Source organism: Manihot esculenta, chromosome 6, assembly GCF_001659605.2.
Source record: "Manihot esculenta cultivar AM560-2 chromosome 6, M.esculenta_v8, whole genome shotgun sequence".
Taxonomy (NCBI): Eukaryota; Viridiplantae; Streptophyta; class Magnoliopsida; order Malpighiales; family Euphorbiaceae; genus Manihot; species Manihot esculenta.
The window spans coordinates 21,817,168-21,958,874 of record NC_035166.2 but is presented as its reverse complement, the minus strand read 5'-3'; the positions used below and the strand labels follow the sequence as shown (position 1 = coordinate 21,958,874).

The window sequence follows — 141,707 nt, the reverse complement described above, 5'->3', positions numbered from 1 at the left end:
GGGAAACCGGATGGGACAATCGTATATATGCACTTCAATGGAAATTTAATATTCTTTCATGCACTCTTCCTCATCTTTGCTTCTGTTTTATTTTCAAGGTATATTATGGTGGTTAAAGTTTCAGACGCGAGTGGTGAAGGTTGGGTTTCTGCATTCAACTTAGAATCAGAGAAGATCATTGGTTGTTCTGCTGATGAACTTGATAAACTGAAATCCGAGGTACGACTACCTAAAGTTTATGAACTTAAAATGTTAATGTAGTTGAACTTTAGAAATCCTAGAATGAGTTTCTTATTCCATTCATTGATTTGGCATGTTCAGGAAGGAGGAAGTGAATACCAAATGAAGTTAAAAAAAGCCACTTGGAATCCTCATCTCTTCAGAGTCAGTGTTGCTCAGCATGAGTACAATAATGAAAAAAGGCAAAGAGTAACAGTTAGGGCTGTTGCTCCAGTTGATTTTGCTGCTGAATCTCGATATTTGCTAGAGGAGATCTCAAAGATGAAAGGTTCTCAATAGGATAACCTTGGTCTCATTTGTTCTTAATGTGGTTTTGGCCGATATGCCTCCAATCTTTTGGAGCTTAAGATACCCAGTTTCTATATAGATTTTTTTTTTTTGGGGGGGGGGGGGGCGTTGGGGTCGGTTCTCTAAACAATTGCTTGTAATATATGGTTTTAGGCAATAGTATCAACTGTTTGTTATGTTTCATTTATTAGCTTTAAATATAATGGTCCTAGTTTTTCAGTTGGATGCTTAATGCTGTGTTGACTAATGACTAATAACCTTGCATCAATTGGTGAGAAACAAATTGATGATCTTGTTCTGCAGATTTTGGATAACATACATATATCTGTCAACCAAGGCCAATCAATGTGATTGAATAATGCCAAAGTGACATTGAACATTTAGGGCTAGCGAATAAATCTATTGGCTTGTATTATTTTGTAAAAAATTATTTGAATATTTTTTTATGACATGAATCTTGTCAAATATAGAGAATAATTTGACATGTTTCACAATGAACATCTAAGGTTGTGAAGCTCGTTTTACCATCATCAGTCAATTTTAAGGTAAAGAAAAGGTTGTAATATCAGCAATTAAATTTGCTATCTAATAAGGACTGAGAAAAGAGTAAACAAGCAAAAAGGTACCCAAAATATAATAAAAATTTCTGCTGAATAAACCTTATCAAATAACCATGAACAAAGTAAGTTATAATCTTGTACATATATTTGGTTCTCCCATCAATTTTTATATGAAGTGATCAACAAAGCTATCTTATTCAACAACTTGGATGCCCTGTCATCACCACTGTCATTTTTAGAGAGAGGTGAAGTCCATTCCTGAAAATTATGGAGGCTGCCTGTGAAGTCTGTAAAGAGTCCATCAACTCCTACTGTGTTAATCCAATAATCATATTCTTCATATGGATCTTGATGAAAGTTGTAGTGCAAGAACATTTCCTCGTTGCGGTAAGTGTATGGGTGCACCTGGTAACATTCAAAACCAGTGAAAAAAAAAAAAGAACGTTGAATGCAAGATCTAATACTCATGATGCTTATGAAAAGAAATACATAGGCAATAAGTGAACAAAAGTGATTAATTTTCTGAAGAAACACACAAGAATACTAGAAGCTTCCTAGACAGATGAGTTTACCTGTAGATTATGGGAATGAGCTCTGGCAACAAGATCTGTAGATGTCTGCAAATAATTATTTACCACAGGAACAACTGTATCCTTCCAGGGTCCGATGCCCACCACATAGTTCTTAATGTAGTCCAGATAAGCATCAGAAGTGATTTCCCAATATGACTGCAAATTGCCAATGGCATCATTTCAATTGGGAGTTTCGAAGTCAAAATGTCAAGAATGAAAAAACAAATTTGTCTAAAATTAATTGGACATTCGTGACGGTAGTCACACTTAAATAATTGTTTGGTTGGGGGTAACTTAGCTAGGTAACTTGAAGTTTCCGGGAAGTGTTGAAATTGTGTGTGTTTTGTTGGCATTTTTTCTGGACTTCTTGGAGAGTTAGTCTTTTCTTCCCTTGGTAGAGGGAAAGTAACTTACTTCCTATAACCTAGTTAAGTAACTTCTCGAGAAGTGAACTTCCAACCAAACAAGGCCTTTTAAAGTTTTATTAACTGGCCATATGATTCATGAGCAGAAGATGAGGCAGCAAACTTGAGTTAACTAGGGAAAGAGACAATTTACAATCATGTGGTCACATTCTGCAACAGAACTTGTGCTATTCATATATTCATCAAATGTTTGGTGTCATTATCTAAGTGCCAGATCTCGATATGAAAAACAAAAATCTGTATTAATGATTTATATATAATGCACATTTAAGTTGAATAAAGCAAAAGTTACAACAGCATTAAAATCAAGTATATGTATTATACAGAGAGATGCCAGAGGGAAATACAGACCTGATTAGTATCTTGAGTTGGAATGTCAATGTCGTCAATCAAGAAAATTTTGGGTGAGTCTGTCATATTTGATATATACACGAGTGAAGTTGGAGCAAAGGATTGTATAAAAACAGGTTGCTTCAGCCAATCTTTTGACATATATGAGCCTTTATATCCATATTTCTTAAGAGTCTCAACAAACTTGTCCTCAAATCGCTTCCCACCTGGCCACTTAACCTGTTGGTACAAATAATTCAAGCATTAGAGCATTTATGAATATTTTTTTAGAAAAAGTGATAAATCATTACATTACCAAACAGTGTCATGTTTCTGCAGATTTTTTTTTCTTTTTTCTAATGGAAAATAAACAAAACATATATTGATTGCTAGAATAATTTGATCCTAAGGTTTCAGAAAAGTAATGCCTCCCAAACTGCCACATTCATCAAAGCTAAAAAAGCATCACGTGATTATTTAAGACATCCTGTGGAAAGAAAATCCTTACATGCTGGTTAATAAAAACTGGGTTTTTCATCTCAGGGTATATTCCGACAACTCTTGATGCATCCAGTGCAATTGCTATGAACTCTTCAAAGGTGATAATAGAAAATTTTCCTGAGTGACACAAAACAACAGATTATAATCAATCATCTATGGTTTCACAGCCATCCAAAACGCAACATCTTTTTGTTATTAATAATGCATTTGTCAAATTTGTTACAAGTTCAAAATAAGCATAGCAGGTTTGCTTACATTGATCTATGCAAATCCAAACAAAGATCATCAGACAATGTTTAGCAAAGTGTGAACTATAAAAGGAAAATGACCAAGTTGAAAGTCAAAGGTCTATGAAAGATAATACATTTAATTTGAAGAGAAACTAACCATTATACTGTTGATCTCGGAATGGATGTCTCTGCTTCACCCGTAATGTCTTAAGTTCTTCAAGGGTAAAATCAACTGCACATAATGGAAATAACTTTCAGATTTATTTTTCCCTGGTCAAAGGTAATTCTGGTAGAGATGCAAGAAAATAGTGTTCAAATTCTGTTGAGCCTTCTGCTCAAGGATAATTACAATATTTAGTAGAACAAAACCATCTGCAAGGAAAATCAAGAAGGATTGAGTACCAGTGAAAAAGCCAGTAGTGTTGACCCCTTGAACATCATATGTCCTTTTACGATTTGTGAACTCATTGTGCTTTGCAATATCAGTAGTGTTATCAAGGGTAACATCATGGAAACAAATAAGAACACCATCTTTGGAGGATAAGATATCTGTTTCTATAAAGTCTGCTCCTTCTTCAATGGCTCTCTGCAAGCAGTAGGGGTTATCAGGAAGACTTTTCTTCAAATGCAGGTAAAGTGAAATGAGGAAAAAGAAAAATTAAAACCAATTTCAGGTTTGGGGGAAAGAATTTGAAATTAATTTTTTCCAATTTAATTTGATCTGGGAAAAGAAACAAAGATGTTTTTTGAGATTTTCCTCAATATGAACCCATTTAATTTGGTTTGGGACAAGGAGCAATCTGTGATCCAGCTAAAAGATGTAATAACCAGAACAGATAATGATTTCTTGCATGTGTGCCCCAGCTTGTCACTGAATAAACTACTAGCTTGACCGACCAGGAACAACAAGACAATTCAATAATTGTATAGCAGAACATTTGACAATTTTGAGGCAACTGAGATTTCCCATATCCCCTCATGAAAAGTCTAATATATGAATACGTAGCAAACACGGAAAATCAAATACATGAACAGAAAGGGCAAAAGCGCAAATGGATTTTATTGCACATGCATACATACCATGTATGCAGCAGCAGTTTCTTCTGGAATCTCACCATTTGATCCTCGATGTGCAATATTATATGGACGAGAAGTCTGTAAAGGCTTTCTGATACCATTGCTTATTTTACTAGGCAGAGGATATATTGGTCTTGCAGTTGCAGTTGATACAAGTGTGAGTGACAGAAATATGATCAGAACAGAACCTGCATTTGCTATAGCACCAAGCAATTTATCAATTCTATTAAACCAAGAACGAGGTAAATCCCAGAAAAAAAACAAAGTACAGGTTTGTTTATGTTCGACGCTATATAGAGAACAAACTGCTGAACCTGATTACAGGATTTTAATCTACAAATTGTTGTAAGATATGAGGAAAAAACTAATGGAAATATGCTTAGTTTGTATGGTCACATAAAGATATTAAACAAGATCAAAGCATCATATGCAATGGATATGCATTGTAAACAAACAATCATAAAACAGTAACTAAAGTATAAATTGCACGCATCAATGCCACTATGCACGAATTCTCGCACTATTTCTCCCAAGATCATCAGCTTAATTTCAGAACACATCCCATTCCCAATAAACCAGAATAAAGAGGGAAAACAGATGAAACAGCATTAAAACCGCAAAAACAAGAAAAAGAGATGAGAATCATTATCAAAAATCATATCAAACATCAAACTACCCCAAAACTAAAAACCCAGAAAACATTGAAGATGTAACTTGGAAACTTACATGTTAAAGCCATGGAATTGGCTTAGTTTCTCTCCGAAGCCCTCTCCTTTCCTCCCCTTCTTTTCTGCTAAAGGTCCTAACTACTAGCTGCTTTCCCAACGATGGGTCCTCTCTGACCTCCCCAAGTCAAATTCAAATAAATTCATCAACATGAATGATTATTTAGCGTGGTGATGACACATGCTATTGTGGGCTTAGAGGATTCTTAGCCGTGGATCCATCTGAGGAGCCAAGAATATTCTTGTAAGATTATATTTTTCAAATGTAGCTAAGCTTCAGTAATTTCTCCCATTATTATCTGTTATGACAATAAAAGAAAAAGGTAGAATTATGATATCCAGAGGGCAGTTTCATTTAACATTGACGGTTTGATTTTGTGGAATATTGCTGACGTGTATGGTGACGATTTAGTTTAATGTTTGTTCCTTTTTTTGGTACTGACTTGGAATTATCTGGGGACAGGTCCATGTGTGTTGGTCTATGTGTGAAAGATTAATTGGTCAAGAGTCTACAAAGTCGAGGGAAGAGTCACTGTTTGCTTGCTCGATTGTTTTTTTTTTTGTAAATTTCTTAAAATCTTGTGAAAAATCATAAGCCCACCATAAAGATGTATAAATTTAAAATTAATCAAATATCCATTTATGCGCAGAAAATTACAAAAGGTATATCTATACATTATTAATTGATATTTTAATAATAAAATAATTTTATCTTATATTTTAATCAATTGAATAGTATAAAAAAGGAATATAAAGTAAAATTAAGTATAAAATATATGAATACTTTCACTGTATTGTAAATATAATATATTTATTAAGTATTTTACTCATCCTTTACATCAAATAAACAAAAATCTTTAAACATTTTCTGTTTTTTAATTTTATTAATTTTAATTTAATTTATTAGTATTGATAATAATTTTAATTTATTTAATATATATATATATATTACTTATATAACTATACAACACAAAAAATATGCAAAACATAATATCGCTTATTATTCATTGATATAAATTTAGTTAATGAATTAAAATTTTTAAAATTATAATAAATAATAATAAAAATTTTCGACGCAAGTTTCTTTCTGTGATTCCTTTGTAACTCGATATTCTCGCATTTTTTTCTTTTTTAAACCTAATTTCTTCTTTACCCTTTTCCATAAAAGATGATCTGCATCAATTGACTATCGATAAAAAAGATGCTATTGTTCCTATTAAGAGTTTCAGAGATATTCCAATCGTCACTTATGATTTCTGTATGATAGAAATATTTCTCACATACAATCTAATCAATTTTCAGAATATACAAACCTTTTTGGCAGATTTATGGCATTCTTTAGATGGGTTATGAAATTAGAGGAAAAAATATATCTGTTTCGGTTTTTTAATAATGTTGATTTTAAAAATATGGAGAATGGGGCCCTTAATTGTACAATCGATGCTTGTTTGGAAGAAAATATAAGGTAATGAAAATTCTCTCCATATTCCTCTAATTCATTCCGATTTTTAGATTCTAATTAAAGACATTCCTTCTTGTTGTTGTAACGAGACGTTGACTAAATTGGTTGGAAATTTTATTGGCCACTATAAAAAGTATGATATGAAAAATGCTTCAACTATGTCGCCGGACCCTATGAGAGTTAAAGTTTGTTTGAACATTCGGCAACCTTTGAAACGGCGGAAAAAGTTTGTGGAGATGATAATACTGTATTTATTGTGAAGTTTCAATACGAAAAGCTGACTATTTTTTACTGTGACTTGACTTGCGGCTAAGGTTGAAGAAAGCAATGATCGTCCTGTGAAGTTCTGATAAATTTGATGAGGAGATTGCAGTTCGAATAAATGATGATACTAAAAAAAGGCCAAGAAATACCAAACATAACATTGTTACAGGTTTTCTTCCTCTCAACAGGATGCCTCTAATAACACCCATGCAAATGTTAATTTGACATGCAACAGTGAAACGGCTCATCCCTTCAAAGATCGAAATAGCTGAAAGCAATTATTGTCCTGTGTTGGAACTGCCGAGGACTCGGCAGTTCTCAGACAGTTAATGTATTGAAGGATTTGGTTATTAGTTACAAGCCGGACATTTTATTTTTGATGGAAACAAAAACTCTTAGTTCTCATATGAAAAATTTTTCATAATTTTTTATAATTTGATGGTTGCTTCTCAGTCAATAGACAAGGACTGAGAGGGAGTCTTTCGTTAATGTAGAAGAGTCATGTATCTATTTCTGTGGTTGACTTTTCTTCAAATTATATTGATTTGGTTGTTTTGGAAGGTAATGTTCAATAGAGGTTTACTAGTTATTATGGATTTCCGGAATCGCAATAACGACGTCAGTCTTGGAACCTTATTTGAGTTTTATCTCGTAGAAACTCTCTTCCATGATTTTGTTCGGGAGACTTTAATAATTTATGCTCGAGAGATGAGAAAGAAGGAGGAGCATCTTTACCAAATTATTTTATGCAAGAGTTTAAACAGGCACTTGAGGAGCATCTTTGCCAAATTATCTTATGCAGGGATTTGATTTTAAATGATTGTAAATCTTTATTAGACTCTAGAACTGATATTTCTGTTAGATGGGTTCGTCGTAATACTAGCTGCTCATACTTTGGCTAGAGAATCTATTAGGCATAATTGTCTCTCTGTTTGAAATGATATCACTTTTTGTTTGATGTAATTTTATTCATACTGATGACCGCTGGATTTCTTCACCCCGGTCCAGGGCCTAGACCACAATCCACAGCCCACGAAGCGAAGGCCCACATACTTGGCACTCAAAGCAGGTCCGGCTCATCCAACTTCCAAGGCCGGGCTCGACCAAGCCTCCTCACCAAGAATGACTCAGTCCGCGCAAGACAGGCCCTTTCCTCTCTGGCCCAACTCTCGGCCCGACCCAGTATCCGGAATTATACTCGCCAGACAGCCTGGCAGATCCGTTCGAATATACACACAGGGAGAATCAGAGGCCGTTACGCATGGGGCAGGCGCCTGATACCCTCGTACGCCTGAATCTGTATGGCAGAGACGCGTGGCCCAATCTTGGAGAGACCTTTACACGTCACCAGCAAGCAAAACGAAATGGATAAAGGGGGAGTCCCCTCCTCAGAAAGTTTAAGCTTTATTTTCAATACCAAAACCCTTGTAAAACCCTATTCTATTGGATCTTAGATCATCAATTGGCGCCGTCTGTGGGAAACGACGGAGATCTTTTCATCACCGGAGTTTTCACTCTTAACAAAACCCACTGAGATCCACGATGGCCAATCACCAAGAAAGTAGCCTTAACATCCCAAATGACCTAAACTCTGCCCAAGAGGGGCAACAATTCTCCTTTTTCAGTCCTACGACATTAAACAACCAAACACCTGTTCCTCTTAATCCCTCGCCAAGTTTGGCAGGGAATACTCCCGCTGTTACCTTGTCCAACCAAGATCTTCAAAACATGGCTTTCCAGTTACAGAATACCGCCCATTGGTTGGGGCAGATAATGCAACAGAGAGGCCTCAACACCCCAGTAAATACACTTCCGGTTGTAGAGGAACCGCAGACCAATGACCCCCGACCTGCACCTGACCGTCTTCAAACCAGTAGCCGCGATACTGAAGAAAGAGGAAGAAAAGCCAGCGAAGAGGAAGGACCGGAAGCCCGAATCCATACGAGGAGGGCGAGAGAGATGATAGAAAATGAGGAGGTGGATAACTATTCCACCGAAATAACCGGGTGGACAGGAACTGGAGCAGAGGAGGAGGAGCACCACCTGGAGAAAAAACCCAGCCTAGAAGACAAGAAGGTGGACCAAAAGTTGAAGAAATGGAGAGAACAGCTCCTCGCCGAGCTAGGTAAGAAAGACCAAAGCCAAACCTCTTTGCCTACTTCTTCCCCTTTCTCAAAGTGGGTGCAGCAAGAGACTGTCCCTAAGAAGTTTCTGATGCCATCAATGGCGGCTTATGATGGAACTGGCAACCCGAGGGAGCACGTCATGAACTATAAGACCTTCATGGAGTTGCAAACTCTGTCTGATGCCTTAATGTGTAAAGTATTTCCAACGACGCTCTCGGGGCCAGCGCGGGCGTGGTTCAACAGCCTTGAGGCCGGAAGTATCAGGAGTTTTGGAGACCTAGCCATTCGCTTCATCAGTCAATTCATAGCCGGAGTGCCAGCGGAGAGGAAGATGAGCTATTTGGAGACAGTAAGGCAGAGAGAGGGTGAATCACTCAGAGAGTATGTCGCTCGTTTCAATACGGAGGCCCTGCAGATCCCCGATCTTGATGAAGGAAGGGCGGTAGAGGCAATGCAAAGGGGAACGACCTCTGCCGAGTTCTTCGGTTCCTTGAGCAGGAAGCCTCCCACATCTCTGGCCGAGCTGATGCAGAGAGCGGAAAAGTATATAAGGCAGGATGACGCCTTAGTAACAAGCCGATTTGCCAAAAGGATGGCAGCAAAAGAAAAAGCCTCAGAAGAAAGAAGGCCGGAGAAACATGAAAAGAAACACAGCAGGAGGCCCGAGCCATACAAGCAGGCCTGGGAGCAAAGGAATCAAAGGCCTCCTCCTCCACGGACCCTCGAGCCAAGGGTGCCTCCCCCTTGGGTCCCTGAAAAGCCAACTCCATTAAATGCGTCCAGAGCCGAGGTGCTCATGGTTGTCCAGGATAAGGATTTTCTCCAGTGGCCCAAACCTATGAAGTAGGAAGCAGATCATCGGAATCCTGACAAATACTGTCAGTATCATCGGACGCATGGCCACAATCACAGCTCGCAAGATGATAGATTTCGTGTGGGGGCATATCATCTGTAGATTCGGCATACCTAGAGTGCTTATCTCAGACAATGGCAGACAATTTGACTGCAGTACCTTCAGAGCCTTCACGACGAACATGGGCATATGGCACAAATTCTCCTCTGTGGCCCATCCTCAAACTAATGGCCAAACAGAAGTCACTAATAGAGCTATCCTCCAAGGATTAAAGAAACGGCTAGATGGCGCAAAGGAGAATTGGGCTGAAGAACTCAACAGTATCCTGTGGACACTCCGAACCACTCCCAGAGCACCCACTAAAGAAACACCCTTTGCACTTGCTTATGGCACGGAGGCCGTAGTCCCAGTCGAGTTGCAGATTCCCACTCACCGAGTCCAATTCGTTAGTGAAGACACTAATGGGGACAAGTTAAGAAGCAACCTAGACGCTCTTGAAGAAGTTAGGGAAGAAGCCCAAATCCGGACTGCTGCTTATCAACAACGGGCAGCACGATATTTCAACCAAAAGGTTAGGGAGAGAAGCCTGAAAGTAGGAGACCTGGCCTTAAGAAACCTAGAAGCTACAGGGAAAAGAGCGGCCGCGGGCAAGTTAGCACCGACCTGGGAAGGTCCATTCAGGGTGACAAAAGTGGTCAAGCCAGGGGTATACCGGATCGAAGATATGCAAGGAAACCCTGAGCCCCACGCTTGGAACATCCAGCACTTAAAGAGGTATTTCCCTTAATATATTTGTAAAAGAAAAACATTGTATTCTGACACACATGAGTGAATAAAATTGTTTATACCATGTGATTATCTTTGTGAATAATACTCTTCCGGGAAAAAGAACGAAGAGGGCTCAGAGAGACCCCTTGAAAAACAAGACCTCAGTTAGACACAAAACCAGCTGAGATGACGAAGCGACAGTAAGGCCAATACGCCTGAATATTGTGCAAAACCTCAAGAAGGTACAAAAATAACCAGGATCCCGTAAGATCTCCTGAAGCAAAAGAAGCCGGCGGGGCCCCGAAGTCACCCCGGAACAAAAAAGATCAGGATCCCGTAAGATCTCCTGAAGCAAAAGACAGCCGGCGGGGCCCCGAGGTCACCCCGGAACAAAAAAGATCAGGATCCCGTAAGATCTCCTGAAGCAAAAGACAGCCGGCGGGGCCCCGAGGTCACCCCGGAACAAAAAAGATCAGGATCCCGTAAGATCTCCTGAAGCAAAAAACAGCCGGCGGGGCCCCGAGGTCACCCCAGAATAAAAATAACCAGGATCCTGTAAGATCTCTTGGCACAAAAAACAGCCGGCGGGGCCCCGAGGTCACCCCGGAATAAAAATAACCAGGATCCCGTAAGATCTCTTGGCACAAAAAACAGCCGGCGGGGCCCCGAGGTCACCCCGGAATAAAAATAATCAGGATCCCGTAAGATCTCCTGGCGCAAAAAGCAACCGGCGGGGCCCCGAGGTCACCCCGGAACAAAAAGATCAGGATCCCGTAAGATCTCCTGAAGCAAAAGCAACCGGTGGGGCCCCGAGGTCACCCCGGAACAAAAATGGCTGGTGAGGACTTCAAAGGACCTCCCAGAGCATGAAAACTGGGATCCCCTAAGAACTCCCGGAAAAACAAAGCAAGAACGGTCGGTGAAGGTCCCAGAAGCCTCCCGAAGTACAAATTTCTCATATCATATGCAGGGATAACTTATAAAAATACTGTTCCAACTCCACAAAAAAGGAGGACTCAAGGCTATCAAGCAAAAATCAAACTCCGACCTCCCAAAGGGGTTCCGACCTCTTGAGGAGGGTCAGGGTATAACCGCTAAAAAACACCGACCTCGAAATAACTGCTAATATTTAAAGCCTGGGTAAGAAGAAAAGGCCGAGCTCCCAGTTCGGATAGTCCTGTACCCTAACGCTCAAAGTATAAAAGCCGAGCTCCCTCTATAAGAAGGCTCATAAACGACGAAACCAACAGGAAGATACATGAAGGAAAAAGGGCTATACCCAAAGCCCAAATCAGTTCGTCTGGAACAGACATCCGAAGTCACAATCAAGAAGAAAGGGTTGAGAACCGAAAAACAGACACTTTAGTCGCTATTAAAAGATATGAGACTTGATCTCTCAGACAAATAACTAAGAACCGAGCTCACAACTCAAGACTGATTCAGTGGAGAACGAGCTTATAAATAAGAATACGTAGTGCAAATATTACAAGTATGAAAGGCAGAGATAGATATAAAGAACAAGAATAGTTCAAGAAAAAAGGAATTAAAGTTTCATTAAAATAGCTGTTACAATCTATTTTTCGGACGAGGTAGAAGGAAAAATAGTCCTTAAAGGACTCACATTGGTGAGAACATCCTCGCCTACACTATCTTTATTCACAACTACATCTGGAGGAAGCACGGCCTCCTTTGGATCAGGCCTCTCAACATCAACAACAGGGGCAATCTCTGACCCTAGGTGAGGGTCCTCCTTCTCAGAATTAGGGTCATCTCCCTCTGACCCAAGAACCTCCTCGTCCTCCCCCTCCGGCTGGGATTCTTCTGAAGACGACTCAGATGGCCGCCGGCCTACGCGACAATCCCCTCTGGGCAGGGGGAAATCATCTTCCCCGTATAACACTGGTTCGCCATCCGAGTCCACTTCAGGTTTATGAAGCTTTTCCAAAGGAATATCAGGAGCATGTCTTGCTTCCCTTAAACCGCGATTGTAACCGGTTATGTACATACGGAAGGCTTTCTGAAAAACAGCCGACCCCATCTCAGCAGAAGATTTATATTCATCGAGATGTGTTCTACAGGCCTCAGCTACAAATGCCTTCAATTCAGAGGAATCTTTGTAGTCCTGAAGATGAGCCTCACAGGCCTGCTCGATCTTCCTCTTCAACTCATCAGACTTCTCATACTCCGCTATACATTGCTCACGCTCTAGCTGAGCCCTGTCCTCAACATGTTTTACTACCTTGAGCAGGGCTGAACACTTACGTTCCAAGGTCCTGACTTCATGGTTGAGCTGTTGGTGGCGAAGGTTAAACTCTTCAGCTGACGAAGCCAGGTCCCTGATACGATCAGAGCTCGTACTCAACTCCTGCTCAAGGACCTCCACCCGAGCTAGGGCCCCTTCCTTCTGAGCTTTCACCTCCTCCAGGTGAACCTGCAGTCCCTCAGAATCAGCCTTCAAGGCCTCATATTGACGCTGGATCTCAATTTTCTGGTTCACAGCCTCATCTCTCTCTCGAAGGGCCCCCGTCATAGAGGACAGCTGCTTTAAAACTTCCGCACAACGAGCCTCCACGGCCGCTGCTCTCTCATCAGACTCCTTGAGGACCTTGCGAGCATGAGACAGCTCCGCTTCTAAAGACTTGGTGTACTCTGCTGTCTCAGCCGCTTTCTCCTCAGCCTTTTTAATGACCTCCAGCGCAGAGTGCAACTCTACCTGGAGGGACTGGGTATGCTCCCGAGCAGCTGCAAGGTTACCCCTGGCGTCACTAGTGGCAGATAAATTTTCATCCAGACGTGCCTCTTCAATCCGACGGTCTACAGATGTAACAGCCCGGAAACCAGTACCTCTCTGTAATGGCCCAAACTGCTCGGCGCTAGGATCCAGATCGGCTTAAGGCCGCCAGAACCCGTAGCAAGCCTAACCTGAACTCCAAACATCCCATACGTGATCCGATTTGACTACTAGCTGTTTAAACATTTTCTGAAAACTTACCAGACTTAACCTTTAAAACATCAGACATCTCAATCTGAAATAGCCCTCAGGGCTAAACCAGTGATACACTACCAAGTAACCTCCATGCACTATGCTTGGAAACATAGAACCCACTCTGTAGGGTCAGCATATCATAAGTTAACCTTGGCTACCATAGAGTCACAGGAATCAAACCTGGTCTTCTCTAATGGACTCTCTATGGGTCACAGGAATCAAACCTGGTCTTCCCTCTGCACTGGTCTTGGGTCAAGGGAATTAAACCCTGTCTTCCCTCACAGTTATAATTCACTGGGTTTTCGAAACACAACATGTATTAAGCCTGGTTTGACTCATTTCTCATCAAGAAACTGAAAACAGGATACATGCATATACAAGGGATGAAATATACTATAGGCAAAGCACATACTAATCCATAAGCACCTTAACTGATCATCTATACATCGGTAACAAATATCTCTTTAATTTACATCATGTTCATTACTCTATTACATAAGCAATACTGTAGCCAATACCCTGCTGCTTCTAACCTTCCCAGCTAACCTTGTACCTGTAAAACTGGGATTAAGGGAAAGGGATGAGCTATAAAGCCCAGTGAGTAGAAACACTGAAAACAGTTCATTCATACGCATTTTAGATGAAAATGCATCACAACGCAAACATTCCACATCTTGGATTAGACATGACCTCAAAACTCCCTCGACGGGCTATTGATGTCGCCTTGGTCCAATCCTCATAAACAATGAAAATGCAATGCACCATATTCGTGATTCTAATGCAATCACCCTAAGATATATCATGGCATCCATGATGCATGAACTATGCTCAAACATTCTGTTATTTAAGATGAAACATTAAGTTTAGTTCTACTCACCTCGGCTCCTCAAGCAGAAACCTGACTGACTCTGCAACTGCTAATTCTGACGACCTCCCTGAACTGTCGGGTCCAATCCTACACAAATGGACTCGAATGAGGTGTCAAACATACTCTTATCAACTCTTAAACAATCCCCCATAATCCCTTCTGACCCTCTAAAAACAATCACACAAAGCATGCAAAAGAAGGCTGGACAGAACACATTCGGCGGCAGGTTCGGCGGCCGAATGTCCTGAACAGAGCCGAAACTCAAGTACCTTCGGCGGCCGAATATCCTCTTTCGGCGGCCGAACCCTTTCGGGGGCTACTTTCGGAGGCCGAAACCCCTAAACAGAGCCGAACCTCAAGGCACTCAGGGGCAAGCTGTGGCAGTCTAAGCCACCATGCAAGGGGTTCGGCGGCCGAATCCTTCTTCGGCTGCCGAACCTGAGTTCTTCAAGAACTCAGCTTCTCCCGCAACCTAGCTCCTCCATCTTTTCCTCTTCTCTAAACATGCATAACTCCAAACCTCAACTTACATATACTCAAGTATATGCGCCAAAGGGATCCAAAACTACCTAGGAACCCCAACAAAACAGCTACTATAACACATAATCAAGCTTACACCATTAAACACATCAAAAACTCACTTTAAAACCTAAGCATGCAACTCATGCAAAAGCTGTTAAAAAACATGAAAACAAGTGTAAAGACTTCCCTTACCTCCTGAAACCAGAAGAGGAACAACTTGAACTCAGCAAATCCCCTTCACAAACTTCAAACCACCAAAACCTCTCTTTTCTCTCTTTTTTCTCCAAAACGTTCAAACCCTTTGCAAAAAACCAAACCCTCTGCATGAGCTGATTAAAGCTTGCAGATGAGTCATGGGAGACGTGGCCTAACCCTCTGTGGTGATTTGGAGGCGAACACCTGGCCAAACCATGGACTGAGGAGCGTGCACAGCTAACCGACCATCCCAGTTTCGGCTGCCGAAACTGCATGCAAAACCATGCAACTTTCGGGGGCCGAACTTAACATTCGGGGGCCGAACCTGGCCTTTGTCTCCAAAGCCTTTTCTCTTCAAAACTCAATCCGGTTTGAGTCAAAACCTTTCAACCACTTAAAACACTAAAACTCTTAAAAACTCTTTTAGAAAACCTTCACTCTACCCTTCTAGAAATTTCTGCCATCCTTGAACTCCACCGGACGGTAGGAATTCCGATGCCTGATCTAGCCGGGTATTACAATCTTCCCCCCTTTAAAAACATTCGTCCTCGAATGTTAAAAACAAACAAATAACAGGCAAGTAAAGCCTAACACTGCTCTGTACCAAAAGAATTTCTGAAACTATCCTATTTTTTTTTTTTCTGAACTCCACAGCTTTCGCTGCGCTACTCTGATCCTTACTCTTCACTTTTCCTCTTAACTCAAATCATCTCTTTGTGAAACTCTCACTCTTTAATTCCCAACAGATACCAATCTGTAATACTAATCTGTAACAATCAAATCTTAAAGAATCATCCTTCGTTTCCCACAACAACACTGGAAACATTCCAGGGTGAAATACTAAGTCAGATAAAACCTTATCTACCCAAACTTTCCACTATTCTGATAACTCTTAGCTCTCTCTGCAGGTGCCATTCTGTAGGAAAAGGAAAGAAAGAATTGGTTCTGCGTCCAGATACCATTTTCATTCCAAACTCTGACTCCCTAACAGATGGAAAACCTGACAACTAGTCTGAGAAACATCCAGAGCTCACTAGCACTGGGTACTGAGGCTGATTCCCTGTCCTGACTATTAAACTCGCTCAACAGAGCTAGAACCCTCTGATAACCTTTCCTGAGCAACCATGAGCCTGCGGAACTGATATCAAACTTCTAGGCATCTATACTGTACTCTATCTCCTATACTCTGTCCTTTCAAGGACACTCTGATCCACCCTTGCCTCTGAAGTACCTTGTCTCTGTGGACACAGGTAGTACTATGAGTAGCTAGCCAATCCGCCCTAGAATGACATCACACAGTCAACTCTAGAACCATAAGGTCAGCTGGATCGCATCTACTCACCACAAACTCTAAACTGAACTGACTGACTCTGCTTCAGATGGATCATACACTTAGGTCCACTGACCCAAGAAACACATTCTAAGCCCAGAAGTCATCAAACCCATCCTACCAACAGCTCACAACAACAAGGAAAGCGAAACACTGGGGTCCAACACAAACAGCATACACATCCGAATACTTACAAACGAATGTACCTAACGTCGCCGTATTCGATGTGTTAGTCTCCTATTACGTCAGGGTGAAGATCCAAACTAAAACTCATGGAACTTCCCTCGGGAATCTTTCCAGAAAAGACTGACCCTTTTCTCTGCCTCAACTACCACCCAATCTCAGACTGGCTCTAACCTCTTTCTGAACTTATTCCTACTCTTATGTATTCTTTTCTGCTCGATCTTACTTACTTTTATCACATAACTGATATCCTACTATAGTTCATACAAACACATATCAGATCACTCAATCATGAGCATACCTGGCACAGAGGTGTCAGATGTGTCAGCCTCTCCTCCTTGCCTATCAGCCTGAGCTGCTCTATCTGTATCTGCTCCCTGAGACTGAACCAACTGGGGCGTAAAAGGACACTCACGCATCACATGTCCCTCCTGTCCACACCTGTAACATCCTGTCGTACCAACAAGACAAACTCCCTTATGCAACCTTCCACACCTCAAACATTTTGCTCTGCCTCTACCAGAACTTGCACCAACATCATAACCTAGACTCTTATTTTTCTTTGACCGTCTCAAGCCTCTAACCTTTTTCTTAATGGTTCTCCCCCACATCACTCCTTTCGAGGTAGCTGTACTCCAAGTGGAGGGTTCATTCTCTCCTACCTTCTCATTCAAATTCACCTGTATACCTACATCCTTTCTTTGCACATCTCCTCCTGTCTCTCTCCTGTTTCCTGACATTTTTCCTAGATCTATTCCTTCTCTAATTTCCTCAAAAGACTCTTCAGACGGATCTGATTCCACAAGGTAACCAGCATCACTCATCTTAGCTCTCCTGAAGAACAACACACAAGAAACAAGCATTAGCACACACATAGAGTTCATATGAAAACACATGAACCTAAAAACTGTATACATGCATACACAGTACAATATTTATGCACAGGCATATATTCATGGCATATCACATCATCCTCAAAACAAAACTTAACTTTCTTATCCTAGTGGACATGAGTTTACTTATTGTGCTTGCCTTCCTAGAACATCTAAACCAACCTCTTTCCGATGTGGGATATCTCTAATCCTTGAACAAAAATGCTCAACACACCGTACTTAAGAGGCCCTATGCTCTGATACCATCTGTAACAGCCCGGAAACCAGTACCTCTCTGTAATGGCCCAAACTGCTCGGCGCTAGGATCCAGATCGGCTTAAGGCCGCCAGAACCCGTAGCAAGCCTAACCTGAACTCCAAACATCCCATACGTGATCCGATTTGACTACTAGCTGTTTAAACATTTTCTGAAAACTTACCAGACTTAACCTTTAAAACATCAGACATCTCAATCTGAAATAGCCCTCAGGGCTAAACCAGTGATACACTACCAAGTAACCTCCATGCACTATGCTTGGAAACATAGAACCCACTCTGTAGGGTCAGCATATCATAAGTTAACCTTGGCTACCATAGAGTCACAGGAATCAAACCTGGTCTTCTCTAATGGACTCTCTATGGGTCACAGGAATCAAACCTGGTCTTCCCTCTGCACTGGTCTTGGGTCAAGGGAATTAAACCCTGTCTTCCCTCACAGTTATAATTCACTGGGTTTTCGAAACACAACATGTATTAAGCCTGGTTTGACTCATTTCTCATCAAGAAACTGAAAACAGGATACATGCATATACAAGGGATGAAATATACTATAGGCAAAGCACATACTAATCCATAAGCACCTTAACTGATCATCTATACATCGGTAACAAATATCTCTTTAATTTACATCATGTTCATTACTCTATTACATAAGCAATACTGTAGCCAATACCCTGCTGCTTCTAACCTTCCCAGCTAACCTTGTACCTGCAAAACTGGGATTAAGGGAAAGGGATGAGCTATAAAGCCCAGTGAGTAGAAACACTGAAAACAGTTCATTCATACGCATTTTAGATGAAAATGCATCACAACGCAAACATTCCACATCTTGGATTAGACATGACCTCAAAACTCCCTCGACGGGCTATTGATGTCGCCTTGGTCCAATCCTCATAAACAATGAAAATGCAATGCACCATATTCGTGATTCTAATGCAATCACCCTAAGATATATCATGGCATCCATGATGCATGAACTATGCTCAAACATTCTGTTATTTAAGATGAAACATTAAGTTTAGTTCTACTCACCTCGGCTCCTCAAGCAGAAACCTGACTGACTCTGCAACTGCTAATCCTGACGACCTCCCTGAACTGTCGGGTCCAATCCTACACAAATGGACTCGAATGAGGTGTCAAACATACTCTTATCAACTCTTAAACAATCCCCCATAATCCCTTCTGACCCTCTAAAAACAATCACACAAAGCATGCAAAAGAAGGCTGGACAGAACACATTCGGCGGCAGGTTCGGCGGCCGAATGTCCTGAACAGAGCCGAAACTCAAGTACCTTCGGCGGCCGAATATCCTCTTTCGGCGGCCGAACCCTTTCGGGGGCTACTTTCGGAGGCCGAAACCCCTAAACAGAGCCGAACCTCAAGGCACTCAGGGGCAAGCTGTGGCAGTCTAAGCCACCATGCAAGGGGTTCGGCGGCCGAATCCTTCTTCGGCTGCCGAACCTGAGTTCTTCAAGAACTCAGCTTCTCCCGCAACCTAGCTCCTCCATCTTTTCCTCTTCTCTAAACATGCATAACTCCAAACCTCAACTTACATATACTCAAGTATATGCGCCAAAGGGATCCAAAACTACCTAGGAACCCCAACAAAACAGCTACTATAACACATAATCAAGCTTACACCATTAAACACATCAAAAACTCACTTTAAAACCTAAGCATGCAACTCATGCAAAAGCTGTTAAAAAACATGAAAACAAGTGTAAAGACTTCCCTTACCTCCTGAAACCAGAAGAGGAACAACTTGAACTCAGCAAATCCCCTTCACAAACTTCAAACCACCAAAACCTCTCTTTTCTCTCTTTTTTCTCCAAAACGTTCAAACCCTTTGCAAAAAACCAAACCCTCTGCATGAGCTGATTAAAGCTTGCAGATGAGTCATGGGAGACGTGGCCTAACCCTCTGTGGTGATTTGGAGGCGAACACCTGGCCAAACCACGGACTGAGGAGCGTGCACAGCTAACCGACCATCCCAGTTTCGGCTGCCGAAACTGCATGCAAAACCATGCAACTTTCGGGGGCCGAACTTAACATTCGGGGGCCGAACCTGGCCTTTGTCTCCAAAGCCTTTTCTCTTCAAAACTCAATCCGGTTTGAGTCAAAACCTTTCAACCACTTAAAACACTAAAACTCTTAAAAACTCTTTTAGAAAACCTTCACTCTACCCTTCTAGAAATCTCTGCCATCCTTGAACTCCACCGGACGGTAGGAATTCCGATGCCTGATCTAGCCGGGTATTACAACAGACTCCCGAAAGGAGTAATCACGAGCATCCACCTCCATAAAGAGGCCCGTCACCTAGCACAGAATAACAATCGTCAAGAGGAAGAAATAAAGCAAGCTAAAAGAAAAGTGGAAAAGTAATTCACCATCAGAAGCATCTCCCTAATTGTTGATCCGAGCTCCTCCCGAGAGTGAGACCGAAAGGAAGCTTGTTCCTTGGTGAAACTGGCTAAGAGACCAGTCAGGGCAAGAAGGCGCGAATCAGAGGCCTCGGTAATTCCGCCGAACATTCGCTCTCTAAGAAGTTCGGCAACAGCACTGGCCGGAGACTCAGAGGTAATGTCCGGCGCGTTTAGAACGTTGTCAGAAGAAGACAACAAAGGCATAGCAGAAACACCTTTCCCCTTCCCAATGGGAGGAAGAGCGGGAGAAGATCCTTTAGCAGCCCTGGATTTCTTCCGAGCAGGAGATGGGGAAGATGTTCCGGAAGGGGCTGGGCGCTTATCCCCGGTCTTTAGTGGAATGCCTTCAGAATCCTCAGGCCTAGTCCCCACAGAGGCAGGGGCATTTTGGGTAGAAACATCTGGGACCTGGTCCTCTATGAGGATGATCTCCATCCCTGTCCCAGAGACATCCTTGTCTTCAGTAACGGGGGACTTAGATTCTCCCCCTGACACTCCTTCAGGAGAATGGACAAGACCCGACTCCACTTGTTCAACGACTTGGGTCTGCTCCATAATGGCTAGGGAGGTTTCCCTCACACCCTCTGAGGAAGCCGGAGTAGATTTAGACCCTTCAGCGGGCTTAAGAGTTGAGCTCGATCCACCACGGTTAGAAGGCCGACCTGATTTGGCGCTGTGAGAGCTTGGTTTAGAAGCTCGAGAAGAAGCTTTGGCAGGAGGTCGGCTAACCTTTTTGGAGGAAGCAGCTTGAACCACCTCCGCCCAGCCGAAAAAGCGTCGAAAACTGCATGCATAACATCTCGAGACAAGACAAAGTTCTTGGGGAACTTGATGTCATCCATTTTAACCTCAGAAGCTACAAAAAACACGAAATTATAAAGCGTCAGCATACTTTCCGATATCATGAGCAAAGAAGAAACAAAATCGCTGGACAAAGCAATATACCCGTATCCCGGACATCCCTAAGATTGGACACGAACATACACTTCTCGACGTCATACTTCCTCTCAACGGAAGTCAGTCGAAGCAACCCCACCTGCTCAATAAGGCTCAATTGGGGCAGCTCATTGCAACCTGGATGAACCTCCTCCCAACTTAGATCCACCTCCCACGATCGGGCGGACTCTAATTTCAGTTCCGCCACAAGGAAATTCTCTACCCATCCCTTTATGGAATCCTTGTAGCCCGTGAAAAAAGACAACCCACTACGGGGGGGAAAAGTAATAAAAATTTTGAACCGCCCTAACCAGACAGAAAAAAGTGACAAACAGACACGCCGTGGGAGTAAAACCCCAACTCAGGCAGATAGACTCAAAACAGGACAGAAACAAATAGAATTTGGGGATAACATCCGAGGGGTTACCCCGAAGTACTCGAAAACCTCAATAAAGAAAGGGGTGAAAGGAAACGGTAGACCGAAATCCCTCTGTTTGAGAAAAAACACTATGCAGCGACCCCTTTGGGGATCAACCAAACCAGGAGGAGGAGGGTTAGGAAGAACTATCCTTTCGTTTTGAAAAGGCGCTCGAATGAGATACAGAGGAGTATCTAAGAGCCTTTGGGAAATGTGCTTAGTTATGTTGGAAGAAGTAATATGCGACCTAGTATTAACGACATCGGGGAGCTTTGGACCCTCCATAGAAGAGCAAAGAAGCGTACCTGAAAGCACAATAAGATGGAAGAAACAGAAGAAGTTGCAGGAAAACAAAGAGCAGAAGAGAGCGAGTTTCTTCAGAAGACAGGGAGAATTCGAAAGGAAAGGCAATAATGAGATGAAACGTTGTTCTGAGCAGTTTTGTCTTGGAGCGGCGCGATCATTAATTGCTCTCGAAGTTTACCCTCTCAACGGTTAGATAGTAACCGACGAGAAGGTAAAGGGGCATGGAGATGACCGCTGGGCTTCTCCACCTCTACAAAGGGCCAGGCCCACGACAATGGCCCATCAGCTAAAGGCCTGCATGATATTCGCACAAAACAAACAAGTTGTCAAAACCTCAAAACCGAGCTCCAGTCGAATCTCTCCCCCAGGACGACCAAATGCACATCATCACCGCTCAGGCAATAAAAACCAAGGAAAAAGAATAAGTCATAGAAAAGCCCAAGGAGACAAACAAGAGGAAACATGATAAAGGTCAAACCAGCCCATCACTTAAGAAGGATCATCATTAAGCAAAGGCTAGGAGCCCAGAACGACGCGATGAAGACGCCTTGGAATCTTACAAAGTTATGGGTCAGAAGCTCAACCTTTTGATTGAAAGAAAAGCTCATAGGTCAGTTAGTTCAGCTTGGAAAAAGTAAAAATCGAAAGTTAAGGAAACTTAGAGCTCGGGTCATTGAACACAGATAGAGCTCAGAGGTCGGATCAGTCTCGCTTGGACAAAGTAAACCAAAAGTAAGCTCGCAGGTCGGTCGGTACAGCTCGGAAAGAGCAAACTAAAAACTCAGACTGGCTAAATAGATTCCAGGTCGAATCAGAGAAAACCACGAAGAAAAAAGTCATCTCATGCATAATAAAGAGCAGTTCGGATATGAACGAAAAAACGAAAGTTTCATTACAGCGCGTTACAAATGCCCACATTACAGAACAAAAAAGCTATCCTTAGAGGATTTACATAACCAGATACATCGTCTACGATTACATCATTATCACCTACCCCACTACCCTAATCTTCGGATCGGAGGAATTCTCGTAGCTCGGAAAATAAATTTAGCAGAAAGGCCAAGATCTGTCTCGTTATTATAGGGGAACTGAACAAGTTGATTCCTATAAGCATTTCTCACTGTTCCCCTATAGGTCGGCACCCTGTTGCCCAAATGTGATTCACGGTACATACGAACAGGATATAATATCCGAGCTTGTTCGTATGTATCTTGAAAACATAAGTTTTCTAGTTACGGCTTCAGGAAGATCACGGAGTATATATTCGAAGGCATCGCCGGAAGCTTGACTGAGTGTAGCAGATCTCAGTCTCTCATAATACAAATACTTCATTCCATAGGGGACCATAAGCTGAGCACTTTCGCCACTTCCATTTATATCAAAAGCAGATGACAAGGGTATCGGGGAAACTTCCTTTTTTCTATCGAAGGAAGGTAAAGTTAGAGTAAACCCCTCAACAGCCCAGAACCTCTTTAGAGCCTGGACAACAAGCATGGGAGGAGGCCGGCCAGACGACCTGGGTAAAGCAGTTTCAGCAACTTGCCGAACGGTCCCACCCATCAACCGCCCTGCCAGAAGGATCTCCAAAGCAACGTTCAAACTCCTTAGAGGTAACCTCAAACTCCCAAGAATTTTGAGCTGACTCATCTTTATCTCAGGTACTGCAGAAAAGTTCCAAAACGGAGATAAGTTAGAATCATTTTTCTAGCAAGACGACAAGTGCAAGATTAAAGCAAACGTCTGGGGCAACAAAGCAATATAACCTCAAGCACACCTCTATCCGTTTGAAGAAGGCGTCAAATGGACCCGTTGCAGATAAAACAAGAATCTCTCGCTCCAACAGAGGGTTCGAGAATGGAGAAGAATTAACACTGATATATACTTAGAGCTTGAGGCCTTAGTACAAGGCAGAGCTATGCTAGACTCTAAGACCACAATGTCAGGACCTTTAACAGATATTCCTGGAAAAGGAAAAAGAAGCGCGCCCAGGCAATGATGACAAGAAAGTAAAGAAGAGCAGAGTACTCGAGAGGTAAGGAAAAACCAGAAAGGGAAAGAGGCAGATGGAATTCAAGAGATGAGGAATGCCAAAAAGATGAAAGGGAGTTATGAAGGCATCTGCACGCGAACAGACGCGGTCATAATGGTTCTTGGTATTCACCCCCTCGGCAGTTGGAGCAATAACTCCCGAGAAGGTGAAGGGGCAATTGATGACCGCTGGATTTCTTCACCCCGGTCCAGGGCCTAGACCACAATCCACAGCCCACGAAGCGAAGGCCCACATACTTGGCACTCAAAGCAGGTCCGGCTCATCCAACTTCCAAGGCCGGGCTCGACCAAGCCTCCTCACCAAGAATGACTCAGTCCGCGCAAGACAGGCCCTTTCCTCTCTGGCCCAACTCTCGGCCCGACCCAGTATCCGGAATTATACTCGCCAGACAGCCTGGCAGATCCGTTCGAACGTACACATAGGGAGAATCAGAGGCCGTTACGCATGGGGCAGGCGCCTGATACCCTCGTACGCCTGAATCTGTATGGCAGAGACGCGTGGCCCAATCTTGGAGAGACCTTTACACGTCACCAGCAAGCAAAACGAAATGGATAAAGGAGGAGTCCCCTCCTCAGAAAGTTTAAGCTTTATTTTCAATACCAAAACCCTTGTAAAACCCTATTCTATTGGATCTCAGATCATCACATACAATCAGTAGATTTGCTTTAAAAAAAATTATAATAAATAATAAATAGATTAACGTTAACTTAATAAAATCTCAATTGATCCAGTAATAATAAGAAAAAAATGCAAATTTATTAATTGATCCAATAACAATAAAAAAAATTTCAAAAATTTGAATGGATATAAATATAATTAATGAATTTAGATTTTTAAAGTTATAATTAATAAAAAAATATTATTAGTTCTTGAAATTTAATTTAATTAACATTTATATCCCTCTATTTTAACGATATAATATTTAAGTCATTCACTTTCTATTCCATCCGAATGAGTAGTCTTTTCGTCTAAAATAACAATTTAGTCAAAGAATCTAAAGTGAGAGATGACATTTTTTTCTCTTAATGAACTTATTAAAGAAAAATGCTTTTAATGAACTTATTAAAATTCAAATTCCTAAATCATTTTTCAACGCTTTTGATTTCCCTCTCCATGATATTATTGATTCTTTTTTTTGATTTTCCTCTTTAAAATATTATTAATTTTTTTTTTATCCTCGTATCGTTTTTTAATCTCATGAAATTTCTTAAACCTTATCACATGATCGATACAGAATGAGACACTTCAAATCTATTAGTAATTCAGTATTTAGATTAAATGTTGTAGCATGAAATTTGAAAGAAAAAATCCAAGAATATGCATGAGAAAGCAAAAGGGTTCATGTCTCGCTATTAGCTATTAGAAGCGAGAGCAGATCCAATTAAATGACTGCAAGATGGAAAAGTTTTGTTCTTAAACAAAACATAATTTTTATTTTATTCTAGACAATCAAAAAGGTAATTGCAAAGTAATAGAAAATATACTCTCAACTCAAAAAACAAACACTAAAAAATGAATGTATCAAGATATCAAAATTGAAAACCTTCATACAATAACCAATCTTCTAAAACCATAATAACATTATACAAAATCTAAAATCAAATAAAAAAATCAGAGACATATAGCTAAAATAGATAATTTCCTTCAAAAATCATAGGTCATAACAGAAAATGAAAGCTTGTCAAACAAAATATAGTCCAGCCGATCAATATGCCATAAAAATAAAAAAATTCATGAAATGAAAGTATATGCTCAAAATTTTTTGTACTCGATTCTAGCGAAATCTGATAAATAACTTTGATTAATTATAATTAAATTTAAAATGAAGTTAAATTAAAATTTTAATACTTTTAGCGGTTTAAACGGGTTTAAATTTATATAAATAATTCTTAAACTCTTTTATATAAATAACTATTAATAAATCATTTTATATGTTTTTATTTGAAAATTTAAATTTATTTTTTAAAATATTAATTTTTAAATAATATTATTAATAAAAAATATTTTTTATATAAATTATTAATTAAAATATATGAGATTAAATGAATTTAAATTTTATTTGAAATTATAATTAAATTTAGAATGAATTTAATTAATTTTTAATTAAATTTAAAATGAATTCGAGTATTGATAATATAAATTGAAGTCCCATAGATTAATTTAAGCGAGTATCCTATTCATTTATATTCATAATAAATACTTAAGAATTTAACAATTATATTTTATAAAGTTTAGAGGTTAAATAATTAAATATTATAAAAATTAATAATAAAAAAATTAAATTAAAAATTAATTATTTTTTAAAAGATCATAAGCCAAATAATATATTTGGCGAATCTATTGTGAGCATTTGTATATAGGCATTGGGCAATAATTTGTTTTATTCTAAATGCAGCATACTGGGTGAAAAAAGATTTTTTTTTTTTTTAAATTACAAGCTTAAGGAATTTGGTATTATTTGTTTATTTATTTAGATTTTAGTTTGTATATTTTTTAATTTATTTATTGAGAAACGAATTCTAAGTAAAAGACAAATAGAACCAATCTAATTTCTATATTAAAGTTAAATTTTTAGTTTTACAAGAAAGGGCGCAGTCTTTATGAATACATTTAATGGTTTATTTAATAATGATGATTTAAAATATTATTTCAGAAAATAATTATTAAATTTTATTTTTTTAATTTAAATTTATACATAACCTAATTTATTCCGTACTTAAAAGATATATTAATCGTCTAGTAATTAACTTAAATTTAAGTCTTTATAATGTCAAATTCTCTAAAAAAATTAGTACACAGTCCAATTTAAAATTTAATAAAAATATTATAATACAAAATTAAACATAAAACAATTTAAAATTTTTGCTTAAAATGTGAAATTAGCATGTAATAAAAGTTTATGACTAAAACATACTTGTTATGTTTAATATAATTTATTTTTATGAGAAAATAATTTAAATAAATTTTTATAAAATTATATATAATTTTTTTTAAATGAAAGTTTAATAAATTAAAAAAAAAATTTCTTGGGATGGATTTAGTTATTTTAAATTAATTTTTAATTGGGCTTGTGTAAGTTTAGGTATTTGACAATATAAATTAGGTTCATTTTAGGGGTTTTGGTTATATTTTATATATTTTAAAAGTTAAATAATTAAATTGTATAAAAATTAAACATAAAAAATTAAAAATAAAAAGATCAGATTACAAAATATTGGGTGGATAAAGTTTTTTTTTTTTTTCAAAATACAAGTTTAAGCAATTTGGCATTATTTGTTTATTTATTTAGATTTTAGCTTATGTGTTTTTTAATTTTTTTTATTGAGAAATGAACTTTTACTGACACATCAAACCGAAACAATATCATTTCTGAGTTAAACGCCAATTTTCCATCCCCATGGAGAAAAACCATTGCTTTTATGAATACATTTAGTGTAACAGGTTTGTTACACAGTCAGTCAGTTGACGGTTTTCCTTAAAAAATTATTTAATAATGAACAATCAAAATATTATTTCAGAAATATAATGGCTAAATTCTATTTATATGATTCCAATTCATGCCTGGCCTAGTTTGTTGGGTGGATGAACTATGGTGCCATGGCACAATTTGCTATTAGGATTAGAATTTGTCATTGTCAAGTGGGATTTTCAGCCATAAACAGCTACCAATTACCACAATTTGAAGAAGCATTACATAGAATTTCTCCTTTTCAAATGGGATTTTCAGCTTTTGATAAGTTATTTTTGCAATCTGAGTGTATACACCTATTGGATCTAAAAATACCGCAACAATTGCTACATATAAAAATATATTAGTGACTTTCTACTACCTGGGTATATAACATGTTAGTCCGGAAAGAATTTTCTGCCACACAGCCACTACCTAATCAGCCAGCATACGGTACATGGATTATTTGATTGCTTCCACTGTCACTTTGGGGAAAATGCTCAACCAATTTGAGTAGGGAGATAAGCAAAAACAACCATTCTTCTATTAAAAGCAAAACACAGTCCTTACAAGAGTTCTCAAAACAAAGGGAAAAGCAGTTTCCAACATCAGGTGGAAGTTTCTTAAACAAAAGCAAAAAACAGACATGACAGGAAAAAAAAAGTAGCTTACTAGTTTCAGGTTTTCTCATTTCCTATAACTCTTAGAACCGGCGACAAAGCCAAGCTGCTACGGCTATACGATTTAGAATGAGACTGAAGAGCAGACAGTGATGTGCCTCATGGGGTTTTCAACATCCCTTCCACCAGCATGCTTGACAAATTCTGCTGGAGAAAGGAAGCTGCCATGGCACAAACACACTATGCTCACATTACCTTTTCGGTACTTGTAAAGAAACCCTTCTATTTTCTTCCCATTGGGGCCATCTCCTGTAGTTGTCACACTTGGCATCTGTTTCATCACATCCATTCCATTATCTTCAAATCCATTGTTCTCAAGTTTAATCCTTTTTAATGGATTCTCAAGACTGGTTTCGCCAAAATTCACCGGTATTCCACTTGAAATAGTCCCTCCCAACATGAAATTGGATTCTGCATCCTTCTGCATTAGCAATGAATTTGAATAGCTAGCACCCATCCCTGCAGCTGAACCTTCTTCTCCTGTATGGAAATTAATTTATTGCATCTTCCTTAATACATCTTCCACAACTAAAGTTTGAAAATGAAGAGAATACAGAGAGATCAAGATCACGGAGAAATACGAAAAACTTCAATGCTTCAAGAGCATATCAAATTTACTTGGGAAAGAAATAATCTCCAATGACTAATAGCTCATCATGCTTAATATCTTCAAACATATCTGCTTTTTTTAATAAGTTGATACACATTGTTTATGGTAGAAGTGTTTGATACAGAACAAACTAGATCATCTTTCCTGATTCTGATTAGATATGCAGCAGCATGTTTAAGAAAACATCTAGAAATAGTTTATGCTCATACATGTTCTTACCATTACTTCATTGTGATTTCTCTTGGAAGGTACTGAAAACTACTATGACAATAATCAATCCATGGGTTTGCATACAAACTAAATTGACATGAACATTTTATATGCATGAATACTCTAACCTAAGGTAGAAATTATGCAGTACACGTGTTCGAACATGCAGATATCGTGCTCGTGAAGATGTGAAGATCCATTTCCACTTCAAGTTGGTGAATAACTTTAATAAAGACAGTTAATCCAATTCACTTTAATGCCTCAAATTCTACACTAATTTAAATGATATGTCATTCAACGGATGCTTGGAACCGACAATTTGCATTCAAATATGCAACAGAACTACTTATTCTAGAATTTCAAGTTACATTATGAAGTATATATTGTCGTTACGTGCCAGGGACTAAATTCTATAAAAGGCAAAAACAGTCACTATATCCTTTATCATGTTTCTGTTTCAATATGGAGAGGGGATAGATAATTCCATATTGCTTCTTGTTTTATAAATTCATTTCCTTTTGTCGATACACGGAGGAACATCTTCTTCCTTATTTTGTCGATTCACTAATAAATTCGAGACGTGATTCATCTTCTACCTTATTTTGTCGGCTCGCGAATGAATTCAAGACGTGATCACATCATTTGTAACTTTCGTTGCCGACAAAACAAACATTCCTTAGATTATCTTTGCATGTGGATTCCCATAAATTCTCCTAGCCTATTGGCATGAATTTCGTTACGTGCTTCCTCTTAATAGTTGCATGACAACATGCTATTATAAACCACTAAACTAGCAATTGCACTAAAATGCATCTTAATGAATGCAGCATTAGTCTTCATTTCTATTCAAAGGCTGTGATTAATTCACTAATTACTAAAGAACTCTTCCTCAAATCGGTTCAGTTTTTTAGTATGCAATACTAACTGATCATACAATCTAAAACAAGTAATAGAATAAACAATTTAATATATAGAAGTAACTAATGAGAAAGTTATTGAAGCAATGAAAGGAACATCAATTATGGAAACAAATTCTGTTACTTAATAAGCAAGTGCTGCTAAATTTCTGCTATGATATTTCTAATGGGAAACTTACCACTTAGCCCTTCTATTTTTAACAAAACTAACTAGTCGATCCTCTTGTATTCTTATTTTGTCTATTCAATAGTCCATTCGTCCAATCTAAATCAAGTTTTCTGTTAGTCAGTATGTTCAAAGGATTTAGGACTAACCAGTTCAAACTAACACCTAGAATGCCTGGACAGACTAAAGAGCAAACAACATAAAAATAAAGGACTAACTAATGTATTTCTAGAAATTGGAAGATCAACTAGTTAGTTTTGTTAAACTAGAGGGACTAAATAGTAATTTTACCTAAACAAGTTGGTCGGTTACAAAAAAAGAATTAAGATAAGCTTCAGGTCAATTAAACTGAAACTGAATATAGCAGACAAGAGAGAGAAAATTATACCTTCAAGTTTTCTGTTGCCATACAACTCTACCTGCCTCTTGATCTCAAGAAGGGCACGACACAAGGCAGGGCTCTTAGCAGCAGAAGCAGCAGCCCAGGCAGCTATTTTCGACGGTGAAGATGGCATTGGCTCTCTAGTTGGAGATTTTTCCTTACCACTCGTCTGCCTCATGCATCTCTCGATGGACTCAGTTCTCCTGCTTGCAAAAGCCATCAGAGTTCCGTTTCTCTGATCTTGCTCTGCCTCAGCAGGCACTGAACTAGACCTTGACAATGAAAGGAAGGACTCCGGCAGCGGAAAATCAAGCTTCTGCTCAAGTTCCTCCTTCGGGGACATCACTCCAATGATTGACGATGATCTAGTTAGAGGTTTTTCATGGGAGCTTTCACCGTAGATGCCACCCAAAGAGAGTCCAAGATTGATGTCTAGTTTAGCTTCTCGAGCGCTCAATTGGGTAGTTGTTTTGGGATTCACTAGTGGTGAAAATCTCTTCAGAAGGTCTTCTGGTTGCCCATTGTTTTGCATGAGGGAAACTTCGATTTCATCAACCTTCTTTTTCGCAGAAAATTTCGCCATTTCAAACAGAAAGCGAAGGAACTGAACTGAAACTCTTTGCTTTTGCTGCTTCTACCACCAGACAGCAGATAAAGTTAGACAAAACAAAAGCTTGAAAATCATAGTAAAATGACACAACCAACTGAAGAATCTATATAAAGCGAGTGAGAATTTAAATCATTTCAGGTTCAAAATCAACAAATAAACAAAAAACGAGACAGAATTATCAGTAAAAACCACTTTGAAAGAGCCTGAAAGTAGAGAGAATGAGAGAGAGCAAGAAATAACAACAGAAATATAAATGAAAAATCGATAAACCCAGATGAAGTTGCAGAGTTTTTCAGGGTGATTTCAGAGAGAGAACAAACCGAGGGAATTGGTAAGCTATCAGCAGATAAAATCCATCAGACGGAAACCAAAAATAGCTAACTCATGAAACGGAGAAGAAGCAAAGACAGTTCTTTTGGTTTTATAGATGACAACACATTTCGAAATGGGGCCACGTGGCAAGCAGTGGAAATATTATATCAATGTCACGTACGGTTTCATTACAGCCTCTTAGTGCTGCCTCTGAATCCTTTTGCAAGTTGCAGCCCTCTTTGGCTGTGCTGACTCATGATTACAGAGTTCCTTGTTTTGTTGTTTCCGCCCAAACGGTTTCAGTTTTTAATGCCATGTTGAATTTTTGGGAAAAATACAAGAAAATACTCCGGAATTTGATCAATTTTTTATATTAAAATAATTCACTTTGAAATTTAATTTAATTATATGTTATAAAATTTAAAAATTATTATTGTTTATAAATTTTAAAATAAATTACAAGTTTCAAAAAAAAATATAAAAAATAGATAAAAATACATAATATTTTTTATAATTTTTTCATTCTAATTAAAAAATTCCTACACTTATTAAATAGTTATTCATAAATTAAATATGATTTTACAAAAATTTCTCTTAATTATTAAGTTGAAAACTATTAAAGCAGCAAATATTTTCAAATAAGCCTTATTCTAGCTTTTTAATGTTTTTAGCTAATTCAATACATTAGGATGGCTATTGCCAAGTGATAATCGTGGAGCCGAACCGACTAGCTCCACCCAGACCGGGCAGGTGTTCTCAGTCGCGACTCGCGAGCTTGGATTTTTCATCCTACTGAAATTGCACGTGCGTATATATAGTTTTTTCTAAAAAATTTGTTTTGACAAAATTTAAATAAAATAAAAATAACAGTTAACAAAGGGAAAGCGAAAATAATATTAGGGTTAAAGCTATTATTAACAAAAATATATTTTAGTAGTATTAATTAAAAATATTAAAACATTTTAAAATTTAATTTAATATATTTTAATTGATAAAAATATGAAATAACACACACAAAATCATTTTAAATAATATTTTACAGTAAAAATAGAAAATTCTTTTTAAGACTTGCTTTATATATCACCGGATGTGAATGTTAGTTCATATTTCCATTTCTTCCAAAATATCTATGGATAAAATGAAAATTCATGTATGCTTTTTATGTCTTACTATTATTATAAATATTTTTATTATTATCATGTTAATTTAATGGATTTAAATATTTTAATGAATACATCATAAAAACTCTCTCTCTTTCTTTAGTAGAGTGAGGAAAAACTCTCACTTTCATTTTATATGGATAATACGTAGATATGTGTCTCTCAATAGTGGGTCCTACTAATACTTATTATTTTCTAGACTTCTTCAACCTTGATTGAGGTGTACTTCATGTTGCATGTTTATCTATTATCCTTTTCACCGTGATAAGTGTCCGAGTCCTCTGCTCGCCGGCGACAATTATAGGTGCCACAATGTTGGGATTCCTATTGCATGTTTCAGCTGAGCTGTGTAGCTGCTTCTTTTTCTAATTCCCTTCCGGGTCCTGCCCGTTAGTCCTATGTTTTTTCTTATTGTAATTAGAAACGAGATTGGAAAGAAGAAAAAGTTGGCGTGGTAACAGCGATTGAAATTTTGACTGGGAAAGTTGGAGGCAAAGGAAACAAGGGCGCGGCTGAGGGGGTATGTAATAATTTCTCTGTGGTGTCAGTTTTACGGACACGTGTCTCTATCAGGGTTGTTTCGGCAGCTCTGATTCCCGTGCGTGCATTGAGTGGGGTCCGGCAATTTTGCACATGTTCTTCTGCGGCTGATTCATCATTGTACGTTAGTTCACATGTCATATGCCACCCTGATCTTGCCACGTTGTACAATTGGTCAGCTCCCGAAACAGAAATGGTTACGGGGTACCATTTGTTAATTGATTGACTTTATAGGGCATTTTTGTAATTTTAATGGCCCTAATTTAAAACCCTACAAGCTCGCCTGGAAAAAAACAGAAAACCCTATTTTCTGGTGTAAACCCTTTAGTCTCTCATCGTCTCTAGTAGTGCATCAATGGCAGATTCTGTGGTTTCTCTTGAGAAGCTGAAAGCTTTTTGGAACTCTCAAATTTACGATGAAGAGAAGTGGGCCCTCAATATGGTATGATCTCATCTCTACAATTTTCTTCTAATCTTAAAATCGTACTTTATTTTGGTAAATTAGGCTTTTTTTTTCCTCCGTTCTTATTCTCTTGATTTCAATATGCTAAATACGGGTGTGACATGAGTTCTGAAATGTGATGTTTCGCTTCTGGCAATCGAATGGCGGGTAGAGCTGAAATAGGCGGTTTTTGGCTTGTGGTGTTTGCTTAGTCTTGATTTCAATGTGTGTATTTGGATTTTGCAATTTTTCGTTGATTCTTCCGACGATTATTAGACTTCTTATTTGATTGAACTGCCAGTGTTAATGTGGTTTCATCAGAGGAATTGTGAATTAAATCCGAAGGAGAATTAATATAGAATGGGTGAAAGCGTGCTTGGAAGTTTGCCTTGATGGAGGCAAACAGTTGTTCTAGTTGAAGTACTTCCTGGGTTCTTTCTTTTTAAGTTTTACTACTTTGGCTGTAGCTATTCGGTTTATTTTCTATCCTAGCAGAATTATTAGTAAAATCACGATGATACTGGCTGTTAATGAAGAAACAATAGAAAGGCTAGATAATTTTCCTTGCTCAATGAGAATTAAAGAGAAGAAAGAACATGTACGTCCCACAAGAAGTAAACAAGAAAAACAATAGAAAGGCTAGGAGGAAATCAATGACTGAGCTAAACGGGAACCCACTTTGAAAGTGTTAGTAAGCCAGCAAGAGAATAATAGGCCAGAAGGAGGGCAAAGGAAATTTATGAAGAAATTATGTCTTAGATCACAATTTGAAGTGGTCAAGCACTGCATGCAACTAGTTATTTAGAAGAGCTAGAAAAATGATAAATCCATGTAGGTCTATTATCACTTGCATTCTCAAAGTGTTCTCGAGGAATAAAATTTTTGGCTCTGATTTGGTTTTGCAAATCTCTGCTTTATCTAATTGCTTGAAATCAAATGCTTTTTAGAGATTGTTTCTAGCAGTAAATTTGCAGGACAGGATCTCTTCCAAGACTTGAAAATACACTGAACATTGTATGTTTTTCCTTTCTAGAGGCAACACATTAGCTGTTTAAGCTTTTTCCGTAGCTAGGTCTTACAGCACACTACCAAATGTAAGATGCATTTTCAAAAAGTTCCAGGAACTACTTCATGTCTGTCATCAAGCAAAATGGTTTCTATGCTGGGGGAAGTTGTCATAAAATGTAACCACAAGTTTTGAGACGGAAGCCTATAAGGGCAGCTTAAAAGAGTCCGTTACGAATAAAAGCATGGGATAAATATGTCTATTTCCAGAAATTCACAGTTCAGAATTAGTTGAAGGCATACTTGAACATTCATTAATCTACTCCTACCATTTATTCATCAGCCTGCTTTGGAGAGTCTTATTGCTATTCTTATCTCTTTAGGAAATTAGAATTTCTTGGCATTGGTGGGTGAAATGGGTTTTTGTAAGCTAATTTTTTACTTTATATCTTTTGTTCTTTCTGTCTAAATTGAAAGTGGAGTTTTTCTTTCCTTCTGTATTTTGGAATTCACTTTTTCATATTGCAGAAATTGCTTCGTGCCGGTGGACTGTTTGCTGGATCCATTTTTCTAATGCGGAATTATGGTGATCTCATGGCAATATAGGGCTGGATGACCAGTTTCAGCATTTCTGAGCTCATGATTCCTGATGTATTAGTATTCTTTAGGATTTTTAGCTATTGTTTTAAAAGAATATATGTTAATGTCGGTGTCTTGGGATTCCATTAAAATTTGAGTCTGCTTGCTGTACTTTCAGTTGTGATCAGTTTAAGTCATCTCTCCTTAGTTTTCAAACCCTGGTATTGAATAAGAATCATATGAATTGAATGATTGATTACCTGTGGTGTGCGATGGTGAATTATGCAATATTCACTGCTGTTGGAGTACGTGATTCCTTGATTACATAAGAACCAATTGAAATTTTTTATCTGCAGTGGGCACTATTTTTCAGTGTTCTTGATCCATTTTATAATTTTTTATGAACAATGTTATCAAGCTTATTTCGGTGCACATCTTATTTGGATGTGTTGCAGTTGCATCATTGCATGTGATATTGATAAATTTGAAATTTCCTCTTATTCCACTTGATAGATCTGGTTTTCTTCTTACTCCATCATATGGATTTTTCAATAGTCGATTTGAGGAAATGATATGCAAAATAAGGAAAGATGGTCAGGGGTTTATCGGGGTGCCTCTGGTGAAGGCCCTCCGATGTTCAAGTTAGGTTCATGAACTGGTGTGGTATGGTTAGGCATGAATTGGTGTGGTATGGTTAGGCAAGAGTTGGAGAGAAAAATAAAAATCTGGAGCCGAGGAAGAAGAAAACCTCCAAAAAAAGATCCCCTCTCCTTTTTACCTGTTAGTGACGTCTCCTAGCCTTTCTGCTATTGTGCTATCTATCTGTCACGGCGGCCATTTATGTACGGACGTGTCAGACCTCCTCTCCATGCTAGGCGACCATTTAATTTCTCCGGCGCGTGTGCGGGTAGGGCTGCGAAGTGACTGGACCAGCTCCTCTCCCTCACGTTACATTACCGGGTTGGGCTTCTTTCTGCTTGATCTGTGCTCGCGAGTAATCCATCTGGCTCGGCATGTCTGGATCGAGGCTTGAGATGCTGAGTTGGTCAACCTAAGGGGTTTTGGGCCAACTAATTCACTTGGACCTGACCTTGCTCAGGGTGGATGAGGCCTAGCGGTCATCAATTGCCCATTTACCTTCTCAGCAGTTATTTCATGAGTGATGAAGGGGTAAATCTCCATTATGACTGCGCTGTCCTAGAACGGCTCTTGTCAAAACGTCATTTCCTTGCCTTTTTATTTCTTTACCTCTTTACTTTGATGTTTGAATGTATGGCGATCTAGAGATGTGTATTCGATGATGAATGATATTTCACCTCGGCCTGTGCCTTATTTATACTCAGATTATTTTGTTTAAGTTTTTTTATTCACTGCGAGCTGATCCGGGCTAGAAATATGGCATTTTGCTTTTGTTTATCCTTTTGTGCGTTCCGCATTTATGGACCTTTTCATATAGGGAGCTCAGTTCTCCGCTATTTCTTCCATACTTAGCTTTATTCTGCTTGGTTGTTCACTTGTTGTGAGTCCATTTGTACTGCGCATTTGGGATCTCGGATTTTGTTCTTTGCTTAGCCTTTTATGCCTATAGCCTGTGATGCTAATTGTGCTACGAGCTCGGGAGTTCGGGATTTTGCTTTCTTCACTTTGGTGCCTCGAGCTCTTTTGTGAAGTCGGATTTAATTTCTTACTTTCTTGTCTAACCTTATACAGGCTATGTTTCAGCTTGTCTGCTTGTTGGTTCAGCTTTAACTTTTCTTTTATAAGCTTATAGCCTCGCCGGTACAGATATAAGGCTCAGCATGGAGGTATGTCTAGCCCTTCTGGGCTTTTGGGGAGATCGACCCCTAGTCGAAGAGGTTAGACTATCTGTTTTGGGCTTGACCATACTGGGGTTCGATTCTTTTGTATCCAATGAGTCAATGCTTTCTACTGCCCCGTTCGATCATTCAGAATGGTTTACTCGGCCTTTTACATTACTCCTGTTCCCTTGATTCTTTATCTGAGTATTTGATTATCGGGTATGTCTCAGTTGTTTGAGTTTTTTTTGCCTCCGAGTGCTTTCCGGGCTATCTACCCTCAAGCGTTTTGCAGGCTCTTTGCTGCTTAGACCTTTTTCTAGGCTAGCCGAGCTGGTTTAGTGCTAGCGGTCAATTCTCAAGGCCAGTGCCTCTCATGATTGCCCTTGGTCCTTTGTTTGGTTCTCTATCTCGATATGCATTTTGTTTAGGATTCGCTTCGCCTTAATATGGTCAGCTTATTGGCTTTACCAGTACCGAGCTCATTTTCTTGAGATCGGCATGGCGCTTTGGTATTTTGGCTCCGTGAGCCTTGAATTGGCCTTTAGTAGGCCGCATTGCTACATGATACAGGCGTTGAGGTGTCTTAGTTTAATTGCCTTATACACTGGTTATTTTGCGAGATCGAGGTCTTATTAGCCTATAATTCGAGCTCTTTTGAGATGTCAAATTCAGATTTTTTGTTCCAGCACCCTCTTGAGCTCAGCATGGCACTTTGGCGCTTTTGGCTGTTGTGTGAGATCAAAGTCTCTTTACCTTATGACCTAAGCTCCTTTGGGAGGTCGGATTTTAACTTTTCATTTGTGGTTCAGTGCCCCTTTTATGTGAGGTTGGAACTGTGTTCTTATGTGTTGTTTTTGTGCGTTGTTATCGTATACCGCTGTTTGCTGTGAGCATACGATATTTTTTAATAAAAGGAGAAAGAATAGTTCCCTTCGTCCTCTCAGCTTGGTTTTGTGGTAGGTGCGGGCGGTCTTTTTTCGAGACCAGTCACCTACCTCACTGAGGGTTTGCTCAAGATTCAGACTCTTTGGCCTTACTGTCGCTTCCAGGCTCATCGGTCTTGCTCAAGATTCAGGCTCTTTGGCTTTACCGTCGCTTCATCCTCTCAGTTCGGTTTTGTGGTGCCGGAGTCATTTTTCAAGGCCAGTCACCTATCTCACTGAAGGTTTGCGCAAGATTCAGGCTTATTGGCCTTACTGCCGCTTCCAGGCTCTCTAGCCTTGCACGGGATTTAGGCTTATTGGCCTTATTGTCGCTTCATCGTCTCAGCCGGTTTTGTTATACCGAGGGTCATTTTCCGAGGCCGATCACCTACCTCACTGAGGTCTTGCGCAAGATTCATGCTCATTGGCCTTACTGTCGCTTCATCGTCTCAGCCGGTTTTGTGGTGCCGGGGGTCATTTTTCCGAGACCAGACACCTACCTCACTGAGGTCTTGCGCAAGATTCAGGCTTATTGACCTTACTGTCGCTTCCAGGCTCTCTAGCCTTGCATGGGATTTAGGCTCATTGGCCTTACTGTCGCTTCATCATCTCAGCCGGTTTTGTAGTGTCGGGGGTCATTTTCCGAGGCCGGTCATCTACCTCACTGAGGTCTTGCGCAAGATTCAGGCTTATTGGCCTTATTGTCGCTTCCAGGCTCATTGGCCTTGCATGAGATTCAGGCTCATTGGCCTTATTGTCGCTTCATCGTATCAGCCAGTTTTGTGGTGCCGGGGTCATTTTTCGAGGCCGGTCACCTACCTCACTGAGGTCTTGCGCAAGATTTAGGCTCATTGGCCTTACTCTTTCTTTTGAATTTTTTCTGCAAAATAAGAGTTTGCACAGAGTGTATATAACGAAAATGCTCATTGTTAATTTAATAATATTTATCAATAAATAATATGTCGCACATGACACTTAATTTCATATTTCAAATGAATGTAAATATTAGTTTTCACTAACAATATTAACTTGTGCAATTTAAAGGTTCAATGAATAAAATTTTGCATGTGTAAATTTCTCAAAATTTTACTTTACAAAAAGTAAATGTACACAATCCTTTTCATTAGAATGTTCATGCTACTTTTAGAATGTTCATGCTACTCTCAACTAGCAACAAAAGTTCTCCCGCTAAGCTAGTATATTATTAGGCATATATTTGTGTACTCATGAAAATTTTATTTTAAGATTTAAACTTTATAATTAGACATGATATTCTAAGATATTTGCATTTAAAATAATAATAATAATAAGGATTAGAGTTATGATATTACTAATAGCATCTGACGCTTGCCAATTTTAGGAGAATAAAAATATGTATAACTTAATTGAGTATATAAATGTTACTTAAAATATGGACTAGTAAATTTTATTTATTTATTTACTCAGTAATATATTAATTATTTTACATCCTTGTCATTTTATTTTATTTTTATTCAAATATTGCTAATTTGAAAATTGAAATAATAATTTTTTTTTCTTTAACAATAGAAAACTTCCGTATTGATGTGTGATTAATTTCTAAAGTGAAGGCATTTATGACAATATTACCGGAACACACTTTTTTTTTTCTTTTTTATTATTATTCTTCAAAGAGTATGAATACTTACCTTCCAATGGCTGAGACCCATTTAGCAGACTTTGTATACATTAAAGTAACTCGTGTCGCCAGCTGCTGGTTATGCCCTTTCTTGCAGACGTTGGGTTTGACGTGTAACCTTGCATGTCTTGTGGGCAACAACAGAACTCACCGTCCACCCTAACATTGATCCTCAACAAGCTCAAGGCTGTTTGTCGAGATAGAGTTATTCCCAAATTTGCTAACTGTCGACTTGGCCGACCTGCTCAATCAGGCCGTCGTGCTCTGCTAAACTCAAGTTCAAAAATTGCACTCGTCTCCAAGCTGGCCAACATGTACAACCTGAATCCCTCCTTGATCAGCTTGGGTATCTGATAATTTCTTGTCGTCTCCCTATTGCACAGATACTTGAGAGGCGCTATTGTCCGACCAAGTTGGGTGGCTATGATCGCGCCCTGGCTGCTCTACAACATCATTCTATCCGACCTAAAATGCGAGTCCGACCTCAAACATGGCTCTGACCTCGAGCACTGATCTAATTTCAAGCACGGGTCCGACCTCAATGTGTAATGTTGACTTTGTTAAGTAAAATTCAACTAGTGATTCCTTCTCAAGCCGACTTGCTTTCACTTGCAATACTGTGATTATTGGATTTGCCGAGCTCTTTTCAGTTCTGCTACTCCGACCAGCCGACCTCTCGATGCTCCGACCAACAAACTCTGCCGAAGTCCTCAATCAAAATTTGTGCTCGGCAGTTTGAGTTTCTTTCTCAAAGCCTTCTATACTCCATCTCTCTAACTTGCCGAGTCTTTCCTCTAATTTGCTGAGGACGACCTCTCTAACTTGCCAAGTCTTTCCTTTGATTTGTTGAGGACGACCCGCTGGCGCTTCCTTCCACCAACTTTTTAAATATTTAAACAGTTGGAGTCTTTTCACCTGAGCTCTTCTGCCGATCTATATTTATCATTTGTTGTGCAATCCGATCTTGCCTATTTGTTGTCCAGTTAGAGAGCTGTCCGATCTACCCAACCTGCTTTATTTTTCCTCGCAGATCTCTTTTTTTATTTTGTTTTTTACTTATTAATTTTCTCTCTAATTAGCTAACTTGGGACCTTATAGCTGACCTGCCCCTCTAACCTTTACAACATATATACGTTCGACCCCTCAGTTTCAATAGATATGTATATCACCCGTTCTTTTTTCTTTTTATAGAAAATATTAAAATTTTATACTCACAAATAAGTATTTCGAACTGAAGTTTCACTTCACCAGGTTTCAAAGAAAAAGTAAGTAGTAATAAAATTCAATAAATATTAAAATAAACTATCTGAAAGACTATCAAAATATTCCTGAACATAATGAATTTTTCTTTTCAGTTGGGTTATTGTAAACCTTCAGCTTCCTTTTTGTATAAAATTTCATACCTTCATGTGGATCTCAATGGGTGAATTTAGGAACTTTAGAGATAGTAAAAATCTCTTTCGTTCCTACAGACGGCTCCAATTGATATTGATAAATCTGAAATTTCCTCTTACTCCACTTGATAGATCTGATTTTCTTCTTGCTCCATCATATGAGTCCTTAAATGGTCGATTTGAGGAAAGGATCTGCAAAATAAGGAAAAATGGTTAGGGGTCTACCGAGGGTGCCCCCGGTGAAGACCCTCCGACGTTCAAGTCAGGTTCATGAACTGGTGTGGTATGAATAGGCAAGAGTTGGAGAGAAAAATAAAAATATGGAGCCGAGGAAGAAGAAGGAAGAAGAAGACCCCCCAAAAGAAGATTCCCTCTCCTTTTTACCTACTAGTGACGTCTCCCGGCCTCCCTGCTATTGTGCTACCTGTCTATGTCACTCAGGCCCGTACGTACGGACGTGTCAGACCCCTCTCCATGCCATACTTCCATTAAATTCTCCCGGCGCGTGTGCGGGCAGGACTGCGAAGTGACTGAACCAACTCCTCTCCCTCACGTCACATCACCGGATTAGGCTTCTTCCTGCTGGATCTGGGCTCGCGGGTAACCCATTCGGCCTGGCGTGTCTGGATCGAGATCTGAGATGCTGAGTTGGTCAGTCTAAGGGGTTCTGTGGATTTCCTTGCTCTCTGGGGACAGTGAAGCTGTTATGCAACTCATTAAATTATGATGAAATGCTTATTTCATTTGACTGCATCTTGTTGTAGATGCATGATATGGTCACGGTAGAAATTAGATAAAGAAATACTATTGCTAAGTATCTAGTTCTTGTCACTCGGGCGATGGAATCTCAGGGTAACGGCAACTGATTGGTGTTCTTTCATTTTGCTTTCAGGTACTTGCGAAAAGGGAAAAAAATCCAGAAAGTTAAACCAAAGTAGCAAAATAGATAAAATAATGACAAGGGTAGTTTTAATAACAGAGTTTTTGGTAATTTATTTGTAAGTTCCAAGATAAAAAGTATAGTATTTTTTTTTTTACTAGATAAAATTAATAAATATAAATTTAGAATTTTTGTTCATTTGTTGACATGAATGAAGTAGAACATAGTAGTTCTTTTATCGTCGTTTTTACTGTTTTCGGATGCTCTAAATGTATTCTTGGCATATGCTTTTTTTTTAATTGGTTATCAGGGTGTCCTTAACATAATAAGAGAGTTGAGGAGTTAGGGAAGAGTCCTGAGCTAAAAGATGCTGCAACCCTTGAAGCGGGTGATCCATAATTTGAAAATCTACACCATTGTGATGTGCCAGCTTTGCCAGTCACTTTGCAACCTGGTTGGTCTCCCTCATCGCGTGCTGAAGTACGATGACTTGCTCAGTAAGCAGTTCAGAACGGATAGCTTGGACTAGATGATGCAAATCCTTAGGTGGAGGTAATCTGCCACCTATAGTCTCTAAAACTTCCTTGCAATCTGATTCAATGATAATGTTCTCGTTAGAGGCCCTTTTCACAAACTTGATCCGTTCGAAAATAGTCCTAATTTCTGCTCCGAGAGTTGTGGAATTGCCAAAAGCAACTGTGAAACCTGTTATCCAATTTCCATTCGAGTTTCTGAAGACGCCTCCACCGAAAGCCTTTCTATCTAGACTCCTCCAGGACCCGTCAACATTTAGCTTTTGAAAGTTGTCATTAGGCGCACACCAATTCTCAGTGATTATAAGCTTTGGGCCTGCGATTTTGCTTACAACAAAAAAGAACTCCTTTGCACTGCGGGCATGTAGATCCCGTGTCATCCCTTGGAAGATTATATCATTTCTCATGCTCCAAATCCTCCAGCAAGCAACGCCAAAGAGCAAAGGCCAATTGACACCATGCTTGCTCTGCCGTGTCTCTTGAATGTTCCTACCTAGCCAGTCTCTTACACTAGTGGCTGTGAAAAAAAATCAGCTACCTGCATCAAAAGGTGTTCAAACAGGAGCGTACAGAGAGAGAAGAAAACATTTGAATCTTTATTTCTGTAAAAAATGAGAATAGTTACAATGTCTGGAAGTTTCGCTTCCTTATATATTCCGACATGAGCATGTGACCTACACGTGATCACATCTCCCATTGTATATTAATAAAATGATGCGTACTAGCTAAAACACAGCAGTTCTTTAAACTCAACACCCCCTCCTCAAGTTGAAGCCGGGAGGGGCAAAAGATTCAACTTGTGTGCCAGATAGTTATGACGGCTTGCTGGGAGTCCCTTAGTGAAGATATCTGCCAATTGCTCTTGGGTAGGAAGATATCTAGGAGAAATAAAGCCCTGTTGAAGTTGGTTTCGCACAAGATGGCAGTCAATCTCGATATGCTTCGTGCGCTCATGGAATACTGGATTGGCAGCAATGTACATGGCTGTTTTGCTGTCACAATGTAGAGGTATGGGCAATTTAATGAGTACCTGCAAGTCCTGCAAAATGTAACTAATCCAAAGAAGTTCACACACAGTGTTAGCCATGGCACGGTATTCAGCTTCAGCGGAAGACTTGGAAACAGTAGTCTGTTTCTTTGTTTTCCAGGAGATGAGACAAGGTCCCAGATATATACAATACCCAGATAGAGACTTGCGAGAGTAAGTGCAAGCTGCCCAGTCAGAATCACAATAGGCACTAAGAGACAGATCATCAGTCACAAGAAAATAAAGACCCTGGTGTAAGGATCCCTTAAGGTAGCGAAGGACATGAAGAGCAGCCTCCTAATGGGGCTTTCGAGGCTTATTCATAAATTGACTTAGATGTTGGATAGCATAGCAAATGTCTGGCCTTGTTAAGTTAATGTAAAGGAGTCTACCAAGTAACCTTCTATACATGTCAGGATCAGAAAGAGGCTCCCCTGAGTCAGGGGTCAGATGTAACCCTTGAGGCAAGGGGCAAGATGCAAGTTTGCATTGAAGCATGCATGCATCTTTGAGAACATCACAAATGAACTTTGTTTGGCTGATAATTGTTGCATGAGAAGATCTTGCAACTTTCAGCCCTAGGAAATATGTAACGACCCGGAAACCGGACCGCTACCGGCGCTAGGATCCAGATCGGCTTAAGGCCGCCGGGACCCGTAGCAAGCCTAACATACATCCTGTGAACCTGCTTAATCCCATACATGATCCACAACATACATAAAAATTTGAACTTTTCTTTTCATTCATTCATTCATTCATTCGCCAAACTCAACCTGTGCATGCACTATACATAAACATAATCATAAACATTAACCCCTCCTTGGAGTCTCATCAATGCTCCAGTGGGGTGACATAACATGTATTGAGTTTGGTTCATATAAGCATCATTACACACCTAGGATCATGTACTAAAAAGGGATTTACAACATACTATGGTCAAGCACAACTCTAATATCCATAAACATCATTACATAACATTTCTATGCTATACTTTTACGTTACATCATATTCATGTCCACAACTATCTATCACATACATAAAGACTCTACTCCTGCTGACCTCCTGGTCTACCCTGTACCTGCAAACCTGGGGGTTAAGGGAGAGGGGTGAGCTACTAGAGCTCAGTGAGCAGAATAATAAAATATTATAATTAAACCACATGATAATATGGAATGCATCACATCACAATTAATCACATCAAGGATGAATTTGTCACCAATAGTCCTCAACACATTCCAATAGTGCCAGGGGCGTAGAATGGGCCTCGACCTGGTTTTTCTCTTATCATAACATACATAACATAACATTCCAATAATGCCAGGGGCGTAGAATGGGTCTCGACCTGGTCTTTCTCTTGCTATAGTGCCAGGGGCGTAGAATGGGCCTCGACCTGGACTTCCATACCATACCTTATCACATCAAGTCATACCATACGAGGACTAAAGGATCATTCAACATTCATCCACATCATCAACATAATATGCAATGCAACATATTCGTGAATTCTAATGCAAACATCCTATTATATCTCATGGCATTCATGATGCGTGAATCATGCTAAAAATGATTTAATTCTATTTTAAAACATAAGAAGTTATTCCACTCACCTCTGGTTGAAGCTCTAATGACTCTGAAGCAGCTATCTCACTGCTGAGGTCCTCGGTTCCTCGGGTCCGAACCTACACAGGTGGACTCAAATGAGGGACCTAACATACATAAACATGACTTTGAAATACCCCCCCAAAAACCCCCTAAAACACCTTAAAACAATCATGGAAATCATGCAAAGGAGGGCTGAACAGGGCACTTTCGGCGGCAAGTTCGGCGGCCGAAAGGCCCTTCAGAGCCGAAACTCATGCACCTTCAGTGGCACTTTCGGCGGCCGAAGGTTCCCTCCAGAGACGAAACTCATGCATGTTCGGCGGCACCTTCGGCGGCCGAAACTCCCTTCCAAAGCCGAAAGTCCACTTTCAGGGGCAGGGTTCGGCAGCCGATACATGCTACCAAAGGCAGGTTCGGCGGCCGAAAGAGCCTTCGGCTGCCGAACCTGGTTTCTCCCAAAGGGCAGAAACTCGGTTCCAATATGCACAAACGCCTCCCAACTCATACAATCATGCCTTTTCCTATTCTACAACATACATACTCAAGCATACAAGCTCCTAGGGGCTTCAAACTATCCTAAACCCCATCTACAACACATCAAACATGCATAACCAACATACATTGTTCATAAACGCACAGTAAACCCATAAACTTCACATAAACCTACACATGCATTTCTACCCCATAAAACCTCATAAAACTTACTTAAAACATGTAATGAACTATGGATCTACTCTTACCTCTTGTGAAACGAGAGGAGAGACGATCCAACTCGGAGATGGGAGAGATCCGCTCTTTGATCCCCAAGTTTCCAAAACTTGCTCTTTTTGCTCAAATCTCTTCAAATCAACATAAAGCTTGTTAAAACATGAAAGATCGGAGGAACAACAACAAAAACAAATCATAGGAGAGCATGAACTCACCGTGGCCGAAAATGGGGAGAAAACTCGCCCGTTTCGGCCATGGAGCTCTTATATAGGGCTGGCAGACCACCTTTCGGCAGCCGAACCTGCTCCCACATCTCATGCAAGTTTGGCGGCTGAACTTTTGAGATTTTCGGAAGCCTAACTTGTCCCTCTAAACCATCAAATGTTCGGCGGCCGAACCTGGAAATGTCTCCTTGGTCTTTTCCATTTAAAACTCAATTTTCCTTTTTACTTAAAACCATAAAATACATTAAAACATTTTATAAAAACATGATTTTACCCTTCTAGAGGTTTTCGACATCCGAGATTCCACCGGACGGTAGGAATTCCGATACCGGAGTCTAGCCGGGTATTACATTCTCCCCCCCTTAAGAACATTCGTCCCCGAATGTTCACCAAACAACACATGCATAGCATAAAACATAAACATTCATACAAAGCACATAAAACTCACCTTAGAAGAGATGAGGATATTGCCGGAGCATGGACTCCCGTGTCTCCTAAGTACACTCTTCGATGTTGTGGTGATTCCAAAGGACTTTTACCATCGGGATTTCCTTGGATCTCCACATCAGGCTCACTAAGAACCTTGCCTGGATCCGACACGAACTTTCTCAACATAGAAACATGGAAAACCGGGTGGATTCTTTCCATTGAAGCAGGCAAGTCCAGCTTGTACGATACATTCCCAATCTTTTGCAAGACTTCAAAGGGTCCAATGTACCGTGGGGCTAGCTTACCTTTCTTCCCAAACCGAATCACCCCTTTCATTGGAGACACTTTGAGCAATACCAAATCCCCCTCCTGAAACTCCACTTGTCTTCTACGGACATCTGCATAACTCTTTTGTCTGCTTGAAGCAGTCTTGATCCTTTCTTTGATTATGGGCACCACCCTGCTGGTGATCTCTACAAGCTCAGGCCCTGCCAAGGCCCTTTCCCCAACTTCTTCCCAGCAAACAAGTGATCTGCACTTCCTTCCATATAAAGCTTCATATGGAGCCATCCCGATGCTAGCATGATGGCTGGTATTGTAGGCAAACTCCACCAAAGGTAGATGCTGCCTCCAAGAACCGCCAAAATTCAGCACACACATTCTGAGCATATCCTCTATTGTCTGGATGGTCCTCTCTGATTGTCCGTCCGTCTGTGGATGGAAAGCATTGCTAAAATCTAACCTGGTACCCATAGCGTTCTGCAGACTCCGCCAAAACCTGGAGGTGAACTGGGGCCCTCGATCAGACACTATTGAAACAGGAACCCCATGCAGCCTGACAACCTCATCAACATACACCTGCGCCAACTTGTCCACAGAATAGCCACTCCTGACAGGGATGAAGTGAGCAGATTTGGTGAGTCTGTCCACAATCACCCATATGGAGTCCAATCTGTTGGACACTGCCGGTAACCCCACCACGAAGTCCATAGCTATATTCTCCCATTTCCACTCTGGAATAGGTAGTGGGTTAAGCATTCCAGCCGGCTTCTGATGTTCCAGCTTCACCCTCTGACATATTTCGCAGGCTGACACAAACTGTGCCACTTCCCTCTTCATAGCTGGCCACCAATACACTCTCTTGAGATCTTGATACATCTTGGTGGCTCCGGGGTGAACACTCTATCTGGCATTATGAGCCTCTCTCATAATGTTTCCCTTTAGCCCTACGTCATATGGTACACATAATCTGCTCCCACAGCAGAGGATCCCCTTGCTGTCGAATCTGAACTCACTATCTTTGCCTGACTGAACAGTCCTGACAATCTTCACTAACTCTGGGTCCTCGTGCTGTTTCTGAGCCACCTGCTCCAGAAACACGGGTGCCACTCTCATCTGGGCTAACAAAGCACCTGTACCAGACAACTCCAACTGTAGACCTTCACTGATGAGCTCGAAGAACTCCCTCACTACTGGCCTTCTCTCTGCTGAAATATGGGACAAACTGCCAAGTGATTTCCGGCTTAAGGCGTCTGCCACAACATTTGCCTTACCCGAATGGTACTGAATCTTGCAATCATAGTCACTAAGCAATTCTACCCATCTTCTCTGCCTCATATTCAGCTCCCTCTGACTCAAGATATATTGCAGGCTTTTATGATCTGTGAAGATCTCACATTTAACCCATAAAGGTAGTGTCTCCACATCTTGAGTGCAAAGATTACCGCTGCCATCTCTAGGTCATGTGTAGGGTAATTCAACTCGTGCTTCTTTAGCTGCCTAGAAGCATAAGCAATCACCCTTTCATTCTGCATTAGCACACAACCCAGCCCCACACGGGACGCATCACAATAGACTGAGAAGTCTTCATTACTCGATGGCAGAGCTAACACTGGTGCTGAAGTCAACCTCTTCTTAAGCTCCTCAAAGCTCTCTTCACACTGGTCGGTCCACACGAACCTCTGGTTCTTCTTAGTCAGTCTGGTCATGGGAGCTACAATCTTAGAGAAGTCTTGGACGAACCTCCTGTAGTAACCTGCTAAACCCAAGAAGCTCTTGATCTCTGTCACTGTAGTGGGTCTAGGCCAGTTAGCTACAACTTCCACTTTCTTGGGGTCTACCTCGATTCCATTTTCTGACACCACATGCCCCAAGAAGGAGATGCTCCTCAGCCAGAACTCACACTTGGAGAACTTGGCATACAAGCCATGTTCCCTCAAGGTCTACAAAACCAACCTCAGATGATGGGCATGCTCCTCTGCATTCCTGGAGTACACTAAGATATCATCTATGAAGACAATAACAAAGTGATCCAGGTACTGGCTAAACACTCTGTTCATGAGGTCCATGAATGTTGCAGGGGCGTTGGTTAACCCGAACGGCATTACAAGGAACTCATAGTGCCCATATCTGGTCCTGAATGCTGTCTTCGGCACATCCTCTTCTCTTATCCTCAGCTGATGATACCCCAATCTCAGATCTATTTTGGAGAAACAACTTGCTCCTGCTAGCTAGTAGAATAGATCGTCGATCCTTGGCAACGGGTATCTATTCTTGGTAGTGACCTTGTTCAACTGCCTGTAGTCGATGCAAAGTCTGAGAGATCCATCCTTCTTTTTCACAAATAGCACTGGAGCACCCCAAGGTGAGGTACTCGGTCGGATGAATCCTCTATCTACCAACTCTTGCAACTGCTCTTTAAGCTCCTTCAATTCTGCTGGTGCCATCCTGTAGGGAGGGATAGAGATCGGTCTGGTTCCAGGCATCAATTCTATCTCAAACTCTATCTCCCTAGCAGGTGGTAAACCTGGCAGCTCGTCTGGGAAAACATCTATGAACTCTCTGACCACTGGTACTGAGGCGGGCTCTCTGACATGACTATCCAGCTCTCTCACATGAGCTAGAAAACCCTGACAACCCCTCCTGAGTAGCCTACGAGCCTAAAAGGCTGATATCAAACCTCTAAGTGTACTCCCCCTGTCTCCTCTGAAGACAACCTCTGACCCATCCTGACATCTGAACTTGACTACCTTGTCTCTGCAGTCCAAGGTAGCACCATGGGTAGATAGCCAATCCATCCCTAGAATGACGTCAAAATCTGTCAAATCTAGAACCACAAGGTCGGCTGAAAGGCATCTCCCCTCTATAAAAACTGGACTATACTGGCAGACTGACTCTGCCACTGACGGGTCACACTTGGGTCCACTGACCCATAGGGGACATTCTAACCCAGAGACCATCAATCCCAACCTCTCGACGGCCCTCGGAGCAATGAAAGAATGAGATGCACCAGGGTCCATTAATGCATACACATCAGAACAACCAATGATGAGATTACCTGACACCACGGTGTTGGATGTGTTTGCCTCCTGCTGAGTCATTGTGAAGATCCGCGCTGGAGCTGATGGACCTTCACCTCTGAAACCCGCTGAAGAAGAGGCTGCCCCTCTCCCTCGGCCTCTGCCACTAGCCTGAGTCACAGCTGGAGTTGTTGGCTAAACCACACTATCAGAAGCTGTCTGCTGAGACTGTGCCACAGAAGCTACTCTTGGACACTCCCGTGCCATGTGTCCCTCCTGCCCACATCTGAAGCAGGCTGTCATCCCAACCAGACATACTCCTTTGTGCGGCTTCCCACACTTCTTGCATACTGCATTATCTGCGCCAGAGCTTGAGCCACTACCTAATCCCAGACCAGACTTGATCTTGCTCCAGAACTTGTTCTTCTTAGACTTGGCTTTACCCCATCTCTTACTGCCTGAGCTCAGAGAAGAAGGGTCTAACCTTCCCCCTCCTGGGGTCTTGGAACCAGAAGGCTGTGCCACTGACTGCTTGACTTTCCCCTTGATGATTGCACTAGCCTCCATCCTCCGAGCCATATCCACTACGGCATGGAAACTCTCCCTCTCTGCTGACTGAATCAAGGAGGAATACCTGGAATGGAGCCTCATGATATACCTCCTTGACTTCTTCTGATTTGTATCCAGATTCTGCCCAGCAAACGGCAACAGCTCCAAGAATCTGTCTGTATACTCATCCACACTCATCTCATCTGTTTGCCTCAACTGTTCAAACTCAATCATCTTCAATTCTCTTGAACTGTCAGGGAAAGCCCATCCTGCAAACTCATTTGCAAACTCCTCCCAGGATAGACTATCCAACCTCGGGTTCACATAATTCTTAAACCACTCTCGGGCCTTCTTGCATTTTAGTGTGAATCCAGCCATCTGAATGGCTCTACTGTCATCAGCTTCTATCTCATCTGTAATTGTCCTGACCCTCTCAAGGTACACAAACGGGTCATCACCGGTTTCAAACTGGGGAGCACCCAGCTTCATGTAATCGGTCATCTTGACCTTGCTCCCTCCAGATGAGCTAGGCTTAGGCATTTGGGTTTCTGGGACAGTAGGTGCTGCAGGTGGTGGAGGAGGTGTAGCATCCCCTGGGGTAGGGTTTGCTGTACTTGGATGGTAGGGTGGGGGTGGATACATGGGGTACTGTGGGTAGAAAGGTGGGTATGGCATCTGAGAGTGATAAGGGTTAAAACTGGGGAAATCCGATGTACCTCCCATCGAATACCCAGGATTATGTGAAAAGGGTGGGTAGTAAGGTGGCTGAACAAATCCCGAGGCCTGAGTGCCTCCTTAGGACTCTCTCATTCCCTCTTCCGACATACTTACTCCGAGACTGCCATCCCTCCTCTGATCCACATCCATCTGATCTCCCACATCCTCTGACATATCTCCTTGCACTGTTCCCCTCACTGATCTGCTTCTACCCAGATCCAAAGACCTTCTAGGGTCTCTTACTGCTCTTTCTCTGCTGGACCTACTTGACATTGCCCTAGGCAATGCAGGAGGACGGGCATCAGTGCCCTCGTCCTGGGGTGGTACTCCAGTTAATCTTGCAGATCGACGAGTTCCTCTCATCCTGTTTTCTGAAAAACAGTACACATCACATAGAACATTAGCATCAAATAGTTCATGTGCAAACACATGAACCCTCATCACATACATCACATATCATAGCATAACATTAATGCACATGCATATAATCATGGCATTTCACATCATTATTCAAGACAGGATCTACATCCTATCCTAGTGGACATGATCTTCCTATTGTGCTTGACCTTCTATAACCTCTATGAGCCCGACACTCTAGGTCCGACCATATGAACCTAGGGCTCTGATACCACTCTGTAACGACCCGGAAACCGAACCGCTACCTGCGCTAGGATCCAGATCGGCTTAAGGCCGCCGGGACCCGTAGCAAGCCTAACATACATCCTGTGAACCTGCTTAATCCCATACATGATCCACAACATACATAAAAATTTGAACTTTTCTTTTCATTCATTCATTCATTCATTCGCCAAACTCAACCTGTGCATGCACTATACATAAACATAATCATAAACATTAACCCCTCCTTGGAGTCTCATCAATGCTCCAGTGGAGTGACATAACATGTATTGAGTTTGGTTCATATAAGCATCATTACACACCTAGGATCATGTACTAAAAAGGGATTTACAACATACTATGGTCAAGCACAACTCTAACATCCATAAACATCATTATATAACATTTCTATACTATACTTTTACGTTACATTATATTCATGTCCACAACTATCTATTACATACATAAAGACTCTACTCCTGTTGACCTCCTGGTCTACCCTGTACCTGCAAACCTGGGGGTTAAGGGAGAGGGGTGAGCTACTAGAGCCCAGTGAGCAGAATAATAAAACATTATAATTAAACCACATGATAATATGGAATGCATCACATCACAATTAATCACATCAAGGATGAATTTGTCACCAATAGTCCTCAACACATTCCAATAGTGCCAGGGGCGTAGAATTGGCCTCGACCTGGACTTCCATACCATACCATATCACATCAAGTCATACCATACGAGGACTAAAGGATCATTCAACATTCATCCACATCATCAACATAATATGCAATGCAACATATTCGTGAATTCTAATGCAAACATCCTATTATATCTCATGGCATTCATGATGCGTGAATCATGCTAAAACTGATTTAATTCTATTTTAAAACATAAGAAGTTATTCCACTCACCTCTGGTTGAAGCTCTAATGACTCTGAAGCAGCTATCTCACTACTGAGGTCCTCGATTCCTCGGGTCCGAACCTACACAAGTGGACTCAAATGAGGGACCTAACATACATAAACATGACTCTGAAATACCCCCTAAAACACCTTAAAACAATCATGGAAATCATGCAAAGGAGGGCTGAACAGGGCACTTTCAACGGCAGGTTCGGCGGCCGAAAGGCCCTCCAGAGCCGAAACTCATGCACCTTCGGCAGAACTTTCGGCGGCCGAAGGTTCCCTCCAAAGACGAAACTCATGCATGTTCGGCGGCACCTTCGGCGGCCGAAACTCCCTTCCAGAGCCGAAAGTCCACTTTCGGGGGCAGGGTTCGGCAGCCGATACATGCTACCAAAGGCAGGTTCGGCGGCCGAATCTGGTTTCTCAAAAGGGCAGAAACTCGGTTCCAACATGCACAAACGCCTCCCAACTCATACAATCATGCCTTTTCCTATTCTACAACATACATACTCAAGCATACAAGCTCCTAGGGGCTTCAAACTATCCTAAACCCCATCTACAACACATCAAACATGCATAACCAACATACATTGTTCATAAACGCACAGTAAACCCATAAACTTCACATAAACCTACACATGCATTTCTACCCCATAAAACCTCATAAAACTTACTTAAAACATGTAATGAACTATGGATCTACTCTTACCTCTTGTGAAACGAGAGGAGAGACGATCCAACTCGGAGATGGGAGAGATCCGCTCTTTGATCCCCAAGTTTCCAAAACTTGCTCTTTTTGCTCAAATCTCTTCAAATCAACATAAAGCTTGTTAAAACATGAAAGATTGGAGGAACAACAACAAAAACAAACCATAGGAGAGCATGAACTCACCGTAGCCGAAAATGGGGAGAAAACTCGCCCGTTTCGGCCATGGAGCTCTTATATAGGGCTGGCAGACCACCTTTCGGCAGCCGAACGTGCCCCCACATCTCATGCAAGTTCGGCGGCCGAACATGAGGTTCGGCGGCCGAACCTTTGAGATTTTCGGAAGCCTAACTTGCCCCCCTAAACCATCCAATGTTCGGCGGCCGAACCTGAGGTTCGGCGGCCGAACTTGGAAATGTCTCCTTGGTCTTTTCCATTTAAAACTCAATTTTCCTTTTTGCTTAAAATCATAAAATACATTAAAACATTTTATAAAAACATGATTTTACCCTTCTAGAGGTTTCCGACATCCGAGATTCCACCGGACGGTAGGAATTCCGATACCGGAGTCTAGCCGGGTATTACAAAATATTTCATAGGCCCCAAATCTTTAATGGTAAATTTTGAATGTAAGGCCATCTTGCATTTATTAATAGCATCTACAGAATTCCCAGTTAATATAACATCATCAACATATACCAGCAAGATCACAAACACAATGTCAGTATGCTGTATGAAAAGACAGTGGTCATGAGAAGACTGCACAAAACCCAAAGTCTTAAGAAAGGTAGTAAATTCAATGTTCCACTGCCTAGAAGCCTGTTTAAGGCCATATAAAGACCTTTTAAGCTGACAGACTTGACCAGGTTGGGCCTTGTAATAGCCCTGAGGAGGTACCATGTATACCTCTTCATTCAAATGCCCATGTAAGAAGGCATTATTGATGTCCAGCTGAAAAATGGGCCATTTTTTAACGGTTGCCAAGGCAATAAAAATTCTCACTGTGGTGAGTTTTGCCACGGGTGAGAATCTGTCCTTGTAATCCAGCCCCTCAATTTGGTTATATCCTTTAGCAACCAACCGGGTTTTATATCTGTCCACTTCCCCATTAGACTTGAACTTCACTTTATATACCCATTTACAGCCTATAGCCCTTTTGTTTTTAGGCAAGCTGGTAAGAGTCCAAGTATTGTTGTTTTCTAAGGCTTGAAGCTCTTGCTCCATGGCCTCAACCCATTGAGGATCCTTGGAAGCCTGTGAGTAGGTGCAAGGCTCATGAGCCTTGTTAACATTACAGATGTAAGACCTGTATGAAAGGCAGAAGGACAGAGATGTTGTTTGTAAAGGATCTACATAATCCTGCATCCAAATGGGTGGTTGTCTAGTCCTTTGAGTCCTTCTAGGTGAAGAACAGACTTGAAGTTCAGTGTTACTATGGCTTTGGTTATTAGCTCGGGTTCTTGGGCAGTCAGACTCTATTATAGGTAAAGGAAGCACAGGGCCCTCACTGCTATCATTATTGTGTTTGAAGGGGAAAATGTCTTCATGGAAGACAACATCTCTACTGATAAAAAAACAATTGTCAACAATACTGTATAGTTTATAAGCTTTATGGGTGTTGGCATATCCTACCATAACAGCCTTAATGGCCCTTTCTTGGAATTTGTCCTTTCTACTGCCCACTGTGGTGGCATAGCATAGGCATCCAAATTTCCTGAGATGGTGATAATGGGGTAAGGTTCCATAGAGCCTTTCATAAGGTGTGGTCCAATTGAATTGCTCCATTGGCATTCTATTGATGAGGTAAGTGGCTGTCAGAATGCATTCTGACCAGAATTGCACAGGGATATGGGATTGAATTTTTAGGGCTCTAGCAACTTCTAAGATGTGTCTGTGTTTTCTTTCCACAACCCCATTTTGTTGGGGTGTGTAGGGATAAGCCCTTTGGTGTATGATACCTTTATTTGTGAGCAAATCAATGTAATCATGACTCAAAAACTCTTTTCCATTATCTGTTCTGATAATCTTGATGGTTGTGTTGAATTGAGTCTCAACCATACTAATGAAATGTTTAGTTATGCTAAGGGATTGACCCTTCAAATGCATCATGAAGGTCCAAACAGCCCTACTATAATCATCAGCAATTGTAAGAAAGAATCTAGTTCCAGTAATGGAGCTAGTCCTATATGGTCCCCATATGTCAATATGGATCAAATCAAAGGGTTTGGAAGCCAAAGTCTGGCTTTTGGGAAAGGGAAGTCTGGCTTGTTTGGCTAAAGGGCAAACAGGACAGCAAATCATAGTGCTATTACTAATATTTATGCCTTTGATATGTAAGATTTTATTAGCAGAGGCATGTCCTAATCTATCATGCATATCAATCATGGTCAAAGCACATTTTTCAAGGTTCTTGCACTGCATAGAATCATCTTTATTAGAATCAATCATAGTATTTACAAGAGTATGAAGATTGACATTCTATTCCATGATTTGATTTAAGCTATATCTAATATTAGTATGAGAGAAACTCATTTGATCCAGCATGAAAAGACCCTTTTGCTTCTTTCCTATTGCCACCACCTTCTTATTCAGTGGGTTCTGTATGATACAGTAGTTATGGCATATCACAAAGCAGTATCCATACTTACTTATTAGTTGACTAACAGATATCAGATTGTAATGGAATTTTGGTACATACAGAACATCCTCCAAAGTTAATTGATCAAAGAGAATCAATTTTCCAGAATAAGACACTTGTGTTGTGTTTCCATCAGGAAAGCATACAGTTCTGTGTTTGTGTAAAGGATGTAATGAAGTGAAAGAAAGTCTATCCGAGCACATGTGATTTGTGGCTCCAGTGTCAATGATCCAAGTAACATCAGTATTTAATTGAGCACAACAATTTTCAGAAGTATTGGACTTACCAGCAAAATCCATGAAATGATACTCAGATTCAATTGAGGTGCTTGGAGTTGCTACTCCTTTCCCTTTCACCGGTTGATTAACTTCTTGCTTCAATGAACTTAACATTGAAGTTAGTTCACTGATTTTAGTTGAGGTGTCAAAGTGATCTAGGGGGTTGTCCTCTACAGATTTAGCTCCCTTGACTGCAGCCACCATTCTGGTGTCTTTAGAACCCCTAACTGGATGAGTTCCAGTTTTGTTCTTAGATTTGAACCAATCTGGGTACCCAATGAGTTTGAAACACCCCTCTCGAGTGTGTCCATCCATGTTGCAGTGGGTGCAGTGGGCCTTCTTAGTGTCTAATTTTCTAGACCTGGTTTGACTCTGTGAGTAACTTTTATTTAGAAGCACTAGAGATTCTGAGTTATCATTCATAGCCCCTAGAACCTCCCTTTGTGATTCAAATTTAACAACCATGGAGTATGCCTTATTTACAGTTGGCAAAGGGTCCATTCCCAAGATTTGGTCTCTGACTGACCCAAAAACCTCATTCAGGCCCATTAAAAATTGCATGAGCTTGTTACGATTGGTTATCTCAGCAATGGCTTTGGACGCCCCACACGTACAGTTGGGGAGAGTTTCCATCGAGCCAAGCTCGTCCCAGAGCCTCTTTAGCTTGGTAAAGTAAACTGAGACAGAAGCGTTCTCTTGAGCTATGAGGGAAATTTTTCTGTGTAACTCATAAACCATGGGTCCGTTACATTCTCCAAACCTCTCACTGATCTCTAGCCAGAGATCTCTGGCCGAGGCAGTGTAGATAAACCCATCCACCAGTTCTTTGGAGATGGAATTCAAGATCCAAGATGTGACCATGAAATCACATCTCTTCCATTGTTCATAATCCTCAGATTCCTTACTAGGTGTCGAAACTATTCCTTCGACAAACCCTAACTTCATCTTGGCACCCAGGGCTATCCTAACAGCCCTATTCCAAGATCGGAAGTTAGATCCTACCAGAGATGCAGAGACTAAAGTCATACCTGGATGATCGGACGATTGGAGACTCAGAGGATCTCCCATTCCTTTGTCCTGGCTTAGCCCCTTTTCGGACCCCGTACTCTGCTTTTGCTCTTTACTACTATTTCCCCGTTCCGTCATCGCCGGATCTATCGAGGATACTCAGCAGAATTTTCATACAGAACACAACGCGCTGCCGTGAGCCAACCCTAAGGCTCTGATACCATGTTCAAACAAGAGCGTACAGAGAGAGAAGAAAACATTTGAATCTTTATTTCTGTAAAAAATGAGAATAGTTACAATGTCTGGAAGTTTCGCTTCCTTATGTATTCCGACATGAGCATGTGACCTACACGTGATCACATCTCCCATTGTATATTAATAAAACGCTGCGTACTAACTAAAACGCAGCAGTTCTTTAAACTCAACAAAAGGCACAAGGTGACGCCATAAAATATTTATATCCGTGCAATCACGCAGAGTGTGGAGGTGGGATTCTACTTCCCTATTGCATATTCTGCACAAATTGTTGGTATCCAAGTGTCTTCTGACTCTCTCCTGATTGGTCAGAAGCCTTTCATGCGCTGCAAGCCAAAGGAAAGTTCTTATTCTTTGCGGTCCTTGTCACTTCCAGATACGTTTCCAAGGATCAGCATTGTGATGTTCCTGAAATCTTGCAAGAAAAGAGTAAGCTGCCTTAATGGTGAAGCTACCTGATGAGGAAGTTTTCCAGATGAATGTATCGTCTTCCATATGAGGAAGAAGCATCGGCAGGCTGCACAAAAGGACCAATAGCGATGTTGGAAGGTACTGGGAGAATCTGTCCCAGCTCCAGCCTGAACTCGCCTCAACATAGTCGCTAGTTTCAGAAAGCATTGAAGATGGAACTTCCTTTATAGCAATATCACAAAGTCTCTCCCCTGTCGCCATCCCATAATCACTCTAGAAGTTGACTAATTTACCATTCCCTGTAGACCAGCAAATTCCATCCTTAAAAGAACTCCCATATGTTGTTCACCCCATGCCCTAAATTAGAACAGCGCCTGCCAACAATTTTATCTGGAACAATAGGCCCTCCAACTTTATACTTGGATCTGAGCACCTGTGCCCATAAATCCTGGTTATTCTGCATCATACCCCCAGGCGATCTTGAGCATGAAGGACTTATTCATGAGCCTGGAATCCCTGAAGCCAAGCCCTCCCAACGCCTTGGGCTTAATGATCTGTTCCCACGGAATCAACGAAACCTTTCTTGAATTCTCAGAACCGCCCCATATGAAGGTCCTACACAATTTGTCTACTTCATCACACACCGGACCAAGGAGATACGTTGATTGCATAGCATACATGGGAATAAATGCCACAGCCGACTGTGCAAGAGTAACTCGGCCCGCCAAAGCTAGTTTCAGAAATATAATCATTGAATTCTATTTATATGGTTTAAATCGTGCCTAGATATATAGTTTAAATATTGTTTTACAAGCACATCAGGCTTAAATTTATTTATTTATTTTTTTCTCTAACACCCATTTCATAAAAAGCCCCTAATAATGAATACATGATTATAATTAATATATAAACTCATTAAATCAAATTTATTTTTATTCAAATATTTTTTTTCCCAAGGAGCATTACTCTTCCTTCAAATCCAATCTGTTTTCTTCTTTGTAGGGATTATGTTATATAGTTAGCAATTATATTTTATCTTCAGATGTTCCCCATAACATTTGTGAGTATGTATTTTATTTAATAAAAATCTGAAATTTTAATGAGATCAATATGATTTTTTTTTATCTTGTTTGATTTTGGATTGGGTTAGATTTTTCAATAAATTTTTCAATAATTTATAATGTCTATGGAATTTATTACGGGTTTCCACTGATCCATAAGATTGAATCATGATATTATTAAAAATAAACTTTAATATTATCATTAATTAAATTATTATCTAATGTTCAAAATTTTGTAAAACTGAGAAGTGAAAAGAAAATTCAAAAAAATATTTTCGATATTTTAAAAAATATTTTTTATTCAAATTGGTTATCTTTAGATTTAATGGTTTTTAATTTTTAATTTTGAATTGAGATAGAGATAGCTAATAATCGTAGGAGAAAAAGGAAGTGATCATGGACATGTCCAAAATCAACAATGCCACAATTTTATTAAATTATTTTTTAAATTTAATAATTAGAAATATATCGTTTAAGTATGAGAACTCCAGAAACAGCATTTTTTTTTCTTAAAAAGAAAAGTTGAAATTTCACAAAATCTTTAAAATAATTTTGATACAAGACCTGAGAGCGATAATTTATCACAATTATTGCAAAAAGAATAGGGAACCAATCAGTAGCACAAATGCAAAAAGAATGGCCATACATATACTGACACGTGGACAACCCAACCCTCCAAAGTCTATGATAGCTAGCTTCACGGTCCACCGTTCATTCAGGAGGAGGAGGAAGAAGAAGAAGATGGAAGCAGCAGCAGCAATTTCAGGCAGCAGCAGAAGGATTCTATTCCCAAAATATTCTCCTAATGCAATGAAATCTGCTGCAGCAACAGAAATTTTTCTACCTTTTCACCTCTTCTCATCAAATCAATGGCTACCCAGAAACCATTACCATCAGCTGCCAAAACTGTTAGCTCTAGAAAGGTCAGTTCAATAGTTCATCATCCTTTATCCTATCAATTTTGAGATTTCTAATGATGGCTGAAGCCTCTCTCCCTTTGCTTCAATGCAGAACTCAACTGTGTTTCCCCTTGGCGAGCAAGGCCCAAGGAACAGCCCCTTGGCAACCTCACCTCCAATTAAGCTACTAACCAGGGTTGAGCAGCTGAAGCTTCTGAGCAAAGCTGAGAAAGCTGGGTTACTATCTGCAGCAGAGAAGTTTGGCCTTTCTTTATCAACAATAGAGAAACTGGGTCTCCTCTCTAAGGCAGAGGAATTAGGTGTCCTCTCTGCAGCCACTGACCCTGGGACTCCAGGGGCTCTGTTGAGCCTTAGCTTGGGGTTGCTGCTTTTAGGTCCCTTTTGTGTTTATCTTGTGCCTGAGGATTACCCTTGGCAGGTTGCATTGCAGGTGGTTGTTGCTTTGGTTTCTGTGGTTGGGGGTTCTGCTTCCTTTGCTGCCTCAAATTTTGTATCCAACTTGCAGAAATCAAACTAAATTTGAAGAGTCTGAATTTTGTTCTGTACAACGTTAAATGGGTTTGCTGCTTTTTGGTCATTTTGGCCTACATTGTCTAAAATCAGTATTTTGCAGATGTTCCCCCCTGCAAATTTGTGCCCAGACTTCAATGTGGAGCCTGGACATGTACCATTCATGTTGCATAATCTTTATTACATTGAAACTAACAGTAAGCAATAATGCCAATAGTATAAAGGATTGATTCAGCCCACGTTTATGGATTAGTTAACAACAGCGGAGGATCTCCACAACTAAAATTAACAACAAAGAAGCCAAGTCAGGGATCACTCGCACTTGCTAATACATATTCGTCGTGTGGTTAGGACATAGCAGAGAGCCAAGGGCGAGAGCACAATTTTACAAACTTGCATAAGCTTTTCATGAAAGATTACAGGAGTGCACCAAAACATTTTATGAAATGCCCCAGGAGGGGAAACAAAAAACAAGGACGCACAATACCGTTCGTGTCAAAGTCGCAAATATATAAGTGGAAAACCCTAACCTCTAGTGCCTTGATACCCCTCATTTGTACTGTCAAAAAATCATCTATCCACTTTCATTGCTCTATGTTCAAGTAGAAACAGAACCACCTTTGACACCACCCTGAGGACCTCCTCTTTTGCTTCCGTTCTGATTAACCCGCTGGTAATCCTCACCATTGTGCCCAGCTGAACCCCTGGATCGCCCTGAAAACTCACCCTGGTTTCTGAATTCATTCCTGATGTAACCCCGGCCACCCCCAAAGTTCCCGCGGTTCTTGAAACTGTCACTTCTAAATCCACCTCTTCCTGAGGAATACCTCCCTCTCCCACTGTTGCCAACTGCAAAAACCAGTAGACATTTGCACCTTTTATCATATGATTACGAGCATAAACAATTATGCTTCAAGATACTCAGGTAGGTAACAGTAGAAAATGATCAATGAATTAAGCAAGTAAAAAAATAAATTACCTCGAGTGTTGGTTTTCTTTTCCTCAACTATAGCTTGACGATCCCCAATATTGACAGGTGAAGCCTGAAATTTGTTTGTGCAATAAAATTTATTGTCCAAAATAGCCATATGGCCCCAGAAAACATGCATAACGGTACCCACAATAAAAAATATGACTCAAATCTCCACATGAATCAATATCCTTTTTGAAAGAAAAAGAAAAGCTAAATAACAGCAAGGCTAAGGAATCTGTTGACTAAATAAGTCTTACAGCCTACTTGCTTTATTGTAGTACTAGATTCAAGAAAATTTACTGGGTTTATCATCTAAAAAATTTGAACTCAAATTCTACCAAGATCTAGCAACAATTACCCACAGGAGACGGAATCAGTTCAGGAAATTTAACTGATAGAACTTGAAGTATAGTAATCATGTGAAATTTAGTAATAAACTGAACATTCAGGAGTGAAATTAAACCACTGTTTGGCTTTACATGGCATATTAGAGGGATCCTTTTTCAGCAATGCTTGGTTAAGTATTGTGAACTTAGTATTGCCTCCATTAATAAATATGCATTCTGATGCTTAACAAATGTTTGGCTTTTGCATGAAAAGTTTAAATTAGTGGTGAACATAGGATAAATGAAAATGTATTTCCAGAAAGTCAATATATTAAGATAATGACTTTCTCAAAATAAATAAATAGAGTCTGAAACGGTCATTGGAGAAAAAGAATCGTGCAAAACCAAACCTAAGACCTGTGTGAAAGCCTGTAACGAGTGTGTTACTATGTAGTCAAGAGTCTCAACTCAAGTATATGTAAGGTCTTAGTTATCTTCTTTTCTCTTATTGGGTCAGAAGTTAAATTCTTGATCTTTGTTATGTTTTTCAGTGTAGTTAACAGTAATCCATTTTTTGAATTTTGAATTGAAAAAGATATGAGAAATTTGGAGTAAAATATTAACCAGATGGTTCCTTAGGAGCAAATGTGATCTCTAGAGTTCTCAAAAAGTGAAAACTACACCCAGGACCCAACACCCTGATCAGAGAAAGGCCAAAAAAGGACCACAGGAGCTTTCATCTTTAACATGTGATCAAGGGGAGACTAACACTGCTCATTCCACAGGTTCTTGCTTAACCAGGAAGATTGGATTCTTACATTTTGACATCCGTTGTACTTTTACATTTCAATAATTTATTAGCTGCAAAGTTTTGCTGCAGTTTATAAACCACAGATGACCTCACTAATTAATAGTTATTTTCATAGTAACGATAACAATAACAATAGTTATTGAAGCATGCAGAATCACATGGCTTGTTTAAATAGTACAACTTAATGCAGCATCAATTATCAAAACAATTTTACAGAAAGGATAATATTTCTCATAATGATATTGCAACTTTTAATATACCCAGTATACCTGGGGATGGCAGTGCAAGAGATGTGTATGGGCTTAGATTAGGAAGGTGGCCCCTTCTTTTTCTTTCCCCCCCTTTTTCCCAGCTTTATCACCTCTCCTCCCCCGCGCTGCCCTAGTCCTCGCCCTTTGCCAAGTGACAAGGGCATTCACTCCGCAATTATCTTGGTGATCATAATATTTTTCTAAGACTTCTTGTAATAGATTACCATATTTTGATGTACATCTGAATGCACAAAATTGGTCTGATAACTGTTGTTTCCTCAATCTCCATTTCTATCTTCTCTTCCATAACTCTCCTTGCATTTCTTATTTTCATTTCTTCCTCAAAAATCTATATAAAGTCACAAATTCTATGCTGCCAGAAAATTTCAGTACCTTATTTTCCACTAACATGACGTTTGGGCACCAGCATTCGTATTTTCTGTTCATATCAAACCTATTTACTTATGGAAAATAGTTTCATTTTTTTCTAATTTCCAATAGAAAGTTTTTGTTTTCATCTTCAATGCGAAACACAGAACACATGTTCATTTGTTAAAATGAGTTATCTTATAAATAAAAGAAAACACAGGATGAGTTTTCTATAAACAATGATTTTATCAATTTTCCTAATTATCTTTTCAATATTATTTTTATAAATAAGTAAATACATACTGGATCGAAAAGAAAAGATGAAATATGAACCTTATCTTCTACCAAACAAATTATTAATTCATTTTGTTCTATGGTTGCATTAAGTGAAAATCATTATACAGTAAAACCTAATTCAAAACACTATAATATTTTTTTTAAAAAAAGAAGGATTAAGGAAACTTGATAAATAAAAGTGAAAGAGGAAAATGAAAGTAAAAAAAAAAAGGCAATCATATAACCATCTTAGCGATTTGAGAAGGAAAGAAAAAGAAGGGGCTACCTCAGGAAACTCAATAGCAGATTAGGAAGATGATAACAAGAAAAAATGCTGGTGCTAAAGCTGGGATTTGAACACTGGCCAAAGATGCCATAACATAAAAAATATATCCATGTTTTCAATAGAAGCATCTTAAACTTGTTTTCTAAAAGTAGTTGTACCTTTTGAGAACTAGAAAATTAGGGTTATGGTGGATTCTTTTTTTATAGGAAATGTAGAACTTGTTTTTATTTTTAAGTTGTTGGTTTTTAATAAATACATTCTTTTTTTCTTATTGTTGATCCTTATCTCTTCCTCATACTTCCTTTTCCTCATGTCTTTCAGTTCCTTTTTTATTTGAATTGAAAAAAAAAAAAAAAAAAACTCTTTTCACCAAAACAAGGGCAACAAAAAAGATAGGTTATTGATTGAAGTTTGACAAGAAGAAATTCAAGACGAAAATTGAAAGAAATGAATTTATAATATACAAAGAAATAAAAAGGAAATCATAAGACCCACAATTCTTTATTCCATATCATCTTTAGACTGTAAACTCATTAAGTGTTTAATTGCAGAATTAAGAGCAACTACCTAGAATGAGGGCTTGAAGGAAGGCAAAGTTTTGAATGAAGTGTTGAAAATCTGAAGAGAGACAAATTGAAAGAAGATAGAGAAAATGAATTACCTAAACATTGACAAAAACTATGAACCCACTTCTTATTGTCCGTGTTTGTATTTCTTTGTTCTAAAAAACAGTTATAATTAATTTGATAAAAGCAGAAAACAAGCATTCTAACTGAACAAGATTTCACTCTTTTTTTTTTCTTTTCTACAAAGAGAATGAAAAAGATAAAACAACAACAATCCTGAACACACACTTAATTCTCAGTTTTCCATTTATTAAATTTTACTATTTGGGCACAGTAATCAATTTTTCAGTTTTCTTGAAAAGAATTTCAGGAAAAAAGCTCTACTTTTCTACAAGTAAGCACACCCTAAGGTTTTCTGCCACTACTATATACCAAGTCCTAAAATTGCCATTACGAACCACTTGGCATGGCTAAGCAGCAAAGCACATATAAAAAGAATTTATTAGATAGTTATTACAAGAGATCTTGGAACCTAAGAAGTAAGGACAGAGTGCAAGGTGCAGATTGTGTCCGAATGAAATGAAAAAGAAATAAAATTCAGATTCTAGCACCAACTCACATTAATAACATAAATCTTATAGGATTCTAGCACCAATGTTTTTGAAATCCAAACAATAAAACTAAAAGATGTTAAAACACTAAAATCATAGCCTAAATTGATCCTAAACAGCAATAGTTCAAGTAAAACAATAAGCAAAGTACTCATCATCAAAAGTAACTTAGTCTTTTTCTTTGTGATAGAATAAATATGCTACATGTTTTCAATTTTAACCTCTTTTCTTTCCTTAACTTATTGCTTATACTCAAACAAACAATTCAATAACAATATCACAAGCTAGATTAATACGCAGCATTTCCTTCTATCAAAATTAATGAAAAAACAGCAAAAACATCCAAAACAAGGGGAAAAGTTCACCTAAACAATGGACAGGAACAAAGAGGCACATAGAAAAAGAAGAAAGCAAAAAGTGGGTGAGAAAAAAACGAAAAAGAAATAGTGGACAGGGGTGATATGGAAAAAAGGACAAAAAAGAAAAAAGGAAAGTCAACTCAGGATAACTAGATCATATGAAATCTACATCTATAAATGTCAAATCATACAAATAGATTATACAAAATCTAAAACAGAAAAAATTAACTCAAAACAACAAGATTTAGGAACTAATTGGATTTTTTTTTCCAGAATCAAAGGAAAACAACTTGTGTTGACAAAGTAACATCTTCCTATGCAATGAGCTATAAACATGCATATATGTATATTTTCCAAACATGTATAATTTTGCGTTAATTGAGAGACATGCATAGGTGCGCACCTTAACAAAAAGGTGTGCCTCTGGAATGTTGGCTACCTTTTGAAGGTTGAGATGCTAGGGGCTGTGTGTGTCCTTGCACCTTGGGACTGACACATGCTTTTACAACTATTTACCTATCCTGAGTTAGGGAACTTTTCCTAGGATAGACAGAGAACCATGCAATTCATCAAGTAGAGTTCCACTCTTTCTTGTTTATTCTCCACTTAAAAGGAAAAGGAAAGAAAGGCATGATTGTCTATGTATGTACATCTGAATCAACACAGTTTCTCCCACAGTAGTTACAATGGAAGGACTAACCTTTTAACCTGTAAAAACTTTCTTACAAATGATTAAAAAAAAGTTATCATCCTTCACTCATGTCTATGCTATAAACTCCTATTTTGAGAAGGGCAATTTTGAATCTACACAAAATTTTAGGTCAGGCATCCAATAAACCAAGATCCCTCAACATAAAAGAAGCACACTTATTCAGCACAGCAGGAAAAAAGGTGTAAAACAAGAGAAAGGACAAACCGACCAACAATAAGTGAATAGGTTAGCAGTACCTCAAGTGCACTTTGCATGGAACTCCATGTCTCAAATTCAACAAAGCCGAAACAGAATCCTTGCTGCATGCCATGAGAAATAACCATAAATAATAATAACAACAATTCTAAGGAAAAATGCACAAAATTCATCTACAAAACAGACCTTATTACTTCTAACTTGAATGCCATCTCGCTTAATTGGCCCAAATTTTTTAAACACCTCAGCGAGTTGTACTGTTGTTGCATTAAAAGGTAAATTTCGTACATATATGGAATGACCTTCAGCTGTAACAAGCACAACATCAAAAAAAAATATATTATTATCTAATTAATTTAAAAACAGGGATTATGGAAGTATAATTAAAAAGCAAAAGTGCATCTTTCACGCAAAAGTGCATCTTTCACACAAAAGACAAGATTTTAAAAACAAAAAAAATTCCTTAGCTTAGCCTGCCCATAGAGGCTGCCACCCCACCCACCAACAAGGGTTGGCGTATATCAGAACCCTTGCCAAGGGAAGGGGTATTCCCATCAGGATATCCCTCCGGGACTATCCTGTCAGGTGAAATGACTTGCATTCACACCATGAACTAGAATCTGCATATTTGCAATCAAAATTAAACTGCTCAACTTAAGTTGCAAATATACATCATTAACACAACCGTACGTTCTCAAACATTCATCAGGCAGAATCATACCTTCTTCATGAACATCACTACTTTCAGGAACACCAACACTAATAGGAGCAACAGCCTCTGGGGCATAAGCAGATTTTACAGAATTCATTGCTTGTTTTTCAGAGTTTGCAGGAGCCACATTTGGACAAGTGGGAGCATACACTGAACTAGGCTTTATATCTTTCATTACTTTTACCTATACAATTATCAGGCTAAAAGATGTCAAAATTAACTTTAAAAAATGGGGTATTAAGACTTGCAATAGAGAGAACTAAAATCATCTCACAATTGAAGCATATGATTTTTTTGGGGCCTCTTCAAGAACCCCAGGAGCCGCATCAACACTTGTGAGAGTTTCATTATGGGCAGAACCAGTTTGGTGTTTGACAATCTCTTCTTCAATCACTGATCCTTCCTCCTTATCAGAAGGATCACAAACTTCGGCACCATTATTAAGATTTTCCTCCTCAAAGGAAGTAGCAATATCCACAGTAGGATGATCAGTATCCTGAGTGGGATCTAGAAAATATAGTGAAGCAATTTCAACATTTTTAGATCTCAATAAAATTACAATAAACTTATGGAGGAAACAATAAAGAAAACCATACCAACCTTCTTCTAAAATATCACCCCAACCTGGTTGTGTTGTTGAGGTTAAAGGCACAGCACTTTCATTGACACCACTAATCAAGAAAGAATCATTTGGTAATGATACATTCTCCTCAACAAACCTAAACACATCATTCAACACAAAGTAGCCTTTGTCTTGTGGAGCAAGGAAAAATGTTTGAGAGAATTTCTTCTTCACATTGTCCTTTCCAGTTAAGCAACCAGTAACAAGAACAATAACCCCTTTCTCATAAGACTCCTGTGCATCTGCATTTTTTATCTCAGCTGTGTAGTCTTCATAATTCAAGGAGAGAATCTTGTCATTGATTGCCTGATCCAAAACAAACAGAATGAGATACCACAATTTAGACAAGAGCCATATAAAAAAAATGCTGGTAATGATTGCCCAATCCAAAACAAACAGCAAGAAATACCATAATTTAGACAAGCCATGTTAAAAAAGTGCAGGTAATATCCCAGCACAACCTAATCACTGATGGAATTGTCTATCATTATAAAGTTTATAAGGCAGCTTCCTTGTGGAGATCACACATTCTCAATCCAAACCCTATAATGCTAAACAAATCACCCAGCCATCAAAATCCGCATAAACATTACAATTCTTGCTCAAATTTCATAATGCTAGGCAGACTATCATGCAAATTTCAGATTTTAAACAAAACAGAAATGTTGAAACAAAAATTTGATGAGATTCTAAAAGTTTACTTAAGGCAAAAGTGAGGTCACAAATGTTGGGAGTAATTCACCAAATAACAGTCTTTCACGTACCGTTATATGATTATTTTTTTGAATGGATGAGTAAACAAAAGATAAGAGTGAATAATAAACATGTAATGATATAAACACCTACATTCTCATTTCTCACATGTGAAGGTGCATAGATATAAATATAATTGCTAGTACAGATAAGCAACAAGATAAAACCAAAGTCACTAATAAATTATATATTGAGGACAAAAGCACAACAATTATCACTAAGATGAATGACACCTTTCAACAACACATTTTTTCTTCTTCACATCTTTTGAAGTAAAAGAAAAACGAATGCCTTTGCACATGGCTAACTGGTGTTTTACAAATAGTGTTACATGAACTAGAGTCTAGCCATTCCAATTGACATTAATGAAATATTTCCTTTGCAATTGATAGTTGGATGGCATCCTATGTGCATTAACTTGCTCATTGATACTCTTAAGCGAATCTGAACTTTCTCACACACCCAAAGCATCACAAGTTGGCACAATAATCAGCTCATAAAAGAAGTCATTTCATAAGGGGCAATGGTAAAAGGGGAGCTTTCAGGCAAAATTTTCCAAATGTTCCATAAGTCCATCCTAATAAAATTTTTTATTCATCATTCATCAAAATGTCTCAGCTGTTTGTCCATTATATATTAGACAGATTCTGATATAATTGAATGACCTAAACCTTGTTAGCTGTCAAAAGGCATCAACAATAGGTCACTTATCCAAAACATGTTCAATCTAGCGAAAGCTAAGGGATTCATACAACAGTACAACACAAGATTCAGTGGACAAGAAAAGTTGCCAAAATTTTGTGATATCAATGTAAATTTGTGTCCTACGCTCCTAGCATAGTTGCTCTCAGCTCTCACCAATCTATTGAAACTAAGGGCTCATAGGTATGAAACCCCCATCCACTAAATGGGATTAGGGAAAGTTGAAGCGCTGTGCTATCCCCATTTTGCATGCCAAGCTCACTAGGCCTTTCATTTTAGGTGCCCAAAAAAAAGAAAAAGAGAGAGAGATAGAGATAAAGAGAGAAGTGATTTTGTTCATCAAAAAATTTCTTACTTACTTGCATCGTGGTCACTGTTGTCATTATGCCATCAGCATCTGGTCGGCTTAGCAAACTTGAATCCTGATAAAATTTATGAACCAATTCAGGGGATTGGTGTAAAATATGGTAATACTGCTCCACAAAGGCATTCCCAACAACTTCAGCACTTGGAGCAGGGGCAGGAGAAGTTTCCTGCATTGCCATCTATATTTAAAATACAAGGCAAATATTCAGCAAGTGAAAGGGTCAAGGACACGAATGAAATACTCAGATAAATCAAAAGGATACAACCCATGAATTCCAAGGAAATTGACTAAACAAAATAACTCAATTAGCACAGCAGAGGTACATACACAATGAACTTCAACCAAATAATTTTAAAAAAGACAGCGATTACCTAGTGAGCAAAAGATCTCAGATATCCAAATTACCTTTGAACACGCAAGTAAGTTTGTATCCCTACAGACAAGCTATCATAAAAATTCAAATATTTTAAACTACTCAAAGTGCGAAATATTATTGCAATAGAAGTTTGCTTATCCTACAGCTTAAGAAGAAGGCTCTCTGAAAACAAAAATATCAGCAAAAGCAGTAGGCAGAGGTCAAAGGGAATTTAGCAACAACAATAATAGTTGAGCAGGAGTCACAGAGTAATATATATGCCCAATTTGCGGCCTCGAGATCCTGAAAATGAAAACAAGCACAGATAAACCAAGCAAAAAACCCATTACGAGTTTAGAATGCAAAAGCTTAAATTTCTGAAAAAAGATTGAAAATGCCAAAAAGAAAAGGGAAAAAAACACATGAAACCAAGTTCAAATGCAAGCATGCAAAATAATAGAACAAAATTCAGAAACAGCTCGGAACATGCACTCGAGAAAGCTGTAATAGAGAGACATGAAGATTGAACCCAGTAAAGCCAAAGTCTCAAATCCAAAGAACAATAAACGTCAACAAAAAAAAAAAAAAAAAAAAAAAAGACAGCACAATGCAAAATAATTGACCTGAAAAACAAACAGATATAAAACATGGATCGATCAGATCAAAGAAGGTAAAGCAATGAGAAAAGGAAACATATTAAAGGTACCTGATTTTGAATTGGGTTTTGGAGATGGAGAAGAAAGGAAACAACAGAGAGATCTGTTAAGAGTTGAGAGGAGGAATTGAAGATGAGGAGAAAAGGAGAGTAAGCGTACGAATCAAGGGAAGAAAAAGGAAAGGACGGAGCAAAGATACTCTGAAAGAGAGAGAGAGAGAGATGTGATAAATAATACATGTTGTCAAATTTTGGAAGTCCCACGAACATAACACAATCCATTTTCATGGTTAGTTGAGATCATTGGTAGTTTGTCACCATGTTCATTTTCTTCTCTTTTATTAAATATTTTGAGCTGTTAATATTATATATTTAAAAATATTATAGTACATAGCAGTAAAGTTGGAAAAAAAAAGTTTCAATGTTATAAAACTTTATAATATAATAAAAATAAATCATTTTAGGATTTTGTTACTTACATTATATTAAAAATATAATTTATTTATTTACTTTTTAATTATATAATATTAACTTTTATTAAATATTAATTTTTTTTAATATTTATTTAAAAAATTATTTTAAAAAAATAAAAATTATAAAATGAACGGAGTAAAAATTAGTTTATAAATATATTTATCATTAAAAATAATTAAAAGACATTAGTTTATTTTTAAATATAGTTTATACATTATATTATAATTCAGATTATTATGTACATCTAATAATTTTCAGATTATTAGATTTTTTTTTTTTCAATTTATCAGGATTTTATATGAATTCGCAGATCATAGCCCAAAATCGACTCCGATTTCTAAAACCAAACCCAACCTGATCCCCATCGGGCTACTCCGTCCTAAATATTCAACAGCTCAGCCACTGCCAAGGTCTTTCTCTCTCCCTGCCTCCGAGATGGCGAAACCTACCACCGCTGCCACTTCCTCTCTCTTCCAAACCCTAAAACGCTTCATCAAGAAGCCCTGGGAGATAACGGGGCCATGCGCCGACCCGGAATACCGATCCGCCGTACCTGGCGCTCTTGAGTACCGTGTCCACTGCCCTGCTACCCCCAAGATCAAGGCCATCGTGCCCACATCGAACCCAGAAACGGTCTATGACATCAAGTATTACACTCGCGATCAGCGCCGTAATCGACCTCCAATTAAACGCACCATTTTGAAGAAGGCCGATGTGGAGAAGATGATGAAGGAGAAGACCTTCGACGTTACTGATTTTCCTCCCGTTTATTTGACTGCGAAAGTTGAAGAGGACTACAATGCTCGAGGAGGTGGCTACCAAAAATAAAGATTGGTGAGCTTTTTTTTTAAAAAAAAAAAAAAAAAAAACTAGAGATCGGTGTTGTGTTTTTCCAGCTTTTGAATAATGGGTTTTGATTTGTGCATCAAATTCCGATGTGCTGTATTGTTTATTGGTGATCCGGAAGTAATTATACATGCTAGAGAATGACTTTGTGATTATCGGTCGTTTTGGTCCTGTAATTTCTGAGTTTGTTTGGTGGGTTTAAGAGGTGAATTATCGGGTCTAAGTATGATGGGTTTTAGAAGTGTTATGATTTGAATTTATGGATAGAATTTATGCATTTTTGTTTGAATTGTAGAGTCATTACTCATTAGATTTGTGCATAATTGCCTTTTTCGGTCATTTGTGTTGGTCGAAGCTGGGAAGCGTGTAAATGCCTTTGTTTGGTTCCAGAAATCCTGTTAGGCTTTGGTTCAGTCCTTGGTGTTCTAAATGGTTGCATTGGGATTTCAATGTTCTAGCATCCATTGTTAAGAGAACAGTATAAACATGTCTGTGTTGTGCATTATTGGTCTTTCAAATTCTTATCTGATAATCTGAATGAAGACTGAGGAGCTTAAAGCTGCTGCTTTTACCCTTTTAGAAAAGGCTAAATGAATGAATAATTACATGTAGGTTTTAATGGCTTCAAGCTTTTTAGTTTTTGCAAATTATGAGGAAAAAAAGGTGGTGCAAGCTCATCATTGTGGTCATGGAACTTCAATTAGGAAAAGGGGGTTTGTTGCATTTGTATTTTGTAGTTAATATGTAATGTATGGGAGTGTTTCATGTGTATGCTGATTGCTAAATACAAATGGATGTGGCATATGATAACACTTGGTATAATAATGTGTGTGTGGTATCAATTGCATAGAGAGGGAGATAGTCTATAGCAGGGGAGAGCAGTTTTTGGTTATAACAAAAAAATCGAACTGGACCAATTAAGTTATTTCAGTTTGTTTAATTGGTCCATTTGGTTTGGTTTGCAATTTTAGAGTATTTCAGTTTTCAGTTCAGTTAATTGACCAAAATTATTGGAAAAGACTGAATGGACTGATTTTCTTACATATATATAAAACTTAAACAAACATTGACATCAGTTTTCGTTCACATCAGTTTTCGTTCATACACCATCTAAAATCCAAGTCCAAAAAATATCTCTGGCAAGGTGAATCCATCAGCACAAATCACAAATTCTTTTTCATTTTGTTCCCCTCGGCGTTCTTCTTCTTCTTCTTCAACAAGAATCCATTGGCAGCCTCCAGCTCCTCACAGATTGCCTCACCGCCTGCATCTGGCATTGTGGGTGCATGGTTCTTCCTTTACAGATTGCTGAGGATGCCAATCATGGACTGCCTTCATAAATCGCCACACTGCCTTTGTCTGATGGATCTTCATATCTTGGCATCATAGGTTCTAGCTTTGATGCTGTTGGGTTGCTTAAGTGTTGCGCCAGATCTACACAATCTCCATGCTGCTAGATATTTTGCGGTTCTTCATGGTTTTGTGATTAATCTCTTCATAGGTTTGTTGCAATTGAAAGAGTAATGGGGATTGTTTAATGGGTTATTGGAGTATTTAATTCATGGGTTTAATTTATTAGTGTTCAACTGTTGATTTTTGGATTTGAATTTTTAATAATGGATTCTATTGTTATTTTCTTTTGGAAATGGATTGTATTAGTGTTCATTGGTTTTAATTGTTGAAAATTTGATTAGTTAGTAATGTTTCTGTATTGATTCCATGATGTTTTGTGTTTGTTTGGATGGAATGGATGGGGATTATGTTATAGATGTGCTTTGTTTGTGCTTTTAGGTGTAAGCCCCTTCTGCTTGATTTTCTGGAAGAAATTGAAGGAACAAAGACTGATTTATTTGGGTATAAGTCGGTTTGGTTAGTTCTTAATTTTGGTTCATTTGTTTGTAACATTTAGTTGGGTTTTTGGATTTTGGTTCGGTTTGGATCTGAACCAATTGATTGCATCCAACTCATGCATATACTGTCCTTCAATAATATGGTCTTGTAACGTTGTTCTTGTTCCTCGTTGAATCCTGTAGAATTTATGTGTAGTATGAGAACTTTATGGATGGAAGTTATGGTTACTGATTCCAGAAACTCGATTGCTTCTTACCAGGTTTCCTTGGATTGTGGCAAAAACTGCATGCTTCACCTAATTGTTAATCAATCTTCTCTATCTGCCGAAGAGGTTTAATCTTGGTTCTCCTGCAGTTAAGACTCTGGAAATTGACATCAATAAGGGTAGTTGTCCACAATTGTATTTGGTATGTTTTTGTTTAGTATTGCTTATGTATGTCTATAAAATCCAAATGCAACAGCTGTTTGGGGGATGAATGATTCATGTGATATGTGAAACATTTAATTTTCTTTCATGGTTTCTCCAGTGGAACTCCTTGATGGCATTTCAACTTTTTATCTGGTGCAATCCAAGAGATGTGATTGCATTTGGTCTTTAACCAAAGAAATTAGAGCTTTACTATGATGGGAGGAGCTCATTGATAATAACTGGGTCTTAAAACTGTTGTCCTTTTGGCAGTGTGATGGTAACATTCTGCACATGCGCATGATAGAGCAATTGATCTGAAACTGGCCCAGTCTATAAAATGAGCACTGTAGGGCCTTTATTCTCCCATTCAGAATCGGATATTTAACCATTAAATGATGGTTTTTCCTTTTCTTGAAAAATAGTTTTAGGCTGTAAAAACACAATGCTAGGTCTTACGAATTTTCTTATTTTTCAGAATTCAAGTTTCATTTCTCTGTGGTCATTGACTTCATGTCCTAGGACCATAAAAATAAATAAGTCTTTACTTGGAAATAGTACACAGTCCTGGAGTCAGGACAATCGCTGATGAGCTAGATTATATACAGCGACTCTCTCTCTCTTTCTGTGTCTCTCTCTCTCACACACACACACTATATGTATATATTGTCTTTGCGTGTGTATACATATACGAATACGTATATATAGGTGCCTTATTTTTCAAGGCCCCTCGTCAAGTAATTGTATCAGTAAATATGCTCAGAACTTCAATATTTACGAGAGTTTTATCATATGGATCGCATATGTGTATGCATGTGGGTGTGTATGTGTCGAAGAACATATATCGGATTGGATCACTTGTACCCATTTCAACATCCATTATTTGACACTACATGTATCTCGAAAAAGGGGTTAATTGATCAATATTTTCCAATTGTTATAAACTCTTTGGTACAGTTTTGTTTTCTACATATAAGTTAACTGAATTAATTCTCATGTTGTGGGGTGTTAAATCACGTACACTTTTATTCAATTAAGCATATCTACTTTGAATTATTGATTAGGTTTTATCTAAATCTCTACATTTCTAGGGTTTGGCGCTATCACTTCCATGGCATAATACAGTAATAAATGCCCTCATCAGAGAAGCAGACGTAAATGGAATTACAAAATTATATATAATAACTCAAATATAAATAAAATAATAGTAAATAAGAATGTGAATCTCTCTGTGATATCATTCATAAATCAATGATGATTATAATACGAATGATGCATGAATGTTCCCAATGGGTGGTTTAGTGAAATGTAAAGTTATATCATACTTAAATCAGAATTATTAAATAATTTATATTAATCATTTTGAATTAAATTAACAACACGTTAAAAATTTTCAACTGGGTCTACATTATTTTTTAAATATATGTGATTGTGATGGTAGTTTAATTTAGGGCTTTAAAGTCCATTTCTTGCACATTGTTTTCAATATTTTTCCTACTTCATTGCTTTCACCAGCTAGCAACATTGATTTTAACTTTGCACTCAAAGGAAACCAAAAAAATTTAAAATTATTTATAAAATTATGTATGATTTTATTTCTTCTAAAAATGAAAATTTTATAAATTAAAAAATAAATAATTTTTTTTATTTTAAATAAAAAAATTGAATTTTTGTAAAATTTTGAGTATAGGTATTTGATTGTTGATGCCATATAATTGCACCAGAATATGTATGTAATAGTTAAGTGTATGCCATTTAATTGTGTTATGGAATTTGGGATTATTCCAATTATCTTTTCAAACTATTCTTTACTCTTTATAGTTATTGGGGAAAAAAAGGCAATGGTCCAGATTCCAGCAGATTGAGAAGATTAAGAATCTTTAATCTGTTTAGAATAAAAAAAAAAATTTCCAGAAACTTGAAGAATTCAATTTGTTAATTAAAAAAAATACTTTTTTTAAAATAAATTAATACTATACATGATTTTATGATAATTTATGTAAATTTGTTTTCTTATAAAATGAATTCTTTTAAACAAAACTTTAGTTAATTGCTTAATTATTTATAAATATGTTAAATTGTCTTTTTGGATTGGGATATTCCCTTTAAATAATTAAAAAAATTCAGGGGGAAATCTCTATGGTATTGCATGGGAGTAGCAGTGATATATATTAATTTCCAACAACTATGAAAAGAGGTGTAGAAGGAGAGGTCGTAGGGTTTCTAATTGAAAAAATTCGATGGTTCAAAGGGTTGACTATGAAAACAATAAACAAATAAGAATAAGGTATTTGGGAACAGCGATTACGTTTTTATAAAAAAAAAATAAAATAAAACTATTAATTAATTATAAGATTTTTAAGAGTTACTAATTTATTTGCCTGTTTTAATTATTTAATTATTTTGTTTTTATTAATTTATTGTATTATATAAACAATTGTGTATGATACAATGATTCTGCCGTATAATTTTATTATTACGATGGTTTTTAACTTGTTTTATATATACAAGCACTCGGCTTTTTGACTGATGCAAATTTTTCACAAACAAAAATAAAATAACATTACATTTAAATATAAGTAATATTTTTTACAAACTAAAAATAAATTAAATTTAATTATTTTATAATTTTATTTATTTATATATTAATTTTAAATAACACAATTTTATAAAATAATTTATTTAAAAATTAAATTAAATTAAATAGCTGATTTTAATTTCAATTTTAATTTTAATTCATATAAAAAGGAATGGTAACCCGCACTTCTAATCTAAAATTCTGATTTGATTCTGGATTTAACTAGTTGGAGTTCAATCCAATTTAGGGTTCAAAATTGGACCGTAGCGATGTCCATGTGGTCCTTTAAATCGGTGGATGCTTAAAGAACCTAAATTGGTCCCTCGTCTATGAGGCTGCGTAGGCGTAGTAGCTATTGTTGTATCTATCACAGTTGATGAAGCTTCACTAGCATACACCACAGCTTAATTTCTAAGCCACATTACTATGACTTATCTAATTCAATCTCATAATATTACCTAATTCTACATTTTTATTTTCATCAATTTTTTTAAGATTTACTGTTAATTAGGATAATTTTACCAATGTTAACAGGTTAAAATTATTTTTTTTTTTGAATTATTTTAAAACTCGAATAAAAACTCTCTAAATTAATATATTTTCAATAATTTTTATTATTTAAAATTGAATAAGCACCCACTCATGCATGTATATTGAATTCTATCTTGCTATTTTATGTAGATTAATATATAATCTCACAATCAGGGGCGGAGGGAGGAGCTAGCTCTCTTTGGTAGGGCACCGCTGCGCACTGCTACGGTATCATCGGCTGCACCGCTACGATACCTTCATTCCCTTCAAAGCATTTTTCGATTGCCGGTACGGCAAGTACCCCTTGCCGTACCCTCCTCCGCCCCTGCCCACAATTATATCACCGTAGTAGTTATTTTACGTAGGATGTTCCATCTAGAATGTAAAATTCAAATAGCAATATGTCTAAAAAAATTAACTGTAATTGCATGTTCACTCATTTCATGGAAAATTCTGTCCCACTTAATTACAAAAAGATAATATCCCACAAAAAGGTAGAGGATTCAATTACAAAATCAACTTAATTAGGTTTACATTGAAGGATGGAAAGGCTACGGTGTAGATGTCGAAAAAGCAGAAGCCCTCTTTTTCTAACGTGTTGAATGGTCCCCTGTGGAAAATTAACCATGAATCCCACCACCTTGTTCTAAATTTTAGATGTAAACTGCAAGCAAACACCAACCATGCATACTTCATTATTAGCCAGGCAGCTCATTTTTCAGTCGGTGCTATATAATATAGGAAAAACTCGTTCGGACATATAAGTAAGTGGGTTTTTCTATAAAAAAAATTACATAAATTCGTGTCTTTGTATGTAAAATATACGTGTCAACATCGCCAGTCAACACATGGTCTCCATTGCACCAAACCTTTATTCTTTTTTCATCATCCCCACAGTTACATTCTGCCATCTTTTGTTTAATTACCTCAAATAATGAAATATTTCTCCAAACTGGTTAATCACTATTTATATTAATTCTTCTGTAAAAATAAATTTGATATCTATGCAGGTCCTTTGAAATATATATAAGTGGGAATTTCATGATATTATTGCTTTTCCTTGCTGCTGCTGCAACTGTTTCTTCCTTCAGATCGGCAGTGCTTTCAGTTGCAAGAACCCTACAAGTTCCTGCCTGATGTAAGTTCAAATTTACGGTTCCATGTTTGTTTGATATTTGCAACTTCTTGAATCAGAATGATATTGATTAATTTATATAATCTCGAGTCAATTCTTAACCCTAAAAAGATGTATTCTCTATAGCTGATGGAATCTTTCAGTATAATATTTACAGGTAACTAAGTCTAGATTTTGCAGCTCAATGATCGATGAGAGAAGATAGAAGATGATTACAGGTTCAAGAGAAAAGATTTTTCAAGCAAAGCAAGAGGGAGATGCTGCTGGCGACAGCAGCTTCTCCAAGGCAGCAACATCTACTTCTTCAAGAAAATGGTCAGCATTTAGGAATCCAAGAATTGTGCGAATGCCGCGTTCATTTGGAGGAAAAGATAGGCATAGCAAGGTTTCCACTGTGAGGGGTTTGCGAGACAGACGAATTAGGCTTTCTGTACACACAGCTCTTCAGTTATATGATCTTCAAGACAGGCTTGGGTTGAGCCAGCCTAGCAAGGTAATTGATTGGCTGCTTGATGCCACTAAAAATGATATTGATAAGCTTCCACCTCTTCAGATGCTTCAAGGATTTGGCCAATTCCATGATCAGCAGATGCTGCTTTCTCATCAATCAAATTTCGCTAATTTCTTTGATCCCAATTCGGACGGAGGGTATCACCAAGACACAGTGGCAGCTGAAGCTTCACTGAGATCAGGTGAAGTTGAAATTAGTGTTGCTGAGAAAGGAAAATGGATCAAAACAAATGAACAAGAAAATCAAGAATATGGGTTTTGCAATTACACCACTGCTGGACAAGTTTCAGCTCAAAAGTTATTTCCTTTAACCAGTAGTAATACTCATTCTTCTTTACCTGGTTTGCCAAACAATTCCTACTTCCATTGGGATACTTCAAATTTATCTTCATCTCACCAATTTCAAACCCATGGATTCGTACACCACACAGAAACTTCCCTCAAAGACACTGTTTCATCACCACCATCACTGCCTTTCTCATCTGCTTCTCAATTCTTTTTCTGTCCGCCTGTGACAATGGCTTCACTCTTTCAGCAATATCCACCTTATGCTACCACTCCATTAGAGAGTGAGTCAAAGGAAATCAACCATTTCCAGTTGCTGAACTCAGGTTCACAACATATCCTGCCAAATTCTCGTGCAACAAACTTGCCAATGAGGAATTTGTCACTGAATGTAAATCCTGGGTTTGCTCATTTACATCAAAGTAACAATGTATAATGCAGCCTGAAAAGACAATTAATCCTGATTCATAATGCCTCTCGCCATGGCTATAGTTCAATAATTAAATTCAAGCAGACCTCAGCAAGCATACATGGTCCAGGCCTCTAGGGGCAATGGTTGTGGTGAGATACATAGCTTCAAACTGTATGAGGATCTACATCTCTATATATATTTCTCTATATTGTTGCTCTAAAATTGAAAAATGGTGTCTCGTTTCACCCCAATGCCTCGTCGGGGAAGCAATATCAACCGGGAGTCAAGATGCCTGTGTCGCCATTATCAATTGTTTCCTTGTAATACGCAAGTAAGAATCCTTCTTCTGTATTAACTAGTTTTATTATTATATATGCAGAAAGTAATGTACGTACAAAGTTAGTAATATAAATAGGAATCTCATACATTTGCATTTTTTGAGTTTTAATTTACTACTTAAAATGTTTGATAATGCCCATGTCTGAAATTTAAATTTGAGATTTCTTAACCCTAAAAATGGTTACCATACTAATAAATTAAAATTTATTGATTTTGATAATCTCCATTGATGAGTATTGATGTAATTAATATCAATGATACGAGTAGAAACAAGAATTTATTATCAATTAGGATTTTTAGAAATAAAATTGAGTTTATTATGTATCCAAAGTGTACGAATTAACATCTTTACTCTCAATCACATATATATGGCTAATATCCATAAGCCTTGGTATTAGATTTTCTTTGTTTTCACTATGTCTCAAAGTAAATAGCAATCAATCAAAACCCTAATTGAATTAGGCAGCAGGTTCTTATTCCAGAGATAATTAATTCCATAATACGTGTATACATATATATATATATATATAACCAATCAGCTTAGCTTACGAATTTATGATAATTAATTAATTAAAAATAGAAAAATAATGTATGTAAATTTATTATCATCTCCATAAGATAAGCAAGCAGACAACTAATTCCTCCATGCATGGCATGTGCATGGCAGCAGGGCAACATGGGACTGTAGAAGTTTTCCTTAGTCTTATGAAGTTCTTGCTCAAATTTCCATCTCTCTCTCTCTCTTTCATGCCATAGTGCACTTTCATGCAAAACAAACTGACTAATCATAAAATTGAACAAAAGGGATACCATAAATTTTGGGTTTTGAAGCTACAGCCAAGAATGGAAGAATTGGTAACCAGAAAATTAAAGGCTGTAGCTAGCTAATTACAATTCTCTTCTGATATATGAGAAAAGGAAAGTTAAGGAAGATAAGTTTGAGCAAGAAAAAGACTGAACTGAAGCAATAACAGTAGTCATCAGACATCAACATGTCTCAGCTGTCACCAGATCCAAGAAATCTTTTCAAGGCTGCAGGCAGGCAGGCAGGCAGGCAACAAACTTAACGTTGACATACATTCTATTTTATGTGGTGGTCCTCTACGGACATATGTAGGTTAAAAGTTTTCAGTTAATTAAGGTTATTAATCTGAGAGTGCTTAATTATCTATGATGCAAGTGATTAATAATGGTTTCCTTTTTCCTGGAAAAACTTGAAAGTAGAAAAAAGAAAACAAAAAGAAACGAAAGAAATTATTATCAGTAGTCCTGCCCACTTGGAAACTGTAAATTAAAGCAAGCTGTCATCTTCCATGGCTGCATGCTCGTTTAGGCGTGCTTGTAGATAGCTACTGCTGAGATTTATATATAGAATTCGTGGTCCTTTGCTGTATTTTCTCAACCACCGGTTTGAATTGAAATTCGAATTTACGATCTTAAAAAACAAATTGTCAAATTGTCTATGCAAAATTGTTCATCCAGGAAATAAATTTAATACTCATATATATTTTGGTTAATTATATAAAAAAAACTTAAAAAACAATTATTTGATGAATTATATACAGAATATCCTAAAAATTGAATTGATTAATTAATTTACGTTTTTAAAGTTGAATTGTCGTCGAGAGCTTTAATTTGTGTTGGAAATAATTAATATAGTGGAAATATTAGAAAGTGATATAATTTATTTCAAGTGATGGAGTTGGACCATTTTTTTTAATTTAATTTTTCTTTTTTTAGCTAGATTGGTCCAATCTATACCCTTTTTGAAAAAAAAAAAAAAAAGCAAAAAACTTATGGGGAAAAAAATTGCCTTACTAACTGTAATGCTTGCAATTGCATATATAGAGTTTAGATACGTTTAAAGATTCATCAAGTCACATTACATATTAATTTTTGTCATTTTAATAAATTAATTTTTTGAATAAAAGAAATAATAATATAGATAAATAGATGATATTCTTTAATACGGAGAAAAAAAAAAAAAAAATGGGTAAATCAATAATCTGTTTCTGCTGTCTAAGATGAGGCGGAAGAAAGCCCAGCAAAGGAAAGGGAGGAAAACCAAAAAAAAAAAAAAAAAGAAAAAGGAAAGCCCCCAGCGAGGATCGAACTCGCGACCTTTCGCTTACGAAGCGAACGCACTGCCACTATGCTATGAAGGCTGCGGATTAGAGTGCAAATTTTTATCATCGTCGAAGATGAGGCGGAAGAAAGCCCAGCAAAAGGAAAGGGCGGAAAAATACATGAAAAGCCCCCGGCGAGGATCGAACTCGCGACCTTTCGCTTACGAAGCGAACGCACTACCACTATGCTACGGAGGCTAGGTTGCTGATTGACTTGAAACTTACTTATTTTTATTTGTAAATTTGAGTTTCTATTTCCAAAATCAACCACTAAAAAGAAAAAATATAGATATATATATGTATAAGTCATCTTTTTTTTGCATGGATAATTTCCTATGGAAACGTTGCTTTACACCCTTTTCTCATCTTCTTCAATTCCCAGTTTCAGTTAAACTGTTATATACAGAATCTTAACTTGTGGATTTTATATTTAAACCAATAATTTAATAATTAAATTGCCTACCGCATATTATGTTCAATCAAGAATTAAACTCCCAGTAGCCTTGTCCCTTTTAAAATTTTTTTGAGTTCTTTGATGTGGGAAATTTTATATTCAACTTAGATTAGAAATGAAGCAAGACAGTTGTTACATAAAAAGGCAAGAAACTTGGTTTAGCTGCACATCTAGATTTAGCAACTTGATTTGGAGTAGGTCTAAATATTTGCTTATATATATACATTCAATGCATTTGCTTCCTCTAACGACTCAGAACTTTGTAAATTCTTGGAACATATTCTCAGCAAAGAAACTTCAGATCAAAATTTCAAAGATGCATATAGGCAATGGTGAGGAAAAGATCTTTGCAAATATGATGTATTAATTCTAATGAATATGTATAATATCAAAATCTGAGTAAATTAATTTCTTTACAACCCAACCCAGCATTCCAGTTCTTGGTCAAGAATTATTGTGCTTTAGTACAAAAAATGTAAATCAAAATAAGAAAGACAAAAAGTAAATGAAGAATTAGAAGATGCTATTTCAGATGGATAGCTACTTTGCAAACAGCTTCCTGCGCCTACCCAGTTTGCTCTGCGAACCAGCAGCCTCACGGATCACAATTTCATCAACTAAATCCTTAAAGATCAACCGCTCAACATCTAACACTAAACCAGAAACTTCACTATGAAAATTTGTCCAACTTCCAGACCAATGTATCCCATCATACCACAAAATGCCCTTTAGATCATCCTCATCTTCCTCTAAGCAACATTCTGATTTCTTGGCTTGAAGCTGTTCAATCTCTGAACACAACTCTTTTAGAAGCTTTTGAGCACAGAGAGGTTTCTTTGCCAGTTTATCAGATTTCAACCGTGGTTCAGGAGAGGGCACAGCCAATGCTAACTTCTTCACGATCATTTCGTTAACAGCATCAAATATGAGCTTCCGGTGACATCTTTCAGGGTTTGGCATTGAACGGGAGCTCTTTCTGGGCCTGCACTCTTCTTGTGAAGGCAAAGTACTGGCCTTGGTTTGCTCCAATACGAAGAATAACTCGGGGTTAATGGGGTGACCTGATGAGTGGAGCTGAAATGTTGTCATTTCAGAGCCAAGGTCTCTGAGTAGAAGACCTGAAGCTAACAAGATTTCAGAGATGTATCTGTGGTCTGGATTTGTGTTTTCACAAAGTGATGCAATGTAATCTGTGCTGGCTTCGTCATGAGTGGAATTTAGTTGTTTAAGTTTCTGTACCAAATTTTCTACGTTTTGCAATTTCTTTCGACTGATCTCTGATGTAAGACCAGACCCCACACTGTTATTCCACTGATTCTCACTCTTTCGGCCCTTGGAATCTCCAGCACCGTCACCTGCTACATGAGAGAATAGTATTTGGTATAGACTTCGTGACAACAAAAGTTTAGTGAAAGAGCAGATGTAAACAATGAGTTCAACATGATAATGCCAATGGTGATAAAAGCACTTTCCTTTGTCTTTCATTTCTCTTGACAAATAATATGTCCATTAAAGGCTAATCATCATCAACCGTGATAGTAAATTCATCATTTAGCAATGTCAAGAATTTCCTTTTTTTGGATACCTAGCTGAATAGCAACTCGTTCAGGATTCTGTGGTTAACTTGATTCCATTTCTGAATGTCATCCTAAGAAACCAAAAAGACATGCAATGCCGACAAAGTTTAAGTCTTGTATGAGCTATTGGCAAGCCAAAAAGAATTTTAAAAAAAATGAAGCAATGTTCAGCAACCAAATGTGAGCCAGCTAAGGCAAGCAAGAGCAGGTTTTGAACTTCTTCTGGAATCCCCAACAGAGATTAACATCCACTTAAATTGGCCTCCTAATTGCTATATAAACTTAAGCCCTTCTCATGTAGGCTAAATAATGAGTTATAGAAGCATATCTAGGATGCAGACGTTGTAATCATTCAATATTTGATTGTGTGTATTTCAAGTCTACCACATACAACCAGTTTTTCCAGACTGCAAAACATTTACCTGTAGCCAGATTTTGTATCTGGTTTACTGGAGACATTGCATCATCTCTATACAATGATGTATCAAGAACTGAGATGGGACTAGGATGCTCTGGGGTATCAACTGCAAGTTCGGCCAATGTTCCATCTTCTTCCAACCTTGAACTTGGTTTCTGAAATAAGAAAAATAAATACAAACATTTTAACTATATGAGCCAAACAACAGTTACCAGAAAAGTTCAAAACCGCTTACTTTCTGCTTCAAGTCAAAAAACAAGTGATTGCCTGTCTTCATGGATGGACTCTGGCTGCCATTTACCTCGGTAGATTGTTCGGAACTGGTGACTTCCACATCTGTCTTTGAGTCAAAGACAACAGTGCTGTCAGACTGCACAGATACATCATCACCTTGTTGACTAGATTCATTACTTATCTGACTCAGTTGGTCATCACTCTGTGGCAATTTGTGAGCTTTCCGTCTGTTTTTCCCACCAGGTGAACCTGATTCAGTTGATATCCTGTTGGATTGCCTTCTAGGCTTGTTTAAATCAGATGGAGGTGTAGGTGGACGAGATCTCTTCTCTAACTCCAGCTTTTTCTGTTGCAATCTTGGGCTTACAGATCCTGAGCTTTTTGCTGAGCCCGTGTTTTCTTTCAGCAAATGCTGAGGTCTTGTTGAATATTGAGTTGATCTGTGCCTCACACTGGCTTTCTTATCACTGGAGTTGAAAGCATGGTCCCGGTGACTGATTCTAGGAGATTGATCTTTAGCTGTTTGGTTATTAGCTGATCTATTTGGACCACCTGCATGTCCACTGCTTGGAATTTTATGAAGACCAGAAAGGCTATCAATTGGAATTACTGAGGAAGCAGGAATGCCAGATTTGTCAACCAGTTTGGCTGGTTTCATGATCACAATGGGTGATTCACAAGTCCTTGAAGAATCAGAGCCCCTGATTGTGGAAGCACTAACATGATTCCTCTGTTGGTTGCGTTGGCTTAAAGATCTTGGCTTGTGCCCTGGACTAGTACAGTTTGACTCGTACTCCCTTTGGGTTCCAAAGCTTGTTCCTTTCTCTTCTTTTCTGGCCTCCAGTAGCCCCTTGGCCTGCATTGCTTCCAAAATCTGTTTAAGAGCTCTGAGATCCTTTCCAGATTGATTGAATTCAAGATCTTTCAATCTCCCTTCAACCTCACTGTAAACTGTTGGAAAGGGATTTGATGTCTTGGCCGAAAATTTTGCAGGTTTTGGCGAAGTTCGGCTTCCTTCCAGTTGCTTCCAAGGTGCTTTTTCAATTGGCAACCTTGAAATGGGTTTCATAATTAAATCAGGATTCTTCCACCTTGGTGAAATAGGCTCTTTTGATATGTTTCTCGGGGACTTTGGAATCTGAATTGGCCTGTTTACATCTTTCACTTTCAATGATGCTGAGAAGGAATCACTATGGTCAACAGGGAAGCTCTTGATTAAATTTGACCGACTATAACTAGTGGATGCAGAATCTGGTAATGCTTCCAAACCCATCAACTTAGCTACCAAATTAGGAGGCCGCTTCTGGGTTCCCAATGAATGCTGCATATTATGGACCTTCTCATTTGAATTTACAGCACTTTGTAAATCTTTTGAAATGAAACTTGATTTTGAATAACATCCGGAACCTCGCATTGAAATTTCTCTGCTGTCCAGGGAAAGCCTAGGCAGCTCTTTTATCTTTAGATTGGACTTGGTGGTGTCCCTTGAGTCAAAAGACAAACGGTTCATCTCCCTCCCATCATAAGAAATCCGAGGAGCGTCTTTTGAAATTGTATGTGAGGCTCCATCTTTCAGTTCCTGCAATGATCTTGGCCTTTCTCTAGTTTCATTGTAATAACAAGGTGCTTCTCTAAGTTTAGCAAGAACTCTAAGGGACTCCTTAAGATCAACAGGAGAATTTTGCTTCTCCTTGTTCACAATTCCATGAGATCCATCCACATATTTGGAGGGATGTAATGGCCTTGGGGAGTCTTTATGCTTCACTGCATGGGCCACTGCTTCCTCTTTAATTGAAGTTTTGACCGATAGCCCTCTTGCTTCCCTATACATTGAGTCCTTGACAACACCCCGAACATCAAGGGATTGCCGTCCAACATGTGAAGAGGTGGTTGGCTGAGTTAGAACAGCATCCCTTGAAGGAGTTTTAGGGAAAATAATTCTGTCAAAGGAAGACGCTTCCGGTTGAGCTGTTTTGTTACAGTCCAGCGAAGATAAAGAGGAAGAACAAGAGGATGAGAAAGATGGTCCGGATGATTCAGTGGAAATCCTTTGTTTGTCATTCAAATTCTTGTTCAAATTCATTTCCTGAGATCACAAGTTTATTAGTTCAGTTATGCACAACAACTGCAACTCCATAATAAATCAAGAAAGAGCGTACTTACAAGTATAGGTGCAAAAAAATGGCAGGAAAAAAATCAGGATTTAAAAATAAGAATTTGACTCTTTTTGGTGGAGAGCAAGAGATATTGAGAATACATGCAGAAATCAAAACATGCAAGTAACTAATAATGGATTGTCAATTATGCACAGGTCAGAATTGTTGACTGATGAAAAACTTTTATGAGACAAGGTCCACTCCAATTAACCTTGTGTCAATTGTTTAGCAAATTTAGTTAATGAAGCTTCAAGACTTTTTCCAGGAAAGAAAAAGGGGAGAAACCCAGAACTGAGAGGCTTACAGCTGCCGTAGACCGATGATAAACATCAAAAGATTCCCTTTCAGTGCTGCTATTCTTCAAGTGGGGATCACCTGCACTACAACGGAAGCATTAGGATTCTGACAATCATAAAATGCTTTAGCTCACAAATTAATCAAAGTAATTGCAATGAAGAAGGTTGACCCATGATAAAAACTTAGCATTACAAAAATAAAATGGAAAAACAATTTAAGAATAAATGATGGAAGTGATTGCACAGAATTAAAAAGGTGCCTGCAACAACACACTGGATAGAAAGATATAACTAATCAAGAAAATCATCAAGATGCTAGAACTAATCTCCCTATGCTGCATATGTCAAATTTATGAACGTTTAGCAAGAACCATGAAACGGACTAGCGAATGCATAAAAATTTCAGTTCTATACATATTCAGTTCATCAGAACAAGACAAGTAGTAGATACTAACATGCTGGTAAAGGACAATTAGTTCATGTAAGGACTAAAATAACTTGGAAACTAAGCAAGACCCAGTTATGAAAATCACCTGGAAGAAGCCTCCTATGGTTGAGACGTCTACCAGTGACGACATGGCGATCAAAAAGCTGAAAGATCCCAGTCATGCATCCTATTTGCTTCTGCAAATCTGGATTATCATCTGCTAAAGAATGTAAAAGTTTTGCTGCCATCTCCTCTTCCCCTCCTCAACCAATCCAATTGAATAGTTACAATATATCAAGCTTTATTTCCTTAAGCTGAATCTGTGGGTCTTCCACAGTGTTTGACCTAGTGTATGTGGAACCACAACCTATGAGATGTCTAACCAATTATCTGGTAACCGTATTAAGAAACAGTGATTTCAGATTCTTTACTGAGATTGCTTCACTGAGTCAAACTCCAAAGTTGAACTATATCATCTCTGTTTCTTTCTTTCCTTTTTGTTTTTCCCTCACAAAACCGTTAAAATTTAAAGGAGAAATTCCACTTTTACCAGTTCGATTGAAGCACTTTCCATATGCATGGAACTCCAAATACTGCATTTCCAAAACAGATTACCAACAAATCAGAAGGGGGAAAATAAAATCATCCCCAATTCCAGCCCAAAACAAAAGCATTTGGCATCTATCAATACTCATAATATCAAGAACCGTCCTTTTAGCTATCAAAATCCAAATCTCAAAAATTCTCCTAAAACATAAATGTCCATTTTAGGATTTCCAAGGATTCCCCCAAAGTCTCAAACTTTAGCAACAATCAAGAAAAAGTACAAAAGAAAAGGAATATACACAGAAGAAATTGAGATCAATGTTGATCAGTAAATGAAACAATATTAAAGGGTTCGCACAGGACAGACCATTGGTCTGCAATGGAACCAAAAGAAAAGGCAGGGGACCCAATATCCAGCACACTCAACACAACATAAAAAAACATAGAGAATGTATCCACACTCATCAGCAACATTACCTCAACTTGCCTATAAGAAACTAATACAAAAAATAAAACTCTAAAAGAATCTCCTCAGATCCAAGAACAGATGTAATCAAAGAATGTGGTTCAGGAATTTCATCAGATAATTGAAAGACAGCTAGAAGTGATAGGAAGGTTTGTAAAATGATGAACATGAATAAACTAATCTCTTTTCTTTAAGACACGAGAGAGAGAGTGGTGGGTAAATGCTCTCTCAAGGCTCAATCCCATACATCCATGTGGAATGAGTATGTGGGTGGGTCTGGTTCTGTCTGCATGGGCATGTGGTCTTGTCATGAGAGTGGGAGAAATGGGTTAGAAAGGAGAGTGAAAACTGAAAAGAAAATTAAAAAGATGAAAAGGAATTGCTAATTCTTGTTTATTACCTGCAAAAATCCAAGCACCTTTTTTTTCAAACACTTGTCAGCTACTGAATTCAATCAGATTCTCAACTTTGCCCTCTCTTCCACTTTCCATGCTTGACCATTTCTATTCTGTCTTAGACATTACCATTACCTCCCTTTTCTCTGGTGCATTCCTGTGCCAGTTGTTTGCCACTTAAAAGGCTTTTTTTTTATGTGTAGTAAAAAGAAATTAATAAAAATTACATTTAAATTAATTTATTTCCATTCAGAGATAATTTATTTTTTTTAATTTATAAAATAAATTCCATTAATAGAAACATATATACTAAAGCAATTGCAGATGTAAAATTTATTATTTTACTATAATTTTACATAAATAAACTTAAATTAAATTTATAAGAAATAACAGTAGTTTTTAAATTTTAAATATATCAACAATGTGATATATTATTAAGTAAAATAAAAAATAAATCATATTATATTTAAAATACTAAAAATGTTTTCTAACTATAAAATGAGTGGAAGAAAAGGTTGTCCTCCTCCTCCAATCCTCCATCCTTTTGATCTTGAGAAACCCAGGGGATCTTCCCCAAGCTGTTGAATCCAGCAACCTCTCCCTACCAATCTTTTTTCATTTTCTTTTTTTTAAAGTAGAAAATTTTTCAAAGTAAAGACACTCTTATTATTAAAAAATAATAATCATAAAGCACTGAAAGACAACTAGCCAAGAGAGAGAGTACAAATAGGATTTGGTTGCCAGAGAATTACATGATATGATCAAAGAATATTTATATTATTTTAAAAACCTTAAATTTAAACAAAACTGAGTTATAAGTGAGATTAAATTGTGAAAAAATACAAGATTTTTAGGGGTTTGTTTGTTTATGAAAAATATTATTTAATTAAATAATTTATTTTTTGTTGTTTAATTTAAATTTAAAAAATAAAATATATTAATAAATTTATATATATAAATCTTAATAAAATTTAAATATAATTTTTTCTTTGATTATAAAAGTATTTTTTATTGATTAAATTTTTTAAGTGTTTTAAATATTTAAAATATATTCAATAAAATAAATGAAGTCTTACTATTATTTTTTAAAAAAATAGAAGTCAAATTATATACTATTTACTATACATTAAAAAGAGAGAAAAAAGGAAGATTTTTTGAGTAGTGGTTGTTGTGATTTGTATATTTATAAAATATCAAGTTGGGCAAGTTGAAGAGTTGGAGTAATTAAAAGCTGTAAAGGTGTTCATAATTGGTCCTCTTGTGTTAAATATTTCAGTAGGGCATATAGGAAAGAAGCATCATCAAATTCATTCATATTATTGATTAATAATGTGAAAGATGTATTAATTTTTTTATTATTATTATAATAATATCTGATAACCGCCGAATCTCACCTACTTTGCGTGAGACTGAACTTAAGAGAATAACGTTAGCTCAAAGTGCTTGAAGTTCTCATTCAGTTGACCGGTTTAACGTCTCAAGTTTCAGTTCAATTATGCAGAGTAGGCTGGGTCGGTCACAAGTCTAAAATCAATGGGAAATGATCTAGCTTGGTGATGGGACATGTAGGATAACAGCGCAGTCCTATCCGCATGCACACCAAAAGAATTAAATGGCCGACTGGCGTAGAAAGAGGGTCTAACATGTCCGTACGTATGAATTTGAGTAATAGAAACAGATGACATTGTAGTAAAGATTCCGTTAAACGTCACTAAGAGATAAAAGAAAAAGAAATAAAAGAGAAAAAACGATATATTCTAAACTTTATTTTATAAATTTTAAAACATTAATATCAATGTGTGTATTTTGAAATTATTAAAAGAGGCCACTATGAACCATCTACTAATTGGATTGACTTATGACATATACCGGTTTGAATCTCCTTTTTTCCTAATGATAAGAAAAGAAGTAGACAAGAGCTAAATAACAAGTAATTATCATTTTATAAAATGATGATTGTATTTATATACAGGTAAAATTACTAAATTTATTAATTGATTTTTCAATTTAAAAAATATATTAGAATATTTATGAGATTTTAAAATTCTAGTGATTAATTTATTTATATATTAAATATATAAAAAAATTTAAAATATTTTTAATATGAAAGAATTAATTAATATACTTTTTATAAAATTGAGGGATTAATTAATAAATTTTTTTAAATTATAGGACTAAATTATAAAATATTTAATAATTAAAACTAGTAAAAGTATTAATTACAGACATTTCGAATCGAGTCATCAATTAATAAAAATTTTAATAATTAAATAATAAATTTTTCTTAATTTTAATAATTTGTGATCATTAAATTTAATTTAATATCAGAATTTCCCATAAATTTGAGACGTGATATGGTATGGTGATTTAAAAAAAAAAACTTTCGAACTTGAGATTTTTTTTTTTGAATAAACCTAGGGGCTGCTGCTCTTGCAATAAGTAGGTGGGTGGGATGTAGTATCCCAATTCAGGAGCAGTGTTCTATAGGAAATTTCAGGGTCATAAATATTCTCTTTCCTTTCCTTGTGATGCCTCTTCAACTTCAAGCGAAAAGGAGCATCAAAAAAAAAAAAAAAAAATTCATCTTCCAAATGATAATGAACTAATTATTATTAAATATGAGAATGTTGTTTTAGGTCTATTTTGAAACCATGTGAAAGTCTATTACAAGTGATTACAAAGCCAATCTCTACCGTTAATTACCACATTATTGAATGAAACATAAGTATCCCTTCTAGGCTGTAATCACATAACATTAACAATGTATTTTCCATTAAACAAACTACATTTTTATAAAAATAAAACAAATAATCAACATACTAGTCTGGAATCTTTTACTACACAGCCAATCAAGATTCCACTAGGCAACAACAACTAACAAATCTCAATCATACTAACCCATGTTTCATGGAACATTGCTCATTCTTTCTTTCTCAGCTCCACATTATATCACCCAAATAATAATAATAATAATGCAATTGTTCCCCACCAAATCATGGTATGTGCAATAACGCCCCAATAATATTAATTATAAGATGGAAAATTTGTATATAGACAGTGGGATCATTGCATAAGTTCATATATCCAATCAATAATAATGTAAATAAGTGATGATGAGATAGGGAGAGAACAAGTTCATTGTCTCCAAAAGGTATGTTAGATATTAACTAGACATGAAAACAAGTGAGTTTGATGTTGGAGGGAGACTCAGCTAGGGTTTACATTATGCTCCCTCTTTAGTCTTTACTATTTATTGCTTTTTCTTTTTTGAAAAAAAAAAAAATCTCCTCTTTACTCAATTAAGGTTGAGTTTTGAATCACCAAGAGAGACTCCAGATTTCATCACTTTTTGAACTTGGGTTGTTGGAGAACTGGCACCCTTCTAGAATTTTTCTTAAAAAATTAATAATACTGTGATATAGTAAAAATAACTGTTTAATTCTATTTTTTTTTAAATATGTTAAATAATTATTTTTTTAAAATCATTAATTATTAATTTTTTTCATTTTGTACCGTTAACTATTTAATTCTTTCATTTACGTAAGCAGTTAATAATGTGTAAAACAACTAAAATGCTCTCATTTTTAATTAATATCTATAATTTCAGAAATATAATTATTAGCTTTGTAATTTTAAAATAAAAGTTATTTAATCCTTGCAATTTTAAAATAATAATTAATTAATTTCTATAATTTTAAAATAACAGTTATTAGTCTCTACAGTTAATTAACGGTATGAAAAATCATGGACCATTCAATATGTTTTTAAAAATAGAATGATTCAGTAGTTAAGTTCGCTAAACTACAAGGCTTAAATGATAATTCTCTTTTTTTAATATATTTAATATCTTCATAGTGGGATATATAAGGGAAGACAAAGAAAATGACAGATCATCCATCTTTTAGTTTAAAAAAGAAATTTTAAATGAATGTCAATAAATTTTAATTTAATAATATTAAAGTTATGTTTAAAACTACAAAATATCAGATTTCATTCTCAATATATTTCTTTAAAAGGATAAAGTAGTAATTATATAAATGGACCAATGTCTTGTATGAATCAACTTGTCCTTTCAGGAGGGCTCAATTGGTAAAATGAGTAGGTGATGAAAAAGATTTAGGGCAAGACGAAGTCAGGGCAAGTTAAGTGCCAGATCATTGGAATCAAACCACATGTAAAAAACCCAATTTCATTAGTGAGTTGGATTAGTTAAGGATTTTAAAACAAAATTAAATTTGAGATTTTATAATTTAAAAGGAGATTAAATACTAAATCAAAAAGCTTGTTTGTAATTAGTTGAGGAGCTTAATAAAGACAAAAGCACCAAAAAGAAAACACCCATGCCTTTGATCACCTTCTTTTGGATTTTATGGGCTTTTTCCAGCTGGCAAATGGGCCCAATTACAATCTAGGGTCCCCATTTAGGTAAAATAAAGTAAATGTTGTGGACCCAGATACAGGGTTGGGGGGGATGCAATGCAAGACTTGTGCTTCAAACAGCAAAGAATGATCACAATTTTTGACCCTTCAAGATAGGTTAGGCACATGGGACCTTAAATTATTTGTATCTGCTCCATGCTACAGTGTTAAGACATTTTGAGCCTGAATGACATTGAAATTAGAGGTTAAAAAAATGTTTTTTTCAAAAATATCATTCTCGATACTGTTGAAAAATGATTTTATTCTTTTAAAAAATTAGAGGTTTGAAAGAACGAGTTGGGCTTATGGACCCCAGTGTTGAGCCCACATAGCTTTTATAACAATCCCATGAGATGAAATCCTTCTTCTGATGTTTCATGTAATTGAGCACTATTAAATGATAATAGAACTTTACCCATGACCTGGCAAAATAATCAGAATCAGTAGCTGCATAACAAATAGTATGTATACTATATCCTTGAAACCAAGTAAGCTTACTTTCAAACACGAGGCTAGACAATTGCTGGGACTTTTTTTTCTCTCTAAAATTGCTGGCACTTCATTTTCAGATTGAATCACTTCACGTCAGTAATAGTTCCCTGAAACTGAAAGTAAACATATCAAATGCAAATATGTTCCAGTCTGCAGCTAATAGTATTTTTTTCATCTTCTTATTGTCTTTGTGTTGGGATTAGTCAACAAAATAATCTCTATTACATCATGCCTGAGGCCTCACAATTGCCAACATAGAATCGTTATTCTTGAGCAGAAAAATAAAAATTAAAAGATTAATGGCCTAGAGGACAGGGAACAAAAAGTTGATAATCTGAAGGTTGATGAAAATCATATCACTATTCTGCACGGTTATCAAAAAAGATTACAAACAACAATCCCGATTTTCCTGGGTTTCCTTAGCCTGAAAAAAGTTTCTGGGTTTTCCTGGAAATCTTTTTCATGCAACTGAACCTACGCATCAGCATTCCACAACAATAGTGCACCACTTAGAAGTTGAGTTACATCACTGGGGGGCCAAAAAACAGTCACAAGTATTCTGCAGCTATTGTGGAATGACAGAACTGCTAGCAACATCTTGTGATTGGCACGAGTCAGCAATTAAGATCCTCCGATAGAAACCCCATGAAGGATTTGACTCTGTAATGGGTCGCTGACCAAATAGATTTTGTGCAACAAATTCCTGAACGTTCTGAGCCTCAGCTAATCGTTCAAGATATACCCTAAGGTCACCTCCAGGTCCTGTTCAGACCATTGATTAAAATTATTATTATAATAATGAAAAAAACAAACAGCAGCACGATGATGATATTTAAGAAACTTAAGAAACAACAGTGGGATCACTTGGACATAAATCAAACAGCAGAATTGTAATTTAGACAACAAGGCAGCCGAAAGATAAATGACACCCAGATTGGGATTAGACAACTGCCAACTCAGAACTAAAAGCAAAAATGGAGAAAAACACAGAGCCTAGAGGATGATAATTTTCAGAATAGTGGATTAGCGAATATAGGGTTTTACTGGTATATTGTTTAATAAATATTAATTATACATCACGCAATTACTCGTATGAAATAAATTAAGAATAATGTCTTAAATCATATCAAGAAATAGTAATTTGTTAAATTGTACAAATTATTAAATAATACTAAAAAAAATTGAATATGAAATCTTTCATAAATTATTTAAAAATCTTATTAAAATTTAAAATTAGTAACATTGTAAAATAAATGGTGAGTTAACTATAATCGTAAAATAAAAAAAATAATGAAAAAAAAAAAGAATTTTAGCATATTCTATATACAACAATTTAATTTACGTAAAATAGGTTAATGCAAGCATTTATGGGCTTCAAATGATGAAACCTAATCAAGGGTTCCATCATAAAATGGAACAATCAGAAAGGCTATTTCAGTCCTGACAATTAAACAGTGATGTAGAACACGAAGAAATTAAACCAAGAGAAACAAATTCTTAAGAGTTGAGACACAAAAAAGAAACTAATTCTCAATTTCCTTTTTTATTAATTCTCAATGAGTGGGAATTGAGGAAAAAATGCTTCATAAATTGATTTGGGTGATCCTCCTCCACAAGGTGTCTTTTTAAGGTGGAGGTAAACGCAATACATTACATTAAGATAGTATCACACACTCACTGTAAGGCCACTACATAGATGTACAGTCATGCAACCTTCAGTCCTCCACATTCCATATATGTCTCATCTTAGGTGTGAGGAAGTTGTTTTAAGTCCCACATTGATCAGTTGAGTATTTGGGAAAATGATTCATATATGCTCGGGTAATCTTCCCCCAACATGGTGCCCTTTGAGATGAAATCCTAATCCATTTTATGAACAAAATTCATAATAATTAGACCTGTACATGGGCCGTATTGGATAGATCGAGGGTCTACTATTAAACCCAATCAAATTGATCAGTTCTAACAAATGAGAAACCAAAATCATTACTAGAAAGAACTCTGTTCACTGTTCCCTGTATCAGGTTCAGTTTAAACCGATAAAAAGAAAACCCAAAGAAAAAGGGGCAAATTCTCTATATCCAAATTCAAAGCTACTGTGGAACAAGAGGGAAAAAAAAATCTAAAACATATTACTTATGATATTAATTGCAATAAATTAAACCCAAAATTTATGAGAAATGATCAACATCCAAAATAAAACTTAAAATCCCCTTAGAAGATCCATAAATCTTAGAGCCACAAATCCCAATCTCAATATACCAAGTCTTATCTTGAGAAAAGTCCCAGCATGAAGACTAGATGCGAAGTGATCAAAAGGAAAAAGAAAGTGATGAGATAAGAAGAATGGATTATCTACCATAAGATGGAGAAAAAAGAAACTCCACAAATGAGAAGAATGGAGCTAGAACCATTTGCAAAGCGTGGCTAATGGCTTATAATGAGAGCTAGGAGAAATGCATTGCAAGTAAAACGACTTTGTAATAATTATTATTATATATTATGTTCAGTTCAGGTTGAACCAATATCTTAAATTAGTAAAGCCAAGACTGAACCAAACTTTAATTCTTCAACCCAGTATTTACAGTCTGATTTCTTTTGGCCTCCATGGCTTCCTCGGGTTCTCAGTTTTGTTGTACGGTTCCAATATCACATGTATTTATAGTAAATAGCTAGTCCTGCTACTAGGATTAGGAATTCTTAAATGATCTAATCAAATACTAATTAGAAATCACAAATCAACTAGAAAAATTCCAAAATAATAAAATACTACACCTACTAGAAATCCAACAATATTCCTAAATAACAATACAATACTTACATAATAAAATAATGAATGCATAACCAATGCAAAGAAGGATTATCCAAGGGATAAGGATTTGACCAAGCATATACATGTGAAATAAACCTCACTGTCATTCATAAATGTTCCATGATAAAGTGGCTTATTATGCATGATAAATTTCATCTGGATCTACTACATTGAAAGTCGCTCACCTAATGAGGTATCTCCAGAATTCTTGTACCGATATGAAAGGGGAAACACAGCAGTGTGTGCCTAAAGAATAAAAAGATTATGTAAAATAAACAAAGAATGCATCCGAGTAGCACCTAAAGAGTGAAATCAGTCAATATATCCCACATGAAAGAGAACAAACATACTGGATTGCGCAAGGCCTTGTATGGTGAATCATCCAACAATAACGTATTAGATTCATTATATTCCCCCTTATTCCATGGAAGATCAGGCTCAAGTTTGTCCCACAGTTTTTTTAATTCCTTCAAGAGCAGGGGTTTGTTGCTATTCTCAACAGTGGTGAATCCGGTATCAGTACAGTGGGATTGATGCTGCATGAAAACAATCATCATACATAATACGGTAAACCAAAGAATGACAACAGGAGCAATTTAACAACTAAGAATAAAGAAATATTATGGCCTTGAAGCACCTAACAGTTGAGCAAATATTCCATAAACCTCCACCAATACACAGATATGCTAAAAGTTCACTTCCCAAGTCACTATAGGTAAACATTGTCTTTCAAGTTTTAACATCTACATTGATAGTGTGTTGGAGAATCATAGATTTTCCCTTGAAAAAATGAAGACCTTAAAGAATGATGTTGTATCCAAAAATCATAGCATGTTTCACTTCCAACATATACTTACCCAAGAAAATAGCAACTTACGTCTAGAATCTCCCATGAGAAAATCAATCACCATATCCACATTTTTCCTGTATTTGGCATTAGAAGTGGTCAGGGTTCAATTTGGATACTAAAGGAATACTCATTTGAATAGATATGGGAACAATTTTTGGTAAAAAAGAGATATTTAAAAAGAAAAAGAACAAGAAAGAAAAAACACTCAAAGAACAATCACTTGTAGATGGAACTATACTTGGTTCTAGATGACCAAACACCAACATTAAACTTCTCAAAGCAAAACTGCATAAAATTATCACAGAAGGGCCTCTTGAAAACTGGAAAAGACAAAATAACTGTAGGAAGTTAGACTAAGCTAATAAATACGTAACAAAAGCATTAATAATTTACATAAAGGACTTGCTTATATATCATTTCACCTGATTTCCTGGATATTACAATGTCAGCCTTGTATTCATCATAACAATAAGGAACAATATCAGCTAGAAGTCCATTAACATCAAGGATAAGAAGCTTTTTATTGGCACCTCTAAAGTGTAGTCCTTGTAGAGAAGAGAGTGATACTTGAGGAAGATTTCCCTCCTTTAGAGGAGGATCTAAATCCACATCCTTCTCTTTCTCAGTTATTTCCTTTCCTCCTGCACATGTAAGGTCACCATTTGAAGGGTTGGAAGAGGTTTTCTCTGTCAAAACATTTTCCACAACCTTAACAGAAGTAACATATTCCCCAGGTTGTACTCTTCCAATCTCATTCTCTGAGAGCTCAAATGAACTCACTTCATTTGAATTTGTTGAAGTTTGTCTATCCCCCACATTGGATTCTGCATTTTCTTCAGAGTCAAAGGAGTTCCATCTTTTCCTGCGATTGGGTCTTGATTTCCCCTTTATCTGATAAATTTTAACATCTCCCTTTTCAACTGAAACAGGATCAGCATCAATTTTGTTATCATGATCCTCTACCAAACTAGTATTTGGACTCAGGGAATCATTTTGGTTGTTAGATATTAAAACATTTTCTCCCAGCTTTACTGCAGTGCAAACCCCCAGACAGTCTATCTGGCCATTCTGCTCAGTTTGTGGCCTTTTCTTTTTCTTATCCCTTTTCTTTTCCTCTATTTGAGAAACATTTGATTCCAAATTACATTCTGCGACATCTGACCCTAAATTATTGTTGATAGGATGATCTCCACCTATATCTCCATCCAAGGGTGTAGTTCCCATTGAACAAGATTTATGTGAATAATCACAATCTAAAACATCAACCTCACTCAAATGACCAAACGTCTCACTAGAGCTCTTTCTTTCCTTCTCATCCTTACATGATCTTGTTTCTGCATTATATGATGTCATCTCATCAGTAGTCAAAACTATCATTTCTTTGGAATTTATGCCTATTATTGAACAAATGCTGCATCTCACTCAGGAAATTTCCTTTCACTCTTCAATTCTCATCAGAACTGAATTCAAGGTCATGCACTAAACTAAAATTAACCCTTGCGTCCTCTTCCAATCAAGTTTAAGTTGTATATATACCCTTTTGTTAAGGCCTGCAATTATCCAAAAAAAAAAATAACAATAAACTTCATAATCTCCAAATAACACAGCAAACACAACCACTCTCACTATGTTCTTTCCACATACTACCTGGTATTCAGAAAAATAAAATAAAATGATTGGCAATAGAATCTTTTGCATATTTAAGAAGAATACATTTTTCCACTATTCCAATGAAGGGTTAATGTCAAAGCATTAAAATGGACAAAATGCATTACAGTTTCATCAATTACATCTACACTAACAATTCTGAAGAAGCAAGTTACTATAATTCGGCATTGCAAGAGACACCCAATGAACAATGAAACAGGTAAGAGCAAAAACAGACACGTAAGCCGCACGCACACAAACTAAATCTAAATATACACTAGTAATGTCTCCTAATAAGCGAATTATGATTAATATAACCATAAAAAATCATATTCCCTCAAATTTCCAGGCACTACAGACACAAAGGAAGCTAATTGCCCTAAATTATTCCAAGAATCAAATAAAAAATAAAGACAGAAGTTAAAAACAGCAATAGAGCAGAGTATTGATAACGAAGATTATTAAAATATAACAAAGAAGAAGCAGATCACACATGGATAGTAAAATAACAGAAAAGAAAAAATAATAAAAGGAAATAAGAAGGAGCAATTCGATACATTACAGAAGCACTAAGCGTATACGAGATACATAACGTCAAGTCTATTAGTTGAAAAACCTGAGATGCAACCGGAGAGAGAAAGCCGACGAGAGAGCAGTTTGACGAGAAGGGAGGAGCAAAAGAGAAAATGAGAGTTTCTCGTTTGGGGAAGAGCAAGTGGCAGTGGGAGAAGATGGAAGGCCGGAGAGATGTTTTAGGCTCGCAAGCGTCGCAGGCTTGTGATATTTGCATTAATTAGTGCTGGATTCAATTTGGGCCCCATGGGTTGGTTTTGAAGATAAGGTCCGTTCGAAACTGAACCGTACCCGGTTTTTGTTCTTTCCATTTTCATTTGTATAATTCGTTAAATGCTAAAAAATCAAATTTCACCATAAATTACTAAATTTTATTTTTTATTTAATTTTATTTTTAAAATATTAGTAAACACCATTATTTTAAAAATTCGAACCACGCTTTTTTCAATATATTTAACCTTATTTTAATTTACTTCACTTTTTAATATTACTTAAATGATAAATGTTGACTGAAATATAAATTTTAATATATTTTTCTCTTATTATATAATTCAAAATAAATTTAATTTTTTTACCATTCAATTTTAGTAAAGTTTGAAATGTATCCACCTAGGTTTAAGAAAATATAATAAATACAATCAAAATTATTTATTTTTTAAACATATTATTTAATTATATTTCTCTACTAAAAAAATATTTCTTTTAACAAGGATAACATTATACTTAAAATTTATCAAATACAATTGTTTATTATTTATCTTATATTGGTAATGTAAAAATATTATAAATAACAGTATTAATTCTTTGTTTACATCGATAATCATATTGATAATTTTTAATATAAAATTAATAATAAATAAACTTATTTTATAAAACTTTACCAATGCAATATTGCAATTCTTAGAAAAATCTTTCAAACCTACTCGATCCAAATTAATATCGATTTACATAAAATATTCATTACTAAATTTTATTAGTAAGTCAGATTTGAATTTGATGATTTCATATTAAAAAAAATGATAAAATTAGAATGAGTATATGCGTATAAATTTATTCTGAATGATTTATGTCATCTTCTTTAATTTTTTTTTTTTTTTTAGTGACGTGTAACCGTCAATCTATCAAAGTACCACATATAACTGTCATGCAGAACCGTACGTATTAACGTACTGCTTCTTTTTTCTATCATCATGTAGTTATTTAATTTTTTTTACACCTTTTTTCATCATCATGCAATTATTTTTTTTTTTTTGCACCTGTGCTAACATGATCCGAATGTGAAGGGGTTTGTTCTCCCATTGACATATCAAGTCAGTAAACTAGATTCTTCTCTATTAGTTTTGAATCATGTTCTATCCGAACGTATTATAGACGGTGTGTTAGAAAATAAGTCTGCGTATTAAATTTTGATGGGTTACCGTCTAACTTTTTTACGTGGACTCGACTGTTGTCCGAACATAAAATTTTTGACGGTTATAAGAATTGAATTTTTATAAAAAAACAGTGATTATGCGGTTGACTTTTAAATTAATTCAGTTTTTTAGAATAAAATATCATATTATTTGACATATTTTTATACATTTTACTAACGTTAATAAAGAAAATTAATTCATTTCATTATCATATTTAAATTAATATGATAGTAAACGAAAAAAAAATACTAGTGAAATTAATTATTTAATTTTTTTTTACAAAATATACTAAATAATTTTTATTTTTTTAAAGCTATATTTATTTTTAAAAAATAATTTATATTTAAAAAATATTTTTTAACAAAATAATTTATTTTTAATTATTTAAAATTTTAATTTAAAAAATAATATATTTAACAAAATTACATATAAAAATCTTAATAAAATATTGCGTATAAAAATGACTTAATTTTTTATTTAATCAGAAAAATATATTTCGATGCGTCAAACACTAAAAATATGAAAAAAAACATTATTTTAAAAAATATTTTGGGTAAAATAAACAACTACTTGGTTTCATTTATTTAAACTATTAGTATATTTAAAATATTAAAATATTATTATTTTTAATTAATATATATAATTTATAACTACTCAATTTTTATAATTTCAAAATATTAATTATTTAATATTTATGAGGACTAAATAATTAACTGTTGAGATTAAATAATTAATGATTTGAAAAGAAAAAATTATTTAATATATTTTTTAAAATAAAAAATTAAATAGTTATTTTCATTTAATTACGTCAACTAAATAATATTTTCCAAATTAATAGTATATTGCTTAAAATAATTTTTCTTTTTTCAAATAATAAAAAGAACTATTAAGATATATTAATTCTGTAAACTTTAACATTTCTTAATTATGTAGATCTGAAAATTTTATGAAGTACCACTTTCTAAATATTAAATGATATAAAAATATTTTTTTTAGGATTTTATAAGTATCTGTCTAATTTATATATATATGTGGAAGCATCAGTCTTCAATAATATAAATTTCATATATTTTAATAGTTATAACATAAAAGCTATTTTCAAGAAAATTGAAATTGGGCTGGTGTTCACATAGTCCGATGTCTGAAACCCCGGTGTTCATGAATAATTATCTAAACAAATAAAATCATAATTCGATCAAAACAAAAAAAAAAAAAAAAAAGAAAACGACAGAGAAAGAGTATCCTCGACCGAAAAGAAAAGAGATTTTGGGTGAAATTTCTCTGTCTATCGATGGAGGAATCCTACCTTGACCATGGTGGAGAGCTTTGTTCGATTTCGATGTTTCTTTCATTACGATTTTTTATACAGTTTTGATTTATTACAGTTTTCTATACCATTTTAATTTTGGTTTTGTGATCTGCAGTAAGGTATTTGATTGGGATTAACTTTTATTTGTGTTTAATGTGTGAGCAGTGTGATTGTATCTGGGGTTGCATGATTTCCTTCTGCACCTCAAATCTTCTTTCCGACCGATTACTGTTGAGGGTGATGCGAATTGATAGATACTTCAGCACTGGAATACGAATCTGCCTTCCTGCTATCCGAGACTGAAAATGTCATAATATTATTTCTTCTCTTTGATTTCAGTTGGCGATTCTAATTTCGAGATTTCAATTGGCGATTCCAATTTCGAGCCTGGTCTGGATTGGATATGCTTCATTGTTTTGGACTCTTTGGTTTTCTTCCCTTCATATTAGGATGTTGCTTGCGGCGCTAGTCATCGGTGGTTTCACTTATGGCTTGCTGCTCCATGTCAACGCTGAGGAAGAGCGAGGGATGGAGCAGTGGATGTTCCAAAAATTTCCTGAAATGGGCTGAATTCTCTTCGGGCTTGAGCTAGAATTTAGACTGTTTTATTACTGGGCCAATTTAACTTTGTAATCAGTTGCCCATTTAGGCTCATACCTAAACCAATAAAAAAAAAACAATTGAATTGAATATTCTAAACCAACCAAAATTATCTATTAATCCATTTTATCGATTTATGTTGGTTTGGATGGATCAGGTTTGCCGGATGGTACCAATTTATGAGTACCCCTACCTTCGACCTCACTTGTAGAGCCAAGAACTATTTTAGAGCATATTTATCGATCTCGGAGATACCAAGATCGATTCCCCATTCCCATTTTCTAGGGAAAGAACAAAAAAGAAAAACTCACTTGTATGAGTTTTTCCTGTAAACAAGTGAGTGAGCATGAACCTTCTGAATAAATTTATCCATGTCACCAAACAAAATCTTCACTTTCCATTCAAATATAATCCTGCAACAAATGTCCAATTGCTCATCAGTCTTAAGTTTCATCAGTTGCAATCGACACAGGCCAGAAAGTTTGCCTTGATAAAACACATCCAAACAAATCCCATAAACCAGCCATGGCTCTAACTTTTATCATAGGTTCTTATTATAACTCTGAAAGAATGCATGTAAAGTCACAGAATTTTATATTCTGAAAGATCAGATAATAAGCATGCACAACATAAAAATATCAAAGAGAGCTGCAAATAATCAAGTGTCCTACAAATTGAAAACATACTTATGAAATTTTAGCATATTGTCTGCTACTAACCATTTTAAAAAAAAATCTATTATCTAATTAATTATTCTCAAGTCTTTTATACTCAAATAACTATACTATAAAAAAGAGACTATTTTGATAATAAATAAAATTAAGAATTAAATTGTTTCAAATTGAAAAGAAAGTAACAAAATTAACTATTATTACCGGTTAATTTAACACTAAAGGCAAATCCATTAATAGAATCAGATCACAGGATTAAATTGTTCTCTATAAACAATACAAGCACAGACCTGTGGTTTTTGGTATGATTCGAGCACTAATTTATATTATATCTTTGATTTATTCATAGACAAAAGAGCAAAGGTCCAATGGACTTATTATCATGCAAAAGAACAATGATAGTAGACATACAAAAATGGAACTTTTTATACTAACAGTTACTAGAAAATAATCTCTTAAAGAGAAGAAGATTATTTCCTTCTAATTTAAGACAATGTAACTGAATATTATTTCCTTCTATCAACATCTGGAATGAAGATAGTTAATAAATATAATCACAGTTTATAAAAGTATTGAATAAATAATAAATATGAACAGTTGTATCAGAAAACTGGATTACACATTCCAAATTTTGAAACTTATAAACATGCGGTAGCAAGAAGAGTGGAAACTTGTGAAAAAGAAAAATCTATATGATCCCAGAAGATTATATTTTTCCTCTTTCCTCCTCTATTTGATTGTTCAATACGTCTGCTCCCCAATTTGGCATAATTTTCCCTAATAATGATTATATACTTGATGAATTAAAAATCAAATACCCACTCTGTCATGAGATGTGATCATAAATATCAGGTGATTTACAATGAGAATACTACAGAAACAGAATAGTTAAAGCACGCATTTATGTTTAAGGATGCACATTACATACACATTTTGGAGCTCCCTCAGAACGTTCGCAGAGATTGGGAAATAATCCATCAACAAATTTATCTTGCCATGGATCCATATTTGTGCTAGCACGTACAAGATACCAGCAATCTACTAATGCCACCTGAAAGTTTTTCAATCTATCCTCAGTTGTCCATGGTTCTGCCATACAATCAAGTTCTGCAGCTCCAATGGCACAGAAGTCCCAAAAATGAGGAAGTATATCCAGTCAAAGTCATCAACAGAACATCAACTTTTACCCTTTGGCATATTTATCCACATAACCCTGCAAATATAATTAAAAAATCACAATTAAATTTTATACAAATCAAGCTTTTCTAGAAAAATAAACGAAAAGATTCTTCTTCTCCCATATACAAAGATATGTTATATCTTCTTTACTGGCTACACTAAGATTTATCTATACCATTATACATGTTCAATCATTTGTTGAAAGTAAGTTTTCATAGTGTTGATCATAAAATACAACATTGACTTATTTTATCATTAACAGAAGTTTCAGACTAATGTGCAGCAAAAGAGAATCCATGCATTTCAACAACTCCTACAATTATGTGTCCTTCCAGTTGTGCCATTCTTTTGTGGAGGAAGGGAGTAGGTACAGCCACCTTAAATTTTAACCTTGTCATGAAATGCACTCGTCAAAAGGTGAAAATACCTCATAATACATACTTCAGAGCTACATCCTATTATGAATAAGTAAAGTGTACTGCAAGAAAAATAAAAACCTGTTGCACAAACAAGCCAATCCCAAGTCCACTCATAACCATTAGTCGTTACTAAGAAAAATGACTTCATCTAACGAGATATCATTTCAGATTTTCTTATATAGAGGACCGGCAAGCATGCCGAGAGGAAACAGCAGAGGTCAAGCTGCTTAGGGCACAAATGGTACTAATACATGTATCCTATCTAGAAATTGCTTAAATGAAGTCTGACCACACTTTTCCAGTGGCCAGTCATTGACAATGTTAAGTTACCTAGTAAGCAAAGCCCAAAAGACTCCTGGAACCCTATCATTCATCAAGACCCAGATGGTAAGCCGTATCAAAAAGACACTTGCATGGGGTATGAAAATTCATAAATATCCCTACCAGTTATTGTAGTGATACCGGTTCATAAACCAGTACATAAATGTTACTGTATGCACATTCACTGGGTTCTGATTTTCTTTTAAAGATTTATTAAGCAAAAGTTTGGTTGACATGCATTTGCCCAATTACAGTATGTAAGAAGGAACCTCTTTCCAAGATCAAAATTGCATTTCCATCTAAAAACGGAAGACTATATGAAGTCAGGAGTTACCATCACAAGTTTTGTTAATTTCCGCTGTGAAGAGTCAATGTAATGATTTATCTTTGCCTTAGACTTGGGTATCTGGTGGCTCTTCATTGCTTCTGACACTTTATCAACAGTCTTCTTCACAACAGTCTTAAATGTTTCCTTGCTCATGTTACCTTGTCGCCATGATGGCTTTAAAACCTCCTTTACAAAATCTGCAAGACTAGCTTTGAAAAGCTTCATTGATCTGGACTCCTTGCTCCTCTTGTTCTTCCCTGGGGACTTAATCTGATCAATCTCCATTTCACCCATATTTGTGTTTGTTAAAGCATTGGGATTACTCTGGCTGCCATTTTCAACATTGCCAACTTCTAAATCTGCTGTCTCACCAAATTCCTCAGTATCAATAGATGTAACAAGCGCAATGCCATCAACCTCTTTCTTCTTGTTGTTCTCTTCCACATCCAATGGTTGGTTTGCGCCTTTGAGCCTCAAAACAATGTCAGAGCCACCAGAGGGTTCCCAATTCTGAATATGACCTGATTTCTTATATGAGTTTGAAGATGGCTCAATGCTGTCAAAGAGTGGATCATACTGGTTGCCACCTGACATGGGAATCATTTTCCCGACACCATTAAAAGAAGTTGGTGAAGTTGCCACTTTTGGTTCGACACTCTGTCCATCAAGTGAAGCATGACTCAAAGCTAAATGAGTATCATGCTTGCTACCATAGGTTGTGTCTTTTTCTTGCCTGAAGACATCAGAACTGAATCTGGAGCTCAATGGCTTCTCAAAAGTAGATGCATAAGGATTAAAGTGAGAAGAATTACTTAATACTCTGAAATGCGATGGCTGACTTTTGTCTTGAAGATCTGGTGGATATCTAGTTGAAGAACTGAATTTCCCAGGCAAACTATAGACATTATCAGGCACAGATTGATGCAAACTGTAGGGTGCCTGTTGCCACTGCAAGTATGGATGAATCTGGGTAGAAGACTTCAAAATCTCTCCTGGAGCTAAGTTATCACCAGACAAAGATTGCATTTTGTTTGCAGATCCTTCTTGTGAAAAAGGCAAAGTACCTCCAAACTGTTGACTGGACGGGGGGCATCCAGGTAGAGGCTTCAACCTAAAACCTTCCAAATGTAAGTGAGGTTGATGTGGCTCCTGCAATGGAGGGTAGGCTCGATGCTGGAACTCACCAACCTGAGAATTACCAGAGAATTCAGTTGAGTGAGGTCTCAAGAACATTTGAGAACCAAAGTCCCCCGTTGGAGGTATGGAATTCTGCTGAAATTGCAAAGTAACACTCGGTTTTGCAGAACCTGCATTTCCAACTGGACCATGTGGAGGTAATAGTGGTGGTGGTGGTGGCAGTAGCGGAGGTGGTGTCAGTGGCACCATGGCAGAAGAGGAATTTGATGGTAGAGAAAAAAGAGAATTTTGATTGGGCAACATATAAGAGGGAAAATTTTCTGGAGCAGATTGAGATTGAAATGCTGCAGTCTGTGGCATCAACTTGTAATCCCTTGATAGCTGTGCCATATGCGGAGCATTATTACCTTCTGGAGCCGAGGGAGGAAAAAGGGCCATCCGAGAAGGATTATGTGCAGAATCTGCTGAATTTGGAAGAGTTTCTGCAACATGAAGTTTCTTTGGAGAAGTTCTAGATGTTTTATCTGGTAATGTATCAGATATAGAAGAATCATCAGTTTGTTGGGCATGGTTGTCAGCATCTTCGAGCCCCAGATCTGACTGAACAGATTGAGATTGTTGAATCACAGAATCCTTCAAAGAAGAGATTACATCCTGAGGAGCTTCACCATGTGACTTCAGGATATAAGCATCACTTGCAGGACTAGAACTAGAAGGAAAACTATCAACAACCATTGGTCGGTCAGACTCCAACTGAAAATTCTCATTTACACAAGTTGTACCATCTTCGGATCTTTCTTCAACTGCTCTGGTTTTTGGCACTTCAGCAGCAACCTCTTTAAAACTGTCAGATTTTATTATTTCAGAATCAACTAATGCATCACCAACAGAATCTTCTCCATTATGAACGATACTGTTATCTTTTGCAGCACAAATGCTGCTAGCAAACATATCATGATTGCTCCTCATTTCATGGTCCATGATTTCCTGCCCATGATCAGATACCTTCAGTGAGAAATTCTTGTTACCTTCAAGAGTATTGCAATTCTTTGAACTGGAAGGAAGTTGAACTTTTTGTTGCTTGCTCTTGTGATTCCTTGATCCATCTCTTTTCTCAGAATCATGGTGCATATAACGACAGGATGCTCCACGGTAGCACCTACCCCTGAGGAAGTCAAAACATTCTGGCAACTGGCCCTTTTCCAGTCTCCTATTGCCACTGCTAAATTCACCTGAACGCCTAAAAGAGGGAGACCTGCTCCTACTTCTTCGGTTCCTGGGAGACCAGCTAAAACAAAGCAACAAACACCAAGAAATTCAATCTCTTCCATTATATAATAAATAATACCATATATAAAACTACCAGCTACCACAGCAGCGAGCCCAGGGTTTCTTGATCACTAAAAATAGGACAGATAATAAACTACAGACACAAACAAAGCTGCATACCTGCGAGATCTGCTCCTCCTCTTTTCTCTTCTTCTCTGAGGACGATTCCTCCTCTTGTCTAGAGGTGACCGGCTGCGGCTTCTCCCTCTCTTATTACGCCTACAAGCACGGGGAGAATCGTCAGAGTCACTGTCACTAGCACCTTCTCTAACCAATCTTCCAAATTTATCTATTTTCTGTGCATTTGAAGTAAATTTTGCGTTTTTATCTTCATCATCCTCATGGTTATCACTAAAAGCAACATTTCCCCCTGCACCTCCCAAAGCATCTTCTTTTGGGAGAGCCGTGCAAGAAGCAGCATGGTCAATAGATGATTGGTTCTCATACTTAATATCAACAAGTTTGGGGCTCAACCCAGTGGCAGTTGATACTGGGACAGTCTCCTTAACCCCTCTCTGCGAATACGAGGAAGATTCCAGGGATCTATACAACATGCCAGATTCATAAAGCAACCCAAACTCCCTTTCAGTGCTGTACGAACTCTTAGATCCAATATCCCCCTTCGAACCAAGTTCGGCATCTTGACAAAAAATTTCAGTGCCAACTGCAACTAATGGTGAAATTGTTTCAGGATTGGCATCTTTCAAATGTGGATCCTCATCATTCTCTGAGCTGTCATTAGAAGCATAGTCTTGCAGGAGTCTGAATGGGCTACTACCTTTCAGAACTTGACCCGAAGAGCTGTCAGAATTCACGAATTCAACAGCTGCTGCCGCCTTAGATGAACTATTATCCTCAGCTAAGATGGTAGAAGATTCCATTGTGTTGCTGGCAAAGGGATGTTCAGTATCACCAGTTGAATTAATGACTGGGCTTTCATCCTTCAAAATTGACCTCCCAAATGTCAAGCCGTCACAACTGGAGACTAGCTTTGACCCTGTGTAGTTTCAAAATTGTCATTGCACCATTGGATAAGCAACGGACCTAAGGATCATTCTACTGGATATTAACATTCTAAAGACCATAGGTGTAAACCCTAAAAACACTCTCAATTAACTGGGAAGTAAACATGAACATGAACATGAATTATACAATAAAATAACAATGAAATTACAAAAGTAAGTTCTATTACCAACCAAATTAAAAGCTCCACAACGTATAATTACCTCATTGAAGCAAAAGATCACATATCAATACATGTTGTAGAAAAGATGAAAGTAGAGCCCAAAATGCTTAATTTGCATATGAAGAAAAAGCAAATGCATGGGCGTCAACATTTACCTTCTTCACCCGGTCTTTCAGATAAAACCATTGTGGCTGCATCAGATCCTGAACTCACTAGTTTGGGCATCTGCTCTGTTGCATCAAACTCACTGCTTAGCTGACCAGGACCAGCAGCTTGTCTTGGACATTCAATAGGCTGATTCACTGCCGGGTCAGCATCAGACCTGGTGATATCATCTGAAAGCAAGAAACAACTAGAGACAATCAAGAACTTCAGCAAAGCACTAAACTTATGAATTAAATGCTGTCCACTTTTATGAACCCTAAATTACCACAGATGATATATTATAGGTTTTCCAATAGATAAATTCTTCTAAACAAAGGGGACTCTGCCCAGGGGCATGCATGCAATATCTCTATCTCAGGAAAAATTAGGAAAAAACATATGAAATAGACTAAAAAATATGACATAACAGTTGTGCTAACCTTCCATCTCCATATCAGAATCGCCAGGGGAATGGATTTCAGTTGTGACTATCAAATGAGTGGTCGACTTTGCAGGCTGGTTTCCATCTGATTTACATGCCAAAAGACACTGCCTCTTCATCCACAAAAAATACTCATGTGCAACTGCAGCTTCACTACCTGGCTCGCCACCAAACAAAAACTTGAATTCTGGATTCCCAGGTTCCTTTAGTCGAGCCCTTTCTTCATAAGAAGGGCCATTCTTAGAGATTAGATGGCAGAACTCTTCAATCTTCTGAACAATTTTTTCTTCTGTTGGCTTAGGTGGACAAGGAACATCAGATGAAACAATTCTCTTCGATGACAAACCATCTTCTCCTAGATAATTAACCCCGTTTCCACTCTTGCCTTCCAAAGATAGACTTCCATCATTCACAGAGTTGTATACAGATATACTATGCTCAGCCTGATTGAGACGTCTGACTTCAGTTGCAGGACCAAGAGTGCCTGATTTATAATCAAAAAGTGTATTACTTTGTGGATTAGAACCACTGGGTAAGTTGGACCCAGCAGGAAGAGGCACAGATACTGACACTGCAGAAAGAACGCGAGGTGGTGAAGGTGGTGGAATTGGAGGTGGGGAAGAAGATGGCAGTGGTGGAGGTGGCACTGATGGGGGAACCATAGATGACATTTGAGAGTTTCCAGCAGTTGCCTCTGAAATATTCCCCGATAGAGATGAAGTTGAAATAGTAGGAAGGGGGGGTGGGGGTGGTAGTGTTTGCTGTAGACCCTGCACACCACCAGGCTGCTGAGGCAGCTGATGAAATGGAGCTCTATATAAAATCGGGCCTTGTGAAGGTGTAGGAGGAAAACTTCTAGGAGGCAATGGGGCCTGTAACATTTCCACATGATGAGATCCAGGAGGAGGAGGAGGAGGAGGAGGGAGTCCAGGTGCTAAATAAGAAGAATGTTGCGATCCTTGTGGATTTGGTGGTGCAGTTGTGTAAACATGTGGCATCCGGGCACTTCCATGAACTGTAGGCGGTGGAGGAAAATAAGGCTGACCCGTGTTGGGCAACCCAGGCCGAACCTGCCTAACTGTAAGATGTGGGGCCAAAGGTCCATGCTGATATATAGGCAGGCCAGGCTGACCAGGGCGAGGTAGAACATGAGGTAAAGGCAGCAACGGACCTTGTTGAAAACTCTGAGGTAAAGGAGGCAGAGCTGGTGGATGCTGTATAAATGGAGGTGGCCTGGGTGTCTGAGTACCTTGACCAGATTGAAGATTATAACCCCCTTGACTAAACATCTCAAATTCCACAACTTTGTTACTACCTACAAAACTTTCCCAGTCCCAGTGTAATTTACACTTTGGTAACTAACCGCCGACGAGAATCAATGAAGAGCTCAAGTATTGTATCTGAAACAATATAAATAAGAATCTCAAACAATAATTATGAAATACTTGAGCAATTTTCTAATCCAAGGTGCAGCTTCTCACACAAATCGCAGCGACCAATAATCAACAGAACAATCAAAATATACCAAATTAGAAACAAAATAAAAGCAAACAATCAATCAATTTTCCAATGCCACCTTCAGTTGAGTATAAAACGCAACAAAACAATAATCAAATCTTCAGCTTCTCTCTCACATTACACCTAATAGAAACTAAGATAAATAACGCATTCCCCAAAGAACAAAAACTCAAAACTCATAGCTTTTTCTATCTTCCTCGACTTTCTGGGACAGATAGAGAAGAAGGGAGATGCAATAACTAGAATACGCATGGTCACTAAACTAACACAAGCATGAGATAATAAATGACCGAATAATCAACAAATCAAGCAAGAAATAATACTTACCAAGGCCATAAATTAGAGGGGGAAAACAAAACAAAGAAACCAACCCTCGTAGCTGATACTTATAAAAAAAAAATAAAAAATTGGAGCACAAATTCTAGGGTTTCGAAGGGATTGAGTAAAGATTTGAGGTGATGCCCTGTTTTTTTTTTCTTTTTAATATATGCCCTAAGAAGGAAGAAGGAGATGCTCTCTTGGTCGTGTGTGTCTACGGTACATTTGGTTCTGTTCAACTCCGGTGTAAGAATAAAGGAGAGGTTAAATTAAAGGGAAAATTAATATTTAGTTGGTGTGACATAAGAAACTTATTAGTTAATTAATTTTAAAAAATATATTAAAATATTTTTAAAGTTTGAAAATTTTTATTATTTTTATTCATTTGAGTATGAAGAAAATTTTAAAATATTTTAATTAAGAAATTAATTTATTTTTTTTTTAATTTAAGGTATTAATTAATAATTTTTTACATTATACATATTAAATTAATAAATTACTGAATAATAAATTTTTTGATATATTTTTTAAAATTAAAAATTTAATTAAAATTTTTTTTGTATCATAGACATTAAAAAGTAAATTATCTTACATTAAAAGTCAGATGTTGATTTTGCGGCATAATCTAAACGAGAGATTATATAAATCAATAATATTAATATATATAATTAAAAAATTAAAAACTACCCACCAAATAAATATTACTTATACTAAAAATTATGCTTACATGCAAATTAATTTTAATTTTAAATTTATTAAAATTTAAATTATTTCAGTTGCTTGTTTAAAGACCATTGATTTAGTGTATAATAATTTTCCTAAACTAAATAGGAAATTTTACATGTTTATTCAATTAATTTTATTTTTTTTAGCTTAAACTATTATTTGATAATAATTTTAACATATATTAAATTGTCAATTCCCACCATAAAAAAATATGATGTTTTAAAAATTTTTTTATTATAAAAATAATTAAATCGGTTTAGTTTAACTGTTAAATATAATCGATAACGGTTATAAATAGTTAGAAAAATTATTTTTTAGTTCCTGAAATTTAACGTAATTAACACTTCTGTCTCTCTATTTTGGCGACTCAACACTTAAATCTCTCACTTTCTCTTTTGTCCAAATTAATAGTCCTTTCGTCCATTTAAACCATTTAGTTAAAGAGTCAAAGGTGAGAGGTGATAATTTTTTTCAAAAATACTCTTCTCAATGTGAAATCCCTATTTTTTTTCTCTTTCATATTTTCTCCAGTTGTAGAAGAAGAAGAAGTTGCAGAAAGGGTAGGAAGAAGAATAATAATAATAAGAAGTTGCAAAAAGGTAAGAAGAAGAAGAAAGAAGAGAAGTTGCAGGAAGGGTAAGAAAAGAAGAAGAAAGAAGAGAAGTTGCAGGAAGGGTAAGAAGAAGAAGAAGAAGAAGAAGAAGAAGAAGAGGCATTTGGATTTGGATTTTGTGATTTTGAAATAGCGAGATTTTTAGTGAGGGTTAATTTTGTCAATTCATGTATTCCAAATGGCTATTTTGGACAGAAATACTACGAATTTGAACAGAAAAAAAAGTGAAGGACTTAAGTGTTTGATCGCCAAAATAGATGAACAAAAGTGTTAATTACGTTAAATTTCAGGGACTAAAAAATAATTTTCCCTAAATAGTTTATAATGATTAATCGATAAGTCAATCGTAATGGATAGCTAATAACTCATTCTATTTGATATATATTAATTTTTTATATTAAAAAATATAAATTAAAAATATTAACTTATTATATAATAGATATGATAATTAAAAGTAAAATTTTAAAATATAATTATTTTCATTTATATATATAATGTTTATAATATAATAATAAATATTATAATTAATTTAATTATTATTTATAGTATTTTTAATTTATTTATTATATTTTATAATTTAAATATTTTATTAATATATATTTTTAATTTAAAAAATTATAATAAATATATTTTAAGAGAGATAATATGATTTAAATAAAAAATAAAATCAAAACAACCAACCGTTAATGAAAAATCGTTTTAATTGTATAAAAGACCCAAAATATAGTTGATAAGCTCATATCAGTTGCCTATTAGCTATCAGCTGATTATATTTATTGCTTATCAAATATTTTGGTTTTGTTTGTTTGAATGTTTATTAGCTAACAATCGTATCTAATAGCTAAATCTAATGCCTCTTAATTATTTGAATTCGCATTAATATAATCAATGTGTTTGTTTTCTTACTTTTAATAGTTTTTAAATTTAAATTAGTTCAGTAGTTATAAATATTAAAATTTTAATTTTTAATTTATCTTATTTAATTTAATTTTAACTTGAATCAAACGAATATTTCACTAAAATTGAATCGTGATAAATCTGATTTTTCTCTTACTCCATAATAGATTTAGTTTTTTTTTCTTTCATCCAATGGGTCCATCGTATGGGTATCTCAATATTCAATTTGGTGTAAGGACATGTAAAATAAGGAAAAATGGTCAGGGTTTATCGGGGATGCCCCTGGTGGAGACCCTCCGACGTTCAAGTTAGATTCATAAACTATGATAGTATGAATAGGTAAGAGTTACAGAGAAAAATAAATTAAGTCCAAAAAAATATGGAGCCAAGGAAGAAGCAGAAAAGGAAGAAGAAGGAAAGAGAAGACCCCTCCTTTTTACATGCCCCTCGTGGGTAGAGCTCAGGTCATTGGGGGTATTAGCAATATTGTTTTCGTTATGGTTGGCCATTGTGGATCTCAGTGAGTTTTCTAAGAGTGAAACTCCGGCGATGAAAAGATCTCCTTCGTTCCTACAGACGGCGCCAATTGATGTTCTGAGATCCAGAGAAAATAGGGTTTACAATTGTTAGAGTTTACAATGGTTGGGTAAGCTTGGTCTGAGATTCTTTTCTTTTATCAGCTAGTGAGGTCTAACGGTCCTGTCACTATTGGGCTACATGTCTCTGTCATGTGGATACGTACGTACTAAAATGTCATTGTTTCATGCTACATAGCCATTTAATTCTCCTCTAGGTGTGTGTAACAGATATGCCCCCTTACCACACTGGGCCTCAGAGCCGAGCCAAGTGTGAGAAGATTGAGGCCCACGGGAGGTCCGACCTCGAGATCGAGTGGTCTAGGTGGCCCTTTGATCCTTGGATCGGGATTGTCAGCATGGGTTAGGACTTATATCGAGGTGGTGAAGTCCGGCGGTTATCAGATTGGATTAGTTTTGTTGAGAGTTTTGAATTGGATATTGAACTTCACCGACCCACATCATCTAATTTACCTTAAGATTCTTGTTAAATACGCGAAATATTAATTTTACTTTCATTATGAAGTAAAATTATATATATAAAAAAAAACTTATTTGATAGTTTTAGTTATTTATCAAGACATCTTCTCCCTTTCAACTTGACATTGGTGAAAATTATGTTTTTAAAATAAAATAAAAATCTTATGAGCTTTTATAAAACCTTTGATTTTTTTTTTTTAAATTATCAAATTGGTTGTTTTATAAATTTTATTACATCATTTTACTTTAGGAAATATGTATTGAGAAAACATATTATTGACTTTTATGGATGTTTAAATTCAACTTTCGATATGGCGCTAACTGAAAATTGAATTGAAACTAAGCCTTCAGGTGTAATTTATGTTTTATTTTAATTGTAATTTTAGTTCTAAATTCAATTCAAATGTTAAACTATTACGCATAAAATTATAAAAATTTTGTGTTCGTCTTAAAATAACAAAAATAATATCAAATTTTTAATTAAAAATAAAAAAAATATTATTTAATTCTTATAATACTAAAAAAATTATTGGTTAGTTTTTTAATTTTAAAAAATATATTAAATTTTTTATAATAATTTTAAAAGTCTACTAGTTAGTCATTCGATTAATTTTAGCTATTAAATATTTAAGTATTTAGTCCTTATAGTTTTGAAAAACTCATTACTCTCATAAATTTTTAAAAAATTTAATAATTAGTATTTCCGTATTAGAAATATTTTATTTATTTTTATAATACTTAATAATTAAAATTAATAAAAAAATTAACTAATAGATTTTTTAAAATATTAAAAAAAATTTAATGCATTTTTTAAAATAAAAGGACATTTTTCAATAATATTGAAATCAAATAGTAAATTTAATTAAAAATAATAACAATATAATAACATTAGCATAATAAAAATAATATAGAAAGAACTTATAGGTTTAATCCACTAGTAAGTGCATCTGAATAAATTTGAGAAGTTTTAGATTCTATTTCTTCGATCTTTAATTTCCATTTCAAAAAAAATATAAAAATATATTATATAAAATTTTTAATATAAATAATATATCTTTGATAAAAAAACATAAATAAGATATTATTTCTACTATATAATTTTATAAATATATATAATTTTATTAAAATTATTTGATATATTTTTAATATATACAACTAATAAATAAATGGTAGTGGACTCGCTTAATGCAATGGTAAAAATTATATATATTAATTTCGAGATTACAAGATTCATTCCCACTCTTCATAGTTTGCTCTTAACAAAATTCTAAACGTTATATTATTTGCATAAAGTTAGATTTTATTTTTACGAGATTGGACTAAATAATAAATTATACCAATTAAATAGTATAATTAATTTAATGGAATAATACTTTTTTAATATAATTAACGAATTGAACTGTATATAATATATATAAATTTTAATCAAATGATTTTAAAATAAAATCGAATTAGTTAATTTGACAAAGCCGAATAAATGGACAGTGATTGATTTTTTTTTTTATTTTTTGCCTAAGCAATTATGGGTATTTTAAGAGTAAATTATTAATAAAAATTTATATTTTATTAAAATTAATTTTTAATTTTTATTCAAACTAATTAAAAAAATGAATGTGCTTTATAGAACTTTTTTTCTGGTAAATAACATTATTAATTAATTAATTTTTATTTTAATTAAAAATTAAATAGTACAAAAATAATATATTTAAATTATAAAATTTATATAATTTTAAAAATAAAAAATTTAACAACTAAATAAGTTAATTAACGTTTTTTAAAATACTAAGAGTTTAATTTTATGAAATCTATTAGATATTTCATCTTAATTAAAAAATATTAATTAAAATTTTTAACAGAGTCTAAATAGGCTTTTATCACATGCGTGTCGAAAAAGAAAAGCGACATTTCCTCGATGATGTCAAGCTACCACACACAGAGTCGAGACGAAGCTTTCGAAAGATGGTGCCGACGAGCAAGGAGGAGGAAAACACCAAAGACAGGACAAAATAATACTAGAAAAACACCAAATACAGGGCAAAAAAAACTCCTTGCATAAAGCATAGCCTACTGGAAATAAAACTCAAAAATTTTATACAGACCTCACTCGAACAAAGAGGAAGAAAAAGAAAAAAATCCACATACGAGCAACAATTGGGGGAGGAGCTATTCCCACCTTGGAAGGACAAGGGCGGCTGCACTAAATCGAGGCGAATGAGGCCTTTGCCTCGTGAAGAAGAACTCTATATTGAGAGAAAAACTCTCTCTCTACGATGATGTAGAGAGCTTTTTCCTTGTCAGAGAGGATTGGAGTTCAACTTTCTCTTTTAATCATTCTAAAAGAAATTTAAAAAAAATTAAAATGAAAAAAATTAAAATGAAAAAATAATTCTCATAATCGGGCCCCACGCTAGCTACTTTTTTATTTTGAAAGTGCTCCAATCTTTCACATGCTTGCATTCAGATCTGATCCAAAGAACAATTTGCAGGTTAGTGTATCTCTCTCTCTCTCTCTTTCTCTTCCGCCCCCCCCTCCCCCACTCCTTGCGTTCCGATTCTCAGTTTGTTTCGCTGGAAATTTCAGGTAACGAAAGAAAGAGAGCGAGAAAAAAAAATGCGGCTTGTCAAGTTTTACATTGCTTGTGCACTATAATTGCCTCAAAATTCTGTTGGTCGTACGGGATGTTCACTGTCTATCTATATTGGTCTTTTTTCCCCCACATTTCTCCTGGACTGGATCTGTGAGATTTTTATGAATTAGGGTGGATGTATATAGAAAGCTTCGAGTTTTTGCCAACATGAGATTTGTTTGATTATAGTGCTTCTTTAGTGAAATGTGTTGCTGTGTTAATATAGAATGATTTTGAAAATCTCTTTCACACACATCAGTCTTTTCTCCCCTTTTCTTGCCGCTGGAAGTTGCCTAAAAGTAAATAATGTCAATGTTTGCAATTGGTATTAAGAACTTCTAAGGCATGGGGACGGTAAATGTTAAATTAACAGGCCACAGTGCCATATAAATCCATGTCCTTGCAATCTGCATGCGTTAATGTCTGAAAGTTCTTGAATATCATTTGCAATTTTGCTTTAAATATCTTTATCTCTATCTGTTAGTAATTCTTTTAGAAAAGTGAAGTTAGATGCATACTGAAATATTTCTCCATCAGTGTTGCTAGTTTTGAGAACTGAAAGTTCTCTTTAAGCTTCTCCTTTGCACATTTTCTAGAAATTTGTTTGTTTCAAGTTTGATTCTCTGTTGCCCCTTTTGATGGATAATATTTGCAGAACCTAGGTTTTCTCGTACAACAGTTCGAATTGGTATTATGGGTCGTGGAGTAAGCAGTGGTGGAGGTCAGAGTTCTTTGGGCTACCTTTTTGGAAGTGGTGAGGCTCCAAAACCCACTAATAATAACGTTGAAGCTCCTCCTCAAAACTTGGGACAGGTTGCAAGCAATGGACCTGCTCAGAAGCCCGCTCCTGCTGCTGCACCTGTAGATGCCATCCAACAGACTCCAGCTGGTGTCCAAGCGAACACTACAAACAACTATTTCCGTGCTGATGGCCAGAACTGTGGCAACTTCCTCACTGTAATGTTCTTAGTTCAAATAAATTCTTCTACCACATGTTTTGCATCAAACATATATAATTAATAAAGAAAAAAGATATTTAGTATTTATAGCCAGTCTTCCTGAATATTGAAGCAACATCGCTTTTATGGAAGGCTGTATATATATGCTGAATGAAACTTGGAAGCAGTTAATCATGTACATATAGACTGTGATTGGATTTTATGGACATTGTTTGTTCTCATTCTTCAAGTCAAATGTCAATGCAATTTGGTAAGACATCCTATAAACAAAATGCTTTAGGATAGGATACATTAGATTAACTGGTAAGCAACATATTTGAACTTCAAATCCTTTTATGAGCAATTTCTTCTAGTAAATATTTTTTCAGTGAATCCTGGATGGTGAAAGAGGTTGCCAATATGGCATACCCAATTCCATTTCTACATCCTTGAACCTTATTAACACTAAGAAATGACTTACTGCCAACAATTTATTTTAGAGGTTGGTTGTTAACTGGCACGTCACTGCCTTTGACATACATGTTGGACATTCTGATTATGATTTAATAAATAGTAATGTGATTCTCTTTTTTGCACTAAATGCTGAGGATGTAAGCCAGGTATCACTTTTTCAACATTTTGCCAAAAATAGGTGGTACGTGAGTGAAATAGCTGCTGGCAAGTGATTGTTCTCATGGAGTTAGTGTGTTGGAGATGGAACTCGTGAATTATCTGACATTAGTGTGCATGCACACCTTTGTGTGTTCAAAAGGGACTGGAGAGGGGAGGGCAGGCTAGAACACTTTCCTGCATCTTGGGGTCGGGTTACTTTAGCAAATAGGAAGTTGTAGCTGTACCCATAGTTCATTATGTCTAGATTAGAGGATCCTGAGGATTGGACAGGAGATGATTGCTGTTGTTACTGGCAATTGGCATAACCCTTTAACCAAGCACCTGGCTTGATGGTTTACTTGTCATAAAATTACCAGAGCGTATCTTTTCTGTTTACCACTTTTTCTTTTTTTTTAAAAAAGAGCATATCTACTGTTAGCTTGTTCTGAAAATTTATTTGGCTTGTTTAGTTTTTGGCAGCAGCATTAGTCATCATTACAAGTGGTTAGAGATGTGCCAAAGAGAATTCATTATATTTCAGTCCAATGTGTTTGAATGAATATGAGTTGAATGGCTGTAATTAAGTTGCTGATTTTGTGGAAATGCTGTGTAGGATCGGCCTACAACAAAGGTCCATGCAGCTCCTGGTGGTGGGTCTTCACTGAACTACCTGTTTGGTGGTGACGGGAAATGAGATATCATATCATAGCTGCATAGGGGCAGGAGGCATTGCTCAATTTGCTGTAGGGATTTTCAATTTCTGGACAAATCAATATTCTAATGTGTTAAAAGATGGAAAGAAGTATCTGTACTGGGTAACTTGGTAGTGATGCAAGTTGGGCTTCATATTGCCTCTTGTATAACTTCAATTATATTAAGGTCTTAATGCATTGTGTGAACAAACTCCGTTAACCTTTTCATGTCGATACATATCAATTATAGCCCACTGCTTCGTAGTCTGTATTCGCGTGTGCTTGCTTGCTTGCTTTCCTTTGATCCCTGGGTTTTGGATTGCTATGGTGAGTGCATCGTGCCCTGGGTTTCTAAACCTGCCTTGAATTTTTTTCAGAAACTTTTATTACTTTCTTTCATTATAAATCTGATAACCTGTGAAAGTGAAACTCGTTCACTTTGTATCACATATTTTAGTTAGTTTTACATACTGTATATAACTATTTAAAAAAAAATACAACACCAAAATGGATTTAAACAAGCCTTTTTCCTTTATCGTTTTGATGCTATAATTCGATTGTTAAATAACATTTCTGTATAATCTTTGCATTTATTAATTCAAAATATATTAATTATAACTTTATTAATGCTTGTTTAAATATTAATTACCAAAATGAATAAAATAAAGTGCCGCGGGTAAATATAAAAGGAGCAAAAAGAAAAGCTTAATTCTTTGAAAAACTTAAGGAAAACACCAGAATATGGTTAGCATGAAGTTAGAATAATGTTAAATTCCAAATTTGCCACTCCATCAAGGATAACCCATCCTCTTAACTCTGTACATAGGCAATTTCACATGGGGACTCATAACATCCACGCAAAACTCTGCTAAGTTAATCAAAACCCATAGACAAAAACAAAATCAAAATCCATAACAAACAAGAATATGAATAAAAGAACTTCCATCACTGCTGTAAAAATTGTATCCCATAATTCACTTCCTCTTTAGAGAAAGAAATACAAAATAAAAATAAATAAACTAATAAAGGGAAAAAATTCGTGCAATTTCTTTGAAACTATAACCTAAGACATAATAATAAACTTTACTGAAGCTGAAAGGTGACCTACTTCAAGTCTACTTGAGCTAGCTACTTTGAGAACAAAATTCTGTTCACAGAAAAGAGCTACCCATTACAGTCACTGATTTCTGATAAGCAAAATCTCTTTTCCTTGTCATCATGGCGAGTAGTCAGATCTGGAGCAGTAACTAATCAAAGCATAGCAAGTTTCATAAAACAAAAATATAATAAACACAGTCAATCATAGTATTAGAACAGGTAGTGTTTGTTTAACTCTAGAAGAGACTATTTGTTGGTGCAGAAAGAAAAAGCGTAGATCACACCAGTTAGCAGAATCTGTGCATCACCAGTCAACCGCATCTATGAATCACCTTTTTGAGTCACTAATGTACAAGGCCAGGTGGTTTTGTAGAGTTGGTCAAGTGTTCACAAATGAAACCGAATTCCCTGGATCACCCTCTACTTCCACAGTTGTTGTCCTGCCACCTGTCAACAGCCGTCAGTTCGCACAAAAATCTTTGACAAAGCACATCGAAAGATGTCACACCAATGACCACTTTAACCATGCTAACAATGAGAAACCTAATCTAAACCCTCTGAAAACTACTGTGTTCCTTGTGGTATTCTTCTATGCGTAATGCACTAAGATGCAAAACAGGAGATAGCCTTCTCCCTTTCCCATTATAAACCCATCTAACTGACTGGGATATCGCCCTAGTCTTGGGTAAAAGTCATAACCCTCCGAGAAATTACCACCTGGACAACCCAAATCACATTTGGCCTACCCAACTGAATTTTGTACTCCAATAGAGGTTCACGAGCATGCCAATCCACATGTTTCCTTTGATAGATTATGCCTAATGCTACAGTAGAGCCTAATCCGCCCAGAAACCAAGCTCACAGCTCACACTGTTGTATTATGTTTGTCTGCACCGGATCTAGTCCTACTTAATGCGACATCAACAGTCACATCACTTGCCACATCAGCTGCCGCCTCATCTAGTAGAGCTACATCAACAATTTGTTCCCCTACGCAACTAATTTCAATGTCTTGATTCCAGCTTTGACATCTATTATGACAAACTAATATTTGAAATTCAAATTCTACAAGCTGAAATCAATGACTACAAGGCACAATCAGATGAGCCATATTACTTGAGGGATTCTTATAGTCGTGCTAAATATTATAGTAGCTTATTTTATGAATTTTAAACCGTCAAACAACTTTTCCAAGTATATAGAACTTGAAGCATGGAAGGACAAATATATGTTTCAACAAGCACATTGGAAAACTCTTTTATTCGGTAACAAATAAATTTTAATTGTTTGACTTAGAATGCTAGGTCAAATATTCGATTTCAAGAAAATAAGGTGAGGAACACCGTGAATAAACTTGGTTTAGGCTAAAAGCACCTGGAAGTGTTCTCAAGTTTTCTTAAAAATGTAATTACAACTCAACAGGATAAAGGCAAGAATTTCATAAAGAAGAACAAGAAAAGCAACCAGAACAATCCAATGCTTTGATCCTGAGCCTTCAGCTTTGGATGTTGAGGCTTCACAAGTTGAAATTTCATAGGTCGAAATCTAAGATGACAAAATTGAGTTTGAAAATTTTGCGGAATCCATTCTAGTGAAAGAAGCTGGTAAGAATGAACAAGAAAAACTTGACAAATCTATCCTAAAATTAAGAAGAAAACCAAGCTATGCAAACGACACTAGAAATTGAAATTTTAGCCAATTCTTTTCTTCCTAGTGAATTAATTGCGGAGTTTCAATCACAGTTATGACTGATCTTATTGGTTCAGATGTTCTTGGAACATGAATGAAAGTATCAAATTCATTGTTGATGAAATTCATTGTTTGATCTTATTTCTCCCATCCAATATTTAAAGAGCTATATTAGGTTTACTATTATCCTAGCTAGTGTTAGTTTTACATTCCAAATTAGACTGGACTATTATTTTCTGATTTTGAAATTTCAATTCCTAAAATCCTAATACTAGTAGGGCTAGGATCAAGTGTTGTAGTAGAGAGCAATTAAAAATTAATATAAATTGTGAGATTTGTTTTCTCTTCTCTTTTGAGTGTTCTTTGTATTCTACATCACCAGTTTCCCAAAGAAATTAAATTCTTTGCTGAAGATTTTTGGGAAAATTTTGAGTATTCTTGTATTTCACTCTTGAGTTGTACAATATGTCTACATAGCTATTTATACACAAAGAATCATATCTAAACAGGAAGCAAATAATCAAATAATAATTACAGAGATAATTAAGGATCCTAATCAAATCAAATCAAATCTCTAGAATCAATTAGGATTAGCAAATAAGTCAACACTCCCCCTCAAGTTGGTGCAAAGATGTCACACATGCCCAACTTGCAAATCAGATTATGATAGATCTTGTTGTTAAGCCCTTTAGTAAACACATCCGCAAGTTGCTCAGTAGAAGTCACATGAACTAGGCTCAAGACACCGTCTGTTAATTTTTCTTTAATGAAGTGCCGATCAATTTCAATGTGCTTCGTTCGGTCATGTTGGACTGGGTTTTGTGCTATACTTATAGCAGCTTTATTGTCACAATACAAGGTTATCTTGTCTCTCTCGGACAATCTCAACTCTTCCAATAACTTCTGCAACCATAAGAGTTCACACACTCCTTGGGCCATTGCTCTGTATTCTGCTTCTGCACTTGACCGAGCAACAACACTTTGTTTTTTACTCCTCCAAGTGACAAGGTTTCCCCCCACAACTGTGCAGTAGCCAGATGTGGATCTCCTGTCATCGAGAGATCCTGCCCAATCTGCATCTGTAAAAGTTTCAATTCGGAGATGACCATGTTTGGAATAAAGAAGCCCTTTCCCTGGCGCAGACTTTAGGTATCTCAAGATGCGAAGTACAGCTTGCATATGAGTCTCGCGAGGGTCATGCATGAATTGGCTGACTAAGCTAACAACATAGGCTATATCCGGTCGAGTGTGTGAGAGATAAATCAACCTTCCTACCAATCTCTGATATCTTCCAATATCCACGGACTCACCAGTTCCTGCTTTCAGCTTGTGATTACTTTCGATGGGAGATTCTGCTGGTTTACACCCCATCATACCAGTTTCTCCCAAAAGATCCAGAATGTACTTTCTTTGAGAGATGAAAATTCCTTTTTCTGATCTAGCCACCTCGATACCTAGAAAATATTGCAGTTTTCCCAGATCTTTGATTTCAAATTCCTGAGCTAACAACCTCTTTAGTTGAGCCATTTCCTCTTTGTCATCACCTGTCACCACTATATCATCAACATACACAATAAGAAGGGTGATCTTACCCTTATGATGTTTGATAAACAGAGTGTGATCAGCATTGCTTTGTTGGTAACCGAAGGACATCATGGCTCTGCTAAACCTGTCAAACCAAGCTCTGGGAGATTGTTTTAGCCCATACAAAGCCTTTTTTAACTTGCACACCTTTCCTTGTGTCTTCTCATCAGCGAACCCAGGAGGAATTTCCATGAATACTTCTTCCTCTAAATCTCCATGGAGGAAAGCATTCTTCACATCAAACTGTTGCAAGTCCCAGTCCAAGTTGGCCGCGCAAGATAACAGAACTCTGATTGAATTCATTTTTGCAACTGGGGCAAATGTCTCTTGATAATCCACTCCATAGGTTTGGGTGAAACCTTTAGCAACCAATCTGGCCTTAAATCGTTCAATTGTACCATCAGCTTTGTGTTTCACTGTGAACACCCACTTACAGCCAACGAGTTTCTTTCCAGGTGGAAGAGTGACGAGCTCCCAGGTCTCATTTTTAGCCAATGCTTTCATCTCTTCAATCATTGCTTCCTTCCATTTAGGTTCTGCAAGAGCTTTCTTCCAATCCTGTGGAATAGACACAGAGGAAATAGACAAGGCAAAGGCTCTATAGGAAGGAGACAAGGATTCATAAGAAACAAAGTTAGAAATAGGATGTTTAGTACAAGATCTGACCCCTTTTCTTTGTGCAATCGGTTTATCTAAATCATTGAAGCATTCAAGAGTTGTGGATAACTCACCAGAAGAAGATTCTTGACTCTGAGTAGACTGCATAATGGCCTCTTCTGCCTTGTCTCTCCTTGAATACCTTCTCAAATCTGGCTTGTCCAAACGACCAATTCTTCCTCCCTGATTGGACATCTCCCCCTATCGATTAGAACTCAAACTCTCTAGTTGAACCATATTATCCGGAATCACACAATTTTGGATCACCTCTTCTTGCTCATTATTCTCCCCCTGAAGAGGTGAGTGGGTGGTATTGAAGTAGGGTTCAGTTTCTCGAAAGGTAACATCCATACTGACTAAGTATTTTCTAGAGGGAGGGTGATAACACCTATATCCCTTCTGTGTCGGAGAATACCCAACAAACACACATTTAAGGGCCTTGGGGTCCAATTTCCCTGCCGTTCTAGTATGGACAAAACAAACACACCCAAATATTTTTGGTGGAACAACGTATGAATTCTTCCCTTGTAGAACTGCCAAAGGACTCATAAAGTCAAGGGTCTTGAGAGGCATTCTATTTATAAGGTAAGCAGATACAAGAACTGCATCTCCCCAATATGCTTTGGGTAGATTCATGGTGAACATAAGAGATCGAGCTACCTCCAATAGATGTCTATTTTTTCTCTCAGCAACGCCATTTTGAGCACTAGTATAAGGACAACTAGTCTGGTGTACTATCCCATTACTCTCCAAATAGGCAGAAAAGCTACTATCCATGTATTCTCTTCCATTGTCAGTTCTCAAAATTTTCACCTTAGTATCAAATTGAGTACAAATCATCTTATGAAAAGATTGAAAACAAGAAAAAACATCACTTTTAGCTTTAATCAGATAGACCCAAGTCATTCGAGTGCAACAATCAATAAAGGTGACAAACCATCGATTACCAGATAAGGAGACAGTTTGAGTAGGCCCCCAAACATCAGAATGAATAGTTGCAAAAGGAATTTGACTTTTATTATGACTCAAAGGATAGGATGTTCTAGTGTGTTTAGCATACTCACAAGCATCACAAAATAAAGAGTCAAACTGGGTTTTAGCAAACAAATCAGGATAAAGTTTTTCTAAGACAAAAAATGATGGATGTCCTAATCGCCGGTGCCATTGTATTATTTCCCGATTGACATCCTTATTTTCTCCAAAACAAGCTTGAGATATCGAAGAACCCGGATCACTCTCCAACATGTATAAGCCATCATGCAGCCTACCATTGCCAATCCTCTTCCCTGTGCGAAGATCCTGAATAACACAATGATCAGGAAAGAATTCAAGTTTACAGTTAAGGGCATTGGTGATAGCACTGACAGATAAAAGGTTGACAGGAAAGTGGGGAACATGAAGGACAGATGATAATTTAATGTTGGATGTGCAAATAACAGAACCTGTTCCGGATATTGGAGTAAAAGAGCCATCAGCAATTCTGACACTATCTTTGGTTAGAGAAGGAGAATAATTGAGAAAGCCTTTAGAAGAGCCTGTCATATGTCTATTCGCACCAGAATCGATAATCCATGGAACATTATTAAAAGAGGAAGCATTACCTGACTTTACAAAGTTAGATGTGGCACCAGAGGATGAAGAGGTGTCAATATGAGACAAGAGGCGCTTGAGACTCTAAAGTTCATTAGCGGAAAGAAACTCAGTCGTTGTTGTCTCCTTAAAAGGCTCCTCCACAGTTTCTGCTAAATTAGCTTGATTTCTAGAGGTACCTCGTTTTCCTCCACGACCTCTAGTGGGACGACCATGTAACTTCCAACAAGTCTCTTTGGTATGCCTCGGTTTCCCACAATAGTCACAGTGTAATTGATCTTTCTCAGAAGTAGGAGGCTGTGGTGTGCTCAAACTAGTAGTCAACCCAGCCTTTTCAACTGGTGCAGTATAGAGCATAGCATGTCGACGACTTTCCTCTTGTTGAACATGAGCGTGGGCCTCTTGTAGAGAAGGAAAAGGATTTCTTCCCAACACTTGGACTCGAATTGGATCATATTCATTATTCAACCCTGCAAGAAAATCATAGACCCGCTCCTTTTCAATCATTCTCTGAAATTTGACTGTATCTCCAGTGCAGTCTGCCTGAAAGTCTTGATAGTAATCAAGTTCCTGCCATAAGCCACATAACTCAGAATAAAATTGGGAGATAGTCATTTCTCCTTGCTTAGTACCATGAATCTTATTCCGAATATCATAAATTTGGGCATCATTCCCAATCTTGGAATAAGTTAAGGACAAAGCTTTCCATATTTTTGCAGCAGTATCAATTAACAAATAGGACTTAGAGATATTAGGTTGCATCGAGTTCAGTAACCATGTCATAACAAGACAATTATTTGAGTCCCATTGAGGAAAATCTGGATCACGCTCATCAGGTTGTTTTTTATTACCAGTGACATAACCCTGCAGCCCTCTAGCCTTGATAAACAACAAACAAGACCTTGACCAAGCAAGATAGTTGGTTCCATCAAGTTTTATGGGACTAATTTGCAAGGAAGGATTATCAGAGTTAGGAATCGAGACCCTTTTACCTTCTGCCATAGTAAAGATTTATGAACCCTGAAAGAATATGAGGTACCCAAGGTTGTACACACAAGAGAGCCCAATTGATTCACCAAAAAGACCGGGTAACAGCACGGGAAGGCCGGAAGATGGTCGGAATTGTCGCCGGAGTGATCGGAGCGGCGAAGCAGTGACAGACGGTGGGTCACGCGCCAGGAAGCGCCGGGTCACGCGCCGGGAAGAGGTGGCGCGTGAGCCTCACGCGCAAGCTTTTCCGGCGTCGGAGCAGGTCGGTCGGCCGGCGGCAGTCCGGCAGTTCTTCTGGTGCCGGCGGTGAGAGAGTGAAGGGCTCCTAAATGGGTTAGTACCAAAAAAGTAAATCTAGGGTTTTGAAACCCTAAAGAGGAAAAATTGAATTTGAACCCAAAAAATCAGGAAAAAGGCTCTGATACCATGAAGATTTTTGGGAAAATTTTGAGTATTCTTGTATTTCACTCTTGATTTGTACAATATGTCTACATGGCTATTTATACACAAAGAATCATATCTAAACAGGAAGCAAATAATCAAATAATAATTACAGAGATAATTAAGGATCCTAATCAAATCAAATCAAATCTCTAGAATCAATTAGGATTAGCAAATAAGTCAACATTTGCAAATGTAGAAACATACCTTGCATCGCCAAAAGGTCTTGACTTTCCCATCATGCCATTTTATCTTCACATTTCCAACACCTTCAGATTTCAATTCACCACCATTGACAAATGTGCTACTTGCTCCATCACATTCTTTGAAACTATCAAACCATTCCCCTTTCAAGCAAATTGAATTGAACAAACATTCTTTGAAACTATCAAAACCATAACCTTGATGAGCCATGCAAACTTCACATTCTTCTTCACATCAGTTGTATCATTTACATTGGCAATGTCATGGCTCTTCTTAAATTCTACAAGATAGCTTTTCATCTTCTTGCACTAATATTGGACGTTCCCTTATCGAAATAGTAGCATTCTTTATCCTTGTAATTCCTTGTGCTCTTGAACTCGATTTATTATTTCCTTTAATATCATTTCCGCACGTTGTACTCCTACCATGACTAGAACTCACCACAATTTTCCAGCATAAACGCTATCACTTGGTTGCCTGAATTTTTCATTCTCTAATATCACTGTTGTGACATCCCCTACTTTATCATTGTCATTAGGTCCTTATAAGACGGTGCGAGAGAGGACAAGAGAACTGAGAGCTTTATCCTCACCATATATCTTCAAATCTAAACTGGCAAACTGACTAATCACCTTATTGAAGACATTAAATGATCTCTAATTTTTGTACCACCTCTCATTCTTAATTGAAACAAAGAGAAATGAGAGCTTTATCCTCACGATATATCTTCATAGCTAAACTCGTGAACCGAGTAATGAATTTAATGAAGAAAATAAATGGTCTCCAATATTTGCAGTCCCTTTTATTAATTGATACATCTCTTTCTTCAGTTATAATAAATTTGAGTGATTTTTTATATATAAATTCCTTGTAATTTCTTCCATATAGCCCTCGAAAAATTCCTGCACCAAATATTGTATTTCACTTCAGGAGCTAGAGACAAACAATGTACTTACAGCCTTTTGTTGAAGCTCCCACCATTTCATCATTTGTTTTTGATGATTTCCTCTCATTCAAACATTGGACTAATCCGTCACCATACTAGGCTACACATTCAAATTATTTTTCCATCAACAGACTCTATCTGGAACTTTGTACTCGTCAGATTTTGTATCTTTAACATTACAAACCCAAAGTTCTAGTACCAGTTTGTTGTGAAAAAAAGAATACTTGCAAAGACAAAATAATCAAAACAAAAAATTTAAGAGGTTCGACAGCTAGCCTATTCCATAAAGGGTAATTAAACATTCATTAACCTAACACACTTAAACCCTTTAGCCTAATACACCCAACAATTTTTCCCACTCAAATCAGTGCTCTCTCTAGAACTCTCACACTCAATCTTAGAGAATTTTATCTCAACTTTCACTTGCACTGTTGCACATGCTAGCTTTGCTTGCCATGTGTTTATAGCCACAGAGTCTCCAAGCAACATGGAGCGAGAACCAATTATCACCGTAGAATACTTGGTCCTTACTCAAAGTAAGCTTCCAAGGAAGCTTCCTGTTTCTTATTGCAATTTTATTACTCTTTTATAATGGTTTGATTATGGCAAGGAACATAACAAGTCCCAACCCCCAACACACCAAACAAACCCATTTATAAATGGTTTCTAAACTTGTTGTAAGTTCTAACCTAGCCCAAAAAATTATCAAAGTTTGGTTGAGACCAACAAAAAATTTTGGTTGGATTTTGCCACTAATTGTATGTAGAATTTATACTGTTAGAACCTCAACTCATACCTTGACTTAGCGAAGAAGTGAAAGAGCCCCCATCTACATCCGGAAATTTAGCACTTGAATTTGGTGCATCACTTATCATATCATCATTTAAATTCAGAGGAGCTACAGATGATTCTGGGTTTGCAGGGGCCTGTAGAAAATTCAAAAGATAGTCATTAACAGACAATTCACATTAGACTAATAAAAATGCAGACTTAGTTATTCATCCAACGTTGAGCAAATACAGACTTCGTTCATCAAAAATAGTTCAAAAAAAAAAAAAAAGAGCATAGAAGCTTGTAGAACAGTAGAGGAGCCATTAACCAGTTATCACTTGATGTGTATTAAACAAAGCACAGTAGAGGAGCCATTAACCAGTTATCACTTGATGTGTATTAAACAAAGCACAGTTGCAATGCATGTGTGAAAGTCAAAATGATTGCAATTATCTCATAGTATGCAGTAGAAAGAGCAACTGTGACATAATGTTTATGATCACCTTTTTCATTTACACTTATTAACTTCATCCCTCAATTTTTTTATGAAAAAGGAAAGAAACTGATTGGCTTTTGTATTTTAATATTTTCCTTCCAATTCAACTTGCATTGGCATTAAAAAACAATGCACAGTAAACCTTAGGCAAGAAAAAAAAAAGTGAATTCCTCAAAGTTTTTCCATGTTTTTATTCATGAGCTGACATAGATCATTAAGAAATTACTGCAAGTTATGCGAAACTTCGTCTACGATAGCTTCTATGATATTATGCAATTTCTAACACAAATAAAGATAAATGCAAAACTTGGTAATTTCCAGCTCCTATCATCAAAGACCCTCACTTTCTGGCAAAATAAACTTGGCAATACTCTGAAACCTGATGGTAAGGGAAAAAAGGGAAGAGGTTTAGACCTTGCATATCTGAGAAACATCAGAAGATGGTAGATTCTTTGAATCAGGAGTAACAGCTTCTTCTGTCTTGGGTTCATGCGTTGCAGTCTCCTTACCGAGAGCATTGTCCGGTTGCATGTGGTCTAGTGCATCCTGCCTGAGGGTTCTAGAAGCTTTTGATTTGTTGTTGTGATCACCATTCAACATACTGCTGCCAATTTGCCCACCAACCCTTTTCCTGATATGGGCACAGAAATTGCAGGAAAACATAATTCAAAGGAAATTCATTTACATTAATCCATCACTGTCGAACAAAGAAAATAAAAATGACCAATTTCTCACCGAGTATTATTATTATTAACCATCTGGGTGGTAATGGGCTTGTTGGCAAATAAAATTCCACGTAGAGGCTTCCCATCTATGATGGTTTCAATGGTATAACCATGGGGAAAGCTTTCAGTAACTTTGGCTTGAAATATCTTCTTTCCTTGATGAAGTTGTGCTTGACTCATTTGCAAATTCTCTACACCTGTGAACAAAGCACTAATTCTTTGGGAAAAAATTCACATTCTTTTTCATATATATACACATCATGCCATGATTACCACTTATGAATGAATTTTCTGTGTATATCAAATAATGAAATGGATAAAAATATAAACAAAAGAGAACCCATAATTATGCAATCTAAAAAAGGAAAGTATCTCTTTGATTATGTTAGATAAGTTAGGTAGATAATAATTACAATTAAACAAAATCGACTTTCCATAAAATCACTGCTCTTAGTTTATATTGATAAAACCAAACTTGTGACCCACATCCACCGAGTGCCAGAACCATCAGAGTAATATACCAATGCCTAAGTTTTTAGCTGGTAAAAACAGATTATTAGAGTTGGTTATACCAGCGATCGGAAGGTTTTCAAAAAAAATTTTGATCATTAATGGTGCCACTAGAAAAGCATTTCACTGGACTGATCATCAGAATGGCTGAGTAAAATATGGAAAAGAAAGATGCATGTTTGCTAGTTTTGTTATGTAATTCTTTCCATCACTAGTTTATTATTCTAAGTAATTATGCATTGACCGTAATTGAATTTGGAAATCCTAAGATGGGTCTGATTTTTATCATTACTTCTCACTGCAGTTAAAGACAAACATCCTTTTGCAATTAAAGAAACAAAAATGCAGAAAAACAACAGCAACAGAGAGAAAATATGAGTGAAATTCCTAACCTGTACATCTTTATTAAAGGCGTACATATAAGTGTCAAATCTATAGGGTAAATTGCAAATGTACCCAAATTATGACTAAGTCGAAAGAATATAGTGAATCAGGTAAATCAATACAAATCTCTGAGTCTTCATCCGAATTATTTATAAAAGATCTTTCAGACCTTGTATTTTCAAAATTTAGGATCTCATTCATTTTTGCAATGAAAAAGAATATATAAAAACTTAGCTATTTTTCTTCCACCATCCATTGTTTTTCCTCTCCCTCTTCTTTTTTCTTTTTTTTTTTTTCAGTTAATTTACTTGGCTAACTATATTAATAATATTATAACTTGCTATCTTTTTCTACTAACTATTTGATCAATAAATGAGAATATCAGCATATGTATAATAATAACTATTGTATACAATTTCAGAGTTCATGATTCATAACATAAAATTATATAACATAACAACAAATACATTTTATTCTATTACAAAGAATAGTTCTATTTAGATAAATGATAATTCTATATTTATCACAATAGTCATATATTATTTTTAATTAATTTTTATTGAATCTTAAGATTTGATTGATTTTCTCTTTGTAAAATGAAAATTTGATTCTCAATTCCAAACTCTATTTGACAACTACGGTAACACCACCAGACATAACAAGTAACAACATTAACAAAATGCACTTGACGACAACAACAAAAAATAATACTGCAGCAAACAGGTCAACAGAGACTAAATTTAATACTATGTGGGGTAAATATCCAACCTAAAATCTTGACAGATATGTTTTTTAGACATAAATTTAACACTTGGGACATGTAAATATCTCACAAGAACAAATACGTGAAGATTGATGAGTAGCAATATATTTAATAAAATAAAATGACTAAGAGCATGAGTGATGTAACACTATCAATGACTCCAGCAATTTTCATCAGCATAATGGTTGTAGACCGCCTTCGGGGATCCCTAGTTCAGAAAATTGAATATGAAATATTGCCAGCTTCAATTTTATGATAGAAAACTACCCTAAATCAATTTAAAAAATGCAGTAATTGGTATCTTACTTGGTTGGGCATAAGTTGGCACAGTGTGGTGGAAATCAGTACTTGTGTCAATTCTAACCAAAGCTTTATCATTTACAGGAGAATTAAGAATTTGTTCTTGGCACTTTAGCTTCAATTGCTTTCTTAATGATAATTTTTCTAGCCGCCGTTCATCTCGTATGCTTGTAAGTCCTAAAATTAAAAAGTTTATCAAGTTATCCAAACAATGCAAAATTATATGCTCTTTAAACAGATATGTGAAATCACATAAACAAATCCCAGAGCAGTTAAGAAACTTTAGCTTCAAATAAAATAGAAAAGGCTGCACTAAACCTGTATGCAAGTAAAACATATCATCCAGTGCCTCAAGATTCTTATTGCAACCACCTATGAACACCAAGACACCACTGATCTGAGGATCTAAACAGTCCCCTGCCACAGAAAATCTTGCAGAAGGTCCAACTCCTGTAGTCATCACCTTTGTCCATATACCAGTGTCTGCAACAATAAAGGAATGTGGATGAGTTGGGGGGATGGGGTTGTTGGGGGAACCAACAGATATACCACCAAATAGAAAACAAAATCAGCTAATAACTAAAAGCCATTGTTGCAAGAACCAGCTGGACCAGTCAGACTAGTTTAACTGGGAAGTGGGTCAGCGAATTGTAAGCATATGACCCTCTTTTTTACAGAAACTGTGTTTATATAATTGGAAGAATGGCGACATTCAACCAACTATTACTGATAAGGTTAACTGAAAACAATAACACTAATAATCATTATAATAGATGCTCTCTCTTTTCAACAAAAGCTAATCTATTAAATTATTATATAAAATCCATCAAAATTCTATTACTTTAAAATCTATCAAAATTGTATTACTTTAAAATAACTAATAACTATTAACTCGTGAAAACTATTTTAAAAAAATTTAATTTGTTAAATCATGAAAGGAACAAAATATGATGTCAGTAATTTAATTTATTAGTTTGTTAATTTGAATTATTGAATTCTCTTATTTTATTATCTTTAAAGTATTAATAAAAAATAAAACCCTCTTTGTTTACTATACTATAAATTTTTAATATCTCAGAGATTACTTTTTTATTGATGAAGTAAATTTGATATTATGAAAACTTTATTATAAGTATTTTATTTTATAATATTATTGGCTTTATTTTTAATCATTATTTATAGAATATATAAAATTAATGATAATAATAATAATGTATTTTTATTGTTGTTAATATTTTTTTAATATACATGCTATAACTTGGTTTAACTCCAGTTAAACCTTACACCCCTTAATCCTCTGTTTAACAAATTTAATTACCAGGCCGGCTTTAGAAACTTTCCTAAAATCCACAAGACTTAGGTTAAACAATGGCAGAGCAAAGCATGGGCATTTTCAGGCTTCAAACTAGCCACGAGTTTACAAACTATCCAGCATACTGTTACGATCCAAGGTCACGGATCGCATCACAAAATGCTGGATAGGGAAGAAACTCATTAAAGGGAACTCTTAACACCTCAAGACGCAAAAAAGGAGTCTCAATTTCATAATTTCAGGAATAAATCTACTCATTTTATTGAATGAAGAGAAACACCCTCATATAGTGGAAGTTCATACAATGATAATACTTCTAATTAAAGTAGAAGTCTAATACAAGCAACCATTAGATAAGAAATTGCTAGAATAAGATAATGGAAAATCTTATAAAAACTACTAGATAAATAAAATTTGTTTGTTATGAATTTGATTTATCCATTATCCATATCATCAATCCCTTTCTGGAGAAAGAGATTGTCCTCAAACGTGCATCAAATCCTTGCATGAAAGAATTCAACTTTTCTTCTAATTTTGTTGGAATGCCCATGACAACTTGCTCTGGTACTATCACGTCACGGGATGATGAAAAGGGAAGGAGCTCATTGGAGAGAGCTCTTTAACACCTCAAGACTCAAGAAAGGAGAGAATCTCAATCTCACAAAGATTCATAAAATGATAATACTTCTGATTAAAGTAGAAGTCTAATACAAGCAACCATTAAATAAGAAACTACTAGGATAAGATTATGGAAAATCTGATAAGAAACTATTAGATAAATAAAATTTGTTTGTTATGGATTTGATTTATCCATTATCCATAATACAAACCTTGTAAACCTCAGCAAAAAAAAAAAAATCAAGTAACTCAAACAGTCATAAATATCCTTCTTAATGTAAAACATTTTATACTGGGCACCTCAAAAGGATACAACAGCTCATTTTAATTTAATGAAGCACCTCCTAGCTTTATGGTTTGTGTCTAAGTGACATGTCTGTTAACCCACAGCACAAGTCTTCTAAATTAATCATTCAACTATTATTAAAACTTTCTGGATGGAATTTGGAAGCCACTAAAAATTTTATATACAGAAGCATTATACATACCAACATCAAGCATGTATAGGTCATCATACAGATTTTGAGCATCTGTAAATCCCCCAAAAACAAATAAATTCTTGCCAAAAGCAACAGTAGAATGACCAGCTCGAGGTGGCAATTTCTGGCCTGTGGTGTTGAGCTCCTTCCATACAAGAGTTTCTAATAAAACACAAGAATTTGCAAAGAAGTAGTTAGCATCTCTCAGTTCTGTTAAATCAAAGCTTTATTTTAGATAGTCATGTGACGCTGGAAATTAAACTCCTGCAAGAAGGTGTATTGAGTATGTAAATATATAGGCATATCAAGAATAAGCAAAACCTGCATCTAGAATGTGTACATCAGACAAATAATAATCATGCCCATCTTCACCACCAACCACAACGATTTTGTTGTTCCAAGATGAGCAGGTATGGCTATCACGTGCAGAAGGGGGAGTGCCAGATGTAGCTGCTTGTTTCCAGACAAATGTTTCTGTTGCAAGAGCGGGGAAAGGAAGAAAAGGATAAGCTCATTATCTTTATCAACAGCTGACTTACTGAGATGCCACCAAAATGGAAATCAGGGCCTATGAATGGTGAAAAAATACAGAAAGTTCAATTTAAACAGTTGACTCGCCTTCCCCACCCACACAACCCCAGAGAGAGAGCATGAAAGAGGAAAGAAGAGAATATTGGGCTTTCCATATAGAAGCATAACGTACATGATCAGACACTAAGCGAAATTCTCATCAAGTGTTTAGCTAGCTGCATATACATCAAACTTACCTGTATTTAATATGAAAATATCATTGTAATACACTTCAACGTTATTATTTGAAGATTTTCCGCAGCCACCAAATATGAAGAGACGTTTGCCAACAAGGGCAGCACTATGGCCCTCCCGTGCCTCTGGTCCCTCTCCTCTAACTGTTGGAGAAATCCATGTATGTGATGCTACAAGCAAAACATATGAGACGTGTTATGCAGATGAATCAACCAAATTCATCGAGATTACCAATGCCAAACAGAAAATGAACAGCAAATCCAAATCTCATCCCTCATACATGCTAATACTAAGTGGAAAGCAACATAAGCAGATTGCTTTTGCAACAATGCCAAATGCAGAGGAGGATGTATTATTAGAAAAATTGTAAAGAAAGGTGTCACTCACAAGTATCTAATATATGCAGATCCTTAAGAGGGTTCATCCCATCAGTGCCACCAAACACAAACAGATTGTCACCAACAGTAGTACAACTGTGGCTGTCCCTCGGAGTTGGAGGTGTGCCTTTTATCACTGGTTGGCTCCAAGTCTGCATTGCTGCCAGAAAGCAACAGAGCGTGAACAATGCTCATGAAGAAAAATCTCCGTAGGAAAATTCAATAATAGAAAAGAAAATCTCAAATGATTTAAAAGCAAGGAAAAAATTTGTTGTGAACAGAAACCATGAATACCCAAGCAAGAGAAAATAAATATATCTTAAGTAGCAAACCAAAAGCATTAAAAGTAGCATTACTGAAGATACTACCCTCCGTTACATTGATTAAAAAAAAAGAAATCAAGAGAACCATGTGGTACATAGATTCTAAGATAGGATAATCGATACTCCAGACATACCAGTTTACAATGAGAAGGGGGAAGGTAAGAAATTAGTGCCAAACTGCCAATCAATACAAGTAACAAATAACAACAACTTAACAAGCACCTCAACATATTTTACATGATAAACTCCCAACAAAGTATTAATGCCTCGCAACAAGAACAGTACAAAATTCCCATTATAACCCCCATAAAATCCCTTAGTCAATCAAGTTGTTATACACATCAAACCATCCCCCCAAAATAAAAATAAATTGAGAAAGAAAGAAGCTTTAAATCAGAAAAACATGAAATGAATGCAAAACAAGGACCCATAAAATAAACCCATAGAAACCCTAAAAGAACAATTTCAGAGTTATTATTCATCATAACAAACACAAAAGGTCTAGCAAAAAAGATTATACAAAAAAAAAACTTTATCTCAGAACCAATAAGAACAAATGAAGCAAACCTCAAAATTGAAAATATTACAGCGGACGAAAAATAAGAAAAAAAAAGGGGGGGGAGAGAAACAAAATGAAGGAAATAAAGTGAACACCCACCAGTGTCAAAGACATGAACTTGGTTGGTCTGGCAGTTATCTCTGCCATAGCCACCAAAAACATAAAGAAACCTCCCTCCTTTAACGGAATTGCATGTATGCCCCCACCTCTTGCCTGGCCCATTACTCTTAAGAGGCTGTTGAGCTCCTTGTTGTGGGTATGTTTGCTGCAACTGAAGCCTTTCCCACCTCATTTTCTGGGAAAATTTTTAGCGGCTGATAAAGAGGAGGGAATTTGATTTTATTTTAAGAAAAAATGGAATAAGAGATGGGATTTCTGGGGATTGGAGTGTAGATTTTCGTTTTGAGCTCTCATGCAAATGAGCGAGCAAAAGGCCTAAACAAGTTTTAATTAAATGGCATTCAATAGGGGGGATTAAAGAAAGAGGATTAATCCCTCAAAGGGAGATAGAATAGTGTATCTGATGAGCTGAAAAAGCAAGCGGGTTGGACACGTGGCATGAATCAATGGCTTGATGTGGGTTCCACCTTGCAGTCTCCTTTGGGCATGGCCCATCAAAGAATGGGCCCTGTCCAGCTCATCTTATCCTCCTCCTCATTCACTTGTTCATCAGCGCCCAAGTGTATTAAAGGTCGTACTTTGAAGTACAATGTCAAATATTGACATTTTTCATCAATTTTTTTATCGATAGATATTTGGACAAGAGGGAAAATCGAACCGTGGTGATAAAAAAATTCGAACCGTGATGATCAAAAAACCAAAATGCAGTAATAAAAATTTTTTACATATATCTTATCGATCCATTTAATATATAATAGACAATATTTTTCATGAATGATATATAAAATTTTTCTAATTTAATACTAATTTATTATGATTTTTGGTGAATACTAGGCAAGAGCAAATGTGAGTAAAAAATGACAACAAATAAAACAACCCCATTTTAAACTGTTGGTTATGGGAAACAAATAGTGGCTAAAAGCCATAAATGAAGGAAGCTTTGCTTGGCCAGAACATTTGTCAGAAAGGGTTCTTCATAAAAAAGTTGGCAGGCCGAGTAAAAATCTTGCTTTAGGGTTTTAGATCCTGGAGCTTTGATTCAAATTGGAGTAAATAGGAATCAGACATGGCAAAAAGTTGCGGGAAAGTTGTACTTTCATGTTTAGTTGATTGGTTGAAGTTTAAAGGAAGTTGGGATTTTCAAAGCATTGCTGACATAATTAAAGAAAGGGACTGGTTGATATTGTCAATGAGCTTGCAATTGCATCATATCTCTGGCAGAGATTCCATGCCTTGCACAAGTAATCTGTGATACATATTCTGGATTGAATCAAACTAGACATTGGCAGAGGTTGACAGATTTGCTTCTGGGAAAAAATTATAGGAAAAAAATATTGAGTTATAATCAAGGGTGTGGGGAGACAAAATTGATCTCTTCCTCTCTCATGGGGTGAATGTTCAGACAAAAAGGAAAAATGTGTGTTATTTTGTCAATTCATTGTACAGTGAAAGGTTCATTTAAGTAAATACATGTCATTTTCTCAATAGTTGAATCCCTTTCACAACTGGTCTACTGTAGTCTCTGCATGCACCCAAGTGCAGTTTCCTTCCCAACTTCTCGTATAGCTGCATGGATTATCTAAGTTCAGTATCTCACATCGATTATGGAATGTGTGTGAGTAAGATTTTTATAAAGTTAAAAGATTTTATCAATTGTATCGACTCTCATTTTGTTTTAATGTCGTTAAAACTATATTATAGTGAAAATTTGAGAATTTGAATTGAAACCAAGGAGAGTTTCTGTAGTAAATATAAATCAGAAGTTAGTAGATCTCTCAAGGATTCAGACATCTCCCTTCTTCAGCATGCCCAAAGTATATGCTGATGCTGAAACAAACCTAACACCAAGCAATGCTGAAATATTCATAGGTGATGCAAATTCAGAAAACAGTCCATGTTGAGGAATTAATGGACAATAAATTCCACAGCCAGATTGCATTTGCACTTGTTGTGTGGAGGCTAAATTTCATTGAAACAGACATCCCAGTAGACAGTGGCTAGCATTTCAATCAGCAGACAGATGCATTCTTCTGTCACAGTGCTTCAATGCATCAACTTGTGCATTGGTAGTTTGATCCACTGGTGTTTCTTTTTTCTCTTTTTATCTGGATTTTCTTTGTGAGGAAAAGTCACATCCAAAGATTACTTTGTAGTCTTTGGAAGTTTAGAGAAAAAAAGGGAAGTAATGATTCTTTGTATAGGGATTAAATAATAATTTTTACTTTATTTAATTAATTTGGGAATGATTGGTCTATAAGTGCAGGGTACTTCCTTTCATCCATTGGCTTTGCTGGGTTGGTTGCATGTGAAATTCTGGGCTGCTTCTTTCCCCTTGGGCCTTTACCACAGGCTTAGAGCTCCACCCATTTCATCATAGAGCTTTTTTTAGTAACTGGATTAGTTAAGGGCGGATGAGATCTTGTGTAGCCAGCAACTCAAAGACAGTCAAAATTCAAAAAGTCAGTTGTCAAAGTTGTCCACGGAACGGCAACCAAAATACGCGTTTAGGTTTAGAGTAATTTGGTCTCGGTTGTAATAGTCTTGGTCCTCTGAATCTTAGGGATTGTGCTTGTGCACCGTACCAGACCCAGCTTCTCTTAAATCGAGTTAAAATATTAAACATACATAAAAATTTAATTTATTTTTAATACTACATGTTTAATACTATAAAAAAAAAATAGTTATTCTTTAATGCACACCTAAAATTTAACTTAAGATTCGGTGGCGGATTTAAAAATTCAATTCAGAAGGCTTAATTTTAATAAATTATCAATGAATATAAAATATATAAAAATATATATATATATAAAAAATTAATAAAATATTATAATTTATTTACCGTTTTATTATAAAATCAACTTTTAATAATCAAATTGAAATAAAAAAAAACAATAACAATAAAATATATATATATATATATATATAAAGGAGAGTTTCAATTCAGTTTTAGATTCCAATTCAGAGGCCTCCCTAGCTTAGGATTAGCAAAGATATTACAGGAATTTTCAAAGCTTTTAGCAGTGAGAAAATAATTTTGTAATATAGTCAAAGAGTTATAACGTATGTTGTGCCCTATGAGGGTTTGTTCAATAAAAACCGGAGAGTTTGTTCCTGAAATTAGGTAGAAAAGAAACATCTCTACGTAATCCACAGACTTAATCCCACATAAACTATATTTAATTAATTTTTAGATTTTCTAAATTCAACTCCTCAATTTCTCATCTTCTTTGCTTTTGACAAAAGAAAAAAAAAATTAACTTATTATTTTTTACCCTTTAATTTAATTAACTAATTAGGGAGCTTAAAAACAGTATGATATTAAAAAAAATTGTGTTTAGAAAGAAAATTAAAGAAACATTATATTAATTATTTTTCTTAGACTTAATGATTTGCCCTTCAAAGTTTCATATTCTACATCGTCCTCCAGACTTAGATCCTTCTTCTTGAATGATACTTCCGATGGTTTGAAAAAATAAATAAATAACACAATTTATTCTCTACAAGTTTCAATCGGATAAATTGAGGTGTTATTGCTCATAATCACCATATTAAGTGATTTAGTTTGTGAAACTCCATTTCAAATGATTTATTATTAAAAAATATATAATTTTAAGCCTTAGTATGGATAAAAAAATAGAGGTTTTTTTTAAGAATTATCAGACAATTGATTCATCGTATGCATGCAAAAGGGAAACATGCTTTTTAATTATGTATTCAAGATATCATAGCAGAATCTATTGTTTTAATGTTAGATTTTCCCATGGTTGATTTCTCTTTTGTTAAAGGGGAAAATAATTAAGTTTATCATTTTATGTGTTAAAAATTCATCCAAGATTAATACTTGTAATAGATTTGTTCATATGAACTTTTGCGCTCTCTTTTTTGCCAACTTAATGGCTTTTTAATGAATTATATCTGTGTGAGAAAAAATAAATCAATCAAATTAATATCTACATAGGTAGATTATCTATTTACTAATAGTATTACATGAAGAAAATAGATGAGACTTGTAATATCCGACTAAATTCCGGTATCCAAATTCTAACTTTCTAATGAAATCTCCATTGAATTCTAGAATCTCAAAATTGGAATATTTAAAAGGGAAAAATAGGGTTTCTATAAAATGAATTTGAAGGATTTCTAAAATGTGTTAAAAAAATAGTTTTCAAATCTTCAAAGTTTGGCTGCCGAAGCTCTCATGTTTGGCCGCCAAATATTAGTTAGCAGACCCAGTTATAAAAAGATCTCAGCTCGATTTTGGGAGAAATTCTTCAGTCTTCTTTTGGGTAGAGGTTAAATTATGATTCCTTGATGTTTCGCTGAGATTTCTTCGAATCTCTCAGAGAATTTATGAGTTTTCCCCTTGATTTTTGAAGTTTTGAATTTGAATTTCAAGTTTTAACCTTTGGAGATCTCCGGAGATCGATTGCCCTCTTCTCTAAGTCTTGGTTGCTGTCACCATTGTGTCTCCAAG

At 36.5% G+C, this 141,707-nt stretch overlaps 13 protein-coding genes and 2 non-coding genes across 39 annotated transcripts in view; 6 read left to right on the top strand and 9 right to left on the bottom strand.

Annotated features, from left to right (window-relative positions):
- The window catches only part of LOC110616974 (replication protein A 70 kDa DNA-binding subunit B), a 3,739-nt gene extending 2,981 nt beyond the window's left edge, over positions 1–758 (top strand). Inside the window, exons 11-12 of the mRNA XM_021759524.2 lie at positions 99–219; positions 322–758. Of these exons, the coding sequence (XP_021615216.1) occupies positions 99–219; positions 322–519 (319 nt within the window). The 3' untranslated portion in view covers positions 520–758. The remainder of the gene's footprint in view (positions 1–98; positions 220–321) is intronic.
- Positions 759–1,162: 404 nt separating this feature from the next.
- On the bottom strand, positions 1,163–5,253 carry LOC110618335 (glycerophosphodiester phosphodiesterase GDPD6). 2 transcript variants are annotated; one of them, XM_021761500.2, is made up of 8 exons: positions 4,950–5,253; positions 4,227–4,420; positions 3,549–3,732; positions 3,304–3,378; positions 2,924–3,033; positions 2,437–2,655; positions 1,661–1,816; positions 1,163–1,493 (listed from the first exon to the last, which is right to left on the bottom strand). In XM_021761500.2, the coding sequence occupies exons 1-8, from the start codon at positions 4,960–4,962 to the stop codon at positions 1,248–1,250; spliced, it is 1,197 nt and encodes a 398-aa protein (XP_021617192.1). In that variant the 5' UTR covers positions 4,963–5,253; the 3' UTR covers positions 1,163–1,247. The 2 variants fall into 2 exon arrangements, with proteins under 2 accessions (XP_021617192.1, XP_021617193.1); XM_021761501.2 differs by having other exon boundaries at positions 4,227–4,411; positions 4,950–5,240.
- Positions 5,254–27,760: 22,507 nt separating this feature from the next.
- Positions 27,761–31,195, bottom strand: LOC110618174 (ninja-family protein Os03g0419100). Of its 2 annotated transcripts, none has more exons than XM_021761257.2 (3): positions 31,132–31,195; positions 30,208–30,829; positions 27,761–28,396 (listed from the first exon to the last, which is right to left on the bottom strand). In XM_021761257.2, exons 2-3 carry the CDS (start codon positions 30,782–30,784, stop codon positions 27,981–27,983), a joined length of 993 nt encoding a protein of 330 aa, XP_021616949.1. In that variant the 5' UTR covers positions 30,785–30,829; positions 31,132–31,195; the 3' UTR covers positions 27,761–27,980. The 2 variants fall into 2 exon arrangements, with proteins under 2 accessions (XP_021616949.1, XP_021616948.1); XM_021761256.2 differs by having other exon boundaries at positions 30,208–30,835; positions 31,132–31,193.
- Positions 31,196–33,105: 1,910 nt separating this feature from the next.
- On the top strand, positions 33,106–35,108 carry LOC110616842 (mitochondrial import receptor subunit TOM5 homolog). Its single transcript, XM_043957293.1, has 2 exons — positions 33,106–33,265; positions 34,799–35,108. Exons 1-2 carry the CDS (start codon positions 33,179–33,181, stop codon positions 34,874–34,876), a joined length of 165 nt encoding a protein of 54 aa, XP_043813228.1. The 5' UTR covers positions 33,106–33,178; the 3' UTR covers positions 34,877–35,108.
- A 24,063-nt stretch (positions 35,109–59,171) lies between these two features.
- On the top strand, positions 59,172–59,970 carry LOC110617485. Its single transcript, XM_021760299.2, has 2 exons — positions 59,172–59,396; positions 59,485–59,970. Exons 1-2 carry the CDS (start codon positions 59,343–59,345, stop codon positions 59,908–59,910), a joined length of 480 nt encoding a protein of 159 aa, XP_021615991.1. The 5' UTR covers positions 59,172–59,342; the 3' UTR covers positions 59,911–59,970.
- Positions 59,971–60,276: 306 nt separating this feature from the next.
- On the bottom strand, positions 60,277–70,106 carry LOC110617484 (nuclear transport factor 2). Of its 3 annotated transcripts, XM_021760295.2 has the most exons (11): positions 69,856–70,106; positions 69,314–69,452; positions 69,166–69,227; positions 68,787–68,972; positions 66,951–67,278; positions 66,625–66,857; positions 66,360–66,534; positions 65,825–65,946; positions 65,680–65,742; positions 60,883–60,946; positions 60,277–60,752 (listed from the first exon to the last, which is right to left on the bottom strand). In XM_021760295.2, exons 4-11 carry the CDS (start codon positions 68,970–68,972, stop codon positions 60,502–60,504), a joined length of 1,422 nt encoding a protein of 473 aa, XP_021615987.1. In that variant the 5' UTR covers positions 69,166–69,227; positions 69,314–69,452; positions 69,856–70,106; the 3' UTR covers positions 60,277–60,501. The 3 variants fall into 3 exon arrangements, with proteins under 3 accessions (XP_021615987.1, XP_021615988.1, XP_021615986.1); XM_021760296.2 differs by lacking the exon at positions 69,166–69,227; XM_021760294.2 differs by lacking the exons at positions 69,166–69,227; positions 69,314–69,452.
- A 490-nt stretch (positions 70,107–70,596) lies between these two features.
- Positions 70,597–73,490, top strand: LOC110618303. 2 transcript variants are annotated; one of them, XM_021761460.2, is made up of 2 exons: positions 70,597–71,112; positions 73,235–73,490. In XM_021761460.2, exon 1 carries the CDS (start codon positions 70,714–70,716, stop codon positions 71,104–71,106), a length of 393 nt encoding a protein of 130 aa, XP_021617152.1. In that variant the 5' UTR covers positions 70,597–70,713; the 3' UTR covers positions 71,107–71,112; positions 73,235–73,490. The 2 variants fall into 2 exon arrangements, with proteins under 2 accessions (XP_021617152.1, XP_043813848.1); XM_043957913.1 differs by having other exon boundaries at positions 70,619–71,112; positions 72,217–73,251.
- Positions 73,491–77,293: 3,803 nt separating this feature from the next.
- On the top strand, positions 77,294–79,323 carry LOC110618101 (transcription factor TCP5). 3 transcript variants are annotated; one of them, XM_043957722.1, is made up of 2 exons: positions 77,294–77,628; positions 77,783–79,323. In XM_043957722.1, exon 2 carries the CDS (start codon positions 77,834–77,836, stop codon positions 78,854–78,856), a length of 1,023 nt encoding a protein of 340 aa, XP_043813657.1. In that variant the 5' UTR covers positions 77,294–77,628; positions 77,783–77,833; the 3' UTR covers positions 78,857–79,323. The 3 variants fall into 3 exon arrangements, with proteins under 3 accessions (XP_043813657.1, XP_043813656.1, XP_021616842.1); XM_043957721.1 differs by having other exon boundaries at positions 77,769–79,323; XM_021761150.2 differs by having other exon boundaries at positions 77,296–77,628; positions 77,806–79,322.
- A 1,941-nt stretch (positions 79,324–81,264) lies between these two features.
- On the bottom strand, positions 81,265–81,336 carry TRNAT-CGU. Its single transcript has one exon. It is a non-coding gene; the product is annotated as a tRNA-Thr (tRNA).
- Positions 81,337–81,423: 87 nt separating this feature from the next.
- Positions 81,424–81,495, bottom strand: TRNAT-CGU. The gene has a single exon. It is a non-coding gene; the product is annotated as a tRNA-Thr (tRNA).
- Positions 81,496–82,097: 602 nt separating this feature from the next.
- LOC110617647 (protein LONGIFOLIA 2) lies at positions 82,098–88,399 on the bottom strand. Of its 7 annotated transcripts, XM_021760579.2 has the most exons (7): positions 87,883–88,221; positions 87,410–87,452; positions 86,966–87,204; positions 86,441–86,511; positions 83,982–86,066; positions 83,751–83,901; positions 82,098–83,109 (listed from the first exon to the last, which is right to left on the bottom strand). In XM_021760579.2, exons 3-7 carry the CDS (start codon positions 87,105–87,107, stop codon positions 82,292–82,294), a joined length of 3,267 nt encoding a protein of 1,088 aa, XP_021616271.1. In that variant the 5' UTR covers positions 87,108–87,204; positions 87,410–87,452; positions 87,883–88,221; the 3' UTR covers positions 82,098–82,291. The 7 variants fall into 7 exon arrangements, with proteins under 7 accessions (XP_021616271.1, XP_021616269.1, XP_043813456.1 ...); XM_021760577.2 differs by adding an exon at positions 88,272–88,399 and having other exon boundaries at positions 86,966–88,174; XM_043957521.1 differs by lacking the exon at positions 87,883–88,221 and adding an exon at positions 88,272–88,373 and having other exon boundaries at positions 86,966–87,452.
- Positions 88,400–93,328: 4,929 nt separating this feature from the next.
- Positions 93,329–99,260, bottom strand: LOC110617475. Of its 6 annotated transcripts, none has more exons than XM_021760263.1 (7): positions 99,103–99,260; positions 97,262–98,389; positions 97,078–97,177; positions 96,847–96,913; positions 96,340–96,525; positions 96,175–96,235; positions 93,329–93,939 (listed from the first exon to the last, which is right to left on the bottom strand). In XM_021760263.1, exons 2-7 carry the CDS (start codon positions 98,214–98,216, stop codon positions 93,743–93,745), a joined length of 1,566 nt encoding a protein of 521 aa, XP_021615955.1. In that variant the 5' UTR covers positions 98,217–98,389; positions 99,103–99,260; the 3' UTR covers positions 93,329–93,742. The 6 variants fall into 6 exon arrangements, with proteins under 6 accessions (XP_021615955.1, XP_021615958.1, XP_021615956.1 ...); XM_021760266.2 differs by having other exon boundaries at positions 97,078–97,159; XM_021760264.2 differs by having other exon boundaries at positions 99,044–99,256.
- Positions 99,261–103,854: 4,594 nt separating this feature from the next.
- LOC110616604 lies at positions 103,855–111,610 on the bottom strand. The gene is made up of 6 exons (XM_021759030.2): positions 111,382–111,610; positions 109,535–110,936; positions 109,106–109,285; positions 107,885–108,761; positions 105,305–107,723; positions 103,855–104,264 (listed from the first exon to the last, which is right to left on the bottom strand). Exons 2-6 carry the CDS (start codon positions 110,823–110,825, stop codon positions 104,235–104,237), a joined length of 4,797 nt encoding a protein of 1,598 aa, XP_021614722.1. The 5' UTR covers positions 110,826–110,936; positions 111,382–111,610; the 3' UTR covers positions 103,855–104,234.
- Positions 111,611–116,777: 5,167 nt separating this feature from the next.
- Positions 116,778–119,799, top strand: LOC110616506 (protein SPIRAL1-like 3). Of its 4 annotated transcripts, none has more exons than XM_021758883.2 (3): positions 116,778–117,149; positions 117,946–118,247; positions 119,454–119,799. In XM_021758883.2, the coding sequence occupies exons 2-3, from the start codon at positions 117,984–117,986 to the stop codon at positions 119,532–119,534; spliced, it is 345 nt and encodes a 114-aa protein (XP_021614575.1). In that variant the 5' UTR covers positions 116,778–117,149; positions 117,946–117,983; the 3' UTR covers positions 119,535–119,799. The 4 variants fall into 4 exon arrangements, with proteins under 4 accessions (XP_021614575.1, XP_021614576.1, XP_043813762.1 ...); XM_021758884.2 differs by having other exon boundaries at positions 117,119–117,244; XM_043957827.1 differs by lacking the exon at positions 116,778–117,149 and adding an exon at positions 117,350–117,365.
- A 660-nt stretch (positions 119,800–120,459) lies between these two features.
- On the bottom strand, positions 120,460–137,600 carry LOC110617421 (kelch domain-containing protein 3). 4 transcript variants are annotated; one of them, XM_021760175.2, is made up of 11 exons: positions 137,213–137,599; positions 136,242–136,383; positions 135,857–136,024; positions 135,411–135,563; positions 135,099–135,251; positions 132,999–133,163; positions 132,687–132,857; positions 130,734–130,920; positions 130,413–130,629; positions 129,528–129,657; positions 120,460–121,077 (listed from the first exon to the last, which is right to left on the bottom strand). In XM_021760175.2, the coding sequence occupies exons 1-11, from the start codon at positions 137,333–137,335 to the stop codon at positions 121,010–121,012; spliced, it is 1,677 nt and encodes a 558-aa protein (XP_021615867.1). In that variant the 5' UTR covers positions 137,336–137,599; the 3' UTR covers positions 120,460–121,009. The 4 variants fall into 4 exon arrangements, with proteins under 4 accessions (XP_021615867.1, XP_021615866.1, XP_043813760.1 ...); XM_021760174.2 differs by having other exon boundaries at positions 136,242–136,391; positions 137,213–137,598; XM_043957825.1 differs by lacking the exon at positions 137,213–137,599 and adding an exon at positions 136,689–136,992 and having other exon boundaries at positions 136,242–136,391.
- Positions 137,601–141,707: the final 4,107 nt, after the last annotated feature.

Bases quoted from the DNA above. Each gene is read 5' to 3' on its own strand.
- LOC110618335 (XM_021761500.2), bottom strand. The intron at 2,656-2,923 runs GTAAGGATTTTC...TTGTACCAACAG, and splicing joins CAGTTTTTATTAACCAGCAT to GTTAAGTGGCCAGGTGGGAA. The intron at 1,494-1,660 runs GTAAACTCATCT...GAATGTTACCAG, and splicing joins CTCATTCCCATAATCTACAG to GTGCACCCATACACTTACCG.
- LOC110618174 (XM_021761257.2), bottom strand. From the start codon at position 30,784: ATGGCGAAATTTTCTGCGAAAAAGAAGGTTGATGAAATCGAAGTTTCC. The intron at 28,397-30,207 runs GTATAATTTTCT...ATTTCCATACAG, and splicing joins TGGCAACAGAAAACTTGAAG to GAGAAGAAGGTTCAGCTGCA.
- LOC110616842 (XM_043957293.1), top strand. From the start codon at position 33,179: ATGGCAGATTCTGTGGTTTCTCTTGAGAAGCTGAAAGCTTTTTGGAAC. The intron at 33,266-34,798 runs GTATGATCTCAT...TTCATATTGCAG, and splicing joins AGAAGTGGGCCCTCAATATG to AAATTGCTTCGTGCCGGTGG.
- LOC110617485 (XM_021760299.2), top strand. From the start codon at position 59,343: ATGGCTACCCAGAAACCATTACCATCAGCTGCCAAAACTGTTAGCTCT. The intron at 59,397-59,484 runs GTCAGTTCAATA...GCTTCAATGCAG, and splicing joins AAACTGTTAGCTCTAGAAAG to AACTCAACTGTGTTTCCCCT.
- LOC110617484 (XM_021760294.2), bottom strand. From the start codon at position 70,092: ATGAAAATGGATTGTGTTATGTTCGTGGGACTTCCAAAATTTGACAAC. The intron at 67,279-68,786 runs GTAAGTAAGAAA...GTTTTGGATCAG, and splicing joins CAACAGTGACCACGATGCAA to GCAATCAATGACAAGATTCT. The intron at 60,947-65,679 runs GTACTGCTAACC...AACAAATTTCAG, and splicing joins CCATGCAAAGTGCACTTGAG to GCTTCACCTGTCAATATTGG.
- LOC110618303 (XM_021761460.2), top strand. From the start codon at position 70,714: ATGGCGAAACCTACCACCGCTGCCACTTCCTCTCTCTTCCAAACCCTA.
- LOC110618101 (XM_043957722.1), top strand. From the start codon at position 77,834: ATGATTACAGGTTCAAGAGAAAAGATTTTTCAAGCAAAGCAAGAGGGA.
- LOC110617647 (XM_021760577.2), bottom strand. From the start codon at position 87,107: ATGGCAGCAAAACTTTTACATTCTTTAGCAGATGATAATCCAGATTTG. The intron at 86,067-86,440 runs GTAAGCCTCTCA...TTGTGATCTCAG, and splicing joins ATCATCGGTCTACGGCAGCT to GAAATGAATTTGAACAAGAA. The intron at 83,902-83,981 runs GTAAGCGGTTTT...TTCTTATTTCAG, and splicing joins TTTTTGACTTGAAGCAGAAA to AAACCAAGTTCAAGGTTGGA.
- LOC110617475 (XM_021760263.1), bottom strand. From the start codon at position 98,216: ATGATAGTTTTGACTACTGATGAGATGACATCATATAATGCAGAAACA. The intron at 96,914-97,077 runs GTATAGTTCCAT...TGCCAAATACAG, and splicing joins GTTTGGTCATCTAGAACCAA to GAAAAATGTGGATATGGTGA. The intron at 96,236-96,339 runs GTATGTTTGTTC...TTTATTCTTTAG, and splicing joins ACAAGGCCTTGCGCAATCCA to GCACACACTGCTGTGTTTCC.
- LOC110616604 (XM_021759030.2), bottom strand. From the start codon at position 110,825: ATGTTTAGTCAAGGGGGTTATAATCTTCAATCTGGTCAAGGTACTCAG. The intron at 109,286-109,534 runs GTTAGCACAACT...TCTTGCTTTCAG, and splicing joins TTCTGATATGGAGATGGAAG to ATGATATCACCAGGTCTGAT. The intron at 104,265-105,304 runs GTAACTCCTGAC...TTATATTTGCAG, and splicing joins AATTAACAAAACTTGTGATG to GGTTATGTGGATAAATATGC.
- LOC110616506 (XM_021758883.2), top strand. From the start codon at position 117,984: ATGGGTCGTGGAGTAAGCAGTGGTGGAGGTCAGAGTTCTTTGGGCTAC. The intron at 118,248-119,453 runs GTAATGTTCTTA...AATGCTGTGTAG, and splicing joins ACTGTGGCAACTTCCTCACT to GATCGGCCTACAACAAAGGT.
- LOC110617421 (XM_021760174.2), bottom strand. From the start codon at position 137,405: ATGAGGTGGGAAAGGCTTCAGTTGCAGCAAACATACCCACAACAAGGA. The intron at 130,921-132,686 runs GTAAGATACCAA...CTTTGTTCACAG, and splicing joins GCCAACTTATGCCCAACCAA to GTGTAGAGAATTTGCAAATG. The intron at 121,078-129,527 runs GTATGAGTTGAG...GGCTGTTGACAG, and splicing joins CACTTCTTCGCTAAGTCAAG to GTGGCAGGACAACAACTGTG.